Below are 144,179 nucleotides of genomic sequence, written 5' to 3' on the forward strand. Positions count from 1 at the left end.
GTTCTGGTGCCTCCTTCCCTCCAGTGGATTATCCGGTTCAACCTGCCTGGATAGCCTACTCCTCCCAGTATGGCGGGACAAGCTGTGAGCCAACCTCCTCCGTTCCTCAATGAAATCGGGGAGCCAGAAATTCACTGGAAGGATTGGATAAATTTATTCGACTCATACCTCATTGCCATAGGCGGTGAAAGGTATTCACCGGTTCGCAAACAACATATATTGTTGCATAACCTAGGCATACAGGGTAGGAAGATTTATGACACTTTACCGGAACCAAATCTAGAAGAGGACGAAGATGAGACGGATGAGTTTAAAGTCACTCTGTTAAAGTTAGTAACACATTTTGGTGATAGAGTAAACGTAGTTTTGGAGCGACATAAGTTTTTTAGCCGCATCCAAGGTAAGCAGGAATCAGTCATCAATTATATTGCAGCACTTAGAGGTTTGACTCAACTGTGTAACTTTGGTGAGCTCACTGATTCACTCATCAGGGACCAACTTGTTAGGTGCACAAACAATAGTCGTATCCAAGAAAAGCTCCTGGCAAAAAACCCCACTTTAAAAGATGCGGTTAGTATAGCAGTCTCTGTGGAACACACTGCTAAGTGTATCAAAGAGATGAAGACTCCCAACAACATGGTTGCCAATGTTCGCAATAGCAGTGATGCACAGGCAAATTCACTTGATAATGAAGTATTCAAAGTTAGACCTGGAGATGTCAAAGATAATCATTCTGTAAGTGAAAAGGGGAGATTGAAATGTTATAGATGTGGCAGCAGTAATCACCTTGCAAATGATGTACGGTGTACTGCCCGGAATGTCACATGTGTAAAATATAACAAGAGGGGGCACCTGGGTAGAGTGTGCAACAACAGGGAAAACCTTCAAGTAAAAGTAGTACACAGTGGAGTGGACGTTGTTCCCAAGTATGTTTTCCAAGTAAAAGCTAGGGATTGTCAAGTTTCCACGAGTTATCAAGAGCATTTCAGTGACTATAGGCCTATTGAACAACCTAAATGTACCGTCTTTGTGAATGATAAGCCTATAGATGTGTTGGCCGATTCGTGTGCTCCGGTTACCATATTCAATATAAATGTCATAAATGAGATTTTTGATACTTCGTGCCTCAAAATGATGGAACCTGACATATCAGCAGTAGGGTACGCTGATGAGAATATTCCTTTAATAGGGATGATGAGTGTGTATATTAAATTCAAAGGAAGAGCGACAAGGGGCAAAGTATACATGGTAAGCAAAGGGTCTAATCTGTTGGGTTGGCAGCATCAAAGAGAGCTGGTTATTGTACTCGAACCGAATAGTAAAGATCAAGTTCTTGTAGCTGAGGAGGTGGGTGGAACCAGCAGGGACATATGCAATTATTCTGAGAGTTTCACCAGAATAGGCCAAAGAGTAAATAGCATGGCTTGCGACGTACCGCCCATGGGAGTGTATAACATTTCTAAACAAAGTGCCAAAACCCCTGTAGAAGGAGGTGTGCCAGAGTTGGGTCATGATGTAATGGGAACGGATGTTGTCAAAAGGTTGTCTGCAGAGAATAGGTGTAATCTGCCTAACAATTCCTCAGTAGTTCCAAAAACTCCATGGACTAAGTTGGCACTGGAGATAATCTGTCCCATGGGACAATCAGGAGTCATAAAGAGATTTTTGATTGTTCTCATGGATTTCACATCGCACTGGATTAAATACAAGTGTGTCTCACGGGTATCGACCAAAGTCCTTATCGATTTTTTAAGAGACTCATTCGCTTGCGAAGGTGTGCCAGCTTGCATAGTCACCAACAACGAGATCAAATTCTCATCCCATGAAATGAAGTCATTCCTTGGTGAGTTTGGCATCAAGCATGAGGATTCTACTGGATATGCCCAAGGTGACAATTAACCCATTTGGTTGTCAATGCGTTGGATCAAAAGTCTCACTCATCAAGCTTGTACCAACAATATGGATGTAGACAAGGTGTTAAGAGAAAGCATGTGGGCATATCACACCTCTTCCGTTTTGAGAACGGGGGTTACCCCTTTTGTTTCCATCAGGGGAAGAGATCCGATTGCCAACTATATAACTTCATGAGTTGTCCTTCAAGTAAATGTTTCTTAATTTGTATCCAGGGTTTGTTTTTCTTCCTTTTATTGCGGGAACTCCTACCTCCTGGACTCAGGGGTTCTCACTCTTTGAGATGTTAAGCTTATGTACTCTCAGGTTTCCCTCACGCCCTCCTCTTCCTTCTCTCATAGCTTTTCCCCTGTTTTTCCCTTTCCCTCCGTAGGGAGATGTGTTGTAATCTCTCTTTTCTCCTCCTAGTTCTCTCCCCTGTGGTGTTCCTCCCTGTTCCTCCCCTAGTGGTAGCTTCCCCTTCTCCCTCGCCCCCTCCTCCCTCTTGGAACGTTCCGCCAGAGTTCACATTGGAATGTTGACAAGCTGTCAGTTGCGGAGAGTGGATGACAGAATAAAGATGCTTGAACTTACCTGCATAAGTCTTTTCTTCATTATAACAAATTGGTTTAGTCCCTGCAATGATTACCAGAATAATGGCATCTTATGCCTTCCTTACTGCTAGGATATGCATCAATGGATGTTTGTCCCAAACTATCCATTTGGGGACAGGTAAGAAGCAAGGCTGCCCTATCTGGCCCCTTCTTTTTGCCTTGGCAGTAGATAATACAGTGGGCATACCCTTTGGGGGATGAACCCATAAGATTACTTTGTTTGTGGACAACCTGTTACTGACTTTGGCCTGGCCCAGCCCGAAATATCCCTCCCGCAGACAGTGCAGACTTTGCTTGCATTCGAAACAGTCTTGAGCTTCAAAATCAACATGTCTAAGTCCCAAGCATTACATTTAACCACCCCCCACCCTGATCTACATGCACTGCAATCTCTCACTTCCTTTCAATAGGCTCATCGCTCCATTAAATACTTGAGCCTCAACCTCACATCATACCTAGCTACATGGACAATGGCCAACTGACTGATATGCCGGAAATCCGTCCTGGAAGCATTTCACCGATGGAATCACCTACAGGTTTCCTGGGTGGGCCTTTTAAATGCAGTGACAATGTCTCTCTTGCCAAAGATCCTCTACCTCTTCCAAACTGTGCCTACTCCAATCCCACAAGATGAAATACTGCGCCATCATCGAGACATACAGTCCTTTCTTTGTTGTGGGAAGCATTATCGCTTTTTAAACATGGTTCTGATGTTGCCTCAAGACCAGGGAGGGCTGGCATGCCCAAATCTCCTTGAATACTATTGGCCAGCCCACCTATGTTACATCTCAGAGTGGATTGTTCAGGAAAGCGAAAAACATTGGTTCTATATGGACTGAGCGATGGCCTGTTGGCCCCTCTGGGATTTGGTGTGGATCCCCAGACACAAGAGACTGCGGAGTGCCTACATTGCAATCCCTATGAACATGGTCCTGGAGATATGAGACAAAGTGTACTTGAAGCGAGGACGCACCATCTTTCTCTCACCCAATACACTCTTAACACACAACCCCAATTTCCTTCCTGTGCTACAACTCAAATAAGCACTCCTGTTTGCGATAAGCCTAAATACCATGCGATCTACCTTCTTTTGAGACCAAACATTAGTTTTGAGTAGGTCTGTTCTCTGTTGTAGATCAGCTCGTGTCTCAGCTTGTTTGAGGATTGTCTCTGGATAATCCCTTTGTCGAAATTTGGTTAAGACTTTCACACTCTCTAATCTTTAGATACGCATTCCTCTTGAAGAATACTTAGTACTTTCTTTCTTTTTTTTAGGGATTTTCCCATGAAGAAGGGTTGTACCCGAAATGCATCGGGGTTTTTGACACAGAATTCCCGGGGAATGAAAAATTACCTAAATTACATATGTCTTTTGTAATGAAGAATTGAATTACAAGGATATGTTACCATGGATTAAGGATTAACCCAAAATATAATGGATGATTAAAGATTTGTCTTAAAGTGATTACCATTATGTTTTTACTTGGTTTAGCGATAGGCTTATCGCAAACAGGAGTGCTTATTTGAGTTGTCTCCCCAGTGGTGGGAGCCATTTATTACATTTGGATTGTTCAATTCACACCTTTTGGTCGGGAGGTGTTTCTCTATAGCACCCTAACAATATAAAAAAACGGCGAAGATAGTAATTCCAGACAAAAATTAGGAGTGCGACCAGTTTGCATTTTCTTCCTGCGCTACAGCCACACTCTTTCTGTCACTGGAGGGAGGGAGATTGCCACACTCTCAGAGATCTGCTCGAGGACTCTATGAAAACCTTTGACCAAGGTCAATAGGGGTTTCTCCTCCCTGAATCCACCAGGCTACAGTATTTCAATTTGTGTTACTGGGCCCTTAACACCCTAACGCCCAGGGACCGACAGGCCAACTTACTTCTTTCGGGACCTTGTTTTCGATCCTGGAATCGGACCCAGGGGCTCTTTCCCATACATATCAGGTACTCCAACACTCCACTCCACTCCATCCACATCCCTGCCAAACACAATGGCATGTAGATATCAATGAAGACATTCCCATGAAGTACTGGGAACAACTATGGCGTAATATTTCCTTGATCCATAAATGGATAGCACAATGTGGGACGGCGTACAAAATAATGACACACTGGTACCTAACACCAACACACCTACGTTCAACCTTCCCCAGGTCTTACCCCCTCTGTTGGCGTTGCTCTTCTGCTCCAGGAGATTTCCTAGACATATGGTGGTCCTGTTTAATCATTGCAGCGTCTGGAAAGAAATTCTTAGCCATATCACAGGAACCCTATGCTTGCCGCTCCCGGAATCCTACTCTGCAGTGATTCTCGTTATCCAGCCCCCTCATATGCAAGCCATGACGCATGCTGAATGGCATTTAATTAGCCACATGTTGGGTGCTGCCAAGCAACTAATAGCCCTAGATTGAAAAAAAACATTGCACCTCCAATAGTTCAATGGTACACACGCATACGGCAAGTACTATCTATGGAACTCCTTTCTCAGAAGATAATCTGCATGGAGGGTAAATTTGCTCACACCTGGCAACTTCTCATACACAATAAGATGCTTTCTTTCAATCTAGGTTAACATATTTTTATTGTTTGACTCTATTCTCTTCATTTCTGTGGTTTCAACTGTTGTTTTTATGAATAAACAGCCCTGGTTTTCCCTGGACAATTTCACGCTCTTCCGCGGCACTATTACCACAAGTGATGTGTGATTCAGCTTTATTTTGACTGGTGGTTTATGACGGTTGTGATGCAAAGGAATACTGAATGCTCTCCTACGCTCTAGATATAATGCTCTCGTTGTTTCTGTATGATGAAAACTTGCTAATAAAAAGATGTTGAGTAAAAAAGTCAAAGGTTTACTCCTCGCAAGTTTACTCCTAGGATCTTAGTAGTTTTCTGACTATTTTTGGATTCAGAAAAAAACCCAGAAGTGGCTATTGAAATCTAAACAATTAACAAACCCCTTGAGATCACATCCTGTGAGCTGTATTAAATAATTTAATCATGAACATCATAGCAAAGTGCCAAAATTAAGAAACCACAACTATTTGTTTTTAGTCTGACTCATAATGATAAAGCTATACTCAAACTTGACAAAATCTTAAAAATATGTCTCAATTTTAGCCCTAATCATAACCCTTATTGTGACCGTAGCCCTGACCTTTAACCTTACCCTCTTCCACCTACCATCTTTTACTTACCTCAATACAATCTTAACAATAATCCTATGCTTAATGTTAACCAAACCATATCATCATCCCTCCTTATCCAGCCCTCCTAAATCTAAACCTAACCTGACTGTAACCCTAACCCAATCTAAAACTTCACTACTAGACTTTTTTAATTAATGTTATACAGGTCCAAGATCTAGGGAATCATCTTAATTCAATTAGATCCAGAAGCCAACATGTGGCAGGTAATGCCAGTTACTTACTGGTAACCTTCATTACTTCTGGTCCAGAATGTCCGATACAGTCCACACATGCGAGATGTAATCTTCATCTTTCAGAAACCGTTCCCTAGCCAACACAAACTATTTCCTCTAATATGGCCGCTATTACTTAGTCACCCTTAAAAAAAAGGAAGAACTACTACGTCATATCACAGCTCTCTGGTACTGCTGGTGGCACGTAATTACTAAAAGGATTTTGAAACAATCCTCCTCTCCCTCTTTTTAAACCCAACTGAAGTCTTATCTTTGGCCTTGGAAGAGCCAACTCTTCTTCAACGGCTGCTTATTCCCTCTGGGTATGGCTATGTTTTAACAAATTCTTATCTTTCAATGTGATCCTGTTTGAGGACTAATTATTTGATTTCAACTTCTGGTTTTGTATAATATGTATTTACCTATGTGTGACTGACTCCTTTACCACTTGTATATGTGCCTTAATGTTTACTGCAACTTGTATTTTTTATTGCTGCGCTTTATAAATAATAGCCAGTCCACCCCACAAAGTGCAGTGTCACCATTGTACCTGGAGGACTGCAGTATATATACCATACGTATCACAGAACCACTAGCATGAATCATCTGGCTCTTTCCCCTGGGCCTAAAAATACCATGGGAGAGCACAATAGGTTGCACAGAGATACTCTTAGCTTGCCCAGTGCCCCATTCAGGTGATCCCAAAGTCTCCTTATTGTCTTGCAGTTCTGACTCAGACCCTGTGGAGACAGTGGTGAGAGGAGAGGGGGACACATATAACCAAGTAAGACATATACATCCTGTAGAACAAGAGGATGTATTGCAGAAGAACATCAACATACATGCATATATGATATACTTTCAGACAGTAGCATATTTTTACATTGGTTCACTGAGTTTTTAGATGGCTTAGGTACAGCCTGGTGCAGTAATAATTTTTGTTCCCATGCTTAGTGAGTGCTTAATTCAAGCTGGTGGTTTCTGGTGGGGGGCTCACCAGCTCTCATTTTTGGGGAAAGGTAATTATTTTTCCTCATTTGACATTTTCCAAGAGCAGGAGAGGGAAAACACACAAAGGGGAAAGAAGGAGGAAGAGAAAGACGGAAAAAACATCACAAAGGGAGAAAGCAGGTAGGCAGACTCTGGTGGTGGATTAAAGCAGAATACGGCAGAGTAAAGACTGCACAGTCCTGGCATTTGACACACTGACATTTAATAGTGCCAGTCGTGGGCTTCTGAGCACAGCTTTGGACAACAACACTCATTCTTTTAAAAATTACGCATTGTGCATAGAGTTGACATTTTTCCTAGTGCCTGCAGTGAGGTAAATATGATGTTGGCAATCTTTGGGACTTTGTCACGGGAAATACAGTCACTAACATAGCCTTGTCCTATCCCAACATTTCATCCTATAAAACTTGGTTAGTAATGAGCAGAACGGCAATGGGCATCCATAAGGTAAAGATGGCAGCTCCAGTTGCCGTTTATATAACAATTGGTGGGAAAGCAAAGTAATATTGTAGCACTGTTAACCTTCAATGAGTAAATTATGATGTCTTTAATTGAGCCATCATGACCACCAAGTCATTTATTTCTTATCTCTTTCTTCCATAGCTCTTCCTCTATCATTTTAAGAGTTTTATGTCTTCTACATAATATATGTTTCAGTATCTCTTTTCCAAGAAGTCTACTTTTTCCCCTCACTTTCTTGCTTATTGTCAGATACTTAACTCCAAGGAACTGAAGGCTAACCCATTTGTGTGGAAGAGACCATCCAAAACGTATGTTAGGCCAGGATGGAGTCATCCATTGTTGTTGATTCCCAAGACACACATCACCATTCCCTACAAAACAAGGGACAGAATTACTACTCTCCTTGAGCAATATTTGAAAAGCACCAAGCAATTATTAAATACAAGAGAAACTCACTGTGTAGTATCAGGGTGTGTCACTTGGCTAGGTTACGGCTGCCATTTTACATGTACACATTTCTTAAGTTGCCTTCTTTTCGAGACAGTGACTTTTGACACACATTTCCTTGTGTGACAGTGCAGTAGTAGTTTCTCTGAAGCAACATTGTTTACAATTCCACTTTCTAAGTACACTATCAAGATACCTTGAACATTCAGTACAAGGCCTAGACACACATTTGCAAATGCTGTTGTTTGCTATTCGTAAATGAGACAACATGGCTATCACAAACACAATAAACAATGTCAGCCCGGCTGAAGCCTCGACACAGAAGCATGGATGACGTTATTATAAATAAACACTCTTTTCTGTGCTCAAATTAGAGGAGCACTCTGCTGTCATTGCAAGGTCATCACTGTGTCGGAGTGTCAGCCCAGCTGATTCTTGTTTACCTTCCGCAAGGAGGGATGACCAACCTGTGACCAAGATGGGGACCTATGTACCTTGCCTTCAGATAATGGAGACTTAGATCATCCAGTAAGGGATTCTTGGCAGAACACCCGACTAGGCAAGTAGGATAGGGAGCGCGTGGCAGGAGTACACCATACCTAGTACTTATATGCCAGCATATATACACTGTTTTAGCATGATGGTGGAATTAATAATTCTTTTTACTGTCCTTATATTGCTAATCACTTTTATCTTCTTCTGTCTATTGATTATTGCAGCACATATTTTTTTACAAGAATCACACTGGTCCAATAAATATTGAAAAGGTCCCTTTGTGTATTTCTTGTGTATCTCTCTGAGCAAGCATGAGTGACTGAGTGAAAGGGTTCTAGCTCTGTTACCACGATTCCCCGGGGAGTCAATTTGTTACCTTGGCAAGATTAGGGGTACTTAAGGTGGCACTGTGAGCTAGCATGTCAATAGGCCAACATATTCTGAGGGGGTTCATGGAATCAGTCTGGCACCATCCCAATGTTTATGTTGACCAACAGTTCCTACTGAGAAAGTGGAAACTGTACGACATGGTGCTGCCAAAATTGGTTGATTGGGTTCTTATTTAATCGATCGCCTGAGTAGTTCTCTTCTGCATACCCGGAGACCCCTACACACCTCCCAACTGGAAACATCAGTGGTGGTAGGGACTATCCCCCTATGTATTGGCTGTAAGTTGTTCAAGTTTGAACATTTTAAGCAATTTTTCCCATTGTGTTACCCTCTCTGATTCCATTTCAGAAATATGTCTGACACAGAAGACCCAGAAGCACTTAACATTGCTGAGAACTCAAGATATGTGGTTACTCAGAAACTATTATAACATAACATAGTCTCACATTTAAAAGTGGAGATGTGACCTTTGTGGTTGGGGTTCAGTGGTCTAAACGTTTAGGGGGTGTGAGGCTGACTATTCATTAAGAAGCCAGGCGCCGGGTGCCACACAGCCAATCTGCCTGCCAAATATCCCGGGTCACATTGCAGCCATTACTCCAGGCATCACACTGCTCGGCACCCCATAGGCTGGTTCCGCTCTCACCATGCCCATCCTGGGCTGGCATCCTGCAGGGGGGCACTTGATCGGGGCACTGATGGTTCTGGGGGTTGTCACTGACCCATCTGATGATGAAAGATGCCGGGTACCAGTGCTGAGTACCCTGGGGCCTCCCGGGTTCCCCTTAGCAGGCACCCATCTTGTTCAAAGGCTAGACTCCACCCCAGTCCATTTGTTCCTACACTATTTCCAATACTGATGAAATTATATTCCAAATTTTATTCTTGATTTTCTGAAAGGCATTTTACATTGCTTCTTGACAAACAAATCCCTTCCAACCTAGTCAATTTAGTTAATAGTGGAAAATAAGAGAAACTTCAGAAAATCAATAACCTTGAAAATTGGAAGGATCATTAAAATCTATAGATGTAGAAAAAGCCTCAATCATTGATTATGTCAAAATGGCATCAATGCGGATACAGAACGAGGTCCAGTATAGGACTGCCGCAGGGCGTCAATGGTATTGGACTTCTTTATCTTCTGCCACAGCTCTAGTGCAGACCCTGCTATACTCACCCAGCAAATATTTTCTGTTTTCACTTTCTCACAATCCTATCATTTAAGTTAGGAGTATATCATGTTGTACGCAGTGTTTTCGATCATGTAAGGGATTTTAAGACATTTCCCATTTAGTTGTATTGAGGTAGACAGATTGTAGGAGTGGGGCAGTAATGATCATTTTCAGATTTATCTGCACATAAACATTGCATTTGGGGATACGGAGGATGAATAATTCATAGTAATTTTTTTCAACAGGTGTAGGCTGGTTAGTTTTGGTTCTTGAGGGGCAAGTTGTTTTCCCAGCAACTATCTACTGTCCATGGCATGAGGTGTGGGCTAATGTTAGCCAAAGGGCTTCTCAGGAAAGTCGGAGAATCTAAACAGGTCACAGATCCAACAGCTATTATTGATCTGGGATGTTCAGAGTGAAATATGCTGAATTTGTTTTGTGTAATTTCCTAACAACATGACATATTCAGCAGTGCCCGCACATTGTCTCCTTTCCTTTTGGAAGGAGCAACCTAGAGGGGGTGAGGTTATTTCTTATTCTCACTTATGGCTGGGCCAAATACCTAGGCTTCACTTAAAAGACCACCATCCCTCCTTTCAGTAGAGTGTCATCTCGGCTGGAACCTTTCAGGAGCCTAACACCCAGACGCCAATACAATGGAGGGAAACAATGGCTCTCAGCTTGTTATCACTTCATAAGAAAGCAAAACTAGGATTTGGAAGTAATGTTTTGATTTTTTTCAACCCCTGTATGCAAGAGGTATGCATGCTCTGTAGGAATGCCAGATGTATATCTAGTATGAGTATTCACACTAATAGCAATTTAAATAGCACTTATTCATTTATTTTGCATTCATTTTTGTTTATAGGGATGCTTATCCCAATGTGGGATGCCATTGCATTTTATATTGCAAAAGCATATTATAAAGAGACACTGAACCATAAAGGTAAATATATCAGTGTACAGGAAATGTTACATAAGACAATGAGGGTTGCAAGGTGTAGAGTTAGATATCATCCACTGTGGTTGGCATTATTTGTTAAGAATGCTTGGTCTGGATAAACACAAAGACAGAATTTAACCGCTTGCATGCTCATGACAAGCCCAGCACGTCATGAGGCACAGTGGAGCTGGGGGGTCGTCATTAAGGCCGCGGCCCGCCGATGCGTGATTGATTCCCCACCTGTGCGGGAGAATCAATCAGTGGGTGGGGTCGGGCGAGCTCAGCTCTTCATGAGCACAGCTCCACTGTGCCTCATGATGAGCTGGGCTTGTCACGAGCACTGTGGTGCCGCACGTGCCCCCCCCCGCGCCGTGGGGGAATTACCCCCGCGGCGAAGGGGTTAAACATAATGCAGGAGTATTTTTAATAATCAGTTTGTAGTCTTCAAAGGACACAAAGTAGTGATCAGGGCACATGCAGGCATAGTGCATTTTTACCCTGAGTGCTGGGAAGCTTCATGGGGAGGGTGGATGGGTGGAGGGGTGTTGCTCAAGTGTTTTATACCGTAAAGATTTTAAATAATCGTACGGCTAATAAAGTTTACTCACAGTCTATCCAAGATAACGCTTTTTAAATTAGCAAACGATTGAGAGAAGAAAACAGTAAGGCTGTAAACCTATGTCTTGCAGTTTGCACGCAGCTCTGTGATGTCTGTTCACAACTCAGGAGGATGTATTACAAGGATTGTAATTTATAAACTGCAAGTAACAAAATAATCTCTCTGATAAAATAAGTAACTCTCTGGGCTATCAAAATACACATCTGTGAACTGCATTTTACACGTTTTCCTTTGCAACAGGCACATTAAAACTCTGTGCTAATTTATGATGAGTTAAAACTGTAACTAGAAATGCAGGACACACCAGCATTATTTTACCATTAATATTATCCCCTGAAATTTGACACACAAATATCAGAGCGGCCAATGCAATATTTTAAAATATATCCTATTTGTGAAAAATTAAGTAGGCAAGGACATATTTACTGACACTTTTGTCCTGTTGTTGCCAGGGCCTGACTGGGAACCGAAACCGGCCCTGGCAAACTGCTCGGCTGCCACCCCCCTCCCCTGGGGTAGAGGGGGCGTGCAGCCGTGCATTTTGCTAAAGCCGGTTTCGGACGATTTTGTTACAGGGGGAAGATATTGCCGGACCAGGTAACAAAAATAGCCCCCCAGGGGCACAAAACCGGCCTCCACCCCAGAGGCCTACCAGGGAAACGCTCGGTGCTCGCTACGGCCAGTCCGGGCCAGGTTGTTGCCAATTTCCTTGAAGCAATTTTTTAAAAGAAAATGTACAAGTTGAATGTCAGACTCTGCTTTTCACGACTCCGCCCCTCGTGATTCCACCTGGCACCCCCACACTTGAACCCATTTCATGGGCTCCCAGAGTAATGTTTCCCCATTAGCAGTATTGCAAGAGGGTCTAGGTCTTATTAAACTTGTCCTAGCATGTGTCCCACAAAGTTCTGATGCAGATGAATTTCCAGATGCGTGGGGCAGATCACGTGGTTTTGTGCCCCCTCAAAGTTTGCCTTGCAATGTAACTATGCTCAAATATTGCCATTATTCTCATTTTAATTGTGCATTTTCTTAAATCAGCAATTTTGTGTTGTAAATATTTGTGTCCCTAATAAACTTCAACATCTGCTGTTCAGCTAGGAGTTCTAAACTTGCAGGGTGCAAGGCTTGATGAAGAGATTAGTTTTCATTGGGTGCAAAGAATATGTGGATGGTAAGAAATTAGTTGAGGGTAAGAGGGCATTACAAACAATCAGAAATGATTTTTTCAAATTTATTAAGGCATCCTCAGAAATTGACAAGTTGCAGTCTGGAGATGACATTTTCCACACTCATCCCTTAATATACCCCATTGCAAATAATACTATTGGCCAACCGATGAAAGATGAAGACTTGATCGTCCCAGGGCAGATTTAAAGTTGTGATTTGCGGGTCACACAGAGCCCTCGACAGAAAATGGATTACCTTCTAAGGTTTCCTACACACAAAGTAATGATGACAAGCATTAGCAATGCCTATAGGTCTGGCTTTAAAAGGATCTTTTATGGTAATATGAAGCATTACAAGCAAATAGCATGGGAATGTATATGTATTTGCATGAAGCAAAGAACTGTAGAATTATATTGCTGTAGGCTAAAATGTCAGGTGACAGTTGCATCCTCAAGTCAGACCTACAACTTCATGTAGGTTAATGACTGCCCTCCTACCATCTCTGCCACTGTATATGAGAAAATCCCCATAAATTAAATCTAGTAAGCTAACTAAGACACATTAATAGCCTTACAATGGTATGTGCATGCCTTTGAACCTTCAAGCTCAGGCCGCTGAATAAATTAACAAAATGGTCACAACTGTGTTAATGACAAGCACATTTGTGTGGAAGCACACAAGTTCTGCTAAACATTGCACCTCCCCTTCAATGTCTAACCTCCCTCCTCTTCTTTAACACCAAACACTCATTACTGGCATGCCAATTAAACACCTAGGGCCTGATTCACATAGGTAAACTTGACTTTTGGTCTAAGTTCAGACCCAAAGTCTAACTTTATTACTTTTTGGCATTCACAAAGGTAAGTTATAAGAAGTATCTATACGTCCACACTCGGGGAGGAATTTCCACACTCATTGCGGACGCAAAGCTACTACTTACCTTTGTGAATACCAAAAGTCGTAAACTTAGAATTTTGGTCCAAGTTTACATTTGTGAATCGGGCACTTATTTCTCAAGCCAAAATCACACCCTTATTGATGTTCTCTTCCCCTAAGTCCCAGGCCATAAAGTTTCCCTGATGTCTCCGTATCTTAGTCTCAACTCTCTCTTCCACTTACTTCCAGTGACAACAATACACCACTCTCCTTATTCTTCAAAGGGTGAGAGGTAGGCATTTGCACTCACGAGGGATTGAATATTACCAGGTGCACATTCTTGGACTAGGCAGTGACACAGCGACCGCACGGCCATCGACATCACGTGCCTTCGCATCATCCGTTGTTTTCCCAACTGTTCCCATCTGTCTCCACAGTGCGTTATCCAGGCCATGGCATGGCACATCAGACTGGCTTTGGCTAGTAGACACAACATGAGATTTGCAATGGGCCCATATTTTGTGGATGAAATTTGTACATTTTCAAATTGTGCAGATCAAGGATTCGCAAAATATCTATTATGGGTGATGACCTACAGCTGTGCAGTGCTCTGATTTACATACGTGGGCACAAAGGGGTGGGGTTGTTATTGTCAACTGGTCCAATGTGACTATATGCTCTATTGGCAAGGGATAGGTAGCTTTGGAACAGTGGCACACCCCAGTAAATTACTTTCACTTTCAAAATGTCCTAATTGATGCAAGTGTGCTTTATAAATGAGTCACTCATATGAGCACACCCTAGGCATATATATTTTTCTATGAAAGGTGTAAAGACAAACATCCTGGGATAGGAAATTCTGAGGAAAGGCCTAACCAACCAAGCCTTTTTTCCAGTTCAGCCAAGTGCAGTTTCTGGCCCCTATCTAGTTGCTGCACATGCACTGTGAACATGTATTCCTTGTGAAATGGAAATATGCACATTTGTCTTATTCTAAGCCCAGCTTCTTCAAAGAGTAGCTCGTAAGCTACTGTTACAGGTTGTCCTCCAGCTATCTGTAGGTTTCTCTCCTCTGTGCAGCCCAGTGCACTAAATTCGAGTATTTTACTCATTTGAATTAATATATATATGCCAAATTTGAAAAGCCTATATTTGAAACAAAAATGTGTTTATTTGCAGAATTCATAAGCTGATGTTTAGAGAAGAGCAGTTTAATTTCCAAACTATAGTTAAAGATTATGTTTTGAGTGATCAAATGCAAAGACTATGCGGAGACTGTTACTACATTTATTATGTTGGTGCCAGAGCTTTGAAGTGATGGCTTTTATGTCTTACCTATGTAGAGGCATTCCTCACTGACAAAGCATTTTAGGGTTTCGCCTAGACAGCACATGCGTTATCCCTGCAAGACATTTTGCTTTACATACAGTGGACTTACAGCATGCTCACACCTTACCATTGGCTAGCTTCAGCGTTGCTCTCTTTGGCTTTACTCCCATTTGTTATGGAATGCATGGGTCATGGCCACTTCGTGTGTTTGGCCCTCCCCTGGAGCATGAACCAAGAACCTGGGCCCTGCTTTTGGAGCGACTTTTTGGGGATTCAAGCACTCCATATCAGTGCTTGTGTTTTCAGTGCATCTCTCATAGCCCCGTCCATGTAGCTTCTATTCCCACCTACCCGCCCCTTTCATTCTAGCTTCTTTTCTCTCCCACTCCCCTGCTAAAAAATGTAAGCAAATCTGCTCATATATGGCAGCACAGAATATGCATATCCTTGTACTGTAAAGTGTGACTGTGATTCTGTGTGCCTTTGAAATAAAGAACACAGCAACAATATTTCTTGTCACTCAAATATCATTTAAAGAGTAAATGTTTTTTTCCCCACAATCCTTTTATTACTTTGCTACAAAAATTGCTAGGCATCTTACAACAGAGGAGCATTAATCTTCCACTACATTGCATTCTCACTTAATCCCTGTAACCCCCACAAATAGGTCAAACACAGATCATTCATAGGCAAGACCATACCAGCCCACTCTGCTGGCCCCCGCCACTCACCCCCCTGTGGCAGCACCTCTAGCCTCTACAATGGTATATCAGAGGAGAATGAGAGTCGCATTCGAGTTTTCTGCAGACAGCGCAGCCAACATTGCCTCATAATCTGGACCTTTCCCGGGCCTTCCCTAGCCAACCACCCAGGGTTCAAGAGAAGCTGAAAGAGAGTCCAGGACTTGGAAATGAAGGGGCCCACTTCCCTACCAAGCGAATGGTGACTATCCACCCACTGGGTCAACAATTTCATTTGCCCCACCAAATAGTAAGCCTCAAAATCTGGGGATTCCAAATCACCATCTCCTACTGGACACTGTAATTTAGTGATTGCCACTCATTGCTGATCCGATCCCCACAAGAATGCAATCATGAGCAACTCGATCTCTTTTAACACTCCATGAGGTACTAGTGTGGGCATCAGAGTGAAAAAACTGAAGCAGCTTGGAAAGTGCTACCATTTTAGCGATGGCCATACAGCTGACCACAGAGACCAGCAAGTCTTCCAAAAGTCTACGCTGTTGCTAAGGGCCTGGAAAACTCTGCACACATTACCCTCCAATAGATCCCACATGCCATGGTATATTTTAACCCCCAGGTTTTTCAAACATGTGTGCTCTCATAGCAAACCCCTTGAGGCTAGGGTCAGCTTCATCTCTGCGTGCAGAGGCAATAAACTAGACCTTTGCTAAATGACAGCAGGCCTGAGACGGCCCCAAAGTGATCTAATAGGCCCACTGCTCCCACTGCATCTGCAAAAGTATCATTGAGAAACAATAGCATGTCATCTGCATATAAAGCTATATGATGCATCGAGCCACAAACCTCAACGCCCCAGTAGGAGATCTTGGACCTCGCTCTACAGGCCAATGGCTCAACCATCAGCGCGAAGAGCAACAGAGACAGTGGGAAACACTGTTGGGTTCCCCAGCTCATCGCATACTCCACTGACAACATACCACCCATCTTCATCTGGGCTGCAGGGTTGGAGTACAAGGGCCTAGACTAGCTCACAAATCCGCACCCGAGCCTCATCTTTTCTAGCACTCTATGGAGGAACTTCCATTCCAGGCTATCCAAGGCCTTTACAACATCCACTGCCATAACTACCACAATCTGTTTGTGAAAAGTGTCATCTCCCAACACTGCTAGGAGCCTTCGTATATCAAGCGCAGCATTCAAGCCTGAAATATGCCCCACTTGTCCGCGTGCACCAGTCAAAACAAGTATAGCAGCCAGTTGTGTGCACAGCCCTATAAACCTCCACCAGCTTAGGGGCAAGGGTATCAACGTACGTGGCATAAAACGTGACCGGTGGCGATCCCCGCAGCACCTGGTCAGCAACACTCTCATAGAGGGTTGCATAGCATTCCCCTTGCCTATAAATCCTCTCTGCTCGCGGTCCGCTCGCGACAACTCAAGCTCCAGGATCATAAAGCCCCCCTAAGTAGTGACCCACCAGATTTATCACACTCAGAGTGAGCCCGGACCCAATATTCTCTACTATAAAAGAGTCCCATTCAATCTGTGGAGTAGACGCCATAGACTCATTGAGCTCAACGTACTGCCTGATCGCCTCTGCAATTGAATGCTGGAATACTGGGTCCTCTGAAGCCTCGACCTTTAATCGCCTATCAGGGATGCAGTGGTGGCCCAATTCCCAGTTCATGGATAACAGAACCAGATTGTGATCTGAAACTGTTCTGGCCAGATATTTTACTGCTTGCACTGCTACATGTAGCCCAAGAGAACAAAGAAACATGTCAAGGCAGATGTACAACTCGTGTAAGCTCGTAGAAGAATGAGTAGTCCTTATCCAGTGGATGGGTACACTTCCATGAATCAATAAGCCCCCAATGTCGTTGCCAGTCCTCAACGTTTTGCTAAAATTTAGTGACCGGGAAGTCCCTCAGGGGAGGATGAGATATATTCTATGCGGAGTCTGCAAAGCTGTTAAAGTCACACCCCAGATGGACAGAGTTCACCAGATAGGGCGCCAAATCTGGGACAACTCATCCATAAAGCCCTCCTGGTCCACATTTGGCGCATAGATACTGACCACCGTCAAATCCCACTCAGCCAATCTCACTGTGACCGCCACTTACTGTCCAGCCAGGTACACCACTTCACCAGTTTTCTGGAACTAGACTCAAGAGTGTTCCCATATAAGGACCCTGCACACAAATGCAGCAAAAGTGGTTTAATAAGTTTGGCTCGGCCAGCGCCTATGAAGTGCTAATCCCTCAGTAGCTATGAGGTGGGTTTTCTGAAAAAGGGCTACATGAACCCCCAGTCTCTTGATGTAGAAATATACTTTGAAAAGTTTTAACATATTATCAAGCCCCCTCACATTCCAGGACATGAATTTAAATTGCTAGAAGGCAGCAATGGGATGCAAGCATCAGAACTTTTAATAGCTAGGCAGTGAAAGTGGTTTAATAAGTTTGGCCCTGCCAGCGCCTATGAAGTGCTAATCCTTCAGTAGCTATGAGGTGGCTTTTCTGAAAAAAGGGCTACATGAACCCCCAGTCTCTTGATGTAGAAATATACTTTGAAAAGTTTTAACATATTATTAAGCCCCCTCACATTCCAGGACATGAATTTAAATTGCTAGGAGGCAGCAATGGGATGCAAGCATCAGAACATTTAATAGCTAGGCAGTGGCCATCCCCACCCCAGACCACAGCAAGGGAGAGACCCAACAAATGGCACGGCTCAACCAAATAAAAAGAAAAACAACTCCAACTCCCCAACCCCAGGACAAGAAGGTAACGCCCCCATCCAAACCAGCATTGCAACACCAACCACATGTGCAGTGAACACATGCTAACCAACTTGAGGGGCGAACACCTGTATATGCGTCTCCCAGCTTCTCACCATACCATCAATGCACATCCAGATCATAATCTTGCAGGGACAAGGGGGCTCAGTCTACTTACAAGTAGCTGAAGCCAAAAGATCCCCGGCAACCCCCCTGTGAATAGCACCTCCCAACAGGACTTAAAGTAGATCATCTGCAGTACTGGCTTTAGCCACCCAAGTATGCAAAAAGGAAGTCCATAAGACGGTCTCTATTTGCCTTTGTATGTCCTTTATTTCATATCAAACACATTTTTTTCCGTAACATCCGAAACAGGGAGCCGACACGTGTTTCGTCCGTATGGACTTTCTCAAGGCTGCAAATAATATTAAATTTACAAGTGGATAATACAACAATATTCATATATACAAGTTTAAAACAAGATAAAATGCAGTATGTGAAAAGGTGACAATACAAATGTTGGACCTAAAACCATTTGCTCCCAAAAAGAGAGAAACACCACACCATAGCGCCGTGGGAAAGATTCAAAACACCACAGCCAGTTATACAGATTTGGACTTCTTTGTTTGTGCCTCGGCATTTGTGCAGTTAGTATACAAACCTCAAGCGGGACGTGCTTCAACCTTGAGAGTTGATTTGGCCTCCTATTGGCGGGGGGAGGTATTATGCTTGGAGAGCACTACAGGATACTAAATTCCAGTGAAATTATGTTCCATATTGCACTAGGCCTGGGCCAAAATTCCGCTTCGCTCGCAGAAATTGCGATAATTTGGCATTTTCGCGTTTCTACACAAAGCGCAAAAAAATGTCAAAATTTCCGCAATCCGCATCTTACCGGTAATTTTTTTCTTGCTCACGCTGTAAAAAAAAAATTCTCGTGTGCGCGCCAATTCGATGCTCAAATAATTTAATGGCAAATAGGGTCCACCCCACTTCCATTACATTTTTATTTTGGTGGTTCTTATTAACTTTCCTATCCTTCCTGAGAGTGTAGTGTGTGACTGTACACAGTAGTATAACATAGCCCTTGTTGAAAAAAAGTCATAAATGGCTAGACTATATCTTTTGTTTGCACTAGTATAGTAGTAAGTAACTGAACCACAACAACAAATGCAACATTTCACTGATGTTCCTTTCCTGGCTTATTTGCTTTTAGGTGCACAAAAAGCCAGAGGAGGAGGTGTCATCGGCATTACCCGGCTACCCGTTGTACTGCCAGCCAGACAGAAGTCCTGCTGCGCATCACGTCCACGTGTGACCAGAACTTGTTGTACATCTGCATCCTGCCTGACATCTGAAGAAAAGGGCCCCAAAGAAAGGTACCAGGTCCAGTACCAAGAAAGTTGCCGGTGAGAAGAAGGAACAGAAAAAGGAAGTGCCATTAACCACGACTGGTGTGCCGGCCAATGTTTTTTTTGGCACCAAAAAAGTTACGCCTGCAGCAGCGTTGTCCGGGAACCAAGCTGGGAGTAGCACCTCAGCACCAGCGGTCCAACCCCACCAACCTAGGCCCAAGGGCTTTGGTGTCGCAGAGGTAGCCAGTCTACTAACGAGCAGCGATGTTGAAATGTCATTATCACAAAGTAGTACACAATCAACGCAGGCGGAACTTCAGCAGATAAGTGTGCAGCCGTAACAAGAACAGCAGCAGCCACAACAAGAACAGCAGCAGCCGCAACAAGAACAGCAGCGGCCGCAACAACAGCCCACCATAGTAGTTGTTGCTCCTGACGTAGGGGCATTTCAGGAAATCGAGCTTTCTGCAGACAAAGTGAAGCAAACCACTGTTTCAGAAGATCTATTGTCTTCCAGACCACCAGCAAGGAAAAGGAGGCTTAGTCCATCATCTTCTTCTTCAAGCCCCGCTTCTGATGATCGTGATGCCACTTGGCATCCACCAGCTCAGTCTGAGAGTGATGCACGCCACAAGACAATGCTTCTGAAAAGGAAGGTCCCAGAAAAGCTTAGAGTTATGGAGGTAGATGTAGAAGAGGGGGGTGATGTTGATGAAGACGAGCCAGTCATCACTCACATCACTCCCGCCCCAAAGGGATTGGAGACCAACATTCTCACCCTATCCAGAAAGGCTGCTACTGAGCGGGATGTAGCATGGATATCACCAACACAGGTTACACCACCACTACCTCCAGCTGCCATATTTTCCAAGGCCCGGTAGGGACCTACATCCAGCTCAACCACCTCAGTAGGTAGTGGTAGTAAAAGTCACAGTGTAGCTGCACAGGGTCACATTCCAAGCACACCCTCCAGTTCATCTGGTATTGAAAGTGGCACATCCAGCAGTGCCAGAAAGTTCTCCTCCCCAGTTTGGGACTTCTTTTCTGTTAGCACCAAGGAGGAGAACGTTGCTATATGCTCAATTTGTCGACAAGGTGTTAGGTGGTGTAAGCTTGGTGCAAACTATGGTACCGGAGGCCAAGCAAGTCATCTCAGAATACACCACACTATCGTGTGGGAGAATCACCTACTTCAGTTAAAAGAAAGTAGAAAAACTCAACCCATTGAAGTTGGTCAGGTAGAATCACGGAGCGATATTATTGCGGTAGAAGGTGAAGAAGAGGGAGGCATTTCTAGCCCTGTCCCCAGTAGTGTAGTGGTACCGCCCACATCCTCCTCAGTAACTGAGGGATAAAAATTAGATTTCCCGTGCACAAGTGGTATTGGACCTATGTTATGTTAGCATGATGTATCTATATGTATACTTTCTGCTTGATATACATGTCTTTTGCTAGGAAGAAACCCTCCTTTCCTTCCATGCAAATCTGCTGCTAGACGAATAGGCCAAGAACCATACCAACGCCATTTTATTAACATGTGCTGATCACATGCTGTTTTCAAGCTCCCTGTTCATCTGAGTTATTGGTAGCAGCTGAAGGTATCCTGTTTACTTTACTGTTTTAGACTCAAGGTTGCATCTGGCTTTGGGAGTGATTAGAGCATTCCTGAAGGCGCCGCCTCTTCTTTCCCAAGCACAGAGACGAAAGGGAGTCACCCCTCCTGCCCTCCCCAGTAATAGATAGCTGTGCCTTTGTTCTTATCCAAGCTATGCCATATATGGTCCTTTCCTGGAGCTCCAGGGCCAACTGGTGTTTTTCCATGTACTGTATTATATGCGTTGAACTGAAAAGTATATAACCTCATGTTTGAATGTGAGTCTTCAGTCTTCCTCGGCGCACCTGATGGGTAAAGATCGACGAGGCTCCTCTATATAGAGTTTGTTCTGGCCAATAAAGAGTTTGAACCTTCTCCGTTGCCAACTGACTATTATTTAGAGAAGATATTGCGGGCCATCGGTAAGTGTGGCCCTTGGGATTTTTGTTAAGTACTTCAGTTGGCGACTCCGCCAGGACCCCCTGATAGGGTCTTTTCCTCCCCCGTATTCGGGTGGTAGGATTGAAGGAGTCCTGGTCGGGCGGGTGGAGAAGAGGGATTTTATTTTTTTCCTTCTCCCTGACTTATGACACTTCCACTCCGCACTCCCGATCAGGGTGTCCTCTGCTGCTAGTAGCCCTTCACCGGGGTCCTACGGGCCTAACCTAGGAACTGACCGTGTTGGTCCCAAGAAGTTGGCAGCGGAGAACGAACATCCGTACCTCGGTGCACCCGGTGAGTAATTTGTTTGTTTTGGCGCGCGCTACTTGAGCGGTGCATTTGGAACTGTTAACTGTATTTTGATTTGGGGGTCATGAGTACCCTAGGAGAATTACGGAGGTCTTGCAGGGTGGTCCGGTAGGGACTGACTGTAGAGACTCCACGGATCTTTTGTGATTTAGAGACACTGATCAGATGCCCAGTTGTTACCTGTGTGTAACACACGGCCGGATTGTATTCGGAAAAGCCTGTGGCTGTAATTGGGTAGCCATGAGACATACCTGAGGTGAGGCTCGCACCACATCAGAACAGTCTCGGTGGTGAACCAAGGAGGTCATAGGATGGTCTGTAGTCCAGTCCGTGGTCGCACCTGTCTGACTGCCTCTTGCCAGTCTTTTTGGAAGACTGCTCGTTGAGATTCTGTCGGTCCGGTATTTTGAATAATTCTCCACGAACGGGAGTCGACGGGCTCGGTTTGTTTGTTTGGATGCATCAAGTTTGAATAAGTAGGTTGAGGTTGAACTGCAGAAAACGTTATATAGGAAACATCAATATGTGTTATATGTGATACAAGAATTTGTTTGTATGTTGTTGGTGTTTGTCTGCTAACTAACATGCCGTGCTTCAGTAAATTGAATTGTTTTGGTTGTTATTGTCGGACTAGTGGCTCTCGTCTGGCCGAAAGCCAGCCTGCTCCACCGGAAGGCAGTCCTAGCCATTATATGTACATAAAACATGGAATAGCTCCTTTTGTTTAATGCATTGTGGCTGTGAATGTGTGAGAGAATTGGAGAAGTGAAATTGTCAAGGAGTGAGTTTAATTTGGCCTCATCGCCATCAATGCGTCACAAAAGGTAATTGAAAGGGGTGTAGCTAGGAAAAGAGCACCCCCTGTGACTTGATGATACCCTTGATGTACAAAAGTGCTAATGAAAAGTAAAAATGGACAGATCAAAAGTTCAGTTTAAGAAAAAAAAATGTGTGCATTTGGAATTTGCATGTTGTTCCCATCTGGGGTTGTTTTTTTATTTGGTGGCTCAGTGAGCCAACGTGCCTGGTGCAGAGGTTTGTGTTTAACATCATGGTTGTAGGTCCTAATTCTAGCTGGACCTACTGAGACTTTCATCAATTTGAGGTTGATAAAATGAGTACCATTGCGTGGGGTAGTAACAAACATCTGTTCTATGCTGGTATGTTATGTTATTATGTTCTGTGAATTATTCACAGTAAGTGTTTTCATAATTTGAGGATAGAAATAAGTTGAGGCCCCTAAAAGGAGACAGCATATAAAAAAATAAAATAAGAAAAAGTGTATTTTTAAATAGGGTTATTATTGAAGGTAAGAAAGAATTATGAAGGCTTTTTGTCTTTTACAGCTTCAGAGTGAGGAGAAGGTGCGGGCTAAAGAGCGCAGAATGCGATGCAGAAATTGAAGGCAGATTTTGACCTTGTAGTCTGTAAGGTGGGGGCTAGAAATAGGAGCGAGTAAACCAGGAGGTGAAATCATTGCTTAGAAAGCTTCTCTGACATGAAAATGTGTAATGCTTGCAGGAGGAGAGCCTTGGAAAGAGGTGGGGGCCAGGAGTGCTTGCAGTGGCTGGCTAACAGCCCAGAAAGTTCCGTACTGAGGTGCTATTTTTAGCTTTTCTGATAAGATAGGACAGCAGAGAATCGAAACATACGTAGCCCTGTCTGTTCCCATATTGTTCAAGACATATTAAAAAAAAAGGGTGCTGAGAAGTGTGGCAATATCTTTAGACAAAAAGTAAGATGAAGCTCTTTCTTAGAATTGTGTGGGCTACATGCCTAGGTAAAAACGATCAGCAAATTAAGATTCATATTTCACAGGAGGAATTGTGGCGCAAGGGAACACAGAGTGTCTGTAAAAATGCTTTCCTTTTAGAAAGTCAAAATTAAGGTGGCTTAACATGCTTCCATGTTTTAGTCATTGCAAAATTGACAAGATGGTTACAGTTAAGTACCACTAGGTTTGTATTTTCTATTTTGTGTTTTGTTAATGTGTGTTATGTGTGTCTTCTGTTTAAAAAGTTACAGTTGATATTTTTGGTGTGTTATGTGAAGTGTTTTTCTTTTGTGTGTTGTATTTTTTTCTTTTTTTGTTTCTGCCCTCAGATCATTCATGGATTGTTCTGGGTGGTTCTAGGGCTGGCAAGACTACAGTTGGACACGTGAGTTGGTTTGACGAAGACATCATAGTTGTGAAAGGATAATGGTGAAATGAGCACCCTGATTGGCTATAGGTAGGAAATCAGGGTGAGAGAAGTCTAGAACAGACTGAGAATGTTACAGTAGGTGCAGAGGAGTAGTGAAAAAGCAGGTGTCAAAAGCAAACGCAACAGCGATGGTCCATATCATGAGGTGGTGGAACGAGTGTTCCATATGTACCTGTGGGACCTAATCAATGTGCAAATTGCAAAAAGGAGGGTGCTGTCAGCTGTGTGTTGAAACAGATGTGTTTTTGCATAACTTATTTGGAAAGAAATGTTTGTGTTTATTTTTGTGCATTGTGTCTTTCTATGAATTGTTCCTGCTGGTCCTGTGTGTCAGAAGCGACACAGTAAGTTGTGTTGACAGCCGGTTGACAGCCGGTCACCACTGACCTGCTGTCAAAGAGGGGAGTAAGGAAATGGAATATTATTCTTGAGCCTGACAAATTAAGCAGACAAGAATATTAGTTGTTGGCTTGCAGGTTCATTGTGTTTGAGGTGCATGCCATAGTGTTGTGCGTCACTGCTCATTTACATATTATATTGAAATTTGTCCATGCTTTCTGTGCTTGGTATACAGCAAGTATACCTGATGGCTTAGCATGTGTGTTTTTATTTTATGCACGTTTTTTGTTTTTGCATTGTTTTTACGCTTTTGCTTTTAATACTATTACAAGCTCCCCTGTGTTGTGAGGGGATGGTCATGACGATGCCCATCGCTACGCAACTGTTGGTTGGACTTGTTCTGGTTACTAAATTTCACAGATATGATATTTCATGCTGTGAACATGACAGACAGCACTTCACCAGTGCATGTCTATTTGGCCATAATGGTATTGAAAAATAAACAAAAGAGATATACAGGATTAAAAGGTGTGTCACCTGCACTTAGTCATGTTACTGCTCCATCCTTTAAGGGACGAGCAGCCTGGATCGATGTTCCCTGATTGGACCCTAAGGATGAACTATAAATCTGTGGCTCTTGCTAAAGGTGACCTAACTTTCCTTATGATATTGCACTTCTACATGTAGTCATAAGAGACACCAAGAGTTTCTTATTTGCTGTCCTGAGTAGCAGGACTGTGATTTTAAGTGGGTATAGTGCCCCCTCCGGACAGGTGACTAGGGAAAGGATAAATTGTAGATCAGACACCAGAGACCTGAGAATTATTAGAGTAGGGTGACAGGTATTCTCAGTGATCATGAGGAGACATTGTTTATCCTGTGTATTGCATAGTGCACTTGATGCACAATTGTTCAAGGGAGGTATCTGCATGCCCCTGATAATTTGTATCATGCGTTTCCCCCTTTTGAGGTGTTCTGGATAAGGAATGTAGAGACACACAGATGTAGTCATTTAAGAGATGTTTATCCCATTAGATAATGTTGCCATGTGTGTGAGGTACATTCGGGATACAGCCCCTGGGGAAGGCCCGCCTGCAGGGGATATAAATTACCCTCATTGCACCAGGGTCTCCCCCAGTGGGCCTGTACCCGATATCATCACAGCCTGCCTTTTCACAGATGAATGTTCTCTGTGCCCATCAGAAAATCAGGAAATGAATATTTGTAAATCCATAAGGGACTGCCCTATCTGTAAAACTGGTGCCACCATGAGCCACGTCCAGTTTACTAATGATACCAGAATGTTTAATTGATTGGTCATTGAATTTGCCTTTTGGATTCCCCTCCTTTATATCTGTCCTACCTCATGAGCACTTTCCTTTTTCACACTCCCCTTGGAGCAACCTTTTTCTCTATTTGGAGCATTTAATATGGTGATCCTTTCTAAAAGTCTCTTAATTTTCTCTGGTCCGTATCATACCCTGTTCTCCTCAGACTTTGAGCTTTCTTTAATAGACACCTACTCTGAAATTGATTCTGTGCTTGACTTCACCTCAGAGTGCTACTTTGAAGATAAGGCCGAGCTACCAGTGGCTCCCGAGCTACTCGTTGGAGACCCCTGGACTAGAAGTACTGCTTTTGCCCTTGCATCCTATGAGAGTGACTGTGCATTCTAAACCAGAGTTGTCCCATGGCTTCTGGCCACTCCCTTGAAGATTGCAGGCCACCTGCCTGCAGTCCTATTGTTAAATACAATGAATTCTTTTTGTACTAATTTGAAGGAAACTAACAACTGTGTCACGTTCTTATATCACCAGGTCCTGCAGGATCTTCCAGAGTAAAAGGAAGAGTCATAATAACCTGCAGAACGATGATTAGGATGAGTCCTAATTCCCATCAGTGTCAGCTACATATGAAGGGCGGATGTCTTGGACCTACAGTACCAGCACCCAGAAAGTAGCAAGGCTGGACAGCGATCGCCAGTAAACCAGCAATGGCATCTCCAAAGCATCGTGCTTGCTCCACCAGACGGCATTGGACATCAGAGAAGAAGAAGGGGCTGGCTCCCTGTTTGCCACAGAACCAGAATTTCAGTGCAAAAGAGGGAAAGAGAAGGATCCCTGTTGTTGACAGCAGGGCTGGTTTGAGGCTTCAGTTTTTCTATCTGTCATGTGCTGGTAACCTCTGACAGAGCGTAGTACATTGAGTCCCTTGGCCTAGGTTTGGCCACCCCCCCTTTTCCCTTTGCGCCAATGGGAGGGCAGTGCACTGGAGGATCCGAGATTGGCAAAAGGCACTACATTGTGGTACCCATGTTGAAAGGAACAATAAAGTAAAAGAGCAGCCTGAGTGTCCTCTGACACTGAATAACGAGTGTTGGAGTCTGAGGGTGTAGCTGAACCTGAAACTTTATTGCTTTTTCCTGTTTAAGCAGTACCTGGGTCTGCACGATATGATCTGTGCCCAGGACCAACGAAAAGCACAAATATCTGTAGTGCCTGCCACAAGAGGAGAGATACTGGTGCACTGCATTGAGACATTGAGACTTTCGAGTGAGCTGTGAGTGTTTGCCAGGAGGGCACTCCAACAGATACTAAGAAGCACTATTTTCATGGAAAGGCCTGGATCGAGAGGCCCAACACGGAAGAAGACAATGGAAGCAGATTTGATGGACGATAGAAGCTACCAAAGAGGCTTAGAACGGACTTTGGGCAAAGTTGCACAAGTGATTCCAGTGCAATTGTATATAATAGGTGTTAAAGATGTTCTCATTTGACTGAATTGCCATGGAAGAGGAATGGCCTCTAGTAGCCCCGCCCTAGCATCCAAAATGACCCCCCAGAAGTAAACCGTACTTACTGTTCTGCTGGCACTGTTTTAGAGTAGTGTTCTGTTTAGTAGGAAAGCATCAAGTCCGTACTCTGATAAAGAGTATCTCCATTTCACCTGAGAGCATTGATAAGGATCGCCACTGTTTTACCTGAGTATATCTATGACACGTTTGATTCCGCACAAGGACGGACACAGATGGAGTGATGATAGTATCTACTAGCTGTAGGGCCCATGGATTGCTTCCCATTCTGATTAGCAAAAGATGATCTGGTTTTGTCCCTATTCTTGCTATATGTGAGTAGGTTGAGAGGCCTAGTTATGGTGGTATGTATTTATTACACACTAAGTTAAGTAAATTAGGTTATAAAGATGTCCTGGAGTACAGTGCATTGCATTAGAGTTAGATCCTGAAAGAAGGACGGAGAAAAGGTTATCGTGCATCTAAGTGCTTGCCTGAATGTAATGAGGGAAGCATGAATGTTTCCTGGCTAGATAAGAAAATGAAGTGTAGGGTTTCCAGTGGTTCAACATCACTCAGTACTTCAGGTCTTTACATGAGCAGAGTGTTTCCCATGAGAAAAGTCATACCTATCCTAGTAGTGGATACAGCAACCCTGTTCTGTGCAGAAGGGGTTGGGAGTATTTCTGTAGGAAGAAGTCATGATAAATAGCCCATCCTTGTTCATACACCCTGAATGCATATTGTCTGAAATGCCCATGTTGATATCACGTTTTCAATAGATTGTTCAGGTTGTGCTATGTTTAATTTCTCCTACCCTCAGTTTATTTAGCCCCATCCAATTATCATACTTGTCAATTCTTTTGTTGGGAGTCATCAAAGCATGTAAATGGCAAAGAGCCAGACATCAAGAAGAATGTCTTAAAGAAACGAGAATAGCAAATGGAAAGACTACAGAACAGTCATTACGAGCATCTGAAAGGGTTAGAGAGATTTATACAGGGACAGCAAGCTACATCCTCTGTTTAGGTCGGTCAGTTCTACAGAGAGAAGTACACTAAAGTAAAAGAGTGTTGGTGTTATGACACAAGTCATCAGGGGGGGGGAACTGATAGAGCGCGATCTGCACTCTATTTGTATAGGTGCCTCATATTCATGATCTTCAGGCATCTACCTTTAATCATAACAGGTATGCAGTGTTTTTGTGTAATAGCTGTGTATTCAGTTGAATCAATTAGACATATATAATGCGAAATGTCATTATTTAAATATGTATCCGGATATCTGCATATAATCAAGCAGAACAATATTATTTCATACATGTCATCCAACAGTATAAGTTGACCTAGGCTTTAGGCCTCAATTAGTATTTTCCTCATGAAATCTCCTTGGCTTTCAGTGAAATAATTAATTAAATGAATAATGGTTTTGTGCAAGGTAATTGTGATCTCACCTCTCTGCAGGTAATGAAACTGACAGAGAGATATTTGAAGACTGAACTGCTTTAGTTAGCTACATCATGCTAAAAGGGCCATTCTGAGGGATAAAAATTAGATTTCCCGTGCACAAGTGGTATTGGACCTATGTTATGTTAGCATGATGTATCTATATGTATACTTTCTGCTTGATATACATGTCTTTTGCTAGGAAGAAACCCTCCTTTCCTTCCATGTGAATCTGCTGCTAGACGAATAGGCCAAAAACCATACCGACGCCATTTTCTTAACATGTGCTGATCACGTGCTGTTTTCAAGCTCCCTGTTCATCTGAGTTATTGGTAGCAGCTGAAGGTATCCTGTTTACTTTACTGTTTTAGACTCAAGGTTGCATCTGGCTTTGGGAGTGATTAGAGCATTCCTGAAGGCGCCGCCTCTTCTTTCCCAAGCACAGAGACGAAAGGGAGTCACCCCTCCTGCCCTCCCCAGTAATAGATGGCTGTGCCTTTATTCTTATCCAAGCTGTGCCATATATGGTCCTTTCCTGGAGCTCCAGGGCCAACTGGTGTTTTTCCATGTACTGTATTATATGTGTTGAACTGAAAAGTATATAACCTCATGTTTGAATGTGAGTCTTCAGTCTTCCTCGGCGCACCTGATGGTTGAGGATCGACGAGGCTCCTCTATATAGAGTTTGTTCTGGCCAATAAAGAGTTTGAATCTTCTCAGTTGCCAACTGACTATTATTTAGAGAAGATATTGCGGGCCATCGGTAAGTGTGGCCCTTGGGATTTTTGTTAAGTACTTCAGTAACATCTGAGTGGCACCGCAGTAAGAGCCATACTCAGAGTCAGGCTGAGACACCAAGGCGACCGAGTAAAGCAATGAGACAAACTGTGTCGTTGAGCCTAAGTGGATTAATGAAAACAACAGCACCACAAAGGAAAGTAATCCAGCCTACCATTGAGAGCATGCTTAGGTTGGAGGGGCAGTGCCAACGCAACCACCCAACGGCACGGTTGTACAATGCGAAGCTGGTTAAAATGTTAGCGCTGGACCTTCTCCCTTTTTCATTTGTGGAAGGGGTGGGTTTCCTTGAATTTGTGTCAGCCATCTGCCCTAAATGGAAGGTTCCCAGCCGGTCCTATTTCGCAAGAATTGCTGTTCCAGCACTACATCATGATGTGCTGGAATTGGTTGGACAAGCTTTGCAGCAGAGTGCTGTTGACAATATCCACCTGACAACAGACATGTGGACCAGTTGCCAAGCCACAGATTACATGTGCATCACTGCACATTGGGTCTCTTTTGTGGGGGTTAGAGATAAGCTATCTGCATGAGGTGCTGTTGACACAGCTGCGATTTTTAAAGGTACTCGGAAACATGCAACTGTAGCCATGTTCGCCATGGAGAAATCTCATACGGCTGTAAACATTTTGCAAGAGTTTTGCAGCAAGGTTTTTGGATGGCTGCGCCCAAGAGGGCTTAGTATTGGTTTTGTTGCCACAGACAATGGCAGTAATGTTCTTAAGGCCATGGATCTTGGTTCCTATAAACATTATAGTTCAAGACTTTCTGAAACAAGAACCCATAGTCAGCAACTTACTGGCCGTCTGCCAAAGAATATGCACGCATTTCAGCCATTCTTTTAAAGCTCGGAAGCAGCTGAGGATCATCCAACGTGAATATAGGATGCCAGTCAAAGCACTCATCCAGGAGGTGGCAACACGTTGAAACTCAACGTATTACATGCTTGATCGTCTGTTTGAGCAGTACAGGCCACTCCATGAATATGTCTGGAAAAGAGGGGATGCTACTGTTAAAGGCATGAACCTTGAGATGGAGCAATGGAGCCTAATTAAATGCCTGACTGAGATGCTTTGTCCTTTTGAGGTCTTCACACGTGAAGTCAGCAAGGAGGACTGTACAATGGGCCAAGCTATCCCATTATTGCAAATGCTAGAGCATCAGCTGAAGAAGGTGACTGAATCATACAAAGGTGTAGAGGACAAAAGGGAAGCCTATGACTTGGTGGAGAGCTTAGCCCATCGCTTAGCTGAAAATACAAGGATACAAAATAAAATGTTGTCACAAGAACATTACATTTGTGCCACAATTCTGGATCCACGTGCAAAGTTTGGACTGAAGACATTTTTTTGCTTTTTCAGCGATTGATGTTGCCCGCTACAAAACTTGTATAGCTGAGGCAGCCAGTAAGTTGGAAAACGAACGGCTGCTAATTAAAAGCCCGCAAGATCAACCCACAAGAAGTACTGCAGCAGGGCATGCAGGATTAAGTGCAACTTCATTGGCTGGGGGCAGTGCGTTTGGATCACAACACTCACCATCACTATCGACAACAGCAACAATAACTGGATCATTAGGCCCAGTAGAATCGTTAGACGATTGGTATGTACAGTTAGGCATTAATAAGCACAGTGCTGATGCACAGAGAAAAGAGCCCGAAAGCTTACCAGCAGCACCCCTGAACATTGAGCGGATGGTCCAGGCCTATCTGGACGACCCAACAGAGGTGTACATTGATCAAAACCCATTGCAGTATTGGTATAGGAAAAGGTCTGAATGGCCACTGCTCAGCAGGCTGGCGATAAGCAATCTGGCTTGCCCTGTCACAAGTGTCTCTTCCGAATGTGTTTTCAGTGCTGCTGGTTCCATTGTAACATTGAGAAGGACCAGTCTTTCGCCCAAAAATGTGGAGAGGTTAATAATGATCAAAATGAATCAGCACTTCATACCACCGAATTACACAATACATAAAGCAATGGAGGAAGATGAGGACAGCGGCTCAGGTGATGGAAGTAGTGTGTCACATGATTACCTACTAATGGCTGAACCCCCAGAGTTTGAGGACGAGCTATACTTCCCTGACAATTAGGCTTGCACTTACTGTCTTCCTCCCTTCTTTTCCCCTTTATTTGTTTGTCTGTCGTTCCGGTTACAAACTTGTGAATCACAACAAATCCATTACCACCGTCTTCTACTCTTCTTATTTAATATACAAGTTTCAGGTGTCTGCAATTTGACAGTACAGTCCTCCAAATCCAGCTCCTCCGCTCCATCATACTGAATCTCCTGCCTAAATCCATTGCCCTCATGAATGATGATTGGATGATGGGAAATAGAAGAAAAAATTAAAACTTTCGTAGCCCCGCCAAAAGAAGTTGAGCATGAATCAGATGACTACTATAGCTATCCTCCTTTCAGAGCCGAGAGAGACTGCCCAAAAACTGAAAATGAGATGGAACAGGTAATGATTGATGCCATGCATTGGACGCAGAGTCGCAGACTGAGTGATTTTGTTGTGTTTGTCGTGCATGAAGTTATGTCATTGTGCACTAATCATCTTTCAACAGTACACACTAAACTTAACTCAAGGTGAATTTTCCCCTTCTTGCAAATAAGAAATTTGTACTTCTCCTGCAGCTTGATACATTGCTTTTAATTCAATACAGGACGGGGACTCAATCTGCGCACTGAGTATGATTGATAACAGCACCGTCCATGATGATGATGGCGAAAAAGACGGCCCGTTAACTTAAGATGAGAAGGAACAGGTAAGAACAATTAATGGCATGCATTGGACTTGATTGAATTTGAGTGATTGGTGTTTGTGTTTTCATTTTTTGTTTGTTGTGCACGAAGTGAAGTCAAAGTGTACTAGTAGTCTTACTGTACACACTAAAGAGTGACTCAAGTCAATAATATTTCTACTCTTGTTGTGTAATAACAAAATTTTACTTCTACTGCAGGCCGATCTTCACAGTCAGTCAGTACAAGTATCGGAGATGATTGATGGAATAATAACAAGTCAGGAGGACTTTCATGAGTGGCATAAAAGTAAAAAAGCCTAAAGGTAAACACGTCAACAACAACCACAGCAGACCCAAATGTCGGTGTAGAAGTGGAGTCGAGTGTAGCGGTGGGATGACTGCGGTGCATTGATTTACTAACTTAAACTGTAAAATGCTATATTTGGAATGGATAATGTGCTTTGCCTTTGTCCAACTCTTTAAAAAATATATTTTTTAAGTACTCTAAACGTAGAATGTGCTACTGCTAAGCAACGTGTCGTCAGGCCTGTCACTATGGGCCTGCTCTCACCTGTTATTGTTGAAGGTCAATGCTGGAAACAGACTAGAGTAGAGATGATGCATACATGCCACCTCGGAAAGTGTTCTTGTTGCACTACACCATAACTTGTGCATTTGTTTCAACTTTGTTTCTCAATATCCCCTTTGTTTTTCCATCTACAATTACAGGCCGGGCCTTGCCCTATATTTGGGAAAACATTACAATGCACACTAACCTTACCGATAAATCGAAAAAAAAATTCCAGCCGGGCAGTGGCGAGTGGCGACACCCAAGATTGATGGACGAGAGGACCAAGAGGAATGCCGAGATGCAAATCCAGTGCACATTTTTGACCAGGATAACACAGTAACTTTCATCTTCTTTTAAATAATTTGATTCATTTTTTTGTCTATAATCTTTACAACAGTGTGTTCTTGTTGTTGTTATTATCATCATTAGGTTTGCTCTCTGTTTACGATTCTTCCCTACCAATATTTAAAATTTCTATTTGCTATCTGTAAAAGTATTAAGGCCGGAACAACAGAACAAGAAGTGTATGTAATCCGGGTCTCTCATCATCATGCATGCATTTCCTTTTTCTCCTTTAACATATGGATAGGGTAGTCTTCAAAGAATGTTGTTTGCTTGTCCATGCATACTGTTTTTCACTGTCAAACCTTTCCCCAAACCCCCTTCCCATTCATTCAACAAACCCTAACCCTCTTTTCCCGGGCTGTGTGACTTATTGTCGAGGTGTGACTAAATTAAACGTACACCAATACTTAATCACATGCCTGCTGGGGCGGATGTGGAGAAAGCAACGTACTTCAATTTCAAGGCAGAGCGATGATCTTCTTCTGCTTGCCCACCCATGAGTAGTATATTTTAGAGGTGATTTTATTTAACAAAGGAACATATACCTTAGCATTAATTGCCGGCATTGATTGGATGTGTTGTCATTCCTCATACACAGCACTAACTGTTAGGCTGTAGGCCTAGTCAAGTGACACGACACAACTATAGTTTGTAACTCTGTCTAGTAGGCTATCCCAACCACCATTATGTTTTGTTGTAAAAAATGTATTCATCGTCGGTATCGGCAGCGACCTGGAACAGGAAGTAAGCATCGGGGGAGGGCAAAACAAGTGAAAACAAGATGGTCGTGCATGTGAGCAACCGCATGGGTAAGTTGGCGAGCCGCGATCACGCAAAAAATACCGCGAACAGGCGGGAAAAAAATTCTGCGTCTTCGCGAAATTTCCGGCGTTATTAAGGAGATTTTCAACATTTTCGCGATAGTTTGCGAAAGCGAATTTCGCAAATTCCGCCCACCCCTATATTGCACATAAAATTTAGAGGGTATAACCAGGTTATCACTAGGCACCCTCCTCCTAGATTACTTCTGTTAGGTCATGCACCCCAAGGCTTTAGGGAAAGTTTTTGAGTGTGGGTGATCATCGATCCACTCCCAGACTTCTTGCGGTGATGTAAAAACTGCACAGCATCCTCTGTTGCTACTCACCGCCTGGCTGGTAAAAACATTGCAGATTGAACTCCCATCTGGCAGAGGTGCTTTTTAGCTTCCAGGAAAGTGGCCCACTTCTTCTGGATTAGGGGTGGTTGGAACACATGCGAGTTTTATTCCCCAGAATTCTGCGTAGTTACATGAAAACTCCCCGATATTCCATGGACTAACTCAAACAGGTGGAATTATGCATGTTACACTGCTCTCGCTGATTTTTAGTGCCACATTCCAGAGTTTTGAACCTCCCCTCAATGGCCTCCAGGCATCCCCATAAGGACTCCACTTCAGGGAACATTTCAATCACAGTGTGGACCGTGGCTGTGACCTGCTTTGCCAGGCACTGGTGGTCATCCCTCAAAATCCCCATATCTGCCACCACTGTGCCCATTTTAAAATCAAGAGCATCACAGGAGTTTGCCTGCATGATAGCAGCTAAAGTTACCCCCTTGTGGTTTACGGTTGGGTGAAGTGCATCCCAACCACCATCCTCAAGGTCACTGGTGGGCATTGTGGCCGGAGGTGGGGTCCACCTCCTTCTTCTTTGAGGCCTTGCCCATGGTTCCATCCACCAGTTGTTTTTTTTCCAGCAGGGACCCCTTTTCAGGGCCGGCCAGCACAGCCAGCAGTTCTTCAGGCCACCAGGTCCCTGCAGTTAACACTGCAGGGACGGAAGACCTCAGCATATAAGCATCTCTCTGTGGGGGCCAGGTCTTAAATAGAAGCCCCCCTATACCTGATATGTCAATAGCCAGAAGGGACAGTAATATCAGGACAGCTCCAGACCCAGGGTCTAATGATGATAATGGGCCTCTGGGTGATTCGCCAGCTGCCACCCAAACCAAGGAATGGCATGCTATAGTGACGTAGTTAGTGCCATGTGTTCCTTGCACCCAATAAGGCCAGCACTGGCTCCACAGTTGTTCAATATTGCATGTGCAGGGGTAATTGCCTCCTCTGCCATTCAGCCTCCGCCTTGCAGTCATGCTATCCCCCAGGCCAGGTTCTGGGCTCGCCTCTATTCCCGGGGGGGGCCTCAGAGTTGACCATCAAGGTCAGGAGTCACCCCTTGTGCCGCACTCTCGGAGCACCGCTGCTGCCCCATGCTCCGCAATCGTATCTCTCTGTTCAGGCCCCATTGGGTCCAGGATGGGGCCTCCGCCAATCCCAATGTTGCGGCCCAGGCTAAAGCACCACAATCCTCACAGTGGCAGTCACCCTAGCCGCCCCACTCCCCTCAATCAGGGCCATCTCTCTACCACACTGATGCCATCTGGGCAGTGCACTTGCACAGCCAGCAAGGCCTCTAGCTGTGGTGTCTCCGATAATGGTGTTGGGGGCGTAAAACAGACCCCGTCAGGCAGCCTATGGAGCAGTAAGCTTTTCCACATCGTCTGGCAGCCCCCTCGGCCCAGAGGCACTTCAGGATGTCTTGGGATCAGAGTGATCAGCAGGAAGCTCAAAAGCTTTGACATCAATGCATTGGCATCAGACCATGCCCCCCTTACAGATTAAAAGTTGTTTCTCCTGCATTCTTCTACTTTCTCCAAAATATAGGGCTCACAAGTGCAGTGCCTCTGTGAAACAATGACAAAACCCATGAGGGTGGCTTCTCTTCAGAGATTAAGAACCACGTAGAACTTGAACTGTGGCTCTGATGTATGCCTTTGACTGCATTCCTCTAGACCACTGCACTCTACGCCACTGCACTCCGCGTCACACCACTCCTCTCTATGCAATTGCACTCTTTGACAATGTACTATACGACACTGCCTTCTACACTACTCTGCACCACTTTACTCTTTACCAATGCCACTCTACTCTGCTCCACTGTATGCCACTACACTCTACTCTGTACCACTCCTCGGTACGCCACTGCATTCTACTCTGCACCACTCCACTCATTGCCACTCCACTCTACGCCACTGCACTCTACACTACTGCATCCTATGCCACTATACTCTGCACTACTCCATTCTACGCCACTCTATTTTTCTCTGGACCGCTGACCTCTATGCCACTGCACTCCACGCCACTCCAGTCTATACCTATCTACTCTACTCCACACAACTCTACTCTAGGACACTCCACTCTACACAACTCAACTGTACTCTGCACTACTGCACTCTATGTCACTCCAATTTATGTCACTATATTCTATGTCACTCCACTCTATGCCCCTTTACTCTATGCCACTTCACTCTGTGCCACTCTACTCTACACTGTACCACTGTACTCTACGCCAGTATACCCTATCCCACTGCACTGTACTCTGTACCACTGTACTCTGCGACATGGCACTCTACGCCACTGCACTCTATGCAACTGCACCCTAAGCCACTTCATTCTACACCACTCTTCTCTATGACACACTACTCTACTCTGCACCAATCCACTCTGCATCACTGCACTCTGCACCACTGTATTCTACTTTGCACCGCTCTACTCTATGTCATTGCACTCTACACCACATTACTCTGCACCACTCTATTCTACGCCACTGCACTCTGTGCCACTGCACTCTACACTAATCTACTCCACTCTGCACAACTCTACTCTATGCCTTTGCACTCTGTGCTATTGCACTCTATGCCACTGTACTCTATGCCACTGTACTATACGCCAATCCACTTTATGCCGCTGCACACTAGGCCACTCTTCTCTACTCTGCAATACTATACTTAGGCTTTCCTGTTTTCAGTTTCTATTTTTGGTAAATTCTGGTGGGGTTTTTTCAGTGTTTTCAAGTGATTTCAATACCTTAAAAAAACAGTGGTTATCAGTGGTTACACATTTTCACGCCATTAAAAACAACAGAAACAGTATTTTTCCGGTGTTTATGGAACGTTTTGCTTTTATTATTGCTTGCTTTCTGCACTGATAGTGCATGGTATATAGGCAGTGTATGTACAGTGTATACAAGGTCCAAATACATTTTGCAAATCAAACGTATTGTAGTACACCATACAATACTTCTTCAGTGAATCTTTGGTCATGTGCACTCGCTCTTTCCTTCTCATGTAAACTTTTTTCCTGTGAAAAGGCCCTCTCAACATTGGCACTTGAGCCGGGCAACGCCAAAACAGCCAGTACACAATTTTCGAACTCTGGCCACTGACATAACTTTCCATGCCAAAACCGGTGCACTTGAAGATTGCGATTCTCTGGGCAGGTTCTGCAACATTTGCGTTAAACTGTGTGCTTATGCCCTCAGAGTTATTGAAGCGGTCAAAAATGAAGCAGCACATTTGGAACTACGGAGAAGATTCCTTTTTACGGAAGGGATCTAGAACTTCTACAGACTGAGAACCATCAGCTAAGTGTAAGTGACACAGTTGGGAAGACTCTTTCTTTGATGCCACACAAAGCACAAAATGAGAAATATTTGTGTTTTACTTCCCGCGCATAACAAAACAGTGCATCAAAATGGACTAAAAAGTAAAAAGCATTCTTCATTAACCCTGAAGATTGTAAGGATGCTTTCACCATACCATCTAACAAGTGGCAAGGATCTCTTACAGGGAAGAACTTCAGCTCAGGTATCAGTTTTGACAGATCACCAAACAACTTTTTTATGTACGAAGCTGAATCACTGCAAATACACTCCAATCTTGAACTTGGAAAGAACCTTTTAGCAGCAGCATTTAAAGTGACACTGCGATCCATGTTTTTCAAAAGTCTGATTTCAAGTTTTCACCACTATCCCAGATGCTTGGTGATAGCACTCTTTTCACATATACTTGTCACTGTACCTTGCATTGAATGTTTAAAGCCTGAAGTGTTGGCAATTCACCTACTATCCTTATTATAAAATTAGGAAAGATTCTTAGGAAACCAGCCATTTTACCTATCAGTAAAAGAATCAAACGCAGCCAAAATATCAAATATGATTTTGTACAGTTTATAAAATAATTAAACAAGACCTAAAACATGCTTCTAACCCCTGCAACCTTAGACCAAAGACCATAAAACCGAAAAAATCAACAGGAAGAAGAAACAATATTTTAGTGACATCCTTAAACAACAAAACTCAAGCAGAATAATGTTAGCCCAGACTTTCTTGCTGCTAGCTTGTCTAACAAAGTTACATTGTATTGGGCCCTTCAGGATGAAAAAAATGACTCTTTCACTCTCCTTTCCTTTCTTTGAATGACATTTAGGTTGAGGTTGTAGGAGAGTAGGATCTGTCTCTTATGGTTACCCCCACTTTTTGCTGATATTTCACTGTTTCCAACCTTAGTCTGCTGGGGCCCTGCTATTCAGGACCCCAGCCTAGCTGCTTCCTCTCTAAATTGATTCCATGTACCCTAGGTACATAACAGATTGGATTCTGAGGTGCCCTTATGAGTCCCTAGTATATGGTATACTATGTACCCAGGGCATAGGTACCCCAGAGGCCTACCAGGGGCTGAAGCATGTATTATGCCACCCCTGGAAAGCCCTTCAAAATTACACCACAGGTCTGCTATTGCAGCCTGGGTAAGGTGGTGCATGCACCCCTTACAGATATATAGGTTCACTATATCTCACCTATCACTGCACATAGAAACCTATCAGTCACACCTATGGCAGGCCTTATCAATCCTGAAGGTAGGGTGCTTGGTTATATGTGAGAGGGTGCCCAAGCATGAGCTAAGCCCGTCTGCAGCCTTCGGAATCTATCCTCCGGGGTTGTCAGTAGTGCAGCCTGACCATATACTCTTAAGTGCATTATAACCAAACGGTAAATGCTAACTGTGGACTGGCTGCACAGAAACATACTGTGTTTGGTGTCAAACACCTTGGAATCATACCCCCACACCAGTAACTGGTGTGGGAGTATGATCCCACCCTTCTAGAGGGAGAGACATGATAGCATCGGTATACCCGTTACTAACTTAAAAGAGCCATGGCATCACAAAATGGATGCTGCAGCCACAGACACGGGTCTGGCCTCCTGTTGCTGACCGAAACTCCGTCAGGGGAGGCCTGGACAATAGGTTTCCTGTCACAGGGAGGTGTAACCACCTCCCAGACAGGCTGATGTGTATTGGAGGTGGGTGGGAGCACTCTGAGAGTGCTTTGAAGTCCTGCACAGGGGCCACATTTGGTGTCCCTCTGCATAGTCCAGCTCAAAACGGTTCAGGGGCTACTAGCCCCTGCTCTGGCATGAAACTGGACAAAGGAAATGGGTGTAGCCACCCCTCTTTCCAAACCCTCCCATAGGTGGGTCCCCAGAGTTAGCCCAACCCCTTTCTTAGGTATAAGTAAGTAACCCCTGGCAATAGGACTTTAGATATCCCTGGACGAAACTCTGCAACTGAATCCTGGAACTTCAACGCTCTACTCAAGATTAGAGGACTGAAGGAATCTCCCTTGGGGTTAAGGAGTGACTCCCCTGCTTGGCAGGCACCAATGGAGCAATTGCCAGTCTGCATCTCCGAAGCTCCTGATGGACTCCGAAGTATCTGCAGCCCAGGAAGAGGATTTCCAGACTTCTCAGAGGCCGTCCTGAGTCCCCAGCAAAGCTGAGACCCGCAGCCCTTGTGAGTGATGTGGTACTGGAAGCCCTGGACACCGTGAACATTTGCAAGTGCATCAGCTTCTCGACGTCCCCTGAGGCTGTGCATTGGGTTACTTGTAGCCCACACCCTGAGCAGAGAATCCACTGAAGATTGTTGGCCTGGTCACCCCGAGTTACCCGTGGGTCGCCATTTTGTGATTCCTCATGAAGTCCCTTCGCAAACCGTGGTTCATCGACTGGTGGGTCCCTGTGAAGGTAACTCTGATTTTCCTTGGGCTTTCCTGGTTGCTCCAGACGTGCCCTGACTCCCTACTATGTAGTGAGTCCCTCAGATCTTGCTGGTCTGCACCGCAGCATCTTTCTCCTTTCTGCATGGGTTGCTGTTTCCAAGGCTTGTTGTGTCCAATCTGGGCACCAACAATGCAGCACTCGACATCCTTTGTGGGACAGCTCGAATCCAGCTCCTGGTTGTCCTCAACACCTCCTGGTCCTCAGGGCTGAAGAGTCAAGCTTCACCTTCTTCACCTGAAACACCCGACTTCGCGGGGCATTCGTCTATCATGCCCCTGGTCACTGGCAAGTGACCCAGACTCTGTCCCCTCTGCTGTCAGGTTCTTCTCATCTTCGATCAAGGCTTGGATCTCTTCAGACACTTTGCATCTTCCCAGCAGCAGCACTTCTTCGCAAGCTCCCAATGAAAACGACAACGCGATCCGACACCATTTGACACCTATGCACCCGGCTTCCCTGGGTGAGGTAACTCGAGTACTCTGTTGCTCCTGTGGGTGTTGACCTTAGAACTTCCTAAGTCCAAGAGGATTTGGCCCTAGTCCATTTCTAAGTGTCCCTAATCTTTAAAAATCTAACCGCAACTTTCCCCATAGAAGCTAACGGGAGCTCGCTGCTGTCTTCTCACACTGCACACGGCCCCCGTGGTTCCCCTGTGTCACTACCTTGGGTGGTTCCTTGGGGTCCCAGCGATTTTACAGGCTATAGGCCTTGTGTCGAGTTAAGTCGTGGTTCTTATACCACTATTTTAGTATTTGGTTTGGCTCGCCCCTAGGGCCTGACGTGTATTTTTGCTATTTTACTGTAATATTTGAAGTGTAACTTATGTGCTTTTACTTCTAGCCTCATAAAGAGACTAGAGGGGTGTGTTTAGTAATAAATACATATATTTTATATATATACCTGGTGTGGTTCCCTTTCATTTGGTCATTGAAGAGATTATTGACTGGTAAAACAAGCTGCTATACATTCCTTCAAGACTTAGCCTGAAGGCTGCTCTCCATAGCTACCACTAGGATAGTTTTCAATAAAGGTTGTCTTTAACCTATAACCAATAAGGGGTTGTTTGTACTGGTGCAAGGTGCCCACAATAACTAGTGGACAGCATATACCAGGCCAACTTCTCACAGTGGTTGTGCAGGTGTTTTTTCAGTTTTTATATATTTTAACTGGTGAGGGCTATTTCTCTCTTGGTGGGGTTTTATCAGTTATTATAGGTTTAAACCTAAAACCGGACAGCCTAACTATACTCTACACCACTGTAATCTACCTCACTGCACTCTATGCTGCACCACTCCACTCTGCACCATTCCACTCTACACCACTGCACTCTTCATCACTTGACTCTACTCTACACTGCTATAATCTATCCCACTGCACTCCATGCCACTCTATTCTGCACCACTCTGCTCCACTGCATTCTACACCACTCTACGCAGATTCTACATCACTGTACTCTACACCACTGTGCTCTATTCCACTGCAATCTATGCCACTACACTCTATGGCACTGCACTCTACTCAACTCTACTCTAATCTGTACCACTCTACTTTACCCACTGCACTCTACGCCACTCTACTCTACTCTCCACCAATCTAGTCTATTCCACTCTACGCCACTCTACTCTACTCTGCACCACTACACGCTATGCCACTTCACTCTGTGCCACTCTACTCTACTCTGCACTGCTATAATCTATGGGCCTGATTACAATCTTGGTTGATGGGTTACTCCATCACAATGGTAACGGATATCCTGTCTACCATAATATCAATTCCATTTTATCTTATAGGATTTATATTTTGGCAGATGGGCTATCCATCACCGTAGTGTCAGAGTAACCCGTCCGGCAAGATACTAATCAGGCCCATGTCACTGCACTCTGCCCCACTCTACTCTATGTCTCTGAACTCTACGCCTCTGCATTATATGCCACTACACTCAACACCACTCTACTCTACTCTGCACGACTCCACTTTACACCACTGCACTCTATGCCACTCTACTCTACTCTGTGCATCTCTACTCTATGCCACAACACTCTACCGCAGTCCACTCTACAACACTCCACTAGACTGTATGTCACTACACACTATGCCACTCGATGCTATGCCAGTCCACTTCACACAACTCTACACCCCTCAATGCCATTCCATCCTACACCACTCCAGTCCACACAGTGCCACTTTACGCCACCCTACCCCACTCCACTCCACACAATGCCACTCTGCTCTATCCTACTTCACTCTATGCCATTCTACTCTATGTCACTCCAAGCCACTCTACTCCACTCCATTCTATGTCACTCAAGTCCACTCCCCTCTAAGCCATTCTACTCCACTCTACAACACCCTACTCTACCCTACTCCACTGTACTCAACACCACTCTGTGCCATGCCACTCCATTCTACTCCACTCTGTGCCACTCTACTCTAAGACACTCCAATCTACACCAATGCACTGTACACTACTCTACTTTACTCTACACCACTCTACTCTATGCTAGTCTACTATACTCTATGCCACTCCGCTGTATTCTATGCCACTGCTACCCACTGTTAGCCACACTACACGACTCCATTATATGCCACTTCACTCCACGCCACTCCAAGCCACTCTACCCCACTCCACACCTTCACACTCAACGCCACTCTACTCCACTTTACTCTACTCACTCTATGCCACTCCACACCACACTACACCATGCCACTCACCTCTATTCCACTCTGCTGTACAACATGGCTAACATGCAAAACCTATTGGCTTTGCCAATGCCTGTTTACATTACTGCTGGCAATTGGAAGCATGAAGTAGATAACTGCTAGTAATCTTACATATGGTGGCCACTAATGCAATCTTGTCTGATGTGGTTACTACTACATCTCTAAAAATATTAACAGTTTGGAAGGATTTTCATTGATGACAAGTAGCTCTTATTACAGAAAAGGTTGAAGACCCCTTTTCTAAATCTTATGGTTTGAAATAAAGATAACTGCTCATGTATTTTATGGATCTCTCACACTGAACACCTAAATTATATGTAATTTAGAAATATGGCCATGTTTATTCATTTGGAGAATTATTCTTCTTTGCTATTATATTTGAGAACATGTACTCTGAAAATTTGCAGACAACTTCCTGTTTTCCTTCCATCACCAATGTCTTCAGTTTTCCTTTCACCTAATAACTCTTCGTTTCTACCTCTTTATCTCCATTTTAGTGTTGGCTTACTTTGAATTAACGAATTAATGAATGAATAAGTACACTTATAACACACACACGTACACACACTCTCTCTCTCTCCCTCTCCCTCTTTCTCGCTCACCGTCTCTCTCCCCTCTCTCTCTCTCTACAAGTAGTTGTTCTCCTGCCACGCTTCCAATAATGTACCTGAAATAGATATGACGTAAAAACTTTTCTGAGTGTGGATAGGTAGGGCATTTTCCAGAGATAATGAATTTCACCACGTGGGGCCCAGAGCAAAAAATGTTCTTGCCACCTTGGATTGAATTTTATGACAGGATATGAACAGCAGTGCCTCTGAAGTGATAGGGCACGATTCCAAAAACTATTGACACGTTTGTTTGGATTGCACACACAAATAGCCTTTTTACCGGGGTAAAACTACGTTTTGAAATATATAAATATATATATATAATATAATATATATATATATATATATATATATATATTCACTGAAAAAACCATAGGTTTCACACAAGTTATAGTTAGCTGTACATTTCACTCGTAAAAAACCAATGAAATTCCACGTTATAGTTAGTGCAGGCAACTATAACTCACGCGACCGCAATCCTCTGCTGATGACATATGTGTCTTTATGAAAAAAAAATATTTGTAATATATGTATAGCTAAAATTTAATGGAAGAAGACATGGGCAAATAAGTGTCTAAATACAGTATTAGCATGAGCAGAGGATTGCGGTCGCGTGAGTTATAGTTGCCTGCAATAACTATAACGTGGAATTTCATTGGTTTTTTACGAGTGAAATGTACAGCTAACTATAACTTGTGTGAAACCTATGGTTTTTTCAGTGAATTTGCAAGGTTTTTTAAATGCTAATTCCTAACTATAACGTGTGTGAAACCTATGGTTTTTTCAGTGAATTTGTACGTTTTTTTAAATGCTAAGTTACTTTACGCCGTTCGTGCCGTGCGCGCCCACTTCACGCAGTTCGTTCCGTGCGCGCACGGTGCGCGCGCACCGCGTGCCCACTTTACGCAGTTAGTGCCGTGCACGCACGGAGGGCACGCGTACGCGCACCGCGTGCCCACGTTACGCTGGATGGGCCATGTACGCACGATGCGCTTCGTGCACCGTCCGCACACGGAGGACATATTATGCGCTTCGTTGTGAAAGGTTATCTATTAAATGTTCATCGAATGTATATGCTATGCACAAAAGGTGCCCTGGGGGCACCTTTTGCACACGGGGGAGGGAATATGTGGAGTTTTTTTTTTTTAAAGTTTATTTATTGCCGTACGCGTACGGTAAGCGCATTCGCAGTTTTTTCGAAAAAAAAAAAATTAAATTTTTGGCCTTGGGGGTCCTTCTGGGACACCCTGACCAAGGCTAGGGGGTCCGGAGCTGTCTAGCCTGCCCCTTTTCATGTTATCCAACTTTGTTTTTCCTCCCCCCCTCAGAGTGCGAGAGAGAAAATGGCGGCCGACACTTCCTGGTTTCGACCGATTCGAATGTTTACTAAGATCTAACAGCCAATCAGAATCGCGCTCGCGCACGGCACCGTACGCGTACGGTAAGCTTACGGTGCGCGCTCGGAGCGCGCTTACAGATATATATATTGATTTAAATGCTATTTTCTTTGGAAATACTGAACAGATTTACACCAAACCTACAAAAGGCACATCCTTGACCTGTAGACTACCTCTCTGCCAAATTTCAAGTAACTCTGTTCAGCCGTTCGGGCTGTAGCTGTGTCTAAAGGTCCTATGGAAAAATGCATGGGGAAAACGCGTTTTGGGACCCCCCTTTTTTCTCAGCCCCCGCTTGACGAATCCCCCCGAGACTTTCAGGGTAGGAGCGGAGCGTAGCGCCCCATTAGTTTTGAAAATTTCGCGAGGATTCGTCGACCGGCGCCAAAGTTATTCCAAATAGAATGTTGCGGATTTCCTATGGAAACAGGGTCCTAACTATAACTACCTACTGGCGACCGCCAGTAGGTAATATATATATATATATATATATATATATATATATATATATATATATAAATTCACTGAAAAAAACATAGGTTTCAGGGGTGTTGTAGTTAGCTGGACATTTCCCTCGTACAAAACCCTAGAAATTCCCCTGTTATAGTTAGTTCAGCTAACTATAACTCGCGCCCCAGTAATACACTGCTGATGACGTCACATATTACATCACTCATGACATGGTCAGTGACATCACTCATGATATCACTGATGACGTCATCCAGTGACTGTGTGTTTCTGTAAAGTTTAAATATATTTTAAAGATTTATAGTGAAAGGCCTGTGGAAGAATGAGTGGGTGTACAAGTGTGTGAATGGATGATTTTCTAGGTGCGTAATTGACTCTATAAGTGAGTCATTAAATGTATCTTACTGCGGACTAGTGACTAAACTGTGTGAATGTCTGTATGTGTCTGTGTGTAGGTGCATAAGTGGCTGCATGGTTTTGTGAATAGCTATATGAGTGTCTATATGGGTTATTGATTGGTTGTCTAAGTATCTGTATGGGTGCCTGAGTGTTTGTGTGGGTAGGGTGTGTGTGACTCTATGCATAGATGTGTGAGTGGGTGATTCTATGGGTGCATGGTTTTAAGAGTGCATCTGTGATCAACTGTATGGTTGGGTGAGTGTATGTATGGGTGTGTTAGGGATTGAATGTATATCTCAGTGGTACATGTGTGACTAACTACATATGTGAAAGGCAGTATATATGCGTGTAAGAGTATATAAGTGGGTATATGTGAGAGTGTGTAATTGTGAGAGTGGCTGTATGGATGAGTGTGTGCTTGTATCAATGATTTATAAGAGCGTAAGAATGTGGTACTATTTTTAAGTGAACTTGAGTGTGTTTAACTATATAGGTGAGTAAATTGGATTGTGTTTAATTACTTGCACGACTGACTAGGTGTGTCAGTACCTCAATGGATGATTGTCGGTCTGTGAGTGTCTATATAGGTGTATAAATGCATATGATAGTCTTGTACGGAGTGACTGTAAGTATGAGTGACTGTACAGGTGAGTGAGTGGAGGTGTATGTAGACCTAAGAGTTAATGAGTGGGTATTTAGCTATTGGTATTGGAATATCTATGGTTATGAGAATGGACGTCTGAAATTTTGAGTTGGTGTATCAAAGGTTAAATTAGGGTGTGAGAAGATGCAGTAATTTATCACATGGATGATGTCATCAGTGATGTCATCAGTGATGTCATTTGAGATGTCATCAGTGATGTCATGAGTGATGTCACTGACCATGTCATGAGTGATGTAATATGTGACATCATCAGCAGTGCATTGTGGGGGCGCGAGTTATAGTTAGCTGAACTAACTATAACAGGGGAATTTCTAGGGTTTTGTACGAGGGAAATGTCCAGCTAACTATAACACCCCTGAAACCTATGGTTATTTCAGTGAATTTCTAAGGTTCTTTAAATACCAATTCCTAACTATAACGCCCCTGAAGCCTTTGTTTTTTTCAGTGAATTTTAAAGGTTTTTTAAATGCTAATTCCTAACTATATCAGGCCTGAAACCTATGTTTTTTTTCAGTGAATTTCAAAGGTTTTGTAAATGACAATTTTTGATGTATTAATTGTTATACTGATTTTTTTATACTGATTTACTACATTTTTTCAACTATTTATTTTTATATATATTTTTTTTTTATTACATTATAATCACATTATACATTACAATACAAAATATACTTTCTCAGAATGAATTACTTTAGTTTAAATACTTGGCAAATAGGCAACAGACTTTTAAGTACAGTAGTTACAGTTGTTGCAATGGCCAACCCAATTTCAAACAGAAAGCAAGATGCTCAATGTGAATTTCTAGTTAAATGCAATTAGTTACTTTATGGATTACTTTTCTAACCACAGGACTGGATCCTAGATTCAGTCCTTGGACATCTCATGTAAACAGTTGAGTAAAAGCGTTTTGGTTACAGTAGTTATTTTTAAGGAATATTATTGTATTTTAAAAGTTGACAGAAATTTTTTCACATAGAATCACCAATGTTATCCTATGGCAGAAAATTAACTTAGCAGGTAAGTTGTGTTATCATTACTTTTTCTTACTCAGTGGTGGATCCTGGATCCAGCACTGGTCAACCTCCTGCAAACAGTTGAAAGAATGTGTTTAAGTCATACAGACGATTTTTTAGGAATATTTTTTCTTGTGAAAATAGACAGAAACTTTTCTGCTGAAAATCACACAATAGATTCGTATGGAAGGAAATACAAGTTACTGGTAAGTACGGTTAGAATTACTTTTCAGGGTCAGTGCTGGGCTAAAAGATGCAGCACTGGGTTCTCTCCTGATTACAGGTGAGTAAATCGGAATTCGTAGTTCGGCTGATCTTAGATGAATATTTGTATGTTTCATAAATGGACACTTAGAAAATTTTCTGCTGATAACCACACAATGGATTCCTATGGAAGGAAACACAAGTTACTGGTAAGTACGCTTATAATTACTTTTCAGAGTCAGTGTTGGGCTAAAAGATGCAGCCCAGGGTTCTCTCCTGATAACAGGTGAGTAAATCGGAATTCGTAGTTCAGCTGATTTTAGCGGAATATTTGTACTTTTCAAAAATGGACACTTAGAAAATTTTCTGCTGAACAACACAATGGAGTCCTATGGAAGGAAATACAAGTTACTGGTAAGTATGCTTAGAGTTACTTTCCAGGGTCAGTACTGGGCTAAAAGATGCAGCCCTGGGTTCTCTCCTGATAACAGGTGAGTAAACCGGAATTCGTAGTTCGGCTGATTTTAGAGGAATATTTGTACGTTTCAAAAATGGACACTGAGAAAATTTTCTCTTGAAAACCACACAGTGGATTCCTATGGAAGGAAATACAAGTTACTGGTAAGTACACTTAGAATTACTTTTCAGGGTCAGTGCTGGTCTAAAAGATGCAGCCCCGGGTTCTCTCCTGATAACAGGTGAGTAAATCGGAATTTGTATTTCGGCTGATTTTAGAGGAATATTTGTACGTTTCAAAAATGGACACCTAGAAACTTTTCTGCTGAAAACCACACAATGGATTCCTATGGAAGGAAATACAAGTTACTGGTAAATACACTTAGATTTACTTTTCAGGGTCAGTGCTGGGCTAAAACATGCAGCACTGGGTTCTCTCCTGATAACAGGTAAGTAAATCGGAATTCGTAGTTTGGCTGATTTTCATGGAAAATTTGTACGTTTCAAAAATGGACACTCAGAAAATTTTCTCTTGAAAACCACACAGTGGATTCCTATGGAAGTAAATACAAGTTACTGGTAAGAACGCTTAGAATTACTTTTCAGGGTCAGTGCTGGGCTAAAAGATGCAGCCCAGGGTTCTCACCTGATTACAGGTGAGTAAATCGGAATTCGTAGTTCGGCTGATTTTAGAGAAATATTTGTACAATGGTGAAGGAAGGGGGCGGGGACTGAGGTGATATGTGTGCAAACACGCCCTGTGGCCATATATATATATATATATATATATATATATATATATATATATATATTTGAAATTAATACATTTAGTTTAATGTGGATTTGTATTTTTTCAAACAGTATTGGTACTTGTGCAAACCATGTATTCATTAATTTACGATGATTTGTTTCAATGTGTTTGAATTGAATTTTGAAAACTACAAATCCCGTAATGCTCCTCTGATCACATGACAGGAAATGCCTCTGGCTCTCCAAACACTGTTATATGTTGAGAGTTGAGTGGGGGAACATTATCGTGATGAAGGTCTTGGGTCAAGACCGAAACGAGTTGATTTAGGGGATTTTCTGTGATCACCAATGGGCAGAGAAATGAAATAAAAGAATTTTTTACACCACAAACCTTTGCGGAGTGCGACCCTGGACTTCTTCTTTCGGAGGGTTTTGTTACATGTATATATATATTCACTTAAAAAACCATAGGTTTCACACATGTTATAGTTAGCTGGGCATTTCACTCGTGAAAAACCAATGAAATTCCCCCGTTATAGTTAGTGCAGGCAACTATAACTCACGGGACCGCAATCCTCTGTTGATGCTAATATTGTATTTAGACACTTATTTACCCATGTCGTCTTCCATTAATTTTTAGCTATACATATATTACAAATATTTTTTTTTCAGAAAAACACATATGTCATCAGTGATGTAATATCTGACGTCGTCAGCAGAGGATTGCGGTCGCGTGAGTTATAGTTACCTGCACTAACTATAACGGGGGAATTTCATTGGTTTTTCACGAGTGAAATGCCCAGCTAACTATAACATGTGTGAAACCTATGGTTTTTTAAGTGAATTTGCAAGGTTTTTTAAATGCTAATTCCTAACTATAACGTGTGTGAAACCTATGGTTTTTTCAGTGAATTTGTACGTTTTTTTAAATGCTAAGTTATGTATTTATTTATTTATTTATTTATTTAAGGTTTTTCACCGTGCCCTCGTTACGTAGTTCGCGGAATTTTTCCGTTTCGACCGTGCGCGTACGCTACGCGCACTCCGCGATTTTACATTTTTGCCTTTGGGGGTCCTTCTGGGACCCCCTGACCAAGGCTAGGGGGTCAGGAACTGTCCAGCCTGCCCCCTTTACACGTTATCCACATTTGTTTTTCACACACACAGACGCGGAGAGAAAAAATGGCGGCCGACACTTCCTGGTTTCGACCGATTCTAATGTTTACTAAGATCTAACAACCAATCAGAATCGCGCTCGCACACGGCGGCGTGCGCGTACGGTAAGCTTACGGTACGCGCTCGGAGCGCGCCTATAGATATATATATTGATTTAAATGCTATTTTCTCAGGAAATACTGAACAGATTTACACGAGACCTTCAAAAGGCACATCCCTGACCTGAGGGCTACCTCTCTGCCAAATTTCAAGTAATTCTGTTCAGCCGTTCGGGCTGTAGCTCGGACTAAAGGTCCTATGGAAAAATGCATGGGGAAAACGCGTTTTGGGACCACCCCTTTTTCTCAGCCCCCGCTTGATGAATCCCCCCGAGACTTTCAGGGAAGGAGCGGAGCGGAGCGCCCCACCTATTTTGAGAATTTTGCGAGGATTCGTCAATCGGCGCCAAAGTTATTCAAAATAGAATGTTGCGGATTTCCTATGGAAACACGGTCCTAACTATAACTATCTACTGGCGACCGCCAGTAGATAATATATATATATAGATATATATATATTCACAGAAAAAACCATAGGTTTCAGGGGTGTTATAGTTAGCTACCCATTTCACTCATACAAAACCTCAGAAATTCCTCCGTTATAGTTAGTTCTGCTAACTATAACTCATGCGCCCGCAATGCACTGCTGATGATGTCACATATTGCATCATTCATGACATGGTCAGTGACATAATTGATGACATCACTGATGACATCTCAAATTACATCACTGATTACATCACTGATGACATCATCCACTGAATGTGGTTTAGTTTGAAATTTAAATATGTATTATATATATACCAATCTGTATTGAAGATTGAGTGGATATATAACTGTCTGGATGGAGGATTTAGTAGCTGTCTAACTGTCTTTTTAAGTGAGTAATTAAAAGTGTCTCACTTAATACATGGATTAGTAACTAAACTATGTGAATGTGTGCAGCACTGTCTCTGTTGTTGTATAACATGCTGCATCAGTTGGTCACTAACTACATGAGTGTGTATATTAGTCATTGATTCGTTTTTTTTGTTTTTGTTTTTTTGTTGTACTGATACATGCCATCAGTGAAACCGCTCTAGAGGGGGAACTTCCACACCCCTCCGACACGCCCCCATTGAGGGCACCCTGGTGGGGACCTGACGGAAGGTGCAAAATCCTCCCAGAGGTACACCTGTGTCCTGTTCCCACTCCCGTTCACCGCACCAAAGCACCGTTACTGGGGAGGACCGGACCACAGACCTCCGGCATCATCATAGGACAAATGTTATTTCCCTCTCCAGGCCTCTAATGTTGCCCAGATTTTGTCAGCACTAGAGTTGTCGCAGGCCATATCAGATTGACTGACTATGATGATGTTTTTTAGGCAAACAGCAAAGGAGGGTGGTGCTTCCAGCTTCCAAGATTTACAAATTTCCCTCCTTGCAATAATTACTACATAAAATGCGAATTTTGACGCAAGAGCATTCAGACCGTAGCTCAGCAAGAGACCAAAGAAGATAAGCCTGATATTCACTTCAACCTGCATATGTAACACATCCCCCAGAAAGCTGCATACCCCCTGCCAAAAGGGGACAATTTTTGGGCAGTCCATAAACATGTGAAGGTCATCGGCAACTAGGTACTTGCATCTAGGGCAATGGTGGATTGTTGAAGACATCTTGGAAAGTTTACCCGGGGTCCAATAAACTCTGTATGTAGTGTACAGATGGTTCCTCCTTAGATTGGCTGGTTTAACCACAGACTGTAGCATAGAGAATGAGTCACACCAGAGTTTCAGTAAATCATCCCTGTTTTCAAGGAGAACACCACCCCACCGACTCTCCACCTCTAGATCTAGACAGTCTCCTGTGTCTATGAAAGCCCCATACCAAAACGACACTTCCCATTTCCATGGTCCTGATCTCGAAATAGAGTCAATAGTTGTGCCCGAGTCTTCATTACACCAAAGCTGAGTTGCCCACCATGCAGATAGTTGATAGAATTTAAATCGAGTTAATGTTCCACCAGTTATATTGGACAAGGAGTCCCAACTGATCAATTGCAAATCTTTCTGGAAGTCACCCCATATCTTAACACCTGCTAGTCTAAGTGGTTGTGACAGTTGATCTTGGAGGCATAGTGGGGTACCGGGGAATCCCAAATTGGGGCCTGAGGTGTATAATATGATATTCGTAGTATATTCCTAACAAACCCCCAATTTCTTAATGCAGTTAATAAGATTTTAAGACAAACCTTTTTGTAAAACTTAGGGTCCCCGAATTTATAGAGAAAAAACTCCTGCCCTTGCGGAATATCCTGCAATAGTGCCTGAAACAAATGGCCCATAGACGAAGAATCAGTCTTATTTGCTAACATTCTAAAATTTTTAAAATGAAAGGCATGACAGTAGGAAAGTAAATCGGGAAGAGCGAGACCTCCTCTCTTCAGCCCCCTCCTGAGCTTTTTCCATGCTATTCGTGGAGTTTTGGTGGCCCAAATAAATGACCCGATTTTCCCTTGAAGAGTGGCAATATCTCTGGAGTTAAAAGGAAGTGGAATTGAGTCAAACAGAAAAGTGACCTTAAGTAGTATTATCATTTTTATGAGATTCACCCTCCCGTATATATTCAATGGTAGATTCGCCCAACGTGATAATAAACTACCCACCTCCTTGGCGACCTTCTCCCAGCTGATCTTAGATGTATCTATCAGCTTCTGTGCTAAGTGGATCCCTAGATATCTCATCCGACTCCTTGCTCCTGGTATAAAATTTACAGAATTCCAACTCATTATCTCAGTTTTTTCTATATTAATTCCATAACCAGAGATCTTGCCAAACTCCTCAGCTAATTTAAAAAGCCTAGGTATTGCTTTCACATGATCCGAAGTGTACATTAAGAGGTCATCTGCATAAAGAGCCACCTTAAGTTCTAAGGCAGCTATCTTAAAAGGCAAAATAAGAGGATCTTTTCTAAGGGAGCAAACAAAGGGTTCAATATATAAATTAAACAATAAGGGTTACAGGGGACAACCCTGTCTAGTACCTCTTGAAATATTGAACCATTCCGATAAGGTGCCATTAACTAAGACTTTTGCTCGTGGGGCTAAATAGAGGGATTTAACGTCTCCAATAAAATTCATAGGGAAACCAAAACTGTGCATTGTCTCCCAAAGATAGATCCATCTAACCTGATCGAACTCCTAAGCGGCATCTATTGCAACAAGATTTAACGGTAGTTTACTTTCCATTGCATAGTCTATTGCCCCTATAGCTTGAAAGGTAAGCTCATTGAGCTGCCTCCCAGGTATAAAACCCCTCTGATCCGAGTGTACAATAGTTTTAATAATTTTTGCCATCCTAGTAGCTAAGATCCCAGAGAAAATCTTAAGGTCTACGTTAAGCAACGAAATAGGCCTATATGCCTCAATTTTTTGAGGATCTTTATCTTGTTTTAGGATCAAAGAAACTGTTGCTTCCAACCATGAGGGGGGGATCGCTTCTCCATATAAAAATATTCTATTGAAAAGCGTTTTTTAGACCGGCACCACCCTGTCTAATAAGACCAAGTATATCTCTGCCGGGAGCCCGTCCGGCCCCCCGGCTTTACTCCTACTCAATTTTTTAAGTTGATCTCTAATTTCTCCTTCTGAGATGCAGGTTGATAAGACAACTTATCTGTTTCAGAGAGGGAGAGAAGGTCACTCTGGTCAAGCGATATTGTAACATCCTCCGGTCTGTGATCATTAACTTCCTTATATAGGTCTTGCATGAAGGATCTGGCCTCCTCCCTGATCTCATCATCTTCCTGTAATAAAGCTCCAGACCCTCTTTGGACCAAGCTCTTGATATGATTCCTAACCCTATCTAATCTGGATTTCCAGGCCAGCAGGGAGCCACATTTTTCGCCATAGGCGAAATGCTGTAGTTTACTGGCATCTCATTTATCTTTCAAAATTTTATCAGACTTGGCTTGGAGATCAGCTTGCAGGGAGATCGAATCTCTCTCTAAATGTGGTATGAGACTTCGGGCAGTCAGAGCTGCCTGTTGTAATTCCTTCTCCTTCTCTTTGATTTTCCTAAGACTATCTTTATCAGCTTCTTTAGCTATTCTACTTCTATTGATCATTAATGAGCTCAATAGTCCCCTCAGGTAGGCCTTAAAAGACTCCCACATTATTTGATCACTTGTGGAGGCTATATTGATCCTAAAGAACTCCTCTATTTTTCCATCCAGCTCAACCCTCAAACTTTGCTCTAGTAACAAGGTCCTGTTTAACCACTTGAGTGCCCCGCCCTTTCCACGCCCTGTGCCGGGCGTTTCATTAGCGGGCGGGGTTCATGACGAGATAGTCTCGTCATGGGCACAGCGCAACCGCGCTCCATGACGAGACTATCTCATCATGGGCACTGAAGGGGTTAAAGTCCACCTCCTCTGGAGCTCTTTAAGCTTAAGATTAAGTTTCAGCTCAACTATGGAGTGGTCAGATATTGAAACAGGAATATAGGCTATGGATTTAAGATCTGAGAGCAGGGACTGATCTGCTAAAGAGTAATCAATCCTAGAATACTGTTTATATTTCTTGCTGTAGAAAGAATATTCCCTAATGTTCCCTTTGTCTGCTCTCCACAGATCTAACAGCCTAAACTCTTTAACAAGAGTCTTAAGTGATGAGAAAGTTCTGGGGGGCGCAATATATTTTACCTTAGATGTGCGGTCCAGTTGAATATCCCAAACCAAATTAAAGTCTTCTCCAAGTATAACTGGGGAGGATGTACTTAGCAAGCAGGCCTGAAGATTTAAAAGAGGACCCGGATTGTCCTCGTTCGGCCCGTAGTAGCCAGCACATACTATTGATACCCCACAAATAGAGAGAGTTGCTACTATCCACCTCCCGGATTGATCGCTGACCCAGTTCTCCACCTTGATCCCTCTGTTACATCTTATAATCATAGCCACCCCTCTTGTACACCCCCTCTGATCTGATGATATAGCCTCCTGTACCCAACTGAGTTTAATAAAACCTTGTTTACATTCCTGAGCCTCCAGATGGGTTTCCTGCAATAGGAAGATATGGGCCTCGCTCCTCATCAGCAACTCGCACACCCGAGTAAACTTCCTGGGGTTCCTGAGACCATTTACATTCCAGGAGAGGAACTTAATCTCCCGTATACTACCCATATCTAATCTGAGAGGGAACTACCTGTCTAGAGCCATTCTGTTTTTTTATTATTTGTATGAGGACTATTTTCCGTGCACCCCTACCCCCTCCCTCACACCCTCCCCACCCACCCCGCCCTCCCCCGAGGAACAAACCTTCCATCCCTTGGCGTCGACCACCATGTGGGAACCTCCCTAAAAGCAACTCGGCGCCCTGCCATTCTTCATTCTTCCAAAAAAAAAAAAAGAAAGGGAACCGGTAGGCACAATGGTTGAACACGACACAACAGTTTCCCATCCATTATTCACTCTCAATTATATTTAATTTTTTTATTTTTTTATTTTTCCCTTTTTCTCTCCCTCCTCCCCTCTCCCTCTTCTTTCCTTTTTCCCTTCCCCTCCACTTCCTTTCCCTATCTTTTTCCTTCCTTTTTCTCTCTCCCTTCCCCCTTCTCCTTAACATTTATTATCTCTAATGGAGAAATTAAATTCCCTTTTCCCTTTTCTTCCTCTCACTCCCTTCCCTATTTCCCTTTTTTCTCTCCTTACATCTCCTTCTTTCTTTCTTACTTTCCCTTCATTATCCTTATCATAAGTGGTAGCCAATGAGCCGAGGCTCAACTAAGTGCAATAGATTATATTGAACTGGTAAAGAGAAAAAAAAAAGAAAAAAAAAAGGGCAAAACCCCTGTATTATATATATACCAATCTGTATTGAAGATTGAGTGGATATATAACTGTTTGGATGGAGGATTTAGTAGCTGTCTGACTGTCTTTTTAAGTGAGTAATTAAAAGTGTCTCACTTAATACATGGATTAGTAACTAAACTATGTGAATGTGTGCATCACTGTCTCTGTTGTTGTATAACATGCTGCATCAGTTGGTCACTAACTACATGAGTGTGTATATTAGTTATTGATTAGTTGGGTGAGTATTTGTATGGGACACTGAGTTTGTGTGTGGTTGGATGGGGTGTGTGTAACTCTATGCATAGATGTATGAATGGTTGATTGACTAGATGTATTGGTTTAAGAGTGCATGTGGAAAAAGTTGCTTGGGTGACTGAGTGTATTTATTTGTGTATTGGTGAGCGAATATATGTTTTAGTTGTACATCTTCAACAAAGTAAAAAAATAAAAGGCATTGTATGTGAGAGTTGGTGTATATAAATAAGTATGTGTAAAAGTCAGTGATTGTGAGAGTAACTATATGAATGAGTGTATAATTGTAATGGTGCTTTTTTAACATATTAACGATGAGTTACTATGTGTTTGAATAAATGAGGTGTTGTTGGATAATTGTGTAAGTGAGTAAATTTAAGTGTGATACATTTTTTTCATGAGTGAGTAGGATGACTGCATAACCGACCGACTAAGATGACTGCTGATGTGTCAATGTCTATATATGTGTATAAGTGCATTTGATAGTGTTCTATTAATTAACCCCTTCGGTGCCACGCCCTTTCCCCCTCCTGTGCCGGGCGTTGCACTAGTGGGTGGGGTTCTTGACGAGATAGTCTCGTCATGGGCACAGCGCAACCGTGCTCCATGACGAGACTATCTCGTCATGGGCACTGAAGAGGTTAATTACTGCATGTATAGATGATTCTGTTGTTGAATGGGTAGTTGTGTGTGTAGACTTAGGAATCAGTGAGTGGGTATGTAGTAACTGGTATTGGTGTGTCAATGGTTTCAAATATGGTACTCTGTATTTTACAGTGAGTGATGAAAGGTTATACTAGTGTATGATGAGGTGTATCAGATTGTCAAGTGGATGATGTCATCAGTGATGTCATTTGAGATGTCATCAGTGATGTCATCAGTGATGTCACTGACCATGTCATGAATGATGCAATATGTGACATCATCAGCAGTGCATTGCGGGCGCATGAGTTATAGTTAGCAGAACTAACTATAACGGAGGGATTTCTATGGTTTTGTATGAGTGAAATGGGCAGCTAACTATAACACCCCTGAATCCTATGTTTTTTTCTGTGAATTTCTGTGAAGTTTTTTTCAATGCTAATTTCTAACTATAATGTCTCTGAAACCTATGGGTTTTTTCAGTGAATTTCAAAGGTTTTTTAAATGCTAACTTTTAAGTGTGATAGTAGTTATATCTATTTTTTTGTACTGATTTTCTACATTTTTTTAACTGTTTATTTATAAATATTTAATTCATTAAATAACATTATATATTTTTCTGAAAATTGCAAAAAAAAAATTTAAAAAAATTCAAACTGAAATATTGATACATTTTCTTGTTTTCATTTTTTATTTTAATATATTTATATTACTTTCTTTAAAAAAAAATTCCAATTTTTTTCGGAGTCACGCACTCAAATTGTACACATCACGGTGGGTGCGCACATTCTAGCCGCCATTTTAGAAAATTCATGAAGGATCCGCGTATGGTGTGCAATGGCTGCGTGTTTTTCAGTTACATCATATACATTTAATATCATGTGATATGCGCGATTGGTATGTGACCAGTCTGTGACTCCTGCACCCGTGCATTTGCGACACATGTGCATTACGGTACAAGATGTTTGCGCGGTTGCGGGACCCGCGTGACATCATATACGTGCTGGGGCGCGCTGGGTACGCGACTCCCTAAAAAAAAAATTATGTTCCAAAATGATATGTATGTGTCTTTAATATACATATTAAGGCAAGAGATTATGTAAGATATTCATCAAAATAATATATTTGTACTTATAATAAACTTATGTTATTTTTAAATATATTTTCGCGAAGTCGGGTGCGTGCATCGTGAGTGCAGAAAACCAGGTCAGCAGAGCTGCTGTAGAGCCAGAGAACCAGGTCAGCAGAGCTGCTCTAGAGCCTAAGAACTTGGTCAGCAGAGCTGCTCTAGAGCCAGAGAACCAGGTCAGCAGAGCTGCTGTAGAGCCAGAGAAACCAGGTCAGCAGAGCTGCTTTAGAGAGAGAGAACCAGGTCAGCAGAGCTCCTTTAGAGCCAGAGAACCAGGTCAGCAGAGCTGCTCTTGCTGACACTGACTGACTGACACTGACTGACTGACACTGACGGATTGACACTGACTAACACAGATTGACTGACACTGACACTGACTGACACTGATTGACTGACACTGACTGACTGACACTGACTGACTGACACTGATTGACTGACACTGACTGACACTGACTGACACTGACTGACTACTCTCTACTACTCTACTACTGACTCTCTACTACTCTCTACAACTCTCTCTCTACTACTCACTCTCTACTACTCACTCTCTACTACTCACTCTCTACTACTCTCTACTACTCACTCTCTACTACTCACTCTCAACTACTCACTCTCTTCTACTCTACTACTCACTCGCTACTACTCTCTACTACTCACTCTCTACTACTCACGCTCTACTACTCTCTACTACTCACTGTCTACTACTACTCTCTCTGCTACTCACTCTCTACTACTCTCTACTATTCACTCTCTACTACTCACTCTCTACTACTCACTCTACTACCTTCTACTACTCTCTACCAATCACTCTCTACTACTCTACTACTCACTCTCTACTACTCTCTACTACTCACTCGCTACTACTCTCTACTACTCACTCTCTACTACTCTCTCTCTCTACTACTCTCTACTACTACTCTCTACTATTCACTCTCTACTACTCACTCTCTCCTACTCTCTACTACTCACTCTACTACTCTCTGCTGCTCTCTACCCCTCACTCTCTACTACTCTACTATTCTCTCTCTACTACTCACTCTCTATTACTCTCTCTCTACTACTCTCTACTACTCACTCTCTACTACTCGCTCTCTACTACTCACTCTCTACTACTCTCTACTGCTCACTCTCCACTACTCATTCTCTACTACTCGCTCTCAACTACTCTCTACTACTCACTCTCTACTACTCTACTACTCTCCCTACTTCTCACTCTCTACTACTCTCTCTCTACTACTCACTCTACTACTCACTACTACTCACTCTCTACTACACACTCTCTACTACTTGCTCTCTGCTACTCCCTCTCTACTACTCTCTAGTACTCACTCTACTACTCACTCTCTACTACTCTCTACTACTCCACTACTCTCTAATACTCACTCTCTACTACTCACTCTCTACTACTCTACGACTCTCTACTACTCTCTCTCTCTACTGCTCTCTACTACTCACTCTGCTACTCACTCTCTACTACTCTCTAATACTCTCTCCCTGCTTCTCACTCTCTACTACTCTCTACTACTCACTCTCTACTACTCACTCGCTACTACTCTCTACTACTCACTCTCTACTACTCTCTACTACTCACTCTCTACTACTCTATACTACTCACTCTCTAATACTCACTCTCTACTACTCTCTACTACTCACTATCTGATACTTTCTCTACTACTCTCTACTACTCACTCTCTACTCTCTATTACTCAATCTCTACTCTCTATCTCTCTACCTCTCTACCTCTCTCTACCTCTCTCTCTACTACTCTCTACCTCTCTACCTCTACCTCTCTACCTCTACACCTCTACCTCTACACCTCTACCTATACACCTCTACCTCTCTACCTCTCTGTACATGAACACATATGCACATATATATGCATATGCATTTATATATATGTATGTGTATATATATAAATATATAAACATATAAATATAATCTGCATATCTATATAAATATAAATGCATGCAAACATATACATATACATATATGCATACATATGCATGGTATGTACATGAAAGTTTGAAAAACTCTAATACAAGCAAAGCTAAAAAGCCACCTAATTACAAACAGAATTGCTTTAACTTAAACGAGGGCGAGACCTATTGCATTTTCAATGCTTGTTTACTTTGATTCCATCAAGAAGGCATTCAGATGTGTCACACATTTTCCATAAATTCTGAATGGTAGCACTCTAGTTGCTCATTAGATCACTGTAGTAAAGCTACTGCTCACCAGGGAAGTCTGCTGCTGGTATTCAAAGTGCATGTTTCAGTCTGCATGTCAGAATTTTTGAATGAAATGGAAGAGGATTTGAGAAGTCAAAATGTGCCCTAATCTTTCTTTCTGCAGCACTAATCATAATTTCTATGGCAAAATGAACCCCCTCATTGTGTCCCCTTTGCAAATTAAAGGTTTTAAGTGTTACCACTTTATTCCAATCAAGATGGCATCAGGTGTGCCATACTTTTGTCATAAGTAAGACTATTAGCGCTCTAGTTGTTCTTTAAGATACTCTGGGACATTCTGTCATTGGGCTATAATTGGGCTACATCTCGGTGATATTTGTGCTACATTTGGGCTCTTTTGTTTCTGGTGGCCATCTTGGGAGACTTATTTGTTTTGAAGTTTCCTCATTTCCTCATTTACAACAGTCTCCTCAGTAGGAAATACTTTCAGGTTTTTTACTTTCATTCCGTCAAGACGGCATTCAGATGTGTCACACATTTGCCATAAATTCGGAATGTTAGCACTCTAGTTGCTCATTAGATCACTGTAGTAAAGCTACTGCTCACCAGGGAAGTCTGCTGCTGGTATTGAAAGTGCATGTTTCAGTCTGCATGTCAGAATTTTTAAATGAAATAGAAGAGGATTTGAGAAGTCACTCAAAATGTGCCCTAATTTACTTTTTTCCGCACTAATAATTTATATGGCAACATGAACCTCCTCATTGTGTTCCTTTTAAATTAAACTACTCACTCTCTACTACTCACTCGCTACTACTCTCTCTACTACTCACTCTCTACTACTCTCTACTACTCACTCTACTGCTCTCTACTACTCTCTACCACTCACTCTCTACTACTCTACTACTACTACTACTCACTCTCTACTACTCTCTACTACTCTCTCTCTACTACTCCCTCTCTACTACTCACTCTACTACTCTCTACTACTCACTCTCTACTACACACTCTCTACTACTCACTCTCAACTACTCACTCTCTACTACTCTCTCTACTACTCACTCTCTACTACTCTACTAATCACTCTACTACTCTCTACTACTCGCTACCACTCACTCTCTACTACTCTACTACTCACTCTTTACTACTCTCTACTACTTTCTCTCTACTACTCACTCTCTACTACTCACTCTACTACTCTCTACTACTCTCTCTCTACTACTCCCTCTCTACTACTCACTCTCCACTACTCACTTTCTACTACTCGCTCTCTACTACTCACTCTACTACTCACTCTACTACTCACTCTCTACTACTCTACTACTCTCTACTACTCTCTCTGCTACTCACTCTCTACTACTCTACTACTCACTCTCTACTACTCACTCTCTACTACTCTATTACTACTCTCTCTACTACTCTTTCTCTTCTACACACTCTCTACTACTTGCTCTCTACCACTCACTCCACTACTCACTCTGCTACTCACTCTCTACTACTCCCTACTACTCACTCTACTACTCACTCTCTACTACTCTCTACTACTCACTCTCTACTACTCCACTACTCTCTACTAATCACTCTCTACTACTCACTCTCTTCTACTCTCTACACACTCTCTACTACTCTCTCTCTACTACTCACTCTCTACTACTCACTATCTACTACTCTCTACTACTCACTCTCTACTACTCTCTCTCTACTACTCTCTACTACTCTCTACTACTCACTCTCTACTACTCTCTCTCTGCTACTCAGTCTCCACTACTCACTCTCTACTACTCTCTACTACTCACTCTCTAATACTCACTCTCCACTACTCTCTACTACTCACTCTCTACTACTCACTCTACTACTCACTATTTACTACTCTCTAATTCTCACTCTCTACTACTCTCTACTACTCACTCTCTATTACTCACTCTACTACTCTCTCCTTCTCACTCTCTGCTACTCTCTCTACTACTCTCTACTACTAACTCTCTACTACTCTCTACTACTCACTCTACTACTCACTCTTTACTACTCTCTACTACTCTCTACTTCTCACTCTCTACTACTCTCTACTACTCACTCTCTATTACTCACTCTACTACTCTCTCCTACTCACTCTCTGCTACTCTCTCTACTACTCTTTACTACTCTCTCTCTACTCTCTATTACTCATCCTCTACTCTCTACCTCTCTACCTCTCTACCTCTCTCTCTACTACTCTCTACGTCTCTACCTCTACCTCTCTACCTCTACGTCTCTACCTCTACACCTCTACCTCTCTACCTCTCTCTACACGCACACATATGCACATATATGCATTTATATGTATGTATGTGTATATATATATATACATACATCTATAAACATATATATAATCTGCATATCTATATAAATACAAATATAAATGTATGCATACATATACATATATGCATGTTATGTACATGAAATTTTGAAAAACACTAATAAAAGCAAAGCTAAAAAGCCACCTAATTACAAACAGAATTGCTTTAACTTAAACGAGGGCGAGACCTATTGCATTTTCAATGCTTGTTTACTTTGGTTCCATCAAGAAGGCATTCAGATGTGACACATTTACCATAAATTCTGAATGGTAGCACTCTAGTTCCTCATTAAATCACTGTAGTAAAGCTACTGCTCACCAGGGAAGTCTGCTGCTGGTATTCAAAGTGCATTTGTAGTTCCTGAGAAAATCAAAAGTAAAATCACATAAATATCTGGGCGGAGCCTAATCACTCATCTCATCGTGAGATCTGATTGGCTGTCAGCACTTCATCCAAGAAGTGTTGGCAGCCATCTTGGGACCAATATACATGACAGCACCTCATTAAAAAGCATTGCAGTTAATAGAAGGTTTTAAGACTTTAGTTACATTATAAATCATTTGTTGATGGTACCATACTCATTTTAGGAATTGTGGTGTGTTCTAAGGTGATTTTACCATGTGAAAAAGCCTTCTGCTGGGATATCATGAACCATGTTTGAGAGAAAACTATGTTCTCATGCTTTTCCCACAGAGGTTTGGAAGGTGATCTATAAGCTAAACTGAGAGCATATTTCCTGCAAATTCACATTATCTTTCTCAGTCATGTAAGAATGAAGTCTGACATTCTCAGTAAAACATGTACATCCAACAAGAGCAGAGACTGTCAGTTAATTCCTTTGTGTTCTACTGCAGCTTCCCAGAGTGTTCAAAAGAACAACTAGAGCGCTAACAGACCTACTTATGACAAACGTATGGCACACCTGAAGCCATCTTGATTGGAATAAAGTGGTAACTCTTAAAACATTTAATTTAAAAAGGAACAAATTGAGGGGGTTAATTTTGCCATAGAAAGTATAATTAGTTCTGCAGAAAGAAAAATTAGGGCACATTTTGAGTCTTTTCTCAAATCCTCTTCTATTTCATTAAAAAATTCTGACATGCTGACTGAAACATACACTTTCAATACCAGCAGCAGACTTCCCTGGTGAGCAGTAGCTTTACTACAGTGATCTAATGAGCAACTAGAATGCTAGCATTCTGAATTTATGGCAAATGTGTGACACATCTGAATGCCTTCTTGATGGAATCAAATTAAATAAATGAAAGTATTCCTACTGAGGAGACTGTAGTAAATGAGGAAATTAGGAAACTTCATAACAAATAAGTCTCCCAAGATGGCCACCAGAGACAAAAGAGCCCAAATGTAGCACAAATATCACCCAGATGTAGCCCAAGTATAGTCCAATGACAGAACGTCCAAGAGTGTTCTAAAGAACAACTAGAGCGCTAACAGTCTTACTTATGACAAAAGTATGGCACACCTGAAGCCATCTTGATTGGAATAAAGTGGTAACACTTAATACATTTAATTTGCAAAGGAACACAATGAGGGGGTTCATTTTGCCATAGAAATTATGATTAATGCTACAGAAAGAAAAATTAGGGCACATTTTTACTTCTCAAATCCTCTTCTATTGCATTAAAAAATTCTGACATGCAGACTGAAACATGCACTTTGAATACCAGCAGCAAACTTCCCTGGTGAGCAGTAGCTTTACTACAGTGATCTAATGAGCAACTAGAGTGCTAATATTGAGAATTTATGGCAAATGTGTGACACATCTGAATGCCTTCTCGATGGAACCAAAGTAAACAAGCATTGAAAATGCAATAGGTCTCACCCTCGTTTAAGTTAAAGCAATTCTGTTTGCAATTAGGTGGCTTTTAAGCTTTGCTTTTATTAGTGTATTTCAAACTTTCATGTACATAACATGCATATGTATGCATATATGTATATGTATATGTATGCATGCATTTATATTTGTATTTATATAGATATGCAGATTATATATATATTTATATATGTATGTATATATATATATACACATACATATATATAAATGCATATGCATGTATATGCATATATATATATATGTGCGCGTGTAGAGTGAGGTAGAGAGGTAGAGGTGTAGAGGTAGAGGTGTAGAGGTGTAGAGGTAAAGAGGTAGAGAGGTAGAGGTGTAGAGAGGTAGAGGTGTAGAGAGGTAGAGAGTAGTAGAGAGAGGTAGAGAGTAGAGAGTGAGTAGTAGAGAGTAGTAGAGATAGTAGCAGAGAGTGAGTAGTAGAGAGTATTAGAGTGAGTAGTAGAGAGTGAGAGGTAGAGAGTGAGTAGTAGAGAGTAGTAGAGAGTGAGTAGTAGAGAGTAGTAGAGAACAAGTAGTAGAGTGAGTAGTAAAGAGTAGTAGAGAGTGAGTAGTAGAGAGTAGTAGAGAGTGAGTAGTAGAGAGTGAGTAGCAGCGAGAGAGTAGTAGAGAGTAGTAGAGAGTGAGTAGTAGAGAGAGTAGTAGAGTACTAGAGAGTGAGTAGTAGAGAGTGAGTAGTAGAGAGAGTAGTAGAGTAGTAGAGAGTGAGTAGTAGAGAGTAAGTAGTAGAGAGTAGTAGAGAGCGAGTAGTAGAGAGTGAGTAGTGGAGAGTGAGTAGTAGAGAGCAGTAGAGAGCGATTAGTAGAGAGTGAGTAGTAGAGAGTGAATAGTAGAGACTGAGTAGTAGAGAGTAGTAGAGTGAGTAGTAGAGAGCGAGTAGTAGAGAGAGAGTAGTAGAGAGTAGTAGAGAGTGAGTAGTAGAGTAGTAGAGAGTGGTAGATAGTGGTAGAGAGTAGTAGAGAGGGAGTAGCAGGGTGTGAGTAGTAGTAGAGAGTGAGTAGTAGTAGAGAGTGAGTAGTAGAGAGTGAGTAGTGAAGGGTAGTAGAGAGTGAGTAGTAGAGAGTAGTAGAAAGTGAGTAGTAGAGAGTGAGTACTAGAGAATATTAGAGTAGTAGAGAGTGAGTAGTAGAGTGAGTAGTAGAGAGTAGTTGAGAGCGAGTAGTAGAGAGTGAGTAGTGGAGAGTGAGTAGTAGAGAGTATTAGAGAGCGAGTACTAGAGAGTGAGTAGTAGAGAGTGAGTAGTAGAGAGTAGTAGAGAGAGAGTAGTAGAGAGTGAGTACTAGAGCGTAGTAGAGTGAGTAGTAGAGAGAGAGTAGTAGAGAGTGAGTAGTAGCGAGTAGTAGAGAGTGAGTAGTAGAGAGTAGTCAGTCAGTGTCAGTCAGTCAGTCAGTGCCAGTCAGTCAGTGTCAGTGTCAGTCAGTCAGTCAGTGTCAGTCAATCAGTGTCAGTCACTGTCAGTCAATCAGTGTAAGTCAGTGTCAGTCAGTCAGTGTCAGTAAATCAGTGTCAGTCAGTGTCAGTCAGTCAGTGTCAATCAGTCAGTGTCAGTCAATCAGTGTCAATCAGTGTCAGTCAGTGTCAGTCAGTCAGTGTCAGTCAGTCAGTCAGTGTCAGCTACAGCAGCTCTGCTGACCTGGTTCTCTGGCTCTAAAGCAGCTCTGCTGACCTGGTTCTCTGGCTCTGAAGCAGCTCTGCTGACCTGGTTCTCTCCCTCTAAAGCAGCTCTGCTGACCTGGTTTCTCTGGCTCTACAGCAAGTCTGCTGACCTGGTTCTCTGGCTCTAGAGCTGCTCTGCTGACTTATTTATTAGGCTACAGAGCAGCTCTGAAAATCTGGTTCTCTGGCTCTACAACAGCTCTGCTGACTCGGTTCTATGGCTCTAAAGCAGGTTTGCTGACATGGTTCTCTGGCTCTAGAGCAGCTCTGCTGACCTGGTTCTCTCCCTCTAGAGCAGCTCTGCTGACCTGGTTCTCTCCCTCTAAAGCAGCTCTACTGACCTGGTTTCTCTGGCTCTACAGCAGCTCTGCTGACCTAGTTCTCTGGCTCTAGAGCAGCTCTGCTGACCTGGTTCTTAGGCTCAGAGCAGCTCTGCTGACCTGGTTCTATGGCTCTAAAGCAACTCTGCTGACTTGGTTCTCTGGCTGTAGAGCAGCTCTGCTGACCTGGTTTTCTGGCTGTAAAGCAGCTCTGTTGACCTGGTTCTCTGGCTCTAAATCAGCTCTGCTGACCTGGTTCTCTCCCTCTAAAGCAGCTCTGCTGACTTAGTTCTCTGGCTGTAGAGCAGCTCTGCTGACCTGGTTCTCTGGCTCTAAAGCAGCTCTACTGACCTGGTTCCCTGGCTCTAAAGCAGTTCTGCTGGCCTGGTTCTCTGGTTCTAAAGCAGCTCTGCTGACCTGGTTCTCTCCCTCTAAAGCAGCTCTGCTGACCTGGTTCTCTAGCTGTAGAGCAGCTCTGCTGACCTGGTTCACGGGCTCTAAAGCAGCTCTGCTGACCTGGTTCCCTGGCTCTAAAGCAGTTCTGCTGGCCTGGTTCTCTGGCTCTAAAGCAGCTCTGCTGACCTGGTTCTCTCCCTCTAAAGCAGCTCTGCTGACCTGGTTTCTCTGGCTCTAGAGAGTCAGTGTCAGTCAGTCAGTGTCAGTCATTGTCAGTCAGTCAGTCTCAGTCTATCAGTGTCAGTCAGTCAGTGTCAGTCAATCAGTGTCAGTCAGTGTCAGTGTCAGTCAGTGTCCGTTTCAGTCAATCAGTGTCAGTCAGTGTCAGTCAGTCAGTGTCAGTCAGTCAGTGTCAGCTAGAGCAGCTCTGCTGACCTGGTTCTCTGGCTCTAAAGCAGCTCTGCTGACATGGTTTATCTGGCTCTACAGCAGGTCTGCTGACCTAGTTCTTAGGCTACAGAGCAGCTCTGCTGATCTTGTTCTCTGGCTCTAGAGCAGCTCTACTGACCTGGTTCTCTCCCTCTAGAGCAGCACTGCTGACCTGCTTCTCTACCTCTAAAGCAGCTCTACTGACCTGGTTTCTCTGGCTCTACAGCAGCTCTGCTGACCTGGTTCTCTGGCTCTAGAGCAGCTCTGCTGACCTAGTTCTTAGGCTCTAGAGCATCTCTGCTGACCTGGTTCTCTGGCTCTACAACAGCTCTGATGACCTGGTTCTCTGGCTCTAAAGCAGCTCTGCTGACCTGGTTCTATGGCTCTAATGCAGTTCTGCTGACCTGGTTCTCTGGCTCTAGAGCAGCTCTGCTGACCTGGTCCCTTGGCACTGAAGCAGCTCTGCTGACCTGGTTCTCTCCCTCTAAAGCGGCTCTGCTGACCTGGTTCTCTCGTTCTAAAGCAGCTCTACTGACCTGGTTTCTCTGGCTCTACAGCAGCTCTGCTGACCTGGTTCTTAGATAATCTCTTGCCCTAATATGTATATTAAAGACACATACATATCATTTTGGAACATACATTTTTTTTGCGGTTGTCATGCCCCAGCATGTATATGACGTCACGCAGGACACACCACCGCACAAGCATCTCGTACCGTAATGCGCATGTGTCACAAATGTGCGAGACCAGGAGTCGCGGACTGGTCGCATTACAATCGCGCACATCACGTAATATTAAATGTATACGATGTAACTGAAAAACACGCAGCCATCGCACACCGTACGTCAATCCTTCACAACTTTTCTAAAACGGCGGCTAGAATCCGCGCACCCACCGTGATGTGTACGCTTTGAGAAAATAATATAAATATATTAAAATAAAAAATGAAAACCAAAAAATGAATCAATATTTCAGTTTGAATGTTTTTTAATTTTTTGTGTGCAATTTTCAGAAAAATGTATAATGTTATTTAATGAATAATATATGTATAAATAAACAGTTAAACAACTGTAGAAAATCAGTACAGAAAAATAGGTATAACTACTATCACACTTAAAAATGAGCATTTATAAAAGCTTTGAAATTCACTGAAAAAACCATAGGTTTTAGAGACGTTATAGTTAGAAATTAGCATTTAAAAAAGCTTTGAAATTCACTGAAAAAACCATAGGTTTCAGAGACGTTATAGTTAGAAATTAGCATTTAAAAAACCTTAGAAATTCACAGAAAAAAACATAGGTTTTCAGGGGTGTTATAGTTAGCTGACCATTTCACTCGTACAAAACCATAGAAATTCCTCCATTATAGTTAGGTCTGCTAACTATAACTCGCGAGCCCGCAATGCACTGCTGATGATGTCACATATTGCATCATTCATGACATGGTCAGTGACATCACTGATGACATCACTTATGACATCTCAAGTGACATCACTGATTACATCACTGATGACATCATCCACGTGACTGTCTGATACACCTCATCTTACACTAGTATAACCTTTCATCACTCACTGTAAAATACAGAGTACCATATTTGAAACCATTGACACACCAATACCAGTTACTACATACCCCCTCACTGATTCCTAAGTCTACACACAGAACTCCCCATTCATCAACAGAATCATTTATACATGCAGTCACTAATTAATAGAACACTATCAAATGCACTTATACACATATATAGACATTGACACATCAGCCGTCATCTTAGTCGGTTATGCAGTCATCCTACTCACTCATGAAAAAAATTAATCACACTTACATTTACTCACTTACACAATTATCCAACAACACCTCATTTATTCAAACACATAGTAACTCATAGTTAATATGTTAAAAAATCACCATTACAATTATACACTCATTCATATAGTTACTTTCACAATCACTGACTCTTACACATACTTATTTATATACACCAACTCTCACATACAATGCCTTTTATTTTTTTACTTTGTTGAAGATGTACAACTAAAACATATATACGCTCACCAACACACAAATAAATACACTCAGTCACCCAAACAACTGTTTCCACATGCACTCTTAAACCTATACACCTAGTCAATCAACCATTCACACATCTATGCATAGAGTTACACACACCCCATCCAACCACACACAAACTCAGTGTCCCATACAAATACTCACCCAAATAATCGATAACTAATATACACACTCATGTAGTTAGTGACCAACTGATGCAGCATGTTATACAACAACAGAGACAGTGATGCACACATTCACATAGTTTAGTTACTAATCCATGTATTAAGTGGGACACTTTTAATTACTCACTTAAAAAGACAGTCAGACAGCTACTAAATCCTCCATCCAAACAGTTACATATCCACTCAATCTTCAATACAGATTGGTATATATATAATACATATTTAAATTCCAAACTAAACCACATTCACTGGATGATGTCATCAGTGATGTCCTCAGTGATGTCATTTGAGATGTTATCAGTGATGTCATCAGTGATGTCACTGACCATGTCATGAATGATGTAATATGTGACATCCTCAGCAGTGCATTGCGGGCGCGCGAGTTATTGTTAGCAGAACTAACTATAACAGAGGAATTTCTATGCTTTGTACCAGTGAAATGGCCAGCTAACTATAACACCACTGAAACCTATGTTTTTTTCTGTGAATATATATATATATATATAGATATGTAACAAGATTCGTCTCCAACTTCCACGTCTCCTCGGAAAGACGAACACAGACCCAAATTCAGTGCAGAAGTTTTTATTTCATGTCACCCAGCACTGCCGCCATTTCGCGTTTCGGCCTACAAAGAGGCCTTGATCACATGACATGCGAGGACGACATTCACAGTTTTAAAGTGCTAGTGTATAGTCACGTGGTACACAGTGATTGAGTCATCATAGACATAGAAACAATGAAAGAAACGGTAATGAATCGCTATTCACTTATGGCATAATGCCAAACATTTAGACCAAGCATTGAATCTAATCAAGTATTATTAGTCATCATAATAATTGGTGACGTGAAATATTCATAATGGCTTTGTGTATAGATATGGGGGTTGAATAAAATTCACCTCCGTTGAGCATGACCATAGTTCAATTTACACATGTCACATATATAATACATATAAATAAATAAATAAATATCAATAAATACAGGTATAAATACACATATCTACACATCTAATCATTTAAATAAGTACATAAATATATATATAAATAACATAGTAGCATGTGCAATCCTATTTATATAAAAAATAAGATAAAAGAGTAAAACCCCGATGGGTAGATTCTAAAACATTAGTCATCTCTGTTTATACTTTGGTTAAAATCCAGGTATAATAGTCGTTCAATAATATACACAAATCTTTCACAAAATTTTCACGAATGATATAAAGTGCTAATGCTTTGGCCTAAACAGGTGTAAACATAGTTGAATCAAACTGTTTCAATAAAACTAAACTAAAGTGCCTATGTTGCATAAAAAAGTGCCACCCAGTGTCTAAAATGTACATAAAACTAAATATGTTGCTGTGATTGTTAAAAGAAAGGAGGAAGAGATTTTTGTTAAAAGATATGCTTAATGCAATATCTCATTAGTCATTTTGTCATAGGACATTTATAGCAGGCTAAGTTACAGTAACATTTCCATGATAATGGTATCATAGGCACGTGTATAAATCCTCATTAGCATTCAACCCGTTAGGTGACTTGGTATCTAATTCTAGAATGAATCGGGTTTCAAGTCTACGTAGTAGTGCTTCACGGTTGCCTCCTCGTCTGAGTGGCAATACATGATCTATTACGAAATACTTCAAAAGTTCAATGTTATTGTTGTGGCATTCTTTGAAGTGTCTCGCAACTAGATAAGTGGGGTCACTGTTGGTGATAGCTCTAATGTGCTGGAGTATCCTCTTGTGGACCTGCAACTTGGTACTACCAACATATTGCAGGCCACAAGGACACCCCAGCACATAGACAGCGAACTCTGTTTTGCATGTTAAGAATTTGCTTATCCTTCTTTCTTCCATGTGAAAAGGGGATTTGTATGTGGTTGTGCTGATACCGTGTTTGCACGCTTTGCAATTTGTACAGCGAAAGAATCCCTTTCTAGAATTGAGCCAATTTCTGTTAGAAGTAATTTCAGGGCTACTTTTAACCAAGTCACTTGACATAGAACGGGCTTTTCTGAAGGTGATGTTAGGAGTAGGTGCTGTCTGTTTCCCTATCACTGGGTCATTACAAATGAGGTTCCAATTTTTGCGGATTATCTTACGGATGGTACAGTGTTGTCTATTGTAAGTCAATATCAGCCTAGTTGGTTCTGTAGATACATTATCAATAGGAATGGGGGTAGTTTGTTTGTTTTTCAAGGCGTCAGTTCTAGATATAAGGTTGGCTCTCCTGATGGCCTGATCAATAACCTTTGCACAGTAGCCCCTGGCTAGAAATCTCTGTCTGCTTTCTTGTTGCGCCTTGAGACATTCCTCATGCTTGCTACAAATTCGTCTGATGCGCAGCATTTCCCCATAGGGAATGCTGCGTATCAGGTGACCCGGGTGGTGGCTGGAGGCGTGGAGTACAGAGTTGCCTGCTGTGGGTTTTCTATACAGTCTAGTTTGAATCTGATTTTCCCAAATATATATCTCCACATCTAGAAAAGTGATAGTTTCCTTACTGATATTGACTGTGAAATTAAGATTTAAAGAATTGACATTTATCTGATCTGTAAAGTTCCTGGCCTGTATTTCAGAGCCCCTCCAAATTATGAATAAATCATCGATAAATCGATACCAACAGACTATATGCTTGTTCAATAGTTCAGAGTATGTTGCTCTGAGGACCTGCTCCTCCCACAGTCCCATGTGTAAACAGGCGTAGCTGGGAGAGAAGCAAGCCCCCATTGCAACACCCCTGACCTGTTGGTATACCTGATTTTGGAACATAAAGAAATTGTTGTTCAGGCAGGTATCAATCATGGTTACCAGCATTTTGTTATGTTCACTCATGTGAATTGATTTTGTGCCAAGGAAATGTTCAACTGCCCTGGTACCATCATGGTGGTGAATGCTGGTATATAGACTCGTGACGTCCAGTGTCATCAATAGGTAGTCTGGATTCCACATGATATCTTTAATCTTCTGCAGGAAATCGCTGGTGTCACGGATATATGATGGCAATTGCTTTACATGATCTTGTAGAAAGTAGTCTACATATCTGGATGTGTTCTCAGTAATGCTGTTCCTCGCAGATATTATGGGTCTGCCTGGTGGTTTTTCAAAGTTCTTATGTATTTTGGGGATGAAGTATATGGCCGGTATGGCAGGATGGTCATTTTTAAGGAATTTAAGTTCATCCACACTTATTAGACCCGCACTTCTCCAGGCTGTCAATTTTAAATAAAAGTTGCACCACATCTGTTTTACCTTGCCAACCTCACTTCTCTTATAGCAATTGTGATCATTTAACTGGTTCATTGCCTCTTCCAGATATAGTTCTCTTGACCATAATACGATGTTTCCCCCTTTGTCTGCCTGACGCACAATGATATTGCCATTGGATTGGAGCCTCTTAATAAGTTGAAAGTAAAATTGATTTTGGTGCGTGTATTTTCGTTTCGAGTAACCAATAGATCTGTAAAGTTTTTTAAGTTCAATTGTGATTAACTCTGAAAAAATATCAATATTGTCATGAAGCATCATGGGGGTGAATGTGGATTTGGCCTTGAAGTTAGTACTCGTCGACATATTCAATGTAATGCCACTTTGAATACTATCACTATTGCCTACTTCGGCCAGGTCGTAGAGATTTTGTAATGTTTCCAGGTCTTTTGCACTCAAATCTGATGTTATTTGTGTTGTCGGAGTGAGTTGTTTGTCTCTTTGATATTTGTTAAGAGCAAAGTATTTTTGCAGCTTCATTTTCCTGGTAGACTTATATATATCAATCCGTGTTTGAGTGTAGTTAAAGTCACTTGCCGCACAAAAAGTTAAACCCAGTGATAAAGTATCAATTTCTGTTTTGCTTAGTTGTGTTGTTGTGAGGTTGATAACAGTTTGAGGGTTGCTCTTTGTTTTATTTATTTGCGGTTCCATCTCTTGTTTTGCCTGAATGCCACTTTCTTGTTGCTGTTTTGCTTTACGTTTGTTGCTTCTGACTCGGCGCTCCCGCCGTTTCGCATTTGCCCGTTTTGCTTTGTTGTGTCCGCGATGCGCGGGCGTAGTGTTGATCGTCGATCTTGACGTAAAAAATCCACCTCTTGTGCCAAGGAGGGCCGAGGAAACCCCAATCTTGAGCGCTGTTGCTCATTGTCTGACTCGCTGTCTACTGCTGAGCTGAGATCCGATACTGATGTTGCGGCTTCTGGGGCTTCTTTCTCTCGGACTTGTGTGGATTTGGGGGGAAATCTATTAGGCGTTCTTAGGGAGTCGAACTTTTTAGCAAAGGTGAAAATTTGTCCATTTTGATAGTCTGCTTTATCCCTCTGAAACTTGAACGCTTTTCTTTTTTTTTTTTTTTTTTTTTTTTGATTATTTCCTCCTCTTTTTTTAGGCGAGTAAGCATTTCTTCACGGAGTTTCTTGGCATGCTCTGATGTTTCCAATTTAGCTATTTCTGCGTTTACCTCCTCAATTTTGGCTTGAAGTGTTATCCGGTCACTATCCGCATATTTAATTAGAATTCTCATAAGTCTCCCCGATGATTCAAGGCTACTTTCCGCCCATTCGTTTAACATGTTGGGGTCAGGTTGTTCATAACTAGGAACTAACATAATGCGCAAGCCTCTGGGAATCCGTCCTACTTCCAAATATCTAGACAGTGAACGATGTTCCCACCATTTAGCTTGCTCGGTGCGCATTAACTTCTCTAATTTTTTGAAATGTTCCTTTAATGAGGGAGATCCTGTTACTGTTGGCGTCGCCTGCGGGGTTTGTGAAGATTCACCGGCCGGTGAGTCTTCGAACATTTCATTAGCCGCTTCCTCTCGGCTCCTCAGCACGTCAGCGGCCATTGTGCTGCTATTCGGGTGTGATATCAACTGTTGAGCAACAGTACCTCCGATAAAAATATCACGGGCTGCGCTCACGCACACTCCTACACCAGACCATACGATAATCCCTCCGTTACCTCAGTGAGTTCCTTGACGTTGCTCGGGTCCTCCGACTCGTGCTCCACCACTCTCGTCTGGGGCATAGAGGATTCTTCCGTGGTCCGGGGGCTACCGCAGCTGGTCCTTACAGGACTGTAAAACTTGTTCCGGTTCACCGAAACTCTGCTTCCTGCCGCTGGCCCAAAATTGAAGGAGGGGTCTCGTGTATACTGGGGAAGCAATCCCAGTAGAATCAATGTAACAAGATTCGTCTCCAACTTCCACGTCTCCTCGGAAAGACGAACACAGACCCAAATTCAGTGCAGAAGTTTTTATTTCATGTCACCCAGCACTGCCGCCATTACGCGTTTCGGCCTACAAAGAGGCCTTGATCACATGACATGCGAGGACGACATTCACAGTTTTAAAGTGCTAGTGTATAGTCACGTGGTACACAGTGATTGAGTCATCATAGACATAGAAACAATGAAAGAAACGGTAATGAATCGCTATTCACTTATGGCATAATGCCAAACATTTAGACCAAGCATTGAATCTAATCAAGTATTATTAGTCATCATAATAATTGGTGACGTGAAATATTCATAATGGCTTTGTGTATAGATATGGGGGTTGAATAAAATTCACCTCCGTTGAGCATGACCATAGTTCAATTTACACGTCACATATATAATACATATAAATAAATAAATAAATATCAATAAATACAGATATATATATATTATCTACTGGCGGTCGCCAGTAGATAGTTATAGTTAGGACCGTGTTTCCATAGGAAATCCGCAACATTCTATTTGGAATAACTTTGGCGCCGGTTGACGAATCCTCGCGAAATTTTCAAAATAGGTGGGGCGCTCCGCTCCGCTCCTACCCTGAATGTCTCGGGGGGATTCGTTAAGCGGGGGCTGAGAAAAAAGGGGGGTCCCAAAACGCGTTTTCCCCATGCATTTTCCCATAGGATATTTAGTCCGAGCTACAGCCCGAACGGCTGAACAGAATTACTTGAAATTTGGCAGAGAGGTAGTCCTCAGGTCAGAGATATGCCTTTTGCAGGTCTGGTGTAAATCTGTTCAGTAGGTCCTGAGAAAATAGCATTTAAATCAATATATATATCTGTAAGCGCGCAGGGTGTGCGCACGGTGAAAAACCAGAAAAAAAAATAAAAAATAAATACATAACTTAGCATTTAAAAAACCGTACAAATTCACTGAAAAAACCATAGGTTTCACACACGTTATAGTTAGGAATTAGCATTTAAAAAACCTTGCAAATTCACTTAAAAACCATAGGTTTCACACATGTTATAGTTAGCTGTACATTTCACTCGTAAAAAACCAATGAAATTCCACGTTATAGTTAGATCAGGTAACTATAACTTGCGCGACTGCAATCCACAATGTGTCATTTCAGATGTCATCATTGATGTGATGAGTGATGTCACTGACCATGTCATGAGTGATGTAATATGTGACGTCATCAGCAGTTTATTGTGGGCGCGCAAGTTATAGTTACCTGATCTAACTATAACGTGGAATTTCATTGTTTTTTTACGAGTGAAATGTACAGCTAACTATAACATGTGTGAAACCTATGGTTTTTTAAGTGAATATATAGATAGATATAGATATAAAAAAGATATATATATTGTATGGGGGTAAATCTACTCAAAGGGACATGAGGTGAAATTCCAGAGTTCACATGCCCTGTAAAGTTGTGCGACCCACAAGACATTCTTGGATTTTCACAAACTTCTCACCAACACCTTCCAAACTCTGAAAAGGTTGGAAATTTGCTTTTGCAAAGAGCAGGTTTTAGTTTCTTTCGAGAGTGGGAAGAGGATGATTAAGCCCTTGGCACATCCCTGTTTTCATATCTTCTGTTTGTTTTTTCTATCAGTGTATTTATTTACCCTATTTTTTGGACTAGGGATTTGGATGAAAAGAACCAATAGTTGTATTGTATTGTCATTGCATTTATATAGCTCATGGTACCCCTGACGAGGTGTCGAAGCACTTTTTAGGCAAGTAGCACCCTACCCCGGAACCCATAAAGGATTAGTGTTGAATTGGTATAGCGAAATATAGAAAAGTTATTTGAGTGGTGGATATATTAGTCAGTTAATATGATTATGATTAATGAGATGATCTTTAGAATATTTGTTTCTTTTGTTTCAATTTGTTGTTTTGCTGGTTTACTTTGTTTCTTTCTCCTCTTCTTCCTATTTTCAGTTTTCACACATTTATTATACATCTTGCTAAATTATTTTAAAACACTTAAGTGAAGGCGGTATTGACACTCCACAAAATGAGAATATAAATAGCTAATAAGACCGTTGGCCTTTGTATTTGCAGGATGTAACCTTTTATAAATCTTTCATTATCAGCATGTTAAAATTCAGCACTTAGAAAGAAAATGTCTAGATTTTCTTCTAGCAAAGGGGGTGAATAATTTGAAATATAAATATTTCATTGGTTTGGGTGTGTAATTATGTTTGACCGGAAGTGAGCCTCTTCCTTTGCAAAGCGATGGATAAATAGCATGGTACAAGGACAGGAGCAATTATATATATATAATATATATATATACATATATATACATATACATATATACACATATATAGAGAGAGAGAGTGAGAGAGAGAGAGAGAGAGAGAGAGAGAGAGAGAGAGAGAGAGAGAGAGAAAGAGAGAGAAAAAGAGAGAAAGAGACATAAACAGAAAAGGCATGCACCCAACTACTCAACAGGTTTGGGATTCAGTTAGTCTTTCCAGCAACATCTAAACCATGAAGTATGAATAAACCAACGCCAGGGGCTAATCACACTCGCATCTGGCATCTCGTCACTGCTGAGCTTCTAAGTGAAGGAAAGGAGCATCTCTACCAGCTGGGCCATCTGCTGCCTGGCGTGCTTATGTTGGGGTGGGGCTGTAATGTGTTTACATGTTCAGCACAGTGATTAGCAGCTTTTAATTTAATGTGATATGTGCCATATGAAATCAGTGAGCATGTGAATTGACGCCATATGCTCTCAGTGTTGAGCTCATATCAATGTGCAGCCAGTTGAGGTAAACATGTATTTAGTGCAGAATAAATCAGATCTTACCTGACGTCAACAGTCTGTATCTTTGAAGAATTATTTGTCTTTCACTTTTTCCCCCCTAAAATGTCTTATAATTCTTTGTATATTTGCTGTTGTGCCCTGTCGTCAAGAGCCTGATATTCAAAATTCACGTTTGGCTAATAAGGCACAGGTAGAGGCATGTCAAATTTACGTAATTTGATTTCGCATAATACAATAAAAAAGTGAAATTACATGTGTAATAATGTGAAATACAAATCCTGCATGTAGTGCTATAGTTTAGAAAAAAACGTGTTCTCAAGTCCATTTTGGCTTTTCAGCTTTTAGCACTCCCATACTATAATTTTCCTACAAACGTGGCATAATTATGTGACATTCCCGAAAATTAGTGGTGGGCCATGTCGCGTCAACTGCAAGTTGCAGAACCTTTAGAACAGAATCCAAACGAAACCAGTTCTTTTCAAAAGTAATCCATTTTAATCTGGTAGTTATTCCATGTTTTATTTAAACTTATTCAATGCGTTATCCAGTCACATCAAGAGCCGACGAGAGTCCAACTTTTTTCAATGCTCAAGAATTGCCCATCCAGGCCTTATTCACTGGCATGTGAGAATACTCGGTTCCTCCAGGACAACCACTTCATTACTCACCCAATGCATTTCGAGCTAATCAGCCCTTCGTCAGGGGTATCTACAATAACATAAACTTTACACGTTAAGTAAATCAAATGTTAATTGAACTATAATCCCCCATGTACGACACCAACCATTGTTCTTCAATTCAGTGCTTCCTGTACTTCCCCAAATTACAACCCAGTGGGTGCTGCAGCCAAACACCCTGTTAATCAAAAATAACGATTGAACTACTCGATACCTGTGGTCCTGCCACTGTGACCGGCCGGCAGCATGACCTCCTCGTCCACATTACAAGAGAACTAACTCGAACGTGCGCGTACAACTGAGTACACCACCCATTGACTCCCTGGGTGAAAACCATTTCTATTACCTTCTCGCAAACATGCAGTTCCACCCCGTGAATGCAGATTCGTGTCATACAGGGGCGTAACACAGGCCCCCGCATCCCTCGCAGTGCTGGGGGGCCCCGAGCTGCAGGGGGCCCCCTCAGCACTGTACACACGCGGGAGAGCTCGGGATTAAATCCGGAGCAGGGCCCCTCTGTGTACCTTGCAGGGGGGGGGGCCTTCAACTTTCGTTAGGCCACTGGTGCCATAAATACAAAAGAAGTTGTGAAAATTGAAAAGGAAAATAAAGAAAGTAAAGCCCAACCAGTGCGTGCTCTCAAATCCCCTATGAGTCAGAAAAATAACTCTATTGAACTAGTTAAATACCTGTTTTAGGCTTCACACTGTGACCAGAAACATAATCTCCTTGTCCACATTCTGAAAGAATTGACTCAAACGTGCACCTACAAACGCGTTCCAAATGCCGCTGCCAGAGCAATTGTTGGCTTGCCTAGGTTCTGCTCGGCCTCCAGCACCCTTCGAGCATTGCATTGGCTGCCAATCAAGTCGCGAATTCATTTTAAAGTTTTATGTTTGGCTTTTAAAATTTTGAAGGGATCCGCTCCCCAGATTCTTTCGAATCTTATGTCTAGCTATGTACCAACTCGCTCATTAAGATCTTCGGAGCAAATGCTTGCAGTAGTCCCGAGGTTCAGGCTTTGCCGAGCTGGTGGGTGCTCTTTTCGGACGAAGGCTGCAGCGTTATGGAATTCGCTCCCGCTACAGCTCCGTACAATTGACGACCTTTTGTCATTTCGGAAATCTTTAAAGACTTTCTTGTTTTAATCTGTTCCCTTTATTTGTGATCGTGTGTTTGTTGTGTTGTATCTTGTCGCGCGCCAGGACGCCCCTTAGCTGGGGCAGCTGTGCGCGTAATAAATGCTATTAACATAACATAACATAACAAACAATTTCACCCCTCCCATTGACCTCCGGAGGTGAAAACCAATTATCCAAACATCACGTGAACATGCAATCCCACCCTGTGAGTACCAGTTCGTGTCGTGAAAATGAAAAGAGGACTTATTTTTAACCCCATCCTAACCACTGTCTAACTCAATTCAATTTGCATTATGCCATTAACTATGTAAACTGTGCTGTGCTTTTGAAAATAACTGTTGTTTTTTTTATTTTGTTCTAAAGGTTGTGCAACTTGCAGTTGGCGCGACACGGCGCGCCACAAATTTGTGGGAACTTTATAACGCGTACTTCTGCAGCAGAGCACGCAATAAGTTTGCACGCCAAAAATTTGCCACAAGCGTTGAAAATGAACTCAAAGTTAAAATAGGGTGTGCATCAGACCATTCACAGTCATAATTATGTGACATACCATAATGGTGTAGTTTGGGGAATTTCACTTAACAAGCCTAACACAAAATTTCTGAAATTACACAACTCACAGCAGTGTAAATACAATTTTGCCTGGGCCTAATTAGGACTCACATTGAACGTATTTCACAAATATACCCAAACCTCAAATGCAACTGCAAGTGACTGTACTTCTGCCAGAATGCCAATGGATTCAGGAACAGATTTAACATAGAGTTGCGTCACCCTTGGGCCACACAAGGTTCGCTAGGGCAACGCAACTTCTAAATCCAATTTATCAAGCCATGCAAGGCCGGCTTTAGCCCTGGTGGCGATTGGTGTGACAATCTGTTTCGGCACCACTTCCTCCCACCCCATGACCTCTCCTTGGATTTCCTCACTAACACCCGTCAAAAACCTGATTTCCTTGAAGCTTATTGTGCAGTGCATGTGCGCTGTTTTGCGATATTCTGAGGGGGCTGTCCTGGTCCTATCCCATTCTGATGCTGGAACACTTTTAGGCGGCACAGGTTAGCCATGTTGCCCATTCTGTGACAATAGTGGCACTCTACAAGGATGGTTTGGACCCAGGTCCCTATAAACCGGGGTGGGCTCAATTATATTCCAGGGAGCACTTAGGATAATAACAGTTGGGCTCCTTAGGGAAAAAATACCTTTGGGGGTTCACTCAGGTGTCCCTTTATTAGAGCATGTTGCAGTGTATTAAAAACAGAATGGGGTGTTTGTGGAAAGTTATGTCTCTACACCATAAATATAGGGTGTATCAGGGACCCTCAATGGTTTCTTCTATCAGGATCCATTCATAACCATGATTTGAGGTCCAGGATTAGGTTGCAAAATACACTTTAATCATGAAATAATTATTATTAGCTAACACTCCTATTTTGAGTGCTAAAAATGGTGTACCCACTCATGATGCTTTCAACATTGGTACTAATTTTTGTTTTTACTGCTTCCCATATATGGTGTAAGAAACAGGGGCATGAAGAAGGCTGGCAGGGTTGGACTGGGGCAGAAAGTACAAACAACAGTTGATGGACAGAATGCAAAACAATGTCATACATTCACCCCAGTACAGAGATCTGGGCCTAAATCCATCGTTTTTTTGCTCACCATGCCATTCCAGTTTGAACCCAGCCATATGCAAATCAGTCTTGACCCTGTGCCTTATGGGAACAGTCCATCCCAAATTGCCAAGCCAGGTCCTGCCTGGACTAGAACCAAGCATCCTAGGACCGGTTTCGGGGTTTCACCCCTCTTCAGCCAGGACAGCTTGATTCCAGTGGCATGGAGAGCACGGGACTCAAGTCTGAGCATACCCGTCCCACTCGGGGTGACAAATGCAAAAACAACAGTTGATGGACAGAATGCAGAACAATGTCATACATTCACCCCAGTACAGAGATCTGGGCCTACATCCATTGTTTTTTATCACCATGCCATTCCACTTTGAACCCAGCCATATGCAAATCAGTCTTGACCCTGTGCCTCATGGGATCAGTCCAGCCCGAACTGCCAAGCCAGGTCCTCCCTGGACTGGAACCAAGCATCCTAGGACCGGTTTCGGGGTTTCACCCCTCTTCAGCCAGGACAGCTTGATTCCAGTGGCATGGAGAGCACGGGATTCACGTCTGGGCATACCCGTCCCACTCGGGGTGACAAATGCAAAAACAACAGTTGTTGGCAGAAAGTAGGCTCAAGAACCAAAATGAAAATGACCGCCTTTGGTGAATTTCGATAGCTAAAAAAGTAGCCCATATTTGCAAATTTGGGCAGTTTTAAACTTGTAAAGACGTGCTATATATAAGTGGTTGCAAGGTATGGGAGACTTCATAGCTTTGGGCTTGCTGTAGGCAATGTTTGTTTCAATATCAAGAACATCAACATTAAAAACCAGCCCAGCAGACTATAAAATAGGTCCACAAACAGACAAAAAAAACAGCCCGCACACTGATCTGACAGACCAGTCCATCAGGCACTGCTTGATTGCCCTATAGGCAAGTCTGGCCCTGAAAACCAGAATAGTTGGCTTTGTCTGCCTTTGAAATGTGAGAAAACGGGGTTGGATGATGATACACTATTGCCCACATGATGTTGTGTTTAACTCCTCTTAACAAGAGGCTTAGATCAGAATTATAAATGGAAAGGTGCACTGGGAAATATTGTAGTCCACAGAGATCATGTATATATTTCAAAATATGTGTTTTATTCTTTCTTTCATTTGTATCCATAAAAACATTTTTCTTACACGACGAACCCGGCACGTGTTAGAGGATACGTATCAAGGTATCATCTGGAGGGATTCCTCACAGAATATTTTCCGCAGTACAAATGTTTGCTTGGATGCATCTCATCCGTGATTATGAGAGATGTTTCTTACATTAGACATTTTTCTAAAATACTTGGAAGGATTACATAAAGAAGAGGAAAAAATTCTCTGTTCTAGAAGTATAAAGTATACAAATACAAATGAGCCCTGATGAAGCTCAAAATTCTGTTTGAACGAAACGTGTTGGCTGGATGCTTTTTGTATGAGAAAAATGTTTTTATGGATGCACAGTAAAGAAAGAATAAAACACATATTTCGAAATATATACGTGATCTCTGTGGACTACAATATTTCCAGTTGCACCTTTCCATTTGTAATTCTAATCTATTTCTGCTGGACTGTGGTACTGTATGATGGCGGGTACCAGGAAAGATGTGCACGGGCCACAACTTGTTGGTACTTCGAGTGAGGTGCGATCTCCTTAGTCTGCCGTTGATGTATGTTTTTGGTTACTAAAGAGGCAGAGATCATCTGAATCCTGAATTACTACACCGCAAAAGAGTTCTGTTCCAGAACATAAGGTAGCCTTCATAATTTCAGGAAAAACATTAAAAACGATATATTCAGGCTAATCTTCCCCTATTCACTCTAAGCTTTCTCCTCCCAGTTTCTTTTCTAACTGCTCATAGTTCACTGCTACTTGTAAAGTGCCCCCTTGCCCTTTGGCATGTTCTGCACAATAATAAATGTTTTATCTAGAAATACAAATAAATAATAAATGAATCGCCCTTCCCTTCATCATGTGCCCTCACCTTTGGCTTAAACACATAATTATTAGCAGTTAATGCCTTTATGCCAATGACGAAGCAGTGGGCAATAATTCTTTAATATTCAATGTTATTTTTTTTCACACAAGTTAAATGTCTGCAGTTTCTTCCTCTACAATTTGCAACTTATCTGAATATGACTGCTTACACGCCTTTTACTTTCTTAAGCTTCTCTCTGTATATTGAGATTTCACATGCTGAGACTTCATACAGGATAGTTATACCTAAGGTGACAGAGGCGTACTGCACATATGTCTCATACAGCCAACATACCTCTAAAGTGATCGAACTTGGGGGCATATTTACAAGGAGGCGATAATAAATTATCGCCGCTTTAGCGGCCGTTTTCGGCCGAAAAGCGGCGATGATTTTATCGCCTAATTAGCAAGGTCACGCTAACGCGTGAATCCTTGCTTTAGTGTGGGGATTCCTAACACCCAGCATTGCATCTCTAATGAGATGCAAAGTGGGCGTTCCTGACCTGACATGACAGGAGAAATGTCGCTAAGCGACATTTCTCCTATCTTCAAGCCCCATGCTATGAAGCAGAGCGTCAAGAAGAGTAGTGATAACCCCTGTTATCGCTACTTTCCTTACGCCTGCTTCAGGACTGACTTAGCCATGATATCCTATGGAAGATGGATATCATGGCTAAGTTTGTGAGTCCCTATCAACAAGCTAACGTGATATTATCGCTGGGTTTCCAGCGATAATCTCACGTTAGGTAGTTAGCGTGAGGATTTTTATCGCTGAGGAGAGAAGCGTTGCTAATAGCACGCTACCTCAGCGATGAAAACCCACGTTACCCGGCGATAATTATCCTCACGCTAAGAGCGCTGAGCGATAATTATCACTGGTTGTTGCTGATATGCCCCCTGGGGGCATATTATCAAGACAGGCGATAAAATTATCGCCGCTTTAGCGGCACAAAACTGCCGCTAAAACTGCGATAATGGGCTTGATAATATGCTCTATGGAATTCCTATTGAAGCCCATGTTAGATGTCCTTCACATCTAACATGGGCTTCAATTGGAATTCCATAGAGCATATTATCAAGCCCATTAACGCCGTTTTAGCGGCAGTTTTGTGCCGCTAAAGCGGCGATAATTTTATCGCCTGTCTTGATAATATGCCCCTTGAAAACTTTACATTTAGACAACAAAACTATCAGTCAGGATCTGCAGATGTCTCACGATTTAGGAGTCTGTGCATCAGTCGCTCATTGGCTCCAATTGCTTATTTGACTTCTGGTATTTGTATCCCTGTCAGTCCCATTATAGACCAGGTCTAAACGTCCACAAGTGCAGTGAAAATGCCAAGAGAAGAGAGCCTAGCAGATATGAACTTGGAAACCTTGAGCACTCGAGAACCGCACATGCACAGATCGAATAGAATGATTCGGTCTTAAAATATCAGAGCCCTCACCCGCCCAGATAAACAGATGGTGCTGGTGCCTGGCTCAGCCCCACAGTGCTCACAGATACAAAGCTGGATAAACCAATCCTTTGCCGTGAACAACAGAGCCTGGGACTGAGTTGTTTAATAACATAAATTGAAGCCTTCTGGCGCTAACACGTGATTGGCTGGTTGCCGCTCTCCAGTTTTACTTGACAAACAATAAACGAACCTTTCAGAAATCAGCAATTTCCCCTGGTTCCCTTTATTAATATTGATGTACCTCTTCGGGAGGCATCAGAGGCAATGTCTCCCTTCGTAACATATTCATTATCTCCCCAGGAGAGGGATTCTCCTTTGTCAGCACATGTTCACACGGTGGAAACAAGATGCAAAACACAGGCTTACATGCGTGACAGGCCGTGACTGCTCCGTCAGCGCTGGGAGCCATTTCCTTTCAGCAAGGGCGGGAAGGCAGCTACTCTGCAGTCCTTGGAGGGCCCTTGGCACCAATGAATGGACCATCTGAGGCAGTGAGGGGGCTCTTGTGTCTAACCGGTGCCTAATTTGTAAAATAATAAGTGCCAGGGCCCTTATTTTACTCAGAAGCCCGCCGCCAGCTTTCAAATGCTGGAATCGTGGAATGGGAAGGGTGCTAGCCTCTTCCATCCCCCACCAGACCTCGCTACCCTCTTTCTGTCTTTTCATGTCCACCTTTTTTCATCCCTGCTTTCTTTTCTATCGCTGTTTTTCCTTCTGTCTCTTCCTCCTTTTCCTCCCCTACTGTGTTTTTCTCTTACTCTGGGTCAAGGTCTGAGGAGTTAAAATATGCTTCGACGTCCAAACACGACTGCTGGTGAATGAACACATCCTGAAGCCACCGGTTCAAATTAAGCACGTGTCTGCACCCATTCACGCCATTGCGTTATCTACACTAACTCGGCGTCGCTTGCTAGCACAGGGCTCCAGATGTATTAACTGGCCTGCAGTGACATAGCGAGATTACATGGTTTCAATTGGAAGGGATGAAAAACTAGCCTTTCTGGCAAGTGGCTGGCTAGAAAAGTTAAAGTACAGCAATAATCAACGCTCAATTAGCTTGCACCTGCTGCACCATAGCTAGAGGCTCCTCTTCTGGCCTGGCCCAAGTGCAGATCAGGAGCTGGGTTTATTTATGCAAATCCACCACGAGGCGTGTTCTTTGTCCCCCACTGGAAAGATTAAGCCATTTTTGGGCAAATTGATTTCGTGCTTTGAGGAGCACGTGTTCCACCTCATGAATATTCATGATGCTGTGTTTGCTTGAGTATCTTACTGTACGGTTTTGAACGAGAGATTATTTATATAGCTCTTCATATAATTGATGAGATACTGATGCGTAGTAGTAGACGGGTAGTATGCAGGAGTGTAAGGCAGTCCCATGCAGCCCTGCGACGCAATGAAGCCCCTAAATCTTTTGGGGCCCCATTCAGGCCGATGTCATGAGACGCAGGGGCCCCTGGTCACATTCTGCAGGTGCTGCGTGGTGGGGCATAATTTTGCATTACTCCACGTTTAGAATGCTGCACTATATGGCATAGATACTCACAAACATTTCCTTGGGGGTCCGCAAAGCACTCTCTGTGGCATTCCCGAGGGCCGAACCGATGCGGGCAATGGGAGCGTTGGGTGATGAAAGGTGAGCGTAGGGGGACGCGAAGCAGATGCACGGTGTGGACAACAAATCGAGCCTTCACATGAGTGCTGTGTGCCACCTATACTCACTGGCGTAACAAAACTTGAGAGGGCCTCCCTCGAAGGTACGTGGACGGCCCCCTCCAGACTCATTAAGGAGCTCTCCAAGCAGAGTACTATGGGGCAGATTTATGTTGCCTGGCGCATCTCTGCAAATCAGCAGGGATGCGCCAGGAAAGATGCGGCACGCAAGTTTACCTTTGCGCCACCCATGATGCGCCGCATTTACAATGCGGCGCATCATGGCGCAGGAATAAACAGATGCGTGTCGCATCTTGGGCATAAAGTTGGCGCAGTGCTGAAGTAGTGTTGCGTGCGACATGCAACTACAGCACTCTTCCAACTTGCCCAATCTGTAACGTAGTGCGTCAAGCCTTACGCCTGCTTCAAGCAGGCGCAGGGTTTTGACGCATCAGCGTTGGAAAAGTGACTCAGTGAAATCTTGTAGATTTCACTGAGTCACTTTTCAGGGGCGTCCCTGCGATGGAACGCCCCCCCCCCTGCGTAGAAATGCCCATATGAAACCTGATGCAGGTTTCATGTGGCGCAGGGCTTTACACCGTGACGCATCTCCATAGATGCGTCACAATATAAATAGGGCGCAACGTGGTGCAGGGTTTACGCCGCCGCTGCGTCACAAAAGTGACGCAACGGTGGTGTAAAAGTGGCGCAAGTCCAACATAAATCTGCCCCGATGTTGGGGGTGCCCCCTGGAACTTTGCCCCACCCCTGCACCACGGGGGGCTGCGAGGGCCTGTGTTACACCACTGCCTATATTCTATTCTCAAGCACCAAGAATTAAAGTCAATGCTTTAATTTCTAATGTGACATTGTTTTCAGAATGGGGGCAGCACGAGTGTTTCCAAGATCATGTTTAAAAACTTTCACTGCTAATTAATGCTTCTCAATGCAGTGACAATCTGTTATACGAAGGTAAAACGCTAGTACATGTTAATAAAATACAATTTTTTGAAGCTTGCAGAGAGTTTATCATGTTTTACATGTTTGGTGCAACATGTGTTTAAAACTAAAGGTGATCCTAATGATACGTTTTCTGGGGCACCTTCTTTTCTTCCTTATGATTACTTTAGCTAATGTGTAAAGCGTGTAAAATATAGTATGTCTGGTTTCTTGCAGCATTCTGAATGTTCCTGCTCTGTCATGTGTGTCTTTTGCTGTTCACCAGGGGGCTGCAATTAAAAGGTTTGGAGGCCGCATGTGGGCCCTGGCCCACACTGAGTATCCCTGCTATGTGGACATACTTGATTTCCAGTGTGACCTATGCGGGAAGTGTTGTGATGCCAACCAAGTGTGACTGACCAGAGAGGTATGCTAAATACATGACATGAGTTGCTCTGCTTACAAGTCGAAGTAGAAATTCTTTATTGTATAGTTAATTAAAACCATTACAATATTCCAAAACATAAAATATATTTCCTTCACATGCTGTAATAGAATAAATATAAAAAATGAGTACCGCATTTAAAATTTGATTTCAATATACAAGATGTGTGATTTTTTATTTTTTTTATTTTTAAAACAAGCAGGAATTGCTGAATTGTGGTTGTAACCTATATTATTCTTTTGTTAAATTCTCAAAATAGGATAAAAATGTAATTAGTTGACAAATTAATTGTGGGTCCTTTGAGTCCAGACTTTTTAGTATTGCTGATCTGCAATTGCGGATACCACTTTCATTGAACTTCCTCCTAAGCAAATCCAGGTGGCGGCATCCTAACACCGGGCAAATGCATATTAGATGTATAAAGTCCTGTTCTGATGCTCCACATAGGTTACAATCATTTGGGCCGGGGGTCCTCCAGTTTGGTTGATCAGCATTGGGAGGCAATTTCCCCATGCGCAGCTCCAAGTACTTGGGGGCAGATTTATAATAACTGGCGCATCCCTGCATATCAGCAGGGATGCGCCAGTTATTGTGCGCCACAGCTCCGCCCCCATGGATGCGCCGCATTTACAATGCGGCGCACCATGGGGCAAAAACGGCACAGATGCGTGACGCATCTGTGCCGTAAAAGTGGCGCATTGCTGGAGTTGCGTCGCAAGCGCGACGCGGCTCCAGCAATGCTTTGGGGGACCTAGCTTCACAATGCTGCGTCAATCCTTACGCCTGCTTCAAGCAGGCGCAGGGTTTTGACGCAGCATGGCCTTAAAAGTGACTGAGTGAAATCTTGTAGATTTCACTCAGCTACTTTTAGGAGGCGTTCCTGCGCCGGAACGCCCCCCCCTGCTCCAGAACGCCTACATGTGGCGCAGGGCTTTATAACGTGACGCATCTGCCAGATGCGTCACGTTGTAAATACCCCGCAGCATGGCGCAGGATTTGCACCGCCGCTGCGTCACAAAAGTGACGCAACGGCGGCGCAAAAGTGACGCACAGGGCTTATAAATCTGCCCCTTGGTTTTTAGATGAGGGGGGAAAGCGAGGCCCAGGTATGCCGCTGTCTCAAACCTCATGTAGGATTGCTCTGCTTACGTCAGAGGCGCAATGCAAACTCTTGTAGTCCTTGAGGGGCAGGGGACCCCAACACTCGAGTTATCCCCAAACCTTCAAGAGAGCCCCATTAAGTCCAAGATCAATTATTATCAGCGAGATAAGTGAGACTCAGGGCCCCTTGTCACATTCTGCTGGCGAGCCCCATCATTTTGCGTTATGCCACTGGTGTGTACTGGTTTCAAGAGGAGTCAGGGCAGAATGCAGTTTCTTTACATTCATGTATCCTTGTGTCTGGTTGGAAGATCAAAGCAAGCTACGTAAGAGGCCAGCAAGGCGCAGCAGCCATCCGCTCCTGGTTCCCTTCTAACAACGTGGTTCCACAGTTATTGTCAAAAAGAGGGAGGTATCTGCCATTTCACTTTGCAAATGACTCACGCTCAATCACAGAGGAATTAAGAATTACGTTTTTGGGGAAAAAATAAGAGGTCATAAAATAATGACTCTTTTACTTGCAAGTTGAAAGGATAGGCATGCTTTTACGTCCACTTTCCTTTGTGATGTGCAAGGGACTCTTGTGTATCTATACAAGTCAATGAACAAAGGTAATTCTGAATATCTAAGTACCTTTTCTACAGGGCGAACTTTATTTGTGCAAAGTTTCACACTTGGAACGCACAAATCCAATCAGGCATATGTCCGTAGCACTGTAACAAAAATTATTTGTCAATAAATGAACTTGTATTTATTTATAGGCATCTCTCTATTTGTTAGGTGCTGCTGCAGTTGTATTTATATAGTGTTTCGTTCTTACCCCTGGCGAGGAAGATGTTACACCTGCAGCCAGTGGGGTTTAACGTGCAGGCAGTCTTGACATCATTTTTTGTGAGGACTGAGGCACGTGTGTGGGTCCTACAGACGCTTCTGTGTAGTCTGGTGCCTGAGCACCTGTCTAGATAACAAAATGTGGTGTAGGTAAAGATAAATCTTTTAATGTGGTGACCTGACACCTACTGGTAAGGCCACGTAAACTACCTTTTTAATAATGAAGATGACATGCATTATTTCATGTAGAATCCAAACATTTTCGTGAAGCACCATAAGCCCTGGAAACAGCGGGGCCCTAATGCCCGCCATTTTGAGAGCCGTGTGTGAAGGGAAAGAGTGGAGAGAAATTATTTCCACTAAGAACCTTAGAACATGGCGTTACTCGCAGGTGTGGCAGGGACGACTTTTAGGTCTGCCTCTTTTTACAAGATGATATGCAGATAAGGCATGGCTGTAGCATCAGGTGATGTGTATAGGGTGGAACACCACCAATATTGATTGTGTTTCCGATAGGTGCTTGACTGGTCAGATATATTTAGAAGGCTAAAGTCGGATGTGTGCAGTGTGACAGTGTTCGTCAGGCAGAGGCATATGATGACAGAGTCCAGGGTGAGTTGTGGATGTGAAATGTCATTTATAACAAAACACAGGACCTAAACTTTATGCCCAATAACAGAACCATGATACACAGTGTAAACAAACAGAAAGGTTCAGTGGGACTCTTTTGTTTACACAAACAACATAACTCTCTCTCTTTATACACCAATCATTTCACTCCATTAGTCCTCCAAAATAGGGATAGACTATAGTTCATCATATGCACGTAATCAAATTAAGTGCAGATGGCGCAGTGCTAAAAACTCTGTTAATGTGCAACATTTAGAACAATACATATATACATGCGGGATGTCTTAAGAATTTGTTAACACAAAAAAGTCTGCAGTATATTCAATTGTTCCTGTTTACAATGTAAATGAATGGCAGACAATCTCTTCTAAAATTGTCGTTGTTTCGACCCCATAACCAATTTATAAAGGCTTCCTCAGGACAAAAACGCTTCATCTGCACATCACCTATCACAGCAAAAATATATAGAGAAGCAAATTTACTGTATGCATCAGGCATTTCTGTTCTAATTTAATTATATTTAACAATATATTCAATTGTTCCTGTTTACAATTTAATTGAATGGTAGACAATCTTTACTAAAATTGTCGTTGTTTCGACCCCATAACCAATTTATAAAGGTTTCCTCAGGACAAAAACGTTTCATCTGCACATCACCTATCACAGCAAAAATATAGAGAGCGGCCAATTTACTGTATGCATCAGGCATATCTGTTGTAATGTAATTATACTTAATAAACCAAAACCTTATCTCCAAGCTGTATACATTGTTCACATGTTGGTTTATCTGGAACCACAATAAAATAAATAAAGGAAACAAATTCAGAATATAAACGTGCAAGCACTGTGAGTGAACTACAGTCAAAATGCAAAAAATACCCCCACCCCACCCGGGGTCATGTTCTTACCTACAAATGCTATGGCCATTGTTGTATATCACAATCCTCTTGAGTCATGCCCCGCACAAGATTCAATGGTTCTACCTGCACTCATGGCAAAGAGAAACAGGACATGTTGGGAGAAGAATGGTCTTATCTCATGCATTCTTCTCTGTACACTAGACCGCTAACCGTGATGGCCATCTTAGGAGCATTAAACCGCTGCGTGTATGCCTAATCTATTGCCAAATTACTCATGTACTGATGTACAATCGTTATATGTATCCAGCTACCAGCCTATAAAACTCATCCAGACTTAACTACACATGTGGTTGACAAAATAGATATAATATCTAGTTATGTCACCTAGTCTTGGTTGCCAAGTGTGGCGCACAATAGTCTAATTGTATCAATCATAAAAATTGAGATGATGATGTATTCATATTCATTACCCAATGAAATTCCACTATGACAGTCATTGGGATACATACGCATATATACATGCCAAAGTAATTATATAATCAGCATGAAAATGGGATGTACTGCTGTTATTTACAATAAACCCTGATTGATTATTATCTCGTATTTCGTATAGCTTACATACTTGATCCCATTTTTGAAATATGATAAGGAAAGCAATATCTGGAAAAAACTCAATTTTCTAGCATTTTTATAATGACACATCCATAAAGAGGCAAAACCAGGTCACATTCATGGATGTGAAACAATATCAACAACTTTTTCCTGTGCCCGAGCCAACGCCGATCATTAGAGGGACCCTATCCACATCTACCACTTCCTAAGGCCGAGTAGCTGCAATCCCCTTTAGGTCACATAAATAATTGAATCCTTTTTCTGTGCTTTTCAGACAGTTCATCCAGCTGCATTCACGGGTCACTAATAGATCCCATAGGCTTCCACCTCTTGTATCTGGTCTTACTGTTTCTAGGGTGTACCATCGTTGAATATTCTCTTCATATTGTGCCTCGCTGTTGTGTTTGACCAGTGCTGCTCCTTCAGTTTTGCTTCTGATGCGGCTTCAATGCTGGCAAATTCTTTGTTTTATTATCTGTGTGGTTTGACCTACGTACATCAATTTACATGAGCATATAATCAAGTACACCACAGTCCTGCTGTTACAGCTAGACCTCTCAATTGGTTTCTTCTTCCTGCTACTTCAATCACCTAAGTGCCATTTGTGAATTTACATACCACGCAGCTCTCCCATCAAAAGTGGTCTGTGATAGATGGTAGAACCCAGGCTTGTGTAACGGCAACTGTCAGAGTGATACTAGTGACAAACACTTAAGATATCTCCTTCAGCAACGATCAGAGTCGTGAGCGAGGCTTCAGGGCATGATTGGGTCCCCTGCACTGCAGGTAGCTTTTATCGGTGATTCTGGAGGTTGCACGACAGTGCTCAAGGACTGGGAGTGCACAGTCTGCCCCCAGTGTGTGTTGGGCTTTAGAATTTATTGGTCCAGATGTCATCCTTCATCCTCCACGCTGCCCTGCTGATGATGGGCTGCTCGGTCCAAAATATAGTAGAGCCTCTGAGTCTCCTCAGCTTTCCCCTCTCAGGTGTCTCTACCACTCTGCTGGTAGGAAGCTTCCACAATCTAAGCAGTAGTCCATGGTGTTTGTCACATGGCGCTTGGAGACTCAATGACAGGGCTTCAGGTGCTTGATTCTCTTAAATAAAAATTTCGGGGCAGATTTATGTTAGATTTGCGCCACTTTTACGCCGCCGTTGCGTCACTTTTGTGATGCAGCGGCGGCGTAAACCCTGCGCCACGTTGCGCCCTATTTACATCGTGACGCATCTATGGAGATGCGTCACTGTGCAAAGCCCTGTGCCACATTAAACCTGCATCAGGTTTAATGTATGCAGGGTGGGCGTTACATCGGAAAAAGCCTCGGAAAAGTGACGCAGTGAAATCTACAAGATTTCACTCAGTCACTTTTCCGACGCCGTTACGTCAAAACCTTGCGCCTGCTTGAAGCAGGCGTAAGGCATGACGCAGTATGTTAGGTATGGGCAGCCCCTAAACATTGCTGGAGTTGCGTAGTGCTTGCGACACGACTCCAGCAATGCGCCGCCCTTACGCCATCAGATGCGTCACGCATCTGTTTATCCTTGCGCCACAATGCACTGCATTGTAAATGAGGCGCATCTGTGGTGGCGCAAGGGTAAACTTGCGTGACGCATCTTTCCTGGTGCATCCCTGCTGATTTGCAGGGATGCGCCAGGAAACATAAATCTGCCCCTATGTTAGTATGTGAGTGTATGCCTGCATATATGTGTGTATGAGACTGCATATGCATGTGAAACCATGTGGCCGTGTCATTTGTCTCTGCTGCATTTACAGCATCGTTTTGTTTCTGCTATGTGCTTCGTATACATTTGTTAAGAGCTCGAAAAATAGAACCAAATTACACGCTGATGATCACCTGGGATGAGGCTGAAAATTGTTGATGTCTGGTTGGAGCAATAGCTACGTGTAATCATTGATACAAAAATAGGTTATCCTTTAGTTATAATTCTATTCCAAATATATCGCCTTTTGACAGTGTGGCATATGGTAGTGTTTTCAAATAGGAAGAGAGCTTCCCTGCCGCGTGCAGCTGGATTTGGAGCTAATCATAAATGTTTGCAATCATTAATGACTGCAAGTCAAATTGATGCAGAATCAGAATAACTGTATTGCATGGTTAATTAAAACAGCTGCAAATATCTTACATCCAACATTAATAATATAATGAACAGTTAAACTTCAAACTAATGCTCCACCGCCTTAGCAGTGAATAAAGGAGGGCGGCCACTGCTCAGCATCACATGCATGTGATGTTTAGTGGGAAAGAATACGTTTTAATAGTACTTTTGTTTTGGAATATGAATTGTGATGGGAGATAGTCAAGTCAGTGTCATCTTTATCCTACTTCCACGTTCCGTTTACATCATGAAAAAAATAATACCTTAGAAATAAAAAATACATTGAATATGGAGGAGGTAGGGATGGTACAATGTGGCTTAGATAAAACAAGTCTTTAGCCTCATTTATTGGTAAAGAGAGATGATTGCGGGGATGGGACAATTGCCTCTTGGGAGAGGGGGGTTCTTCCCTACTTTACTTGACTGCATGAGAAAAATCCCTCCCTTTTCTGCTGGAACTGAGGGTTACAGGTTGTGCCCGCCATCCCAACAATTGTGCTCAAAACATTTCTGCCCATCTCACACTGTGGAGAGCCCGGGTCTCATCAAAAAATTCAGACGCTCGCTGATCTGATATCTGGAAATTTATCGTGGTTTAATGGGCTTATAGTTATATTGGAAACACTGGTTTTGGGCTTACATATGTCCCATTCCACGACCCTGTGTATCTATGTGAGAAGGGATTCCCAACAATCATTGGTTTATTTGACATTTGCTCTGTTTCAGCCCTGAAGAAGCAGGGGAGTGCTCACGCGAAACAAAAGTTGGCTGGATGTAACCTTCACCAATGGAATTTATGAGAGAGAGATTTTAAAAGGAAGGAGTGGGACCAGTGTTGTTGGATATTATCCTAAGTAGCATTTTGAAACTACTTCTGCAAATATTGCTACTTCTCCATTTGCAAGTAAGAAAAAAACAACTATTAATGAGATGGAAGCTTAGTCACCACTGAAAAAACGAGGACAATTGATTTTATGAACCAAGCATATCTCATACAGCTGGACTCTTCTTCAAAGAAGTTAAATTAAATAAACTACTACTATTTTTAAGTTTGATCCTTTTTGTGTAGCTTGCCGGTTGTGGTCCAAACCACATCTACTGCTGTGGTCCGACCGACACATTACGATGCGTACGGTCGGAGGCAGCAGTCAGAGGGACCGACCGTTACAATCGGATGGGTCCATGGAGCCCGTCGTTCGGTCGGAAAGGTCTCATAATCTCTTCCGGACAGCGTTTGCGCCGACGGGATTATGATGTTGGTTTCTGACAGACTTTCCATGTCAGCCTTTCCGACATGAAAAGGCTGTCGGAAACTGGAATTGGGGGCCCCTAGAAGGGCTATATTCCCTCCTGGCCCTCTGCATCTGGGCTTGGGGTGCACCTGCCACATGGTGCAGGGATGTTCACAAACTCCGATTTCTCAATGGGAGCGTGTGCCATGTGCGGTCGCAACTAAATAACTGCCGACCTGAGGTCGTCGGTTTTCAATTCGCAACGGTGTCGGTCGGAGCCAACGCCGACCGACATCGTAATCAGGGCCTTGATAACAAAATAAATAAATGTATTGATTCATGGTAATTGTGCTTTCCACAAAACTTTACATTTTTTAGTGTTTATTGCTAAGTTTAAGTATTACTGAGAGTTAAAGGTAATGTCAGGGGGATTTGAGTAATGAAGTGCCACTAAGAACTTGTTCTTTTTTTACACCCTACAAACCCTATTTTTTCTTGTACTCCCTTCCCAAGCTGTTCAGTAATTTTAGTGGAGGTGGTGAAACCAGATGATCCATCAGGTACTTCACTATTCTAACTGGTCATGGGAATTCTCTTAGTGACAGGAAAGTGGTTTCATGATTTTAGCACCCAGTGAAGATCTTTTAGATGTCTCTGGGTTTCCTTTATTGAGGTTTGAAGTGCTTTGCAGTCGGAGTGTTTGAAAGATTCCCTTGAATTACTACGCCGGTCACCAGTACTTAATAAAGGAGAGGAGAGGTGTATGCAGGAGGCAGTAAGAAATTCAGAAATAGCTTGCCAGGGGGACAGAGAGAGAGCGATAGAAAGAGTGAAAGTGAGAGTTTAAGCAGTAGCTAAACATCTGCAGAGAGAGTTACATGAAGTGGAAATCTCTGATATAGATATGAGATAGATATAGAGAGGCATTAATATTGAGGGTCACATGAAAGAGCAATCACAGATATAAATGAATGCACAGAAGGCACCATTTGGAGACCCAAGGAGCCATAGAGATAACTATGGCCAACTGACACATGGATAGAGCACTGTACATACAAACAGAGAGTAACCTGAATAGGAGTGATGTTCCTATGCCCTCTGTTTCACACCCAAACTGGCTAGCTGCACAACATGTTGCAGAAGTATACAAAAAAATGTTGAGTGGAATGCTTCAATTAATCTTAGCCACATATGATTAGTCCTGGGTGGAATTTTTAGTTCTGCCAGTGGAATTAGAGAAATTTCATAATTCCGTGTTACCCTTGCAAAGCAAAATTACTGATAAATTCCACCGCTCCGCCAGCAGAATTAATCTGCAGTAAATTGTTTCTAAACAGGGCTGGAAGAGGGAGCAGTCCCTCTATGTTTAAAAATCACTGTAGAATAAAGTTTAATTTGTAGTGGATTTTAAACATTGAGGGACTGCTCCTACATGCGGCCATTTTTTGAAACCCCTGCGATGAATATCCCTTGGTGCCTTTGCATACTTTGCAGTGATTACTGCAGAGTATGTAAGGGTGGCGAGTGATATGCATTGCAGAGTGATATGCAGTGTGTTAGACCTGGCACCTTGGCGTGAGTTTCCCTTCCACTTTTTGATGGTGTGCCTCGATTGTTTTGCTGGTGTTGTCCGCTCAGGGCACTGCGCCACGGCTAATCCGTGCCGCAGTGCAAGTGCTCCCTAGGTAAAGTGTACCTGTAATTGATGTTCATGATTGGTTTATTGGATTCACTGTCAGTCCCCAGTAAAGTGCACCAGGGGTGCCAGGGCTTGTGAACGCCAATGCTGCTGGTGGGCTTGCAGCGCTGGTTGCGCCACCCACAGAAGCGGCCTTGTAAAATGTGTCTAGGGTCTGCCACCGCAGACCCTGTGCGCGGTCCGGGACCGTCGCACTGACTGCGCAAGTGCCCCCACTTGTCAGTCCCTAAACCTTCCCTTACCTACATATTAGCCACCCCTCTGGTAGGCCCAAGGGCAGGGTGCATTGTAGGCATAAGGTAGGACATGCCCTGATCTGTGTGGCATGTCTTAGTAGTGAATTACAGCCCTTGTCGTTTTTCACTATTGAAGGCTACCTGCTCTCCATAGGCCAGAATGGGCTGCTGGGATCACGCCAACGCTGTGACCCCAGTGGACTTAGAGAGCATGGTAGAGTGTCAAGTTTAGTATGCCTGAACTCAGAATAATAAAATACTTCTTGTAGTCAAGTTTATTTTAATATCCTGGGTTTGTAAATACTACTTTTAGAAAGTTAGTATTTACTGACCTGACCATCTCAGTCCGCCTCTGCTGTGTGTGTGTGTTCTGCCTGGCAACAGTAAGGAGCAGGGTGGGGGGATCCCCAGAGACAGGTTGGCTGCCAGGGGGTGGGTAGAGAGGTGACACCTGGATGGGTGGGAGGAGTACACCTTGACTCTTGAATAGACCTGTGCTCTGCCACCACAAAGCCGGCGCCGCCCCCTGTGGAGCGGCTGATGTCTCTGCCCTGCTGCTGAAAGGAAAGAGCAGAGTCACCATAACAAAGTGCTCCAGAACTGGACTGGGCCAGGCCTAGGCCCCCTGGCGCTAAAGAACAAAAGAATCATGGTATAAAAGTAGGAGCCTGGCTCCTAAGAAATCAGAATCCTGTTTTACCACAAAGAACCTCTGCCCGACTAGAAGGAGAAGAAGACGCTGGAGAAGCTGGCCTGCTGCTTGCCTTGCTGAGAAAGGAGAGGAAGAGACTTACTGAAAAGACTTTGCTACTTTGTGCTTGAACATTCTCCAAGGGCTTGATCTGAGCTTGCCCCCTGAACTGAACCCCAGGACCAGTGGGTTCTCTGTGCTTTTGCTCGTCCTCCAATTCGAGCCATGTGTGCATCCCGCTGGAAAGAGACTGCGCCCCTCATCGCCCCTCCTAGGGCCGTGACACTCAGAAGCTTGCCTGCCTCAACCCCGTGAGAGCCCCGCTCCGTCCAGAGCCGCTCTCTGTCCCCGGGCCAGGCCGCCTGCATCCCTGTCACCGCCTGCTACTGGAGCGCGCTGACCGCGCTATCACCCCTCCCGCCGGAAGCCGTCCGACGACTGTGATCTACGCCGGGTCATCCAGCTGCACTGACCGTGCCCTGCGACCCCGCTTCGCTATCCCCGGACATCTCAGGCCGCGCCGCCCCCGCTGTGGAGACCCTCCTGCACCGCCGTGCTAAAGGGTCGCTGGCCGCGCCTGCCTACTTGCCCACACCTGCTGATTGAGGACCCAAGAACACTTCTTAAGCTGAGAGTCGCACCGACCTGTGCCGACTCTCCACATCACTAAGGAAGTTCCAGTATCGGGCTCGGGGCCCGCAACGCCTTATTTCCCCGTTCGCAGGAGCCGATCGCTGTGAGTACTGGAACCACAAGTAACATTTGCAAGAGACTACAAGGTCTCCATTTGAAGCTACGAACAAAGAACATTTGCCTGCTTTATAACCTGGTGGCCTAGCGAAAACGTTATTGGTCTTGTGATAAGTCTGCTGAGATATATATACCTTATTTTTACATAAAGAAGCGTATTTTTATATATATCCAAGTCTGGTGTCCGTTTCTGGGGGGATTGATGTATTTACTGTGTGTATGATTGTAAGTGCTTAACCAACAACGCCTGAGGAATCGCCTTGGCTGCTCTCGCCACGCACCTAGAGGGTGAGCAAGGGTCATTTGCGAGGGGTTATCCTGCGCCCTGACGTGGAGGAGAGGGTTCCTGCTTGACACAAGGGCAACCTTGCGCCAACCAGAGATCCCCGACTCTAACATTGGTGGCAGCGGTGGGATTTCGGATTTGCACTTGTAATTTGCATACAGTGAATTATTAATCACCAGATAGTGAGAGCAGACCAAATAACGCAGCCACAGGTTTTTATTTGTTGAGACATCTGCCATTACTGCAACCATGCCTAGCTCACTCTCCGCTGGAAGAGCACTCTCTGTGATTTCTGGAATGGATGAGGTGGATTGGGAGAGACTGGAAGGCTACACGGTAGAGCAATTGAAAGGCTACAGTGTAAAATTCCGAGTTCCCCACGCTGGATTCAAGAAGAAGCCCCAGTACACCAAGGCGCTGAGAGCCTGGAAGGAGTCAAGAGACCCACGGAATGCGGGGGACATCGTTCCACCCGACAACCTTGAGGAGCCCAGCAGAGTCCGGTCGCCAGAGGAGCTGGCAGACAGGGCAGCAGACAGGGCGCATGCAATGGAGATGGCAAAGTTGGTAGGACAAATGGAAATGGAAAAGCAGAAGTTGGCCCTGGAGGCACAACAACGCCAAATGGATCATGATATAAGATTGAAGGAGTTGGAGCTGAAGGCGAAAAGTTTGGACACCGCTCCTTCTGGTGGCAGCACTCCACCGGTGCAGGTAGAGTCCAAGGTGTACATCCCCAAAGATGTAGTAAAGGAGTATTTTAGAAAGGATGACATAGGGCAGTGGTTTAGAGCCTACGAGGTGGCCATGTCTTCACACCGGGTCCCTGAGAAAGACTGGGGAGCGGGGTTGTGGGGAAGGTTCCTTGCTGAAGGGCGTGACACACTGTTAGATTTACCCTTAGATCTCCAAGCCTCATACCCCCATATGAAGGAAGCTTTAATGACCAGGTATGGGTTAACTCCTGAGCTATATAGACAGAGGTTCAGGGAGACTAAGAAGATCCCTGAGAGTACGTATGTGGAGTATGTAACCTTTTTCTGCAGAGCACTGGATGGTTGGGTGAAGGGTAGCAAAGTGAATGATTATCAAGGGCTGCTTGATTTAATTGCATGGGAGCACTTGTCCAGTCAATGTTTTCCTGAGCTACGCCAGCACCTGATTGATAGCAAGCTGTCCAACCCGAGGAAGCTTGCTGAGGAGGCGGACCGCTGGCTCAGCACCAGGGTCCACAAGGGTCAAGTGGGAGACTCCGCCAAAGGTGGGCAGGGTCCCCAGCAGAAGAGTGGGGGGGACAGGGGTAAACAGAAAGGGTTCCAAAAAGGCCCCCAAAGTAATCCCCAAGGGAACCAGCAGAAGGGTTCTCAGCCTCCCCCACCTCCACAGCAGAACGGGGCCCCGACAGGTAGACCTGTTCCAAAGGGGCCCTTCAATTGTTATAGGTGTGGTGACCCGGGTCACATTGCCTCTGATCCTAAGTGTCGCCTGTTTGGTAAGACCGCACCCACTGGTGCTCCACCCCGGCAAGTAGCTAGTATTAATTTTGGGGAGGAGGTAGCAGTCCAGGAGGGTGGGGGTCCCGGGCAGATGACCCTAGTCTCGCTAGGAGACAGTGAGATGGTCCCTGAAACCTACTTACCCTCTAACACTAAGAAATATGGGCAAGTAGTGACCATCAATGGAAAGAAGGTGGAGGCTCTTAGAGATACAGGAGCCAGCGTGACCTCGGTGAGGCAACACCTGGTGTCTCAAGAGCAGATTGTACCCAATGCCTACTGTAGGGTTGTCAATGCTGACAACATAGAGAGTCGTTGTCCAATGGCTCAAGTTCCCTTTGAGTGGGGGGAGGTCTCTGGTACTCTACAAGTCGCTGTGAGAACTGACATGCCTGTAGACTGTCTGCTAGGGAACGACCTGGAGAGCTCCCCTTGGGAAAAGGTGGAGAAGACCACGCATCTGAGGATGGTGGGTCTACCCGACTGGGCGTGCGTGACCACCCGGTCCATGGCAGCCAGTAGGGGTGTTGAGAGGGTCCTGGAGCCTGAGGGAGAGGTCCAGGAACCGGCCTTAGGGAGAAGGCGCAGGAGGCGCGGGAAACCGGCCCCCAAAGTTCCCACGGCCCAGGAGGAAGTAGACCCTGAGGGGGATGCTCTGGAGCCTACCGGGGAACAGATTGCCGAGCTGGGAGACCTGCCTGAGCTGACCCATTGGCAGCAAGAAGGAGGTCCCTCCAGGGAGGAATTCTGCAGGGAGCAGAAAGAATGCCCTTCTCTCGTGGGTATGCGGCAACAGGCTGCAGACCAGGCCAATGGTGTTCAGGCCAAAACACACTACGTGTACTGGGAGAGTGACCTCCTGTATTCCGAGCCTAAGGCTGCTGAACCTGGGTCAGCCCGTGTGCTGGTGGTACCCCAGAAGTTCAGAACCTTCCTACTGGGGCTGGCTCATGATGTGCCGTTAGCAGGACATTTGGGGATGGACAAGACCTATGACAGGCTTGTCACCCACTTTTACTGGCCCCAAATGCACAAGAATTCAGATTCCTACTGCAGAACCTGTCAGACTTGCCAGGCAAGTGGTAAGAGCGGAGGGAAGCACAAGGCTCCTCTGCAACCTTTCCCTGTGGTCGGTACGCCATTCCAACGAGTGGGTATTGATATTGTGGGGCCTCTGGACCCCAAGACAGCCCTGGGCAACAGGTTCATCCTGGTCTTGGTGGACCATGCCACCCGGTACCCTGAAGCCATCCCTCTGAGGACAGTGACGGCCCCCGTGGTGGGACGGGCACTGATGGGAATTTTCTCCCGAGTGGGATTCCCTCTAGAGGTGGTGAGCGACAGGGGGACCAATTTCATATCCACGTATATGAAATCCCTGTGGAAGGAGTGTGGGGTAACTTACAAGTTCACCACTCCTTACCACCCCCAAGGAAATGGGTTGGTTGAGAGATTCAACCGAACCCTCAAAGGCATGATCATGGGCCTGGACGGTCCAATGAGGCGTAAGTGGGACGTCCTCTTGCCATGCCTGCTCTTCGCTTACCGAGAGGTGCCACAGAAGTCTCTAGGATTCAGCCCCTTTGAGCTTCTGTATGGTCACCCGGTAAGAGGACCTCTGAGTTTGGTAAAGGAAGGCTGGGAGCAATCTCCCAGGAAACCTCCCCAGAATGTATACAGTTACATGCTGGCCTTCCGAAACCAGACTCGGCGTTTCAGGCAACTTGCTGAGGCAAATCTGGAAGCCAGCCAGGAGGAGATGAAGCGGTGGTACGACCGGAATGCCACTCTGGTAGAGCTTCAACCTGGACAAAAGGTGTGGGTCTTGGCCCCAGTGGAGCCTTGTGCACTTCAGGATAAGTGGACAGGTCCATTTGAGGTTGTGGAGCGCAAAAGTCCTATCACCTACTTGGTGGACATGCGGTCTCCCAGGAACCCTTTGAGGGTCCTACATGTTAACCGCCTTAAGCCCCACTTAGAGAGGACCGAAGTGGGCATGCTGCTGGCCACTGATGATGGAATGGAAGAGGAGACCGAGCCTCTTCCTGACCTCTTAGTGGCCTCTGAGAAAGATGGGTCAGTGGATGGAGTTAACCTCTCACCCACCCTGACGCCCGAACAACAGGAAGATTGCCGCCACTTGCTGGGGCAGTTTTCAGATAGATTCTCCCTGGTTCCTGGTGTCACAGATTGGTGCGTCCATGATGTGGACACAGGAGACAGCTTACCTGTGAAGCACAAGGCTTACCGGGTAACTGACAGGGTCAGAGCTTGCATCAAGGAGGAGGTCTCCAAAATGCTTGCGCTAGGGGTGGTTGAGTCCTCCAGCAGTCCTTGGTCCAGCCCCGTGGTCTTGGTCCCCAAAGCTGCTGCGCCGGGAGCCACACCTGAACTCCGGTTCTGTGTGGACTACAGAGGACTCAATTCAGTAACGAAGACTGACGCGCACCCCATCCCCAGAGCTGATGAGCTCATTGATCGGCTGGGGGCTGCCCGGTTCCTCAGCACGTTTGATTTAACGTCTGGGTACTGGCAGATCGCCTTGACCGATGGGGCCAAAGAGAGGTCAGCATTCTCTACACCAGATGGGCACTTCCAGTTCCGAGTCATGCCATTTGGGATGAAGAATGCCCCTGCCACCTTTCAGAGGTTGGTCAACCAGGTACTGGTTGGGCTGGATGCGTTCAGTGCCGCCTACCTGGATGACATCGCAGTGTTCAGTGCCACCTGGCCCGAACACCTGCGCCACCTCTGGGAAGTGTTGATGGCTCTGCGCCGAGCAGGCCTCACGATCAAGGCAAGCAAGTGCCAGATCGGGCAGGGTTCCGTGGTGTACTTGGGACACCAAGTGGGGAGTGGCAAGGTGGCACCCTTGCAACCCAAAATTGAGACCATCCTGGCTTGGGAACCCCCCAAGACGCAGACCGCAGTGAGGGCCTTCCTGGGGCTCACTGGGTACTACAGGAGGTTTGTCAAGGGCTATGGAACGATTGTTGCCCCCTTGACAGAGCTGACTTCCAAGAAGCAGCCCAGGAACGTGATTTGGACTGACACCTGTCAGAAAGCTTTCGACACCCTGAAGACTGCCATGTGCACGGCGCCCGTGCTCTTGGCCCCTGACTTCTCCAAGGAATTCCTAGTACAGACAGACGCTTCAGAGCATGGTGTAGGGGCTGTTCTCTCACAGATGACTGAGGAGGGCTGGGACCAACCCGTAGCCTTCATCAGTAGGAGGTTACTTCCACGGGAAAGTAGGTGGAGTGCAATTGAGCGAGAAGCATTTGCTGTGGTCTGGGCGCTGAAGAAGCTGAGACCCTACTTGTTTGGGTCTCACTTCCGGGTTCAGACGGACCACAGGCCCCTCAGATGGTTGATGCAGATGAGGGGTGAGAACCCGAAGCTGTTGAGGTGGTCCATCTCCCTACAGGGTATGGACTTTACGGTGGAACACCGTCCTGGTACAGATCACGCCAACGCTGACGGTCTGTCCAGGTATTTCCGCCTTAGTGACGAGGAACCCCCTGGGCAAGGGTAGTTCTCCCCACATTTCAGCTGGAGGGGACACGTGTTAGACCTGGCACCTTGGCGTGAGTTTCCCTTCCACTTTTTGATGGTGTGCCTCGATTGTTTTGCTGGTGTTGTCCGCTCAGGGCACTGCGCCACGGCTAATCCGTGCCGCAGTGCAAGTGCTCCCTAGGTAAAGTGTACCTGTAATTGATGTTCATGATTGGTTTATTGGATTCACTGTCAGTCCCCAGTAAAGTGCACCAGGGGTGCCAGGGCTTGTGAACGCCAATGCTGCTGGTGGGCTTGCAGCGCTGGTTGCGCCACCCACAGAAGCGGCCTTGTAAAATGTGTCTAGGGTCTGCCACCGCAGACCCTGTGCGCGGTCCGGGACCGTCGCGCTGACTGCGCAAGTGCCCCCACTTGTCAGTCCCTAAACCTTCCCTTACCTACATATTAGCCACCCCTCTGGTAGGCCCAAGGGCAGGGTGCATTGTAGGCATAAGGTAGGACATGCCCTGATGTGTGTGGCATGTCTTAGTAGTGAATTACAGCCCTTGTCGTTTTTCACTATTGAAGGCTACCTGCTCTCCATAGGCCAGAATGGGCTGCTGGGATCACGCCAACGCTGTGACCCCAGTGGACTCAGAGAGCATGGTAGAGTGTCAAGTTTAGTATGCCTGAACTCAGAATAATAAAATACTTCTTGTAGTCAAGTTTATTTTAATATCCTGGGTTTGTAAATACTACTTTTAGAAAGTTAGTATTTACTGACCTGACCATCTCAGTCCGCCTCTGCTGTGTGTGTGTGTTCTGCCTGGCAACAGTAAGGAGCAGGGTGGGGGGATCCCCAGAGACAGGTTGGCTGCCAGGGGGTGGGTAGAGAGGTGACACCTGGATGGGTGGGAGGAGTACACCTTGACTCTTGAATAGACCTGTGCTCTGCCACCACAAAGCCGGCGCCGCCCCCTGTGGAGCGGCTGATGTCTCTGCCCTGCTGCTGAAAGGAAAGAGCAGAGTCACCATAACAAAGTGCTCCAGAACTGGACTGAGCCAGGCATAGGCCCCCTGGCGCTAAAGAACAAAAGAATCATGGTATAAAAGTAGGAGCCTGGCTCCTAAGAAATCAGAATCCTGTTTTACCACAAAGAACCTCTGCCCGACTAGAAGGAGAAGAAGACGCTGGAGGAGCTGGCCTGCTGCTTGCCTTGCTGAGAAAGGAGAGGAAGAGACTTACTGAAAAGACTTTGCTACTTTGTGCTTGAACATTCTCTTAGGGCTTGATCTGAGCTTGCACCCCTGAACTGAACCCCAGGACCAGTGGGTTCTCTGTGCTTTTGCTCGTCCTCCAATTCGAGCCGTGTGTGCATCCCGCTGGAAAGAGACTGCGCCCCTAATCGCCCCTCCTAGGGCCGTGACACTCAGAAGCTTGCCTGCCTCAACCCCGTGAGAGCCCCGCTCCGTCCAGAGCCGCTCTCTGTCCCCGGGCCAGGCCGCCTGCATCCCTGTCACCGCCTGCTACTGGAGCGCGCTGACCGCGCTATCACCCCTCCCGCCGGAAGCCGTCCGACGACTGTGATCTACGCCGGGTCATCCAGCTGCACTGACCGTGCCCTGCGACCCCGCTTCGCTATCCCCGGACATCTCAGGCCGCGCCGCCCCCGCTGTGGAGACCCTCCTGCACCGCCGTGCTAAAGGGTCGCTGGCCGCGCCTGCCTACTTGCCCACACCTGCTGATTGAGGACCCAAGAACACTTCTTCAGCTGAGAGTCGCACCGACCTGTGCCGACTCTCCACATCACTAAGGAAGTTCCAGTATCGGGCTCGGGGCCCGCAACGCCTTATTTCCCCGTTCGCAGGAGCCGATCGCTGTGAGTACTGGAACCACAAGTAACATTTGCAAGAGACTACAAGGTCTCCATTTGAAGCTACGAACAAAGAACATTTGCCTGCTTTATAACCTGGTGGCCTAGCGAAAACGTTATTGGTCTTGTGATAAGTCTGCTGAGATATATATACCTTATTTTTACATAAAGAAGCGTATTTTTATATATATCCAAGTCTGGTGTCCGTTTCTGGGGGGATTGATGTATTTACTGTGTGTATGATTGTAAGTGCTTAACCAACAACGCCTGAGGAATCGCCTTGGCTGCTCTCGCCACGCACCTAGAGGGTGAGCAAGGGTCATTCGCGAGGGGTTATCCTGCGCCCTGACGTGGAGGAGAGGGTTCCTGCTTGACACAAGGGCAACCTTGCGCCAACCAGAGATCCCCGACTCTAACACAGTGGTTTCTAAAGTGTATAAACCACATACCTGTCATTGGTGGTGCCCTTACATACTCTGCAGTAATCACTGTACAGTATGTAAGGGCACTGAGTGGTATTTGGATGCACTATTTTCTTAGCACAAACTGCATCAATTTCTTTACTGTGAGGGTGCATTTTATGCTAAGAAAATAGTGCCAAATGCCCAGTCACAGAATTGTGCTGAATCTTGCAGAATTTGAATGTAATTCTACTGAATTCCACTGAATTCCTCAGAATCAAACTACGCCAATTTTGCTGACCTATACTTATAATTACTCCCCACAAAGCCTACTCAGCTTAGACCCAGCTAAATGCAATTCAGTCTTACTCATGCTCCAATAGGAACAGTCCAGCCCGAACTGCCAAGCTAGGTCATCTCTGAACCGGTACGCACTTAGCAAAATACCTGTTTTATCCTAGCTGGGATCAATTGTGTGCAGCTTGGTTCCAGTGGCAAAGTGAGAAGAAGCACTCATGGCTGGGCAGACCCGAGGCATTTAGGGCATCACACTAGAGTATACAAAAAAGGGACGGGTGGTATGCTGTAATTAATCTCAGCCACTGGTAATTACTCAGGCCGAATCCCAGTCACATCATGTTTGACTCAGCTATAATCAAATCAGTCTTAATCTTGCTCCAATATGAGCTGTCTAGCCCAAATTGTCAAGCCAGATACTCTCTGAACCAGAACACAAACAACCCGATTTCATCCTAGTTGTTGCTCATCAGTCAGGTGTAGCTTGGTTCAAGTAGAAAAGTGAGCACAGGGCCCATGGCTGGGCATACCAGTCACATTCAAAGAGGTCCTGGTTTGGCAGTTCATGCTAGAGTGTTCCTTTTGGGTCATGATCAATGCTGAGTTGCTTACTGTTTTACTTCATCCAGCTGCAGACACCGCACTCTAAAATGAAAGAGCTGGGGGTAAGGCATTAGTCATTTAGCTTGTGTGTTTTTCTGGTTTCACTGTGTGTGGCATATGTCAGTTAAAGCCAAGCCCTCCCACTATAACGACAGACCCAAGGTGCATTCATTTAGTCTCTTTGTGTTGGTATCACTGACAGAATTTTGTGTCTAAAACAATCGGAACTCCAAAATATTGTGCCATGATATCATTTTCAAAAATATTGTGGTCCCATACTTAAAATGTAAATTACACAACATTTGTGTCAGATATGTCATATACATAAATATTGACCAAAGATGGACAAAAAAGTTGTTTTAAAATAAAGATTGTCAGTAGTGTATTTTAAACATTTCCCTCTTTAAATGTAATATAATTTTTGTTTAATAATTGTAGGTATATACACACACACACATATATACACTCTCAGGATGCAGCAGAAAGTAGTCACAGGTATGCAGAAAGCTGTTTAATTCACACAACGTGTTTCGACTGCACAGCAGTCTTTATCACATGTGTTTAACATCACCTATAGGGTGCCATTTAGAATGCATGGTAGACATCAAGATATGGACAACATGTTGGTCTAATGAGTCAGACATCTTGGAACATGGTACTTGGCAAAAGATAAAAAGTACATACCATGTAGAACATGTCGTAAAGCAAATGTATACCCCAAATAATACACAGGGCAGTTGGCCAAGATACTAGAATTTGCTTAATGCAGAAAAATTAAATCAAAATAGTAAGGCCAGCTACCAGGGGTATGTATCAAAATAACCAGTGCATTGCTGTCTCAGACCCAAGCACAGAAAACGGCATACCTAGGAGGCGTATTGGCATGGTTCCAGATTGTTGCCGTGCACAATATTGTAGCGTGATTGGGTCAAAATAAACATGCAACATGGGTACTGGACAAGTGTCCTGACTAAGGTCAATCACAATTACAAATTGCAATTGTTCCAAGGAATACCAATAAACAAGAGTATTATTCATGCATCAATCTTATCTGTGATGTAGTCCCGGAAGTAAAGATGAAGGAAAAAGGTAGGGAACCCGTGCTGGTGAATGGGTTTTGATGGGTCCCTTCCTTTCCTACTGTGAAAAGACTCAAAAAAAGGGAAAAGTATTAGGATGAATATGTACAGTTAAAATCACTTAAAGTAAGTTAATATAAATCAACTGTATAAGTGTCATTCTCATTGCAGATGAAGGAAAGAGGCTTAAGATGGGTGAAGAATACAGAAATAGGGGTAAAAGACTTTTCTTCTTTCAGGTGCATTGATAATTCCTCATCTTGATTAGGCCCTTCCCTTTTCCTACGTTTCAGGGTCCTGTTGCCACCCCTGTGATCATTGTTTATCTGCTCAATGGCACAGTATGTCAATTGGGATGGATCTAATAAATCTTTGTCCTGAAAGTGTCGAGCAACCTGGTATTTGGGATCTTGATTACAGATGGCCCTCATGTGTTCTAAAATTCTCTTTTTGGCCATCAATGTGGTACTGCCTACATACCACAGTTTGCAGGGACACACTATGATGTAGATTACAAAGCTGGTACTGCATGTAAGAAATTGTGAGAATACTTTGGTGATTTTCCCAGATCTCATTTCCTTGAACATCTGTCTGTTCTTGCATGCCTTACAGTGGCCGCAAGGAAAAAAAATTTAGTAGTAGTATAGTTAGGACTCCTAACCTTAGGACTCCTAAATGCCTTCTGTGAATACCGAAAGTCTTAAAATTAGGATTTTTCTCAGTTTAGTAGTAGTAAAGTTAGGAGTCCTAACTTTAGGACTCCTAAACTGAGAAAAATCCTAATTTTAAGACTTTCGGTATTCACAGAAGGCATTTAGGAGTCCTAATTTTAGGACTCCTAACTTCTGTGAATACCGAAGTGAGTAAGTGTCTTCTGTGAATACCAAAATGAGCAAGTGCCTTCTGTGAATACGAAAATGGTAGTAAGTTTAGGATTTTGTCTTAAATTAGTTCTGTGAATCGGACCCATACTATCCAAATAGAAGTCATCATCTAGAGAACATGTGTCTCTATGAAGTGCTGCAAAACTACACTTTTAAACAGAATACTACAGAGAACATCAACGATGGAAAATATGGAGTGATTGGTTCCGAAGGATGTCTGGTGAAACAAAGGAAAGGAAAGTTAATTAATCACAGGAAACTGAGTTGCGACACTGCTGACAAAAGGGAATTTTACTATTTAGCCCCTTTGCAAATGTTCAAACCATGGCGTTCAGAATTGGAATTACTTGGAGATTTTCCCAGCTATGAAGATTCATTTAATGCTTCTAAAGGTAGCATACGATGCAGTGCTTTTGCAAATTATGTCAAAATGTTGAATGATGAAATTGATCAAGAAGCTATAATTGCAGCTGAGATTGCTAGAGACAGTTCTCAAGACAGTCAAAGTTCTGCTGCACTGAGTCCAGATCCACTAGGACAACCAATTGTTGAAAATGAAGCAGCGATTGCAATGAATGAGGTGGAAACAGCAATGTATCAAGCACAAGAAGATGCAATACAGTTAGGAAACTTGGAAGAGCAACTAAATGTTGAACAGAAACAAATATATCAGCAAGTGAAAGAGCAGATTGACCATGGATTACTTCATGAAAAGAGAGGGTGCTCATGTACATCATTTCAACCTATCCGAATGTATGTGAGTGGTGAAGCTGGAACAGGAAAAAGTTTTTTAATTAAAGTAATTACAAGTTATCTGCAGAAAACAACTGATTCACATTTGTCTTGTGTTGTCACTGCTCCAACTGGGTTGGCAGCTCATAACATTAAAGGAATTACTTTACATCGTTTACTATTGCTGCCAGTAGAGCATGAGAACAAATTGGAATACCACTAGCTATCTGGAGAAGCTTGTTGTAAAGTTTCAAGAGTCCTGAAGAAAATGAAACTTCTCATTATTGATGAGGTGAGCATGGTCTCAAACTTGATGCTTGCCTTTGAGCATTTAAGAATGCAGCAAATTCTTAAAACAGAGTATGACGTGTTATTTGGAGGAAAACACGTCATAGTTTTTGGAGATCTACTGCAACTGACTCCAGTAAAAGGACAACCGGTATTTAAAGCACTTGCCCATGAAGATACCAGAAAGTCTCTTGGCAGTGTTGGTAATGTGAACATTTGGAGTAATTTTGAATACAAAGAACTGACAACAAATATGCTGAATATGGAAGTATTCTTCAAGATATAAGAATTGGAATTCTTTCAAAACAAGGGAAAGAAGCTTTGGAGAGTCGATTACTTTGCAATGTCTTTCCAAATGAAAATGCTGTTCCTGCAAAAGTGTACGTGGAAATTGCTAAAAATAAGTCAGTGATTTGCTTAATGCCAACACTGCGCGAGTGTTCAATATTCAACGCAGAATTATTGAAACTGGAAAATGAAGAAATTGTAAAAATGGAAGCCATCGATAAAATACTGCATGAAGGAATCACTATTATTTTGACGGGAAAGTTGAGATCAAAACTGGATTGTTTAGAAAAAAAATATCTAAAACTGCTGGTTTAGAAAAGACACTATGGTGCCGATTACGATCCTGTAAAATAATTCCCCGTACGACTAGAATCCGGTCTTTTTACCGTACGAATCGTACAAGTGCCGTACAAACTGCCAACTATGATTCGCATGGGAAAAAGTCCATACGAATCGCATTGGGAATTATTCCCCACACGTCCTCGGGTCGGAAAATGTGTCCGACACGTCCTCGGACGATTTACCGTACAAATGTGAAAAGTGAAGTCCGACCGCGGAAGTACGATCCATCCCGTGCGTTCGATGTTACAACCGGATGGAAAAAACACCGTCCGCACCGAACTCCCATAGCAACCATGGAGACATGTGCCCGCATACGCGCCCAACACTCCCCCCAGCCCTCCTATGTACGAGTCGAATCCCCACCCGTGTATGTACACCCGTGTATGTACGAAACGTACCCCCACCCGTGAATGTATGGAGCGTACCCCCACCCCAACCGTGTATGTACGACTCGTACCCTCACCCGCGTACATATGGAGCATACCCCCACCCCAACCGTGTATGTACGTACCGTACCCCCACCCCAACTGTGTATGTACGACCCGTACCCTCACCCGCGTACGTATGGAGCGCACCCCCACCCCAACCGTGTATGTACGGACCGTACCCCCACCCCAACCGTGTATGTACGACACGTACCCACACCCGCGTATGCATGGAGCGTACCCCCACCCCAACCGTGTATGTACGGACCGTACCCCCACCCCAACCGTGTATGTACGACCCGTACCCTCCCCCGCGTATGTATGGAGCGTACCCCCACCCCAACAGTGTATGTACGGACCGTAACCCCACCCCAACCATGTATGTATGACCCGTACCCTCACCCGCATACGTATGGAGCGTACCCTCACCCCAACAGTGTATGTACGACCCATACCCTCACCCGCGTATGCATGGAGCGTACCCCCACCCCAACCGTGTATGTACGGACCGTACCCCCACCCCAACCGTGTATGTACGACCCGTACCCTCCCCCGCGTATGTATGGAGCATACACCCACCCCAACCGTGTATGTACGTACCGTACCCCCACCCCAACTGTGTATGTACGACCCGTACCCTCACCCGCGTACGTATGGAGCGCACCCCCACCCCAACCGTGTATGTATGGACCGTACCCCCACCCCAACCGTGTATGTACGACACGTACCCACACCCGCGTATGCATGGAGCGTACCCCCACCCCAACCGTGTATGTACGGACCGTACCCCCACCCCAACCGTGTATGTACGACCCGTACCCTCACCCGCGTACGTATGGAGCGTACCCCCACCCCAACAGTGTATGTACGGACCGTACCCCCACCCCAACCGTGTATGTACGACCCGTACCCTCACCCGCGTACGTATGGAGCGTACCCCCACCCCAACAGTGTATGTATGACCCGTACCCTCACCCCAACCGTGTATGTACGACACGTACCCACACCCGCGTATGCATGGAGCGTACCCCCACCCCAACCGTGTATGTACGGACCGTACCCCCAACCCAACCGTGTATGTACGACCCGTACCCTCACCCGCGTACGTATGGAGCATACCCCCACCCCAACATTCTAAGTACGTAGCGCACCCCAGGCCCCAACACCAGCACCTTCACACAACATCGCGCATGTACGAGTCGTACCAAGCCAGACACAAGGACAGCACTGTACAACTAAATTCCCGAAGTACACACCGTACACACGCTAAAAACGCACGTACACAACCAGGACAAAGCAAAACAACACAAGAATACACCATTCGAATGGCACAAAGCCACAAAACATGTCCAACAAGCACAAAAACAACACATTCACTGACCTGCAACTGCCAAAATCCCAAACAGAGACCCAAAACACAACCACTCCTTATAACACACCCACCCAAACTTCAAACACAGCCACACCCACCAATGGACCAATAAAAAGGGCCCACAGACACAAACCATGAGCCTTTGCAACAGACTCACTGCTGCCAGACCCCACAGACAACCTACAGCACCATACTTGAACCTTTACTACACCTTACACTTGCACACCTTCACACACCCACCTTCACAAACACCCCCTCATCACATTCACACACACACCTGCACAACCACACCCACACACCCACAACCATACACACCCACACCCCCCACAACCATCCACACCCACACCCCTCACCATGCCCACTAACAAGAATCCAAAGTTCACTAGCCAAGAGTTGGAGGTCCTTGTCGACGAAATCCTCAGAGTCGAGCCACACCTCTTTGGAACATTGGTCAGATAGACCAGCATTTCAGAAAAAACAGCCATGTGGCAGATGATTGTCGATGCCGTGAATGCTGTTGCATCCACCAGAAGGACCAGGCATGAATGCCAAGCCAGGTGGTACGATCTGCGGAGGAGGGTCTGAGCCAAAATGACCGACGACCACAACCAGGCCAACGTCACTGGAGGAGGGCCGCCCCGCAGACGCGTACAATACCATCCCTGGGAGGAGAGGGTGATGGCCATACTGCCGGTGGTGGCAGTGGACGGATTAGAAGGACTCCGAGACCCGGGTGAGTACACAAACAACTCACCTCACATGGGGGGAACGTCATCCACAACCAAACTCACAATCAGGCACGCAACCACCCCAAGCTATCGCATGACTCAACCACACTCCATGAACACGCACATGCCACTGGCTCCACCATGCCCCATGCACCCAGCTGGACAATGCAAACTCACAGGCCACAGAAAACACCAACACAAGACACGGTAAGCCGGATGGTGGGAGTGTGGGCCCCAAAAATCACATAGTGCAACTCAGAAGCAGACAACAATGCCCTCTGCCCATATGGCCCAGGTCACAGCCAGACAAACAGTGTGTCCCCACACAGGAAAGACTTGCCAGCAAATGGCGGACGCCTTGCATTAACACATGGGGGTGACGGCACGTTTTTGCACATGACAGCAGATAATGAACAGCCAACACTGTGAAAGAGTGGCAGCACACACCACCACAGCAGCAGCGCAGACACAGACACTACACCCAATGGGTGCCTGGAGATCAGAAACAAACTCACATCAACAAGCCAAGGGCCATTCAAAGATCTGCAAAAAGTGTGTGCCTAGGAAGCTGGGCTGAGGTGACAGAGGGTGACACACAGAGGGAGGGAGAGGGGGACAGAGAGGGAGGGAGACACAGGGAGACGGACAGAGGGAGGAGGCTGACACACAGAGGGAGGGAGAGGGGGACAGAGAGGGAGTGAGAAAGGGACACACAGGGAGCCCAATTCAGCCTTGGGGGGTGTGGGAATGTCTGCTCGTCAGCAGGTGGACTGCGTGCATGTAGACAAGGGTGGCCAGTGCCAAAACCCCCCCTCTTCTCCATGGCAAAACACAGGGCCATGTCTCAACCTGTGCACGAGCACAACGCCAGCTATCTGCATTATCTAAGTGTGTGGAACCACTCCATGTGCCCACGTACAGTGCAACACGGAAGGCGCCAATGCATGGCTCGCCACACCTGCTCACTCCACTGCTGACTGCAGTCACAATTGACGCAGCAAGTAAGACTGTGCCACACATAGGTAAAGTCGCAAAAGCTGTGGCCAAGGGACATACCCATGCACAAGTGCACTGTGAGTGGAATGCACGACATATCCAAATTCCCAGAGGAAATGTGCCAACTTAGAAACAAATGAAACATGGATGTTGCATGGAACAAAATTAACATTGTCTCTCTCACACACAGGTCAACGTCGTGGATCACCCCCCAACACAGGGGGGGAAGACTCACAGGACCCGGCTCTGCGGGATGACGGACCCACCGGCAGCGACGACTCTCACCACTCTGTGGACGAACCCGACCCCGACCAACCTGGCCCCTCTGGTGTCCAACCACCTGCAGCACATGCGTCAGGTACAACTGGGCCAACCACCACCCCCACTCCTGCCACATCCCAGGAGACACCCAGGATCCCTGCCCCACCACCACAATGCAGCCAGGCTGGCCAGGAGGGACACGGTGTACCGGGCACCCAGGAGGAGGCAGGCGACAACGCCAATGCAGCCCCTCAGGGGTCCCGGAGACCCGATGTGCCCACAAGGGCAGGCCAGGTGCAAGTGGGCAGGGGTGGTGGGAGTGGAGGACGGCGGAGGCGCGAGCCTGACCGGTTGGCTGCGGAACCGGTATATTCCCATGCCAGAAACATCCTGGACACATACCGGCAGGACACCACGGGCATGGCCCAGGTTGTGTCCATCCTCGAGGAGATCAAGACCCAGCAGGCCCAGCAACATGCGGAGCAACATGCCTGTCTACTGCGACACCAAGGGCGGATGGAGGACAGACAGGCTGAGCTCGTGACGGTGTTCACGGGAATTCACCGTACACTCCGTCGGATAGCCGACAACATGGGCAACCCTCCCTGTGCCACCAGGCGTAGAACATCACCACCCACAGGGAGGGATGAGGAGGAGGAGGAGACATCCGACAGAGCATCCCAAACATCGTCACGGCCTGCTTCTGAGGGTCCCCGCAGGAGGGAGGGTCGTCCACGGAAAAGACCGTGAGGGTCAGCGCAACAGCACCATCTCCCAGGACACCTGGCCTGGCACCTGGCCCACTGGACCAACAGCAGCACAGCAGCAAAAGACATTCGCTGCCACATGGACTTGCTGGTCACTGTCTGACCAATGTTGACAAAGACTGTGGCATGGACTCTGAGGATTCCCAATGGCAAGGACACCAACTCCCCTAGTGAACTTTGGATTCCATACACCCGGAAAGCCCCTCATGTCATACCCCCCCCCCACGTACCCCAACAAAAATAAAAAGTTACACCATAAAGTGAAGATGCCTACATTTTGCATTATTACCTTACATGTGTCTTGTAAAGTCTAACCATGCCTGAGTTCTCATTTGATTTCAACCATCCACACTCTGGGGCCTGAGTCTGGCACAGGACACACATGGGTCACATTGTATTAGGCAAGACAGACATGGCGCACCATACACACCCGTGATGGGCCCAACCAGCTGAGGGGGTGGCTGCACAACCGTGCCGACAGACATATTGAGTACAGCGACAGCCATGCGCAGAGGTCAGGGATCATGTGGAGTGTCCTGTGGGGCACCCAGGTATGTGTGGACAGGTTGCAGAACCATGTCCTGCAATCTTGAGTCAGGTGGATGCAGAGAATGGTGGCCTGGCCAACGTTGGATGCATGGGGATGGCACATGTCACAATACCCACACAGTCATGGACATCATGCACAATACACAGTCTAATCCCACACAAACAGCTAGCATCTTGCTACTCTACACATAGACACATAGCCACTATCACGGAAAACCATGCCAGACATGCCGGATGCACCGTGGCAACACACCAGCATTGACTATGAAGAAGCACCTTGGAGGCATAGGGACACCTTTATTATTCATGTATTTGGGAATGCAGAGGCAACTCGGAGTACACATGAACAGGTCATGTGGAGTAACATGTGGGTCCAACACTGGAACCCCCCTTCTGCAGCACAAATGCGTGATAGCCATGGAACTGGCACACAAGTGTCGGCTAACAGCTAAACACCCCCTGCTGCTCGCGGAGAGGCTGCCATACACCATTGATCCTCTGATGTGGAAGTCCCACACCATGTCAAGCCAATGCAAACCGTATGTGTCCGAGGGCAGTGTAACACACATTGATGCCATCATCACAATCCACAATCCCATCACAGATGACTGTCAACAAGTCTGACCATCTATTCAGGTGTACCCAGCTGCATGTCATGTGTCCCATGGTGATGTGACATGTCTGCAGAGGAACCAAACATCGACAGGGGCAGTGTGCACAAATCATAAACAACTGCCACACCCAATACACCCCTGATGCATCCCTCACCCTAAGGAGACTTCCAAACTTGTCCGTGCGTGTAACGCTGAGTCAGCACATGATGACGTGTCCATGAGGAATAGCAGTGCCACAACAATGCAACCAGCAGACGGCATGCGCAAGTACCTGGGGATGAGAGACACACAAGAAGTCAGCCACAAAAAGCACAGCCACTTGCATGTGCATGTACTCGACACATGTAAGGATGACAACATGCTAGGTCTCAATTATGACTGGGGAAATACACTTATCACTGGCACCATCACTCCAGTGACACATCCACACACACCTCTGACTCACGTGCCATACATGCAGATGGACACACACATCGCAACACATGCCACACGGGGACCAATGCGTGCACACACAGACACTGGTACTCACCACTAAGCAAAGAAGTCGCGTATGAGCCGACTCCGGATGTCCTCTTGCGGAACCACATCCTCCACATCACTAGCCCCATTGCCAAGCCCTTCGTCCTCCTCGGGTGGATGGTCCTGATCATCTTGATCCAGGATGAGTGGCACAGCTTTCTCAACTGCCATGTTGTGCAGCATGCAGCAGACCATGAAGATTTTGCAGACCTTTGCCGGGGCATATGGGAGGGCGCCGCCGGTCTTGTGGAGGCATCTGAATCGGCTCTTCAGGAGGCCAAATGTCCTCTCTATCACTCGCCTTGTCCGGCCATGGGCGGTGTTGTAGCGGAGCTGGGCCGGCGTGATGGGGTTGCGGAGAGGTGTGATCAGCCATGGCATGTTGGGATAGCCAGCGTCCCCTACATGGAAACCACATGGACATAAGTAGGACAGGAGAAGCGGTCGTGCTGGAAGTCTACGCAAAATACAGGACAGACAGAGTGTACCCACCAACAACACATGCTCGTTCGTTGCGCAGCTGCGTCATCATTTCAGGCACCCTGCTACGCCTCATGATGTAGGCATCGTGTGCTGATCCTGGAAAACGAGCACAGACATGTGAAATCACCATGTTGGACAGACACACCACAAGGGCATTGATGGAGTGGTAGTGCTTGCGATTCCTGTACGCCACCTCCTGTGCCTGTGGTGGTACCAAAGCCACATGTGTCCCATCTATGGACCCAATGACATGGGGCATCCCTCCCAGGGCATAGAATCCACGCTTGACCCCAGTCAACAGTTCAGGAGTAGGGAAATGGATGAACTCATCCAGGTGAAGCAACATGGCCTCTAAGAAATCATGCAGCACACAGCTGAACATGCTCTGGGACATGCCACCAACATGAGCTATGGTATATTGAAAGGTACCCGTGGCAAGAAAATGTAGGGCTGCCATTACCTTCAGCTTGGGTGTCAGTGCCGTAGGATACCTGTGCAGCGGTTGCAGGTGTGGTGCCAGCCTCGCCGTCAACTCCTCAATCAACGGTTAGGGGAACCGGTAGCACCGGATACAGTCATTCTCCCGCATGTCAGCCAAGTCCGGAATTGGTCGGGGAAGAGGCGGCGCTCTGCAGTAATTTGGAAGTGACAAGGAAGAGTGAGTGCACTACAACAACAATTTTTTTGTACTGAGCACATGTCAATCTGTCAATATACATCTGCGACATACGGAGTCAGGTATGTGCCACATGCCCTGGACACGTATGGCTGCCAGGTGACACTCCTACCAAGACCCAGCTACACATGGAGATTGTGAACCTCCACATGCCATGGCATGGGATTAGCTGTGTCCCAGTGTAAGTGAACAGCCAGACGCAACACAGGAGTGACATACATCAACACATCAGCAGAAGTAGGATGTCGATTTCAGAGACTGGTAGCGGAACACTAGAGCCACAGGTCACACGACATCACACTAGGACAGCCCACACACCTTGCCAATAAGGTGTACATGTAATGACTCACCACACATTCATTGAGAGGATGCAGAAATGTCCTTGTTACGCTACTCTGTGTCCCATGCATACATACGCACCTCACATCCGACACCACATGTGGCCTGGTGTGCGTAACAGTGTGCCATGTCCATCTACACACAGACACATGTTAGTTGCTGCAACAGCTGATGCATTTGAGGGAGCACCAACATCAAGCTAATGGGAACACCCCACACATACATGACATAGACACATCGTGCACCGTGGGTAGTCACATGTCTGGTGTGGTAACCCCTGTAGCGGGCATCAGGGGACACTTGCGTGTGTTGTTGACTGTGCCATGCCAGTGACGCTCATCCCAAGTGTGCAGTACGACATGCACACATGTCAAAGGAGTTAAGGGCATGCCTGGCACACATTGCACCGTCACACATAACATCTGTACACATCTCATCATACATCTGGTGCCTTCTCGACTCAGGTGTAATGTGCCACATCACAGCCTTTCACACCTGTGCCCCACACATGTAGTACTGCCCAGACAATGCCTTGATGTCCATCCATGGACAAGTATGTCAGCCCTATTCCTTCCTGTGTGCTGCCTGTCACCACTGTGATATGTTAAAGGCACCGTACATTCGCTCAGAGGGCCTGTGTACGTTCCCTATCACTATGGGAGTGCTGCCTTATGTGTACCCATAGTGATAGTGAGCGTACGCACGCGTGTACGGTCCGTATCACTATGGGTACGCATACGCGAGAACACCCATAGTGATAGTGAGCGTACAGGCGTGTGTACGGTCCGTATCACTATGGGTACGCATACGCGAGAACACCCATAGTGATAGTGAGCGTACGCACGTGTGTACGGTCCGTACCACTATGGGTACGCATACGCGAGAACACCCATAGTGATAGTGAGCGTACAGGCGTGTGTACGGTCCGTATCACTATGGGTGTTCTCGCGTATGCGTACCCATAGTGATAGTGAGCGTACGCACGCGTGTACGGTCCGTACCACTATGGGTACGCATACGCGGGAACACCCATAGTGATAGTGAGCGTACAGGCGTGTGTACGGTCCGTATCACTATGGGTACGCATACGCGAGAACACCCATAGTGATAGTGAGCGTACGCACGCGTGTACGGTCCGTACCACTATGGGTACGCATACGCGAGAACACCCATAGTGATAGTGAGCGTACAGGCGTGTGTACGGTCCGTATCACTATGGGTGTTCTCACGTATGCGTACACATAGTGGTACGGACCGTACACGCGTGCGTACGTTCACTATCACTATGGGTACGCATACGCGAGAACATCCATAGGGATACGGACCGTACACACGCCTGTACAGGCCGTTGCTATGCATTTGGGGTGCCCTAGGGCCCCGGTACGCACCGTACCGGTGTGTGAAAATCCAAATTACATAGGGGACACATGAGGGACAAGTATAAAGGCCTACATGCATGCTGGTTGTCATGGAGACCAAGTTTAAAGTTTGAATTTTTTTCAGCAGGTGCACAGCAGTAGTCAGTTTGAATGAATCTACTTTGTTGCAATGTGGTTCTGGAGTTGACATCATGCTCAAGAAAAAAACAAAATAAGAACCCACTGACTGTGCTAGGTTTGAAGGGATTGGAGGAAACATAGGATGCAAATGTGAGTGACCAATCACTCTGTACTCTTGTGCATGAAACAGGCCAGCAAGGCAGCTATAAGGCAGCCAGGTCCCATGAGGGAGCACTTGCCTGAACATCTTTGGATTCTACGAGCCAGCTGCTGCTACTGATTCCCTGGAACCATGTCAAGGTCTGTGGAGAGGGCACAGCCTTTCACCCTGGAGGAGAACCTGGCTTTGCTGGATGTGATCCTCCCACAGTACCCCTGCTGTATGGGCGACCAGGGTATCAGGTGAGTGCAGAGTCTACTAGCACAGACTGTGTCCCTTGTTTGTGACTGTGACTTCTGGCATTGTGTCCAGGTGTGACACACATGCTATGTACTGTAGGGAGGGTCCCAGGGGGGGGAATGCCTGATGTCTCCCAGCCAGTGCATGCTGTGGTGCATGTCTGCCGTCCTCACTTGCATTGTGTTTACTGTGACAATCACTGCATGGTGCATGCCACATTCTGCCTGTCTTGTCCTCCTGGGAATGTAGCCTCTACAGTCCTCATTTTATTATGTAGTCAGCCCAGTGTGACAGGTGACTGTACCCACAGATGTGTGTTAGTTCTGTGTACCTGTGCTGAGAGTGTCCACATGATGTGTTCGTGACCTGGACATCGGTGTGTGTGTAAGTCCCCTGTCATGTGGGTGGGTGCATATGTGGAGTGTGGCACCCGGGCTGCATGAGGGATGGATATACCCTGCCCATGTGATGTGAGCAGGGAGCAGTGCTGTGTGTCTGACATGCAGAGCCAGCCCCACACCTGTGAGCCCCCCCCATCTAGTGGCACATGTGCAGAGTGAGGTTTGTCGCTGCATTTGACAATGGCAGGTGAATGTCCTGTGCCTGTGTGTGTCTGTGTACTCTGCTGCGGTAGCGTCAGTGGCCTGTGGCATGTGACTGCTTAGAGGTGCTGCACATTATCCTGGTGTACCTTCTGATGCAAAGTGTGAGCCTGGATCATTGATTGTGTCGTTGCCCTCATTCCACCTGTGTACTTTCAATGGCACGTACTGCGTTTGCCCTTCCCCAGAGGATCATGTCCCTATGACAAAGGTGCAATGCGTTGGATGCATACTATGCCTTGTTGTAAACAGCAAATTTGTTCTAATATGTGTCTCTGTGACATGTGCCAGGTGTATTGATGTAGTGTCACTTGTTCATCCTCACAGGTAGGCGCCTCTGCCAAGAAGCAGATATGGATGAACGCCGTCAGTGCCGTGAGGAGGACGGAGGGTCGCAAGCGGCGCCTGGCCCAGGTGAGGAAACGCTGGCAGGATATCCGGTGCTGGACGCGGAGGATCGCACGGGTCCTGCTGGGGGACTCACCTGAGACCCATAAGAACCGCGGGCGCCGCCGTCTGACCCACATCCACAAGCGTGTGCTGGCGGTGGTATTTCCAGACTTGGACAGGCGCTTAAAGGAGAAGCAGCAGCAGGAAGGGGGTAGGTACATGAGTGTTTGTTGTGTGTCACCAGCATTTGTAAGTGCAGAGTTGCATGGATACACTGCCAGGGTTTAAAGGTGCTGTGCAGATCCAGTTACCCACAGTATAGCGGTGCTCTCCTGCCTCCCTTCCCCTCCTTGCAATGTGTTCCCTGGTCTGTGTGTGGTCACTCCTTCACAAGGTTATCTAGGCTGGCACTTTCTCCACGTGAACTATGCCTGTAGCATCATGTGTGGGGGTGGTGTGTAACAGGTTTTGGGACCTTGCCTGTGCCCTGTCCAGTTCAGTACTTGTGGGTTCCATGTCAGTTGGCATTGATGCTGAGTCCAAACATGGCAGTTAGTCTCTTGAGTGTCTTGCCTTACAGCACGCATGTCCTATGTTGTGGCCTGTGACATGATGTGCATGAGTGTGCGATACGCATAGTGCAGGGATGGTGGCGTGTGTTGCAGTCATTCCCATTCAGGACCATGGAGTTGTGTGGCCACTACTCTGCCATGGGGCATATTTTCCTAGGTGTCATGTGTGTCATCACAAAATGTGGACACTCTCAGTGTCTACAGCATAGGTTGTGCTCTGTGCCATTGTCCCCTGGCACCATGTATATTGACGTAAAATGTAGTACAAGTGTCCACTGTACAGCCTGACCTGATTTTCCTTGTTCATACTCACGGTGGCCAGTGCCTGTGTGTCTTGTTACATTCATCTGATGATGACCATTTGTACATGATTATTTGGACAGGCGCACCTTGGGTATTTGGTGTCCAATCTTGCATTCATCCAGCCCATGTGTATTTCACCCAGACTAAGAGATGTAAGTGCTTCCTGTGTCTCAACAAATTGTCTCATGTAGGGGGTGGTTGGTGCGGGCAAAGCCTACATGTCAAAACCTGATATCTCCTTGCTAGGTCTGGCCAGTGTGTGATGTTTGTCTGCACATGCACTCAAGGTGCAGTGAGCCAGTCATGGTGAGCATGTTTTCAGTATTACCTATGCAGCATATGCCTCAAGTTCATGGATATGGTCCCTGCTCATCCCTATTTTCGGTAATGCTGTGTGGTGCAGATGCAGTGCTGGATTGACCCCAGGGCCTGGCTCCTCTGTCAAACTCCATTTCATGTCATTTGCTATTGTGTCATGCTCTCCATAGTTTTTCAGTGGCATGGTGGGTCAACCAACTGTGTGTTGCATGCCCTACATCTGTACCTTGTTTTGTAGATGTTACTGATCTTTCTTTTCAGGCTATGCACTGTAACCTATGTAGATTGGACTCATGTGACATATGTATACAGGTGTATGATTAATTGCTGTCTCTTCACCTTGCCCACAGCATCGTCGGAGGACACGGAGGGAGACATGAGCACAGACGGAGCGGAGGGACCGAGCACCAGTGCCAGCGGTGACATCGTGCCTGGCACATCGAGTGGAACTGAGGCAGAGGAGAGTGAGGCCAAGGACCTGTCCACTGGCACGACAGAATATGAAGCTGACGGGTCCGAGGATGATCTCTCCGAGTGGGCGGAGGCTGCACCAGCAGCTGACAGCAGCACAACATCTCTCCCCGCCCCCTCCATTGCCATCAGCCGCCTCCCACTTGCTCGTGTCCCTTCCCAGCGTGCCCAGTCACCACATGTCTCCTTCCTGCCAGGCACCGCACCCCCTGCCCCTGTCTCCACTGCTGCCGCCAATGCCGAGTCTGTGGACATCCAGCGGCAGTTGCAGGTTGGTCAGGCTGCGATGCTTAATGTCCTCCATGGCCACAGCCAAGTGCTGCACAACATGGAGGCATACTTGGAGGGCATTTTCTCATCGCAGGCTGACCAACGCAACTTGCTGAGGTCCATTGACTCGACACTGACTGCAGCAGTGGGTCTCCTGCAGCGCTACCTCCAACCCCCTACCCCTGACCCATTCACACTTCCCACTCCCATGCCTGTTCCACGTACACCCAGACGTCAGCATGCACCCACCACAACAGACACAGGCACCACACCAGCAGGGAAGGTCAAACGCACACCTCCTGGCACGCACACACAGGGTGAAGGAGGCACACCCACTGGGTCGGGGGGCAAACGTAAGACACGCAGCCATAGTGAGAGTCCGCATTCCACCCAATCCACTCCCTCCAAATCCTCTCCCCTCAGCTCTCCTGGCCACATATCCGGCAAAGACTCCTTCATGGCCGCTCTGTCCCTGAGCCCCACAGTGACACCACCCCGCAAGCGGTCAAGGGAGTCCCCGGTCAGAGTGGTTGAGTCCCCCCCCCCGTCCACACCCTCCCCCAGTGGCGCTGCGACCCATCCCTCCGCCCCCCCCCCCCTCCTTGGGGCCTGTGGTTCCTTCGGGTGCAGGGGAGTTGCTGGAGGACCTTGCTAAGGTGTGCAGCGCCATCCTGGCCTCCGCCTTTGGCCCTGACCCACCCCCTGTGGTGGAGTCCTCCATCCCTGCACCCACGACGCCTACCCTTCGCCCTCATGTCCCTGCGGTGCCTGGTCCTTCCCCCCCACATGATGCCCTCCCCGCTCTGGAAGACGAAGGAGTCTGACTGTGCAGGCAAGCTGGGGACACGCGTCCCACTGTGTCCCCCACCTGGATGTGAACTTTAGATTGCCCTATGGGCATTGTACATTTTGAACTTTCAAGGGACAAACACATTTTTTTGATGCTGAATAAAGCAATTTCTTTTTCCTTAGTACACTACTGTCTGTCTGGTATTGCTGTTGGTGGACCTGCCCCATTATTTTGGGTGGTGATAATGTGTTGGGTGTGTCGGAATTGTAGTCTTGTGCTGGTCATAGGGTGGATCCTGGTATCTGTGTGCCATCACAAGCTGTTGGCTACATAACTTTGTTCAAGTAAGCAGTTACTGCATGGTGTCATCGTCCCAAGGTGTGTTCCTTCCTCTGTGTAACCTGACATCTTCCCTGCAGGGTCTTTCCAATATGTGATGCTGAGCTGTGTCTACATTGGCTGGGTGTGTGACGGACTCGTTAGACTTGGGCCATGCATGCTGAGCAATGTCTCCACCTGCATCATTCGTGGCGTCCTTGGTGGTCACTGTACTTGTGTATGTAGACTGTTGCCATGACTTCATGTGTACATGTTTTCTTTTTGGCACTATGCATGTGTATACTCCCAGCCTCGCACACATGTGGTACATGTACTGCAGGATCTTTGTGCACCTGACTGACATTTGTGGGCATTGGATCTGTGGGTACTCCACCCTATTCTTTGCAGGGGCACTGCTGTGAGTGTTAGGCACCCACCCCTCCTATGTCTGGGCACTGCTGGGATGACTCTGCACCCACCCCTCCTGTGTCTGGGCACTGCTGGGAGTGATAGGCACCCACCCCTCCTATGTCTGGGCACTGCTGGGAGGACTCTGCACCCACCCCTCCTGTGACTGGGCACTGCTGGGACGACTCTGCACCCACCCCTCCTGTGTCTGGGCACTGCTGGGAGTGATAGGCACCCACCCCTCCTATGTCTGGGCACTGCTGGGAGGACTCTGCACCCACCCCTCCTGTGACTGGGCACTGCTGGGAGTGATAGGCACCCACCCCTCCTATGTCTGGGCACTGCTGGGAGGACTCTGCACCCACCCCTCCTGTGACTGGGCACTGCTGGGAGGACTCTGCACCCACCCCTCCTGTGTCTGGGCACTGCTGGGAGTGATAGGCACCCACCCCTCCTATTTCAGGATATGTGCGCTTAGAACATACACGGGTGTGGGTTCGCTCCATGCATACGAGGTGGGGGTACGGGTCATACTTACACTGTTGGGGTGGGGGTATGCTCCATGCATACGCAGGTGAGGGTATGGGTCGTACTTACACTGTTGGGGTGGGGGGTACGCTCCATACGTACGCGGGTGAGGGTACGGGTCGTACTTACACTGTTGGGGTGGGACGTATACGTACGCGGGTGAGGGTACGGGTCTTACTTACACTTTTGGGGTGGGACGTATACGTACGCGGGTGAGGGTACGGGTCGTACTTACACTGTTGGGGTGGGGGGTACGCTCCATACGTACGCGGGTGAGGGTACGGGTCGTACTTACACTGTTGGGGTGGGGGGTACACTCCATATGTACGCGGGTGAGGGTACGGGTCGTACATACACTGTTGGGGTGGGACGTATACGTACGCGGGTGAGGGTACGGGTCGTACTTACACTGTTGGGGTGGGGGGTACGCTCCATGCATACGCGGGTGAGGGTACGGGTCGTACTTACACTGTTGGGGTGGGGGGTATGCTCCATACGTACGCGGGTGAGGGTACGGGTCGTACTTACACTGTTGGGGTGGGAGGTATACGTACGCGGGTGAGGGTACGGGTCTTACTTACACTGTTGGGGTGGGGGGTATGCTCCATTCGTACGCGGGTGAGGGTACGGGTCATACTTACACTGTTGGGGTGGGGGGTACGCTCCATACGTACGCGGGTGAGGGTACGGGTCGTACATACACGGTTGGGGTGGGGGTACGCTCCATGCATACGCGGGTGAGGGTACGGGTCGTACATACACGGTTGGGGTGGGGGTACGCTCCATGCATACGCGGGTGAGGGTACGGGTCGGACATACACGGTTGGGGTGGGGGTACGCTCCATGCATACGCGGGTGAGGGTACGGGTCGTACTTACACTGTTGGGGTGGGGGGTATGCTCCATACGTACGCGGGTGAGGGTACGGGTCGTACTTACACTGTTGGGGTGGGACGTATACGTACGAGGGTGAGGGTACGGGTCGTACTTACACTGTTGGGGTGGGGGGTACGCTCCATACGTACGCGGGTGAGGGTACGGGTCGTACTTACACTGTTGGGGTGGGGGGTATGCTCCATACGTACGCGGGTGAGGGTACGGGTCGTACATACACGGTTGGGGTGGGGGTACGCTCCATGCATACGCGGGTGAGGGTACGGGTCGTACATACATGGTTGGGGTGGGGGTACGCTCCATGCATACGTGGGTGAGGGTACGGGTCGTACATACACGGTTGGGGTGGGGGGTATGCTCCATGCATACGCGGGTGGGGGCACGGTCCGTACATATCCGTACCCACGCTATGGAATGCTTGTGCGGGCCGTACCCAGGCCTTTGCCACGTGGGTACAGCCGTCCCGCCATTGTTGGGGTGACGTAGGTGTGGGCGTGGTACGACTCGTACCCACGCTCTTAAGGCGTGGGTACGGAACGTACCTGTATTGTTGTGTTGCCGGTTCGCGTCGGCAAACACTTCCGTTGTGGCGGACGCTGGCTTTGCTGGACACGCCCCCACCCCCTCGTAGTGACCAGGGCCTGGGGGTCAGGTATGTCCAGGGCATGTGTGCTGTGTGACTTTGGTGGGGGTTTTTTGGCCTGCCCCTGCTCCTGCCCCCCCCCTTTCCCCCCTCCCTTTGTTGTTCTGACCTTCTGCGGCGTCTGCGTCGTAACCTGTAGAGGAGGTCGACTGCTATGAGGGCCGGGATGACACGTAGGTTCGGGTCCATGTCTGTCCGTCGCGTACAGGTACTCCTTGTTCGCATCGTCCTGATTTCCCGGCAGTTTTTGGCTGCCGGAAAATATTGTCCGTGCGGGATGACGTCGGTGCGAATCGTACTTCCTGGTTCGTGAATGGCAGGCTGCGTGCGTCCTGACGTCACATCGCGCTTTCCCGGATCACATTTGTATGTTTATTTTCGTCGGTCGGGGTTTTGTACGATTCGTACGGAAATGGTATTTCCGTGCGAATTGTACTTCCATGTTTGTATATTGTTACGACCGGGTACGCGTCGGACGGAGAATATGCTCCGTCCGACGGTTCGTACCCGGTTTTTACAGGATCGTAATCGGCCCCTATTTGCGTGTGTAAACTGTTGGGTAATTTTAAGGCGTAATTTGGATGTGGAGAAAGGTTTAGTTAATGGTGCAATGGGCAAAGTGGTGGATTTTGTGAATTATCAGAAAAAAGAAGGAATTGAATTTTTAAAAATTAAATTTGATCAGATTGATGAAGTTAAAGAAATTGGTCGTTGTTCAGTTCGTTTTTTGCTTGTTAAAGATTTATATGTCCGTAGGAAACAATTTCCATTTTATCTGGAATATGCAGTGATTATTCATAAATCTCAAGGATTAAGTGTAGACAGTGCATTGGATCTACCGTATTTAAAGAGGGTATGGCATATGTTGCTTTGTCGTGAGTCAGAACATTATCTGGTTTGTTTTTGATTGATTTTGATGAGACAAAGGTTACTGCAGATGCAAACTGTGTAAAAGAGTATAATAGGTTAAGAAGGGTGTATGCTCCAAATTTAGGTCAATATCCTGTATTTGAAAAGCGTGTGGTTGGTCGAAAAAGAAGGTTAGAGAATATCTGTTCTGAAGGTGTCAAGAAGGGAAAAGAACAAGATAATGCTGTGATTGCAGGTAAAAAGAAATTGGACACTGTTGAAGAGATTGTTGGTTATCAGTTTGAAAATAGTTCAGGTGTCAACTGCTATGCTAATGTAGTGGTCAATGTTGTTTTTTATTTTGAAGGTTTGCAAGAACAAATTATTCAGAATCGGCAAAAAAGATTTTGTTCTCTGTTGCATTCTGTTTATGAAAAATTGACAACAGATAGAAGTAAAATACAATCTGTTTCAGATGTTCGTAGTCTTTTGGATATGTGTTCTGGTTCTACACAATTTACACAAAATATCCAACAAGATGCTCAGGAATTTTTAATGTATATGCTTACCATTTTTGAAAATGAAGGTGTAGAAATAGAAAACATTTTTGGCCTTTCTTACAAATGGGAACATTATTGTGAAAATTGCATGTATACATGTAGCACCAATGTAGACACTGAGAGATTTCTGTATTTAACATTACCAGACTGTAAATCAGTGTCTTTCAATAAATTAGTTAAAGGTGCAATTCAAAACATGGAGTGTAGCCAATGTAAATCAGAAATGTTATCCACATTATTCTTAACAAAATATGGAAAATACATAATTTCAATGATGCAATGTTGTGCAGCTGACGGAAGAAAATTGGATACTTTAATAAAGCAATTTGTAGCAGCACAACTATCAATATCAGGAAGGACTTTTGTAGCAATTGCAATAATTTTCCATGATGGTCCTTCCACAACATCTGGACATTACACTGCCTATCTTAAATGTGACAAAGGCTGGACACTTTGTATTGATGCCCAGTTGGTTTTCAAACAACGTTTGCCTAGTGAATTACCAAATTCCTACCTAATATTTTTAAAGCAATAGTTTTCGGAAGATAATTCACTCTCTGAGGATTTTATTATTATAATTTAATAGGACTACCATTGGACAATTTACATAAAGAAGGAGTGCAAAAATACCATTTGGCCTCAAGGAAAGGTATATTTTTGAATAATGGACTTTTTGGTGGTCATTGATTCGGTGATTATTTTAATGCAGCAATATTTACAGTTTTTATAAGTTAAAACTATAAAATTTTGTAAGCTGTAAGCATTTCATATATGTGTGATTTGTATTTTCTGGTATTTTACTGAGAATAGTATGTTGTTTTTTTTTAACAATCTTTCTGATTGTTTTTTTTTTTGCCCGCTGTTAAGTGATGAGTACGATTGAAATCACTATTTCTAGTGAAATTCAATATATTCTGAGAAAAGCAAAAAAGGCAAACAAATTACTTTGTGGAAATTATGCTGTGTTGTAAAAAATGTATTATTACATGTTATAATTTTTTTTTCTTTACTTTCACAGATCCAAATTTTAAAATAAGCAATTTATATGAATTTAGATTGCAATGAAAATCTGAAAAAAATGTATACAATTTTTTATTCCTATTATTGTGAAGGTAAGTTTAACTAAGTCTCAATATGCAGAATGAGGAGGTCTGCAAGTAGCTACAAAGTTGAAACACGTTTCTAAAAACACTCTGTTTATACCTATGTAGTTTTGAAATCTGACCATAATCAGATATCATGTGGCCTGCAAAAAAAGAGATTTGAGGGGTTCATAATATTTCCCATTGTACCTATTGAAGGACCGCAATCATTTCAATCATTCTTCTTTGAGCATCTTTGCAGACAAAACTCTGTGCTTACCTTCTATCATTCGCAAGGAATTTTATAACCGGAAATATGTCACTTTTTGTAACATAGTTATTGCGCAAGACACTCTTTTATATTTACAAAGAGGGGAAAAGGCACTCAGTGTACTTTTTCTACTCCATGTAAATACAACCTAATCATACACACCACTTTGAGTTGAAAGGGTGTTCTATAAGTGTTGTTGTGCATGATTGCACTGAATACTCATAGAACAAGATACATATCTAGATTTATCAGAAATCATAAATCTCAATATGTATGTGATTGCTGCACCATTCTAAAATTGGTGTAGGAAAGCACAATAAGGAAAATTATTTTTATTTCTCCACATTTGTATATCTTCAATGCATGCTAAAATGTTCAGCATACATTGAAGGAGAAAAATGAATTTTCGCATTATTTTTGTGCAGGGAGGTGTGTCTTCCTGCAGAAAAACAAACAGCACATGACACAGATATCCTTGCACTATGGTGCAAGGGTGCCTGCGTCAACACATGGCTGCAGTTTAAGCAGCCGTGCAGAGAGAAGCATAGATTTGCAACATATTTATGTACATATGTTGCATCCCTGTGCTTCGGAAGTACTACAGCACACTGTAATTAAAGAGGTTACTGTCTGATGCTGCAGCACTTCCTCATAGTTCTGCACTTATACATTCACCATACACTACTAATGCATTCATTCACTCAATTACGTACTACACATACATTCATCTAAACTTTCACACACTAACAAAAAAATGTAGCTCTTTTTTTAAACCAGGAAAGTTAGTTCTTACAAGAACTTTTTTTCTTCTTCTTTCTTCTTTTATATCTTTTTTTGGTTTTTCTAACAATTTTGTGATTTTTTTGGTTTTCTGGAAAAACAAAAAAACAAAAAACAAAACAGGAGGAACCAAACAATGAACTTCAGGGAACAAAAAAAAAACCAACAAAAAAAAACCTAGCAAATGTGACTTTCTTGCCGGCGGCAGATCAGATCGATCGACTGCTCACCGTAGCACAAAGTCGCATTGCACTTAGTGCAGAGCACTTTTATATATTCAAATTGAGGACGGATGTCCAGGTTTTGGGCTGATGGATGCACTCTTGAAGTGCTCGGCTGCAATGAGGTGGATGGCGCAGGAGCAGGAGTGTTTCTCATCCGTCTGCACTCTTCTCGTGCAAGATTGTTCGGATGAAGGGTCCTCAGGTGCTTAATCATACTTGCCGTGCCGCACGAGTATTTCTTGTTAGGATCCCCTTGCAACAGCACTCTTTTGCAAATCTTGCACGTGACCAAGGTGGCATTGGTCTTATTCTGCCCCTCGGGAAAAGTAAAAAATTTCCACACCACTGAAGAAAAATGTTCTTGCGCGGTGCCTCCTCCAAAAAGTCATCCTCAGATGTATGAGCAGATGCAGGTGATGCCTACTGCCCTGAAGCCATTTTTAGTTGAAAAAAGTTAGAGCTAAGTGTAAACTTAGTCTAAAAAATCTTCTTCTCTGCAAAGAGATGCTCCTCCAAAGAAGGTCAAAGAAGAATGATTGAATTGGGTGGGGTCTTTCAATAGTTAGAACAGGAAGTGTAATGAACCAATCAAATCTCTTTTTTTGCAGGTCACATGGGATCCGCGCACTCTGCGCTTACGCATCACGTGCCCAGCGCGCATCCGCAAAATTGAATTAAAAAGAAATATAGGATTAGATGTAAAAATATATTACTTTTAAGACTAGTTTAGAGTTTGTCTTCAATTAATATTCACATGAAATACATATATATATGTTTTTTTAAATGTTAAATATTTTGCGGGATCCGCGCACCTACCGTGTCATAGACGCACAAGATGCATCGTGGAAGCGCGTAAACGTCGCATTACGTACATCGAACGTGTTGCGTATAGGCTGGGAGTCGCGTACCAGTCGCATTGCGATCACACACTAAACACGTACCCAACTCGTACCATGCGCGGATGCTAATGCGTCGGGATCGAGAACAGTGCGCATAGAGTGCGCGGATCCAAAAACATGGTAAAAAATATATAAAATAAAGTTTTGAAATATAGTAAAAAAAATATTTTGAAAAATATAAAAAATATGTTTGAAAAACCCATTAAATTCAAATAATTTTTTTTATTTTTAAAAGAATTAATTGAAAAAATAAGTTTCAAAAATGGTGATAAAAAAGTATTTAAAAAAAACATAATTAATGAAATTGACACACTAAATTTGAAAAATATAGAAATCCAATCAAATTCATTAAACATGATATCTTTAGAGATAAGTTATAGATAGGAATTAGCATTTAAAAAACCTTTGAAATTCAGTGAAAAAACCATAGGTTTTTTGCACGTTATAGTTAGGAATTGGCATTTAAAAAACCTTTGAAATTCACTGAAAAAACCAAAGGTTTCAGGGGCGTTATAGTTAGGAATTGGCATTTAAAAAACCTTAGAAATTCACTGAAAAAAACATAGGTTTCAGGGGTGTTATAGTTAGCTGGACATTTCCCTCATGCAAAACCCTAGAAATTCCCCTGTTATAGTTAGTTCAGCTAACTATAACTCGCGCCCCCGCAATGCACTGCTGATGACGTCACATATTACATCACTCATGACATGGTCAGTGACATCACTGATGACATCACTGATGACATCTCAAATGACATCACTGATGACATCACTGATGACGTCATCCATGTGATAAATTAGTGCATCTTCTCACACCCTAATACAACCTTTGATACACCGACTCAAAATTTCAGACGCCCATTTTGAAAACCATAGATACTCCAATACCAATAACTACATACCCGCTCATTAACTCTTAGGTCTACATACACCTCCACTCACTCACCTGTACAGTCACTCATACTTACAGTCACTCCGTACAAGACTATCATATGCATTTATACACCTATATAGACACTCACACACCGCCAATCATTCATTGAGGTACTGACACACCTAGTCAGTCATGCAAGTAATTAAACACAGTCCAATTTACTCACCTATACAGTTAAACACACTCAAGTTCACTTACTCATAAAAATAGTACCACATTCTTACGCTCTTATACAATCATTGATACAAGCACACACTCATCCATACAGCCACTCTCACAATCACACACTCTCACATATACCCACTTATATACTCTTACACACATATATACTGCCTTTCACATATGTAGTTATTCACACATGTACCACTGAGATATACATTCAATCCCTAACACACCCATACATACACTCACCCAACCATACAGTCCATCACCGATGCACTCTTAAAACCATGCACCCATAGAATCACCCACTCACACATCTATGCATAGTCACACACACCCTACCCACACAAACACTCAGGCACCCATACAGATACTCAGACAACCAATCAATAACCCATATAGACACTCATATAGCTATTCACAAAACCATGCAGCCACTTATACACCTACACACAGACACATACAGACTTTCACACAGTTTAGTCACTAGTCTGCAGTAAGATACATTTAATGACTCACTTATAGAGTCAGTTACGCACCTAGAAAATCATCCATTCACACACTTGTACACCCACTCATTCTTCAACAGACCTTTCCCTATATATATTAAACATCTTAAAACTGTACAGAAACACATACTCACTGGATGATGTCATCAGTGATGTCATGAGTGATGTCATTTGAGATGTCATCAGTGATGTCACTGACCATGTCATGAGTGATGTAATATATGACGTCATCAGCAGTGCATTGCGGGGGCGCGAGTTATAGTTAGCTGAACTAACTATAACAGGGGAATTTCTAGGGTTTTGTACGAGGGAAATGTCCAGCTAACTATATCACCCCTGAAATCTATGGTTTTTTCAGTGAATTTCTAAGGTTTTTTAAATGCCAATTCCTAACTATAACGCCCCTGAAACCTTTGGTTTTTTCAGTGAATATATATACATATATATCATTTTAAAATAATTAAAAAATAAACACAATTTTTAGATTCTTCTATTTTTCAGTATTAATAGCAAAATAAATTTAGAATTAACAACCATATATAAAATTAAATACAATTTGAATAGTAATATATTAAAATACCATGTATTATTTGTAGTGTATACTAAATTTAAAAACAAAAAGCAACTTACTTAACATATTAATAATATTTTTAACATTTTACATTCTTTATAATGTTAATAGTGACATATTTTAAATAACATTTATTTTTCATTTAGTATACTAAATTTAAAAACAAAAAAATATTTAATTAACATATTAATAATGTTTAAAAAAAACTTAAATGTTAATTAATATTAATTTAAATAAAATGAACTAAAGCAATATATATGTAAAAAAATTATTAAGTGAAAATTATAGTGAAACATTTCTAAACAAAAAAATAATAAAGAACACGTAATAAACATTAGAAAAGAATTTTAATCAACAGGAGGGAAAGCATTTGACTTCCGAAGGGGTTAAATTTACTATTCCTACTTCAGTCTAAGGGCTTTATTATGACTCTGGAGGTTCATGGACCGCCAGACCCACTGGGGCATATTGGTGGTGGTCTTCCGACCGCCCCATTACTACCAGGGCAGTCAAGCCACCCTGGGATGACTGCAACCGCCAGGGATCAGAGATCAGAGGTGGTGGTACAGCGGTCTTGAGACTGCAATATGCTTGGTGAAGCTGCTGCGGCCCTGCCAAGGATATTACGAGTTTCCCCATCGGCACATGCCATGAAATGTGTGGAGGTGAGGAAACAAAGGGGGCCCTACAGAGAACACCAAAGTTCCACCAGACAGATAGGAGAAAACTCCTAATCTGGTGGATGTTCAAACATGCATGGGTTTGGAGGTGCGGGAGCGGGCCGGTCCTGCTACATCACCGACAAACTCCTAATAAGGCCCTTAGCAACATTAGGGCAAGTGATGGGCTTAGGAAGAGTTACCTTTACTATTACACTCCACTCTAAATAACAGTAAGAAAAGCTTTGGACTTCAGAATGGGGTGGATTTACTATTCCTGTTCTAGTCTAAGCAACAGTAAGGAAGGTGTCAGAATTTGGAGGTGCAACATTTACTATCCCCACCCTAGTCTAAGCAACAGCAGGGAAATTATTGGACTTCAGAGGGGTTAGATTTACTATTCCCACTCCAATCCAAGCAACAGTAGAGAAAGCATTGGACTTCGGAAGAAAAGCATTTACTGTTCCCACTCCAATTTAACCAACAATATGGAAATGGTTGGACTTCGCAGAGTTAGATTTACTGTTCCTACTCCAGTCTAAAGTACAGTAGGGAGGATGTTAGAATTCTGAGGGGTTAAATGTACTATTCCCTCTCCAGTGTAAACAACAGCAAGGAATGTGTTAGACTTTGAAAGAATTACATTTAACATTAGAATTTCAAAATATTTATCAAAACTTTTTAAATAAAGATTAAAACTTGATAAATTAAAGTACATTAAATTTGACACCATAACAAATAACAATAATCTATAAAAATATATAGATTTAATTTGTAAAAAAAATTGCAATGAAAGCTACACTGTATATTTAATTAATATTATAAATTGGATAATTAATGTCACAATTAGACATAATTAGTAAAGGATTTAACAATTAATTTACAAACGATATATACTAACCATTAAACTTAAATTAATTATAATTTAATTATCGCACATCCCTATTCCCCTATAAATCCAAGAACACACTGCTAAAATATGACAGACTATTAATTACTGTAAAAGTAAAAAATACATTAAAATCAGAATAATATATTTAAAAATGTTAACAGTTAATATAATTCTTTATGAAATAATTAATTAATTTAACAAAATAAGTACCATTACATCTAAATTAATTATCATTTATTTATCATCCCACCCTATTCCCCTACAAACCCAACAGCTTGTTATTAAAATATAACATACCATTATTCATAATAACATATAACAATACATTAAAATATAAAAAAATAAATTAAAAATGTAAATGAACAATTCAACAATTAGGATGAATAACAATTAATTAATAATTTACTGAACATGTATTACCAATACATTTATTCTCATACAAACCCAACAACCTGCTACTAAACTCAACATTAATAATTACATTTAATAATAAATTGGTTGTCCCGGGAAGTGGGGAATAGTTTGGGGAGCCTGGAATAAGTACAGAGGCTATGTCTGTGAGCCACCTGCACCCAAAGGAGAAGTAGATTTGGAATAAAGTTGGGGGAGGGAAGGGGAGAATGGTTGGATTTGTAATACTGTCAAAACATGTACAACTGGTGACGTTAACACGTGTAATATAGAGGGAGGCTGGGACAGCCATTGATATTGCATGGTTCTGTATTATGAGAGGTTATTATGCCCTAAATTTAATAAAAATATTTAAAAAATAAATAAATAAATAAATTACTGAAACATGTAAAATTACAAACACTCATTTTTTTTAATATAAATAACAATTATACTAACACTATTGCCACCCAAAACCTATGTGTTAACTAAAACGTACTACTTTCATAAAAAAGTTATTATTTTTTAACTGTACCAATGACATATTAAAAACAAAAATATGTTTTAAAACAATATTAACAAAAAAAATCTATATTCTTTAACATGATATTTCTGTAGCAACTATATTTTGTTATGATTTTTCTGTATCACAATTTTTTAAACTCTATATTTTGTACCAATACCTTGTGTGGTATAGTATTGTATTTGCATTTATGTGGCACTTGCTACCTCTGATGAGTCATTGAAGCTCTTTATGGTGAGTTTCATACTACTAGGAATTCAAGATTAGTGGTCAGTTTAGTGTTGTTGATTTGCTGGGTTATTGTTGTTTTCTCGGAAGCAACCTCCTGTGCATTATCCCAGCTTGTATTTGGTGGCATCATAATGAGATGTGATCACTAGCAAGGGAGTGGCGGAAAGGGTCGTGTTACCCATTCATATGATAAGAGGGGTCAATAGATATAGTAGATGAGGATTAAGGTACTGATTGATTGCAAGCAAGTGAATACTTTATGAGAGGGAAAGTATTATCAGCTATGAGTGGGATGTACATAAGTAACAAATATATATATAAAAAAATGGGTCAGAGGGCACGCAGGTTTGAATGAGGACTTTGCTGTTGGCCCATGAATTCTGTCGCAAAGTAGATCTCAGGTCTGAAACATCCATTCTTTCAATGGCGGTCGGACCACCACAAGACTGCCGGTATTGCCGGTATCAAGGATCCCATGCGACGGAGACAGCGCTGACAGCGGCAAATCAGTATTTACATAAAAATGTTTGCAAGTAGTTTGTGCGCAGATTCACCAGGACATTGTCTCTGTCTGTCTCTTACTGATGCCCCTTTGACTGTGTCAATGATGTTACCCAGATTATCAGGAGCCAGCAGAGCAGACTGTGGACACTGTATAAACCTTTAAATTCAGTGCGGCTCTTACTTAAGATTGTATTTACCTGCTGATATTGTGGTTCTCAATATTTTGCTCACGATATTGTGGCCACTCCATTTTCTATACTCGATATTCTTGATCTACAGCATCCAGCCTACTTCTTAATTGTTTTAGGCATTTCCAGCCTGTGCGCTCGCTGGAAGCCTAAACATTACCTGTAGAACACTGGTGCATATCACACATTCAATCACTGCTGTCCAGCAGTAACATATTCACTGCAACCACTGCATGCCCATAGCTTCAAAATTTGAAAGCCGACCAGCAGCAGAAAACTCACTGCAGTGCAAACACAACCGCAGCACCATACCGCTTTAGTGTTAACACTGATATCCACAAGCGCTGCAGCCTCTGAGGACTCTGGCAGTCTTTCAAGGCCTGCTGCTTGCATACACTGCAATTGGTCAACAGAAGAGTGACTGCTAATATGGCCACTCCTGAATAAAATATTAGCTAAACGGCCCACTAGGATATACCAGTGGCATACTGTGCACCTTTCACATGGTTAATACTACCAGCCCTAAAGTATGTGCTCAGAGAAAGGGCAAACCAATCCACATGCTCCCAAATCTGCCATCTCTGAACTACATGCCCACTGCTAATACTTCCAGGGCAGAGCAGCATGCTGACTGTAGCATCATCATAGATGATGAGTCCTCGACTCACTGCTAGACCAGCACATCAGCCATTATCCACCACAGCGACACCATAACATCAACAAGCTAAGGTCCATTCTTCTTGAACTCAGTCTCTATCCCCTCTATTGGTCCTGAGCTTTCCTTGAGAAATCCCGAGTCTTCCATCAGCCCACCTTGTTGATTTTACGTTCCCTCAGCTGGTGCTCACCACACAACAGCAGTTCCTCAAGACCATAAGTAATAAGATGCTAGTCTCAATGGACCAGAGGGTGTCTCTGCTGTTAGAGCCTATCACACGGTTAAGCTTGTTCCAGGACCCTATTTGCACTCTGTGTATATCCTTAAAGCGTGCATGCCAGCCGCAAATTCTGCCTTCTCAGTTTTAAAACACCTTCAGTGACTCTGAGGGTTTTAGATATTTTATAGTGGTACTTAGGGCTGTCTTTGAGGGCTACACAACTCCCGGAGCCCCCTGCCAGTCTATTCCCCAGATTCCTATCTAATAGAATCCCGGGGGCACCTGCAGTTAGTGTGCAGCAAGGCACTTCATTATCTCAGTGCCTAGTGTGAAACCCAGCAGTATACCACACAATCCTGCCCCCTGCAAAAAAGATATACAAAGGCCCTGGGATCAATAGTCCCTCTCTGAGGGCTACTGGGCTGATATTACATCACTGGAGCCATCTTTACTTCAAGTAAAATTGAGCCGTTAATCCCTGTCAAGAGGAAAGTGATGGACATCTTTGCAGAGATGTGCAGTAAGATAATCAATTAGTTAAGTAGTATTTGTACAGCACCACTAATCGCCCTGGGGGTATCCAGGTGCTTTGCTGCTGGAATCATATGAAGAGCCAGGTCTTGAGTCTCTTCCAGAAATGGATCAACAAGGGTGAAATGTGGAGGGTGTTCCAAGCGTTGGCAGTGAGGTGGGAGAAGGATCATCATCCGGAGCGGCTGCAGCAGATACGTGGTGTCTGAGCAAAGGTGAGATGTACGGAGTGGAGGTTTCTGTTGGGTTGGTGAAGATTCATGTAGTCTGGTCATTGGTTGTGGAGGGCTTTGTCGGCTTGGGTCAGGATCTTGAACTGGCATTTCTTCTGGACGGGGAGCTAGTGGAGGTCTTTCAGGTGCTGGGTGAAGTGTATCCTCTTGGGCAGGTTGAGGATGAGTCTGACTGCTGCATTCTGGATAGTCTGGGTTCTTTGCATGAGGTCGGTGGAGATACCGGTAAAGAGTGCATTGCCATAGTCGAGCTGGCTGATAACGAGGGTGAAAAGAGGACGACGATGCAGGTATGGTGAAGCCTCTTTATTTACGTCCAGCTCAGCAGTCTCCCCGGCAGCAACTGCCGTCCCAGTCCGTTCCACGTTCTCTGCACGGAACCTTCATTCCAGGTTCCGCGCAAGGAACGTGGTCAGCACACCCAACACACCCCCCTCCCTACACAAAAAAAAACAACAACCCTCATTAAATACAACAAACACAACCCCACCTAATCAAAATCTAACATAGTCCTGTAACTTGACGGGGGATGATCTAGTTCTGGCAGGGAGAAATTTAGTCCCCACAAGACCTTGTTGAGGAGCAAGATTGCTCCTAGCTGTGCAACCCCTAGAAATATTAATGCTAGGAACTGGAGTTGCACCATGAGTGTTGATGCCAAATTTGTGTTTCACAAACTCAACTTTTGGCTTAGGCACAACTGAAACAGCAGACTTATTCCAAACCTTACCATTTTCCAGAACAACCACATGATCTCTCACCTTACTCACCTTAACAGGAGCAGAAAACCGGGAAAAACCTTTACGAACGAGCACTGGTTTCTTGATCCTTACCCAGTCACCTTGACACACCGAAGACTGCTTGGGACAATTAGATCCATACCTGGCTTGAGTAGCAGCTCTGACATCAGCTACCATCCCTAATCTTTGTGAGTCTATCACCTTCCTTAACATCCAATCTTTGTTAAGTTTGGAACCCGCAACTCTACCTCTCAACAAGGAAAACGGAGACATTCCAGTACTGTAGTGTGGAGTAGTTCTTATCGCCCATAGCATGTCCGAAATCACTAACTTCCAATCAAGGCCATTTATGGAAGCCAACTGTAACTGCTCTTTGATAACACGATTGAAACGCTCAACTAACCCATTACTACGAGGATGGTAAAGAGAGGTAAGTATATGTTTGATGCCATGCTTCTTCAGAAAATCTTGCATTTCAGCAGACACCAACTGGGTACCGTTGTCAGTTACTAACTCCTCCGGAAATCCCTCACGAAGAAAAACCTCCATAAAAAATTTGATAATGACACCAGAGTTGATTCCGTCCACAAACCTGACTTCTGGCCACTTGGACATGTAATCAATTAAAACTAGCACATACTTGGGAGAACTCCCTAAACCACTGAATGGTCCAGCCATATCAAAAGCCAATTTGCACCAAGGTGATTCTTTGACAGGAATAGGACTGACAGAAGATGGACAAGTTACCTGAGTTTTGTCACTCAATACACATGCACCACAATCTCTAACACAATGTTCGATGGACCTGTCAACACCCGGCCACCAAAAATCTTCCCTCACTTTCTGCTTCATCGCCCGAATACCCAAATGACCTTCATGGGCTAAATCTAAAACCTTATTTCGTAATGACAAGGGAACAACCAGTAATCCACCCCTGCGCAAAATTACATCAACCAGAGACAGCTCATCACTAACTGTCAAATAAGGAATTCATTCCGAAGGAATAGTAGTGTTGTTGGGCCAACCCAGGGTTACAAAATCTATCACCCTACTGAGCTCAACGTCTTCAGAAATGGCCAGTTTCCAATCAACTTCAGACAAAGCAGCTCCCGTGTCAGCTATAGTGCTGACCGCACACACACCATTTCCAAATGATCATTTTCAGATTTAACAACATTATCAGAAAGAGGCAACCTTGACAAACAATCAGCCACACAATTCTTTACCCCAGCAACATATTCCAAACGATAATTGAACTCGTTGAGTCTGTACTGCCATTTAGCAATACGAGGTGTTGCTCTACCCCCACCTTTGGTGGTAAAAAGATCCACCAAAGGTTTGTGATTGGTTCTGAGAACAAAATCATTGCCCCACAGGAAATTTCGAAAATACTGTACACCCCACCATAGCGCCAAGGCTTCCTTTTCAATGGTAGAATAGGTTCCTTCGGCACCACAGAGTGTTCTGGAAGCAAAAGCAATAATTTCTTCCCTATTGTCCGATCTTTTTTGCATTAAAACGGCACCAAGTCCAACATTGCTGGCGTCAGTGGCAACAATGCATTGATCATTGATGTTAAATAGTTTAAGTGGCTGTGCTTGTACAATTGCTTCTTTCAGCAACTTGAAATCAGACGCACATTGATCAGACCACACATATCTCACATTTTTCTTAAGGAGACCACGCAGACATACAGTCCTGTCAGAAAAATTAGCAACAAATTTTGCGTAGTACTCCACTAGCCCCAGAAAAGAACATAGTTGATCCCTGTTCTTAGGTTCAGGAGCATTTTGGATAGCATCTAGTAATTTCATTTTTGGTTCAACTCCTCTAGCAGAGATAGGGTGACCAAGGTAATCTACCCCTTCTTGCAAAAATCTGCATTTGTCTTTTCTTAATGTCAATCCACTAGACTTAACAATTTCTAGTACGTGCTTAACTCTGGCATTGTGCTCCTGAACGGTCTTTCCGAGAACCAGAATGTCGTCCTGAAAGAACAACACCCCCGCAGTGCTCTTGAACAGATTTCCCATGAGACGTTGGAACACTGCGGAAGCTGATGCCAAACCAAACGGCATACGCAAATAGCGGAAAGCTCCATCAGGAGTCACAAATGACGTGAGATGTCTCGAGTCTTTGCACAGTTCAATCTGATGGTAAGCAGAAGATATGTCAAGGGAAGAAAAATACCTAGCACCCTCTAAAGTAGACAACATCTCATTAATGTTCGGTAGGGGTTGACGATCCACCCATATACAAGCATTCAGATCACGCAAGTCCACACACATCCTAAGAGACTTATCAGCTTTGCGCGCTAAAACAATAGGTGACAACCACTCAGACCCCTCTATGGGTTCAATCACTCCCAACGCACATAACCGTTCCAACTCTTGTCTCAACTCACTGCGCATACTGAGCGGTACTTTTCGCACCTTGTGCGTTACAGCCCTAGCACCTTCTTTAAGAACAATATGGTGCTGAAATCCTTTAAGTTTGCCCAACTTTCCATTAAAAACTTCAGGGTAATTTTGAATCCACTCATCCTCAACACGCAAATCAGTCGTGATATTCTGCACAGGGGCAACATCAGAAAGACTAGCATAGTATTGCTTAGCTTCCCGTTTGGATAAAACCATGTCCGCATGATTAGGATCAAGAATGATTCCTAGTTCACCTTGTTCATGCCATCCTAACAAATTTGCACCTTCTTTCACGATGAATACAGTACCATAAATACAATCACCCTTGAATTCTAAGTTCCCCTTAAATTTGCCTACTACTTCTACTCTTTTGCCACCATAAGCAAAAATCCTTATGCTTGAGTGAGCTACAGGAATGTCACCCAAACTTTTGAAATCCTTGACATTGATGAGAGTAAAAGGGGAACCAGAATCGGCAAGAAATATAACGCCCTTTCCGTTCACACTTATGGTGCACACAGGGTTTTTCCTTCTTTGACCCTCTGCAATGGAAGCTATTTCTACAACCCCCTCTTCTTGTATAGGTGACGAAGATAGCATTAATAATTCATAACTTTCACTATCTTCATACTGGTGCTCGCTGTCCTCTTCTATGGCCCTTACAGTACGTGGGGGTACCTTGTGGGCTAGAGTTCCTTTGCACATGCGTGCCAAATGTCCCTTCTTGCCACATTTGAAGCAAGTCTGGTTTACAGCAAAACAAAACTTGAAATTTCCCAGATGAGAGGTGCTGCCGCAACGATATCATGAAGGATGTTGTCCTTCGGCTCTCGTTTTCGGGCAATTAGGCACAGATGGTACACGGGAAACATTAGTGTTGGTGCCCCTGATTGATTTGATGGGAGCTTTTGTAGTAACCAGCTTGACTTCAGATAAATATGTGGTATCGGATGTTGATACAGGTGTATTTATCTCCTTCATACAGAGTTGAGAATGCTCAACACTCTTCGCTAAGATAAGAGCAGTCTCTAAATCAGGATCATCTGAGGATAAAAGTTTCTGTTGAACCTTCTTATCACATGTGCGTTCAATCAGCTGATCGCGAATTATTTCATCACGAAATTCCCTATAGTTACACTTGACAGCCAAAATTCTGAGAGCAGCAACAAAGTCATCTATAGATTCACCAGGCATCTGTGCGCGCTGCAAAAATTTATGTCGCTCCAAGACTACGTTGCGCTTAGTATTAAATCTTTTGTCAAGAGTTTTTATTAGCGAAGCATAATCATCTACGACTAGTGAATCGCCATCTTCCCCTCCACTGGTGCACATCCAAACTGACTCCAGAGGTAGAGTTTGCAAAATCGACCTGGCCTCAGCACCTACATTGTACATGAGTAACGCTTTCTTTTTCTTAGATGTAAAAGTATTGCCATCGATTGCCTCAAGATAAGCTTCAAATGTGTCCTTCCACTGTTGCCATAGCATAGGAGGAGGACCAGGTGACTGTAAAAATGGAGGTGGAGCAACAATGTTATCCATTGGTAAACTTGCGTGGGTGAGTTGCTACCACTTAAGATAACCACTGTTCAACAAATGCCAGTTTACAATACTATTGTTCAACACACATTGCTTTCTTCCTCCAATTCAACTGAATTAAATAATAATCAGCAACGCTTGAAATGACTATGCGGTGAAAACCATGTACGATCTTCAATAGAAACGCTTGCTTAGAACGCGCAACAGTTGCCAGGGTAACAGTAAACAATGAAGCGGATAGAGACGAACACGCGATGGCGCTAGCGATGACGCCGCGCGTCGGTATACGCGCCGAAGCAACAACCGGAACTCAAGCGTCTCAGCAGGAAACGACGAGAAATACACAACAGACGTCTCACCAAGTGAAGATCGGTATGAGGAGGAACAACAGGAAAGGATCCGGGTTCACCGACTTCTGGGCTTATCGCAGCTCACTCATTTCTCATCAGCCATGAATACCGCACCAAGCAGGAAAGACGGTAGAGTCACAGGACCCGCAGGAAGGGAGACTGGACGCTGGACCAGCCCGTCGCCAGTGAAAAGAGGACGACGATGCAGGTATGGTGAAGCCTCTTTATTTACGTCCAGCTCGACAGTCTCCCCGGCAGCAACTGCCGTCCCAGTCCATTCCATGTTCTCTGCACGGAACCTTCATTCCAGGTTCCGCGCAAGGAACGTGGTCAGCACACCCAACAGAGGGCCTGCTGGAAGAAGAAGACTGAGGCAATTTCATGGAAAGTTCACTTTCCATTTTGATGCTTAGGTTGTGGGTGTGATCTTTTGGCATGGGGTAGGTCTGAGTCGTTTCACAGAGTGGTGTGTCTGCCAAAGATCAGAACTTCTGTTTTGTCAGTGATGAGTTTTAAGCAGTTGTCTTTCAACTATGTTGCAATGTTCTTCATGCATTTGTGGAAGTTGGACTTAGTCAAGGTGAGTTTCGCTGAGAGTGAGAGGGCGAGTTGACTGTCATCAGTGTAGGAGATGTTGTTGACGTTGTATGATCAGATGATGTCTTCGAGTGCTGCCATGTAGATGTTGAAGGGGTAGGCTGAGGGATGAGCCCTGGGGTACTCCGCAGATGTTGTGTTTGGGTTGAGAGGTGAAGGGCTGGAGGCCGACTCTCTGGGTGCTTTAAATGAGAAAGGATTCCATCCATCTGAGCGCACCATCTACGATTCCAATCTGGCATAGTCGACTGATGAGTGTGTGGTGGGAGACTGTGTCAAAAGCTGCAGAAAGATCCAGAAGAATGAGGGAGGCTGATTCTCCTCTGTCAAGTAGGGCTCAGATAGCATTTGTTGCTGCGATCAGGGTTGTCTCTGTGCTGCGGTT

The sequence above is a fragment of the Triturus cristatus genome, chromosome 11, assembly GCF_964204655.1.
Source record: "Triturus cristatus chromosome 11, aTriCri1.1, whole genome shotgun sequence".
Lineage (NCBI taxonomy): Eukaryota > Metazoa > Chordata > Amphibia > Caudata > Salamandridae > Triturus > Triturus cristatus.